Here is a 144179-nt window from a genome sequence, read left to right on the forward strand (position 1 = left end):
CGTGTTGCCACATCTACTGAGCTTGTGCTTTAGAGCCCGGGAGTCGAAACCCCTGAGTGCCATGGGCGGCAACTGAAGCCCACACGCTCTAGAGCCCATGCTCTGCAATAAGAGAAGCCACCACAATGAGAAGCCCACCCATGGCAACTAGAGAGTAGCCCTTGCCCACTGCAACTCGAGAGAAGCCCATGAAGCAACGAAGACCCAGCACAGCCAATAAAAAAATACAAGTATTAAAAAAAAAAAATCTATAGTACCAGACATTCCCATGCATGAAGTGACCAGGCCCAACCCTGCTTAGCTTCTGAGATCAGGTGCATTCAGGGTGGTGTGGCCAAAGACACACCAGTTTAATTTGAATATTAAAAACAGAAACATAGCAAAAGACAAAATGATAATGCAAAACATACAACAAAAGAATGATTTTCTTAATAAACAAAGAATCATTATAAGTCAATAAAGAAAAAGATGAATAAGTCAATAGAAAAATAGCCAAAAGATAAAAATCAGTATCTAACTTAGTTTTAATTTTACTTATTAAACATAAAGACTATAAGCATAATGAATGAATGCTACTTTTCATTTAACAGGTTAATAAATATTTGAAAGTAGGATAAAGCTTAGTGTTAGTGATGGTGTGAAGAAATTCTCATAAACTGTTAGTGGAAATAAACATTAATGTAAAATTTTGGAAGGTAATTTATTAACATACATCCAAATGTAAAAAGCACATACCCTGTAATCTAGTAATTCCATTGTTAAATATTTAGGAATATTTTCCAATTATTTTTGTTTGCACATCATTTTGGATGCATTTCTTTGTAAATAACATGAAATTCAGGTTAAAGAATCCTGGGGGTTTACTAGGCCATGGACCTAGATCTCAAGACACAGAGTGGGCTTATCTCTGGTTTGACTCAGCATTTCAGTGACATCACTGTGGACTCAGTTTCCCTCTGGCTCTCTTTTCTGACCTCTGGCATATCGGTTTCATCTGAAGGTTGATTCTCCATCAAGGCTACAAGACAGTTGCCAACAACTTCCAAGGTATAGTGGACATATGCTTTCTTATTGGCTGCAAGGCACCTTTGAAACCTTTCCTGGGGTTGGGAGGAATCTCTCCATCTCTTGATTCCTGCTTCACCAATGCAGAATTTAGAAATTCTGTTTCCCAGCCTTTCTTGTAGCTCTACCAATATATTCAAATGGTTCTTGGTGACATGAAGATGCAAAACCACACAGAGACTCTTCTGGCAGAGGTGACAGTACTACCTTCAGAGGCAGCACTGGGGGGATGGGGTGGCATTCAGCTGGGGTCCCTAACGGTCCCACATTCTCTACCAGCAGGGTTGCGCACAACGGGGAAGCAGTAGTGTTTTCTCTGGAGCAATACGACATATTCTGCCTTGTGTCCTAGGGTTCTCTGGCTTTTCCAGGATTCCATGAAGGTCTGGACATTAAAAAAAAAATTATGTATATGGCTGCACTGTGTCTTAGTTGTGGCATGTTCAGTCCCGACCAGGGACTGAACCCAGGCGCTCTGCATTGGGAGCTCAGAGTGTTAACGACTGGATATATCCTTCAATATATCCAGTAGAAAGCAATAGAATGGGAAAGACTAGAGATTTCTTCAAGAAAATTAGAGATACCAAGGGAACATTTCATGCAAAGATGGGCACAATAAAGGACAGAAATCATATGGACCTAACAGAAGTAGGAGATATTAAGAAGTGGCAAGAATACACAGAAGAACTGTACAAAAAAGGTCTTCACAACCCAGATAATCATGATGATGTGATCACACACTTAGAGCCAGACATCCTGGAATGTGAAGTCAAGTGGGCCTTAGGAAGCATCACTACAAACAAAGCTAGTGGGGGTGATGGAATTCCAGTTGAGCTATTCCAAATTGTGAAAGATGATGCTGTGAAAGTGCTGCACTCAGTATGTCAGCAAATTTGGAAAACTCAGCAGTGGCCTCAGGACTGGAAAAGGTCAGTTTTCATTCCAATCTCAAAGAAAGGCAATGCCAAAGAATGCTCAAACTACTGCATAATTGCACTCATCTCACACGTTAGTAAACTAATGCTCAAAATTCTCCAAGTCAGGCTTCAGCAATACGTGAACTGTGAACTTCCTGATCAAACTGGTTTTAGAAAGGGCAGAGGAACCAGAGATCAAATTGCTGTATCATCAAAAAAGCAAGAGAGTTCCAGAAAAACATCTATTTCTGCTTTATGGACTATGCCAAAGCCTTTGACTGTGTGGATCACAATAAACTGTGGAAAATTCTGAAAGACATGGGAATACCAGAGCACCTGACCTGCCTCTTGAGAAACATGTATGCAGGTCAGGAAGCAAAAGTTAGAACCGGACATGGAACAACAGACTGGTTCCAAATAGGAAAAGGAGTTCGTTAAGGCTGTATATTGTCACCCTGTTTATTTAACTTATATGAGGATGAGATGGTTGGATGGCATCACCGACTCAATGGACATGAGTTTGGGTAAACTCTGGGAGTTGGTGATGGACAGGGAGGCCTGGTGTGCTGTGGATCATGGGATCGCAGAGTCGGACATGAATGAGCGAGTGAACTGAACTGAAGTGATATCCAATTTAAAAGTAAATATTAAAAAAACTAAGATCATGGCATCCGGCTCCACTACTTCATGGCAAATAGAAGGGGAAAAGGTGGAAGTAGTGATAGATTTCCTCTTCTTGGGCTCTAAAATCACTTTGGATGGTGACTGCAGCCATGAAATCAGAAGACGTTTGCTTCTTGGCAGGAAGGCTATGACAAACCTAGACAGGGTGTTGAGAAGCAGAGATATTACTCTGCTGACAAAGGTCCATATAGTAAAGGTTATGGTCCTCCCAGTGGTCATGTACGGTTGTGAGAGCTGGACCATAAAGAAGATGGAGCGCCAAAGAACTGATGCCTTCAAACTTTAGTGCTGGAGAAGATTCCTGAGAGTCCCTTGGATAGCAAGAAGATCAAACCAGTCAATCTTAAAGGAAATCAACCCTGAATACTCACTGAAAGGACTGATGCTGAAGTTGAAACTCCAGTATTTTGGTCATTTGATGCTAACAGTTGACTCATTGGAAAAGTCTCTGATGCTGGGGAAGACTAAGGGGAGAAGGAGAAGAGGGCGTCAGAAGATGAGATGGCTGGAAGGCATCACCAGTGCAATGGACATGAACTTGGGCACACTTCAGGAGATGAGGAGGGATAGAGAGGCCTGTCGTGCTGCAGTCCATGGGGTCACAAAGAGTTGGACATGACTGGGCAATGGAACAACAACATATCCTTTATTACATTCTTTTCTGCTTAAACTATACACAGTTCATTTCTGTTGCACACAAGAACGAACCCTGACGTACAGAAACATGCTTCCTCATCCACATCTAGGGAAGGAAAGGTCACTTTCAGAAATTCTGTCAAAATAGCAAAGACATTTCCTTTTCTGAGACCTCTGACAAACCTCTTTATATCTCAGCATCCAGAATTGGGTCAAATTTTTTTTTTTTTCTGAATTACTGGGGCTTGAGGATGGGATTGCAGTAATGAGCTAAGGCCTGAGCCACATCCTTATCCGTTAAGGCCTAAGACAAAGGACAAAAGAAAAAAGGCACATAGAGAGAAGTGAGGCTACCCAGGTGAGGACTAGGGTACTTAGCGAAGGGGAATGGGTGAAGATATGTGAGAAGCAGGATAACCTCAAAGTCCACCAGATTACAGTGCTCTTTCAGTATCCATGGAGAATTGGTTCCAGGACCCCCATGTATATCAAAATCCAGAGATGATCAAGTACCTCATCTAAAATGGTGTAGATTTACATATATTCTATGCACATCCTACCATATATTTTTAAAAATATTTATAAATTATTAAAAAAATTTTAAATGTATTTGTTTGGCATCAGGTCTTAGTTGTGGGATGTGGGATCTTCTTTGGGGCACGCAGGATCTTTTCAGTTTTGGCATGCGAACTCTTGGTTAATGGCGTGTGGACTCTAATTCCCTGCCAGGAATCAAACCTGGATGCTCTGCACTGGAGCACAGATCTTAGCCACTGGGCCACTAGGGAAGTCCCCTACTATATACTTTAAATCATCTCTGGATTATTTATAATACCTAATACAACATTAACACTATGTAAACAGTGGCCATTGTGGTAAATTCCAGTTTTGCTTTTTGGAACTTTCTGGAAAATTTTTTCCAAGTATTTTTGATCTACTATTGGTTGAATCCATAGATGAGGAACGCACGGATACAGAGGGTTGACTGCATGACCACATGCTTTTCAAGAGTGACTCTCGCCCTGGGTACAACTGACGTTTTGGGCAGGACGCCTCTTTGTTGCGTGGGGCTGTCTTGGGTGTTGGAGGTAACATCCCTGGCCTCTACCCACTATCCGGCAGTAGCACTCCCCTACCCCCAAAGCTGTGACAACCAAAAATGTGTCCAGACATTGCCAAACGTCTCCTGGGGGCGAAATTACCCGAAGTTGAGAACCACAGGGCTAGAGGAAGACCCTGGGAGGGAGTGTGGTGGGTGAGGGCAGGGTGGGGAACTTGGACTATTCAGATCCTACAAAGTACAAGGTGGGGGAATAAACTCCAGGTTACTCCGAGTTGTAGATGAGATTCTTTTTGTTTCCATGAAAGGTGCTACAGGGGACTGTTGAATCACCATCTCCCAAAGGCAAACATTACTTTTTATAAAGAATACAGCCTAACCACAAAGTGGAAAATATATACTTTTTCATCTGCCCTATAATTTTCAAGGCCACATCTCTTATAATGAGGTTACTTTACATTACATAGTATTACCTATTATTCAGAGTGGATTTAACCCACCGACCATGCTTCCAAATGTGTCTTTTTTGCATCATCCCTGAGTGATATTCCTTTTAATTCTCTTAACTACTCAAGCATTTGACCAAAAGATTGAAATTTATTAGTTTGATACATAGATATTTTGGGCTACCTGATACACAGGTATTAAAAAGCTATATTGTAGTTTTAGGTACATTTTTTTTTCTGGACAATTTTATCCTTTAGCATTATGAAGTGTCCTTAGTCATATTTAAATCTTTTTTTGGCTTCAATTGTCTGATATCAAGATAAGAGCTTCTGCATTCTTATTGTTCTCATGTGGCTGGTGTATCTTTGTCTATTTCTATTTATCCTTTCTGAACCACTTTGTTTTAGGTGTACTGCTTGTATGTGGCATGTTGGTGTATCAGTTAGCTTTTGCTGCACAACAAACTGTAATGAAACGATGGGTTAAAACAAGTCTTTTGTTTAGCTCATGGTTCTGTGGGTTGGGCATTTGCCATCTAGGCTGGCTCAGCAAAACTGATGGGCTTGGTCACCTAACTAACATCAGCTGGGGGTTGGCTGGTAGCCAAATGATCTAAAAATACCCTAATTCACCAGGTGGAGCTAATTGTAAAGAACCCGACTGCCAATGCAGGAGATGTAAGAGACTGGGGTAAGATCCCTGGATCAGGAAGATCCCCTGGAGGAGGAAAGGGCAACCTACTTCAGTACTCTTGCCTGGAGAATCCTATGGTTTGATCTCTGGGTCGGGAAGATGCCCTGGAGGAGAAAATATGGTAACTCACTTCAGTATTCTTGCCTGGAGAATCCCATGGACAGAGGAGTTTGGCAGGTTACAGTCCATGGGGTCACAGAGTCAGGCACAACTGAAGTGACTTAGCACATCACACGTGATGATTAGCACACCATTGGTGAGGGCTGGGGGATGACTGGGCCGGTCTTTCATAATCCAGCAGGTTAGCCTACACACAGGGAGGACACGTTTCTAGTGCAGTCAGAAAGGACAAGCTCCAAGGGCTGAAGTGTCTGTCTGCGTCACGATTACTAATGCTCTATTGGCCGAAGCAATTTACATCAACAACGCAGACTTAAGGATAGAGAAGTGAAGTGAAGTGAAAGTCGCTCAGTCGTGTCTGACTCTTTGCGACCCCATGGACTATACAGTCCATGGAATTCTCCAGGCCAGAATACTGGAGTGGGTAGCCTTTTCCTTCTCCAGAAGGATGGAGAAACAGACTCCAGTTCTTGACGAGATGATCTATAACATCACGTTGCAAAGTCATAGTCGAAGGGAGAAGTTGTAGCCAGTTTTTACAATCTATCACATTTGGGTTGTCCTTTTGACTCAATCTAAATTTTTTTCTTTCAATGTTGGTTTAAACCCAATTACATTTATTACATGACTGTTAGGTTTGATCTCAATTTGCCATATAATTCTGTGCCATATTTATTCTGTTGTTATTTTTATTGTTTCTGCCTGTGCAGTTGATTTGCTCTTTTATTAATTTTTTTGGCTTTAGGAAAAAAATACATATTTTTTGGTCATGCCATGGGGCTTGTGGGATCTTAGTTCCCTGACCAGGGATCGAACTCATGTCCCCTGAAGTGGAAGTGATTAGTCTTTATCTCTGGACTGCCAGGGAAGTTCCCTCCATCCTTAGTGTTATTGATTTCAGCAAGTCTATTTGAACATTTCTACTCCATGCCTCCTTCCCTCTAAGTCACCTCCTGTGACCCCCTGCAACACTTTAAATTTACCCTGCGAGTGTTGAATAAGGAAGTGAGGACACCTCCCTTGCCTTCTGTCCTTTACTTTCTTAGACTCTTCCTCTCAGCAACAAATAGGGCATTCTCTTTCTTGCATTGCATGGACTTTCCTTACATCAAATCCTTGTCCTATTTACTCTCTCATTTACTATAAAAACTCTTTTCTTACAGTCTTCTGGGCTTGGCTTTTATAAGCTTCTTTTCTCCTCCACAAGGCTTCCACTTCTTCCAAAAACCACAAGCACTTACTTTCAGGCTATTGTTTCAACACGGACTTGAAAGACTCTATTTTGAAACTCAAAGCTTTTTTCAGCAGGATTCTGTCTATCCAACGAGGATGATTTCCATTAGTTCAGCAGTGGGAGTAATGATGGGCCAGACGAGAACCAGGGATTATCAGGGAGGAAAAATTTATTGATTTAATATTCCCCAAAATGTTACACTGTGGATACACTGTAAGAAATTGTATGGAGTTTCATTACACAGAGGGCTTCCCAGGTGGCACCAGTGGTAAAGAACCTACTTGCCAATGCAGGAACATTAGAGACAACCGGTTCAATCCCTGGGTCGGGAAGATCCCCAGGAGGAGGGCACAGCCGTGCACTCCAATATTCTTGCCTGGAGAATCCCACGGACAGAGGAGCCCGGTGGGCTACTGCCCACAGGGTTGCCAAGAGTTGGACATGACTGAAGTGACCTAGCATTACACAGATGGAAAATCATTGTTATCATAAGTGAGTTTGGAAGCAGTGAAACATCTTCGGAAAGCATCATTAGGGCTCCCTAACATCCAGTTTTCTGGGCCCTCATGGGCATACAAAAGACCACCGCTCCTGGTGTGATGGAGTCATGTGAGGCGTTCTAGCCAATGAAAGGTAATGGAAGTAAAAGGGCTGAGGCAGTGAACAGCTGCTGATGTGACAAGTCCCTTCTGCCCCTTTGAAACGAGTTTCATGATGAGACGGATGAACCGCAGGATCAAACTAGTCTGAACTAAAGAGACACTGCTTAGAGGACAGCTACCTACCCTGGAGAGTTGCTGGTCCCACAGAAGACTCCAAATGAGCAAGGAACAAATGTTTATTATGTTAAGATGCTGAGATTTTTGAAATTGTTTATTATCATGGCCTATGCTTATATACCCTCCTTCTTTGGCCATTGGTCTAATGCCTAATAAATGAGGGTACAAGCTATTGAGGGGAAAGTGTGTGTGTGTATATGTTTAATATGGGCCATTTTCTAAGTCTTTATTGAATTTGTTAAAATATTGTTTCTGTTTTATGTTCTGGTTCTTTGGCCAAGAGGCATGTGAGATTCTTAGTTTCCAGATCAGGGATCAAACTTGCACCCCCTGCATTGGAAGACGAAGTCCCAACCACTGAACGGAAGTCCATGGAAACTGTGTTATTTTGATAGTTGACTTTTTCTTTCTTTTTTTTGCAAGCAGTGAAACTCGTTCACTCACTCAAAAACATTCAGTGAGTTGCCTGCTGCTGCTGCTGCTAAGTCGCTTCACTCGTGTCCGACTCTGTGCGACCCCATAGACGGCAGCCCACCAGGCTCCTCTATCCCTGGGATTCTCCAGGCAAGAACACTGGAGTGGGTTGCCATTTCCTTCTCCAATGCATGAAAGTGAAAAGTGAAAGTGAAGTTGCTCAGTCGTGTCCGACTCCTAGTGACCCCATGGACTGCAGCCCACCAGGCCCCTCCGGGATTTTCCAGGCAAGAGTACTGGAGTGGGGTGCCACTGCCTTCTCCGCAGTGAGTTGCCTACCAAGTGCTAAGAGCTGGAGATTAATAGTACACAAACAAACACAAAAATTTTTTGCCCTTAAAGAGCTTATACAATAGTCAGAAAAAATTAAATAAAGTAACAAAATACTTGCTACAAGTGTTATGAAGTGAATAAACAATGGCTGGGTTGGACCTTAACAAGGGGTGGGGGTTCTAATTTCGATGGTGAGCTGGAGAGGAGGCATTTCTTCCAGCGTACGAAGAAAAGGGTCAAGTATTCCAGGTCACATGAGGAAAGAAAGATCTTAGAGTTTGAGGAACTAAGACCAATGTGACTAAGCAGGAATAAATGAGGAACAAGCAGCAAACATAAAGTTGGAGAGATACACAGAGATAGATCAGGTTCTATCAGATAAGATCACCTTAATCTTCCTGGGATCAATGCCAGACAACCGCACCAATGTTCATTTCCTTTTTCCCTCCATCTGCCTCAACAAAGGACACATCCCTCATCTTTCTGACAGTTAATCCCTCTTCTTAGACCCTCCCTGCTCTGGTCACAGGGAGACCTTCTTCTCCTCTTTTCATGCACTTGGCTCCTTTGGTCATCCTCTGCTCTTCTGAATCTTCATCCTCTCCCCAGTGTATCAGTCCTGTCAGCCAGTGTACAAAATACTCTTTCTGTCTTAAGAAAGACATAATCTGGTATTATATTTCCTGACAGCTTCTGATCTATTTTAATTTCTTTCATCTTCCTTCCTGGGCTTGCCTGGTGGCTCAAACAGTAAAGAATCCACCTGCAATGCAGGAGACCTGGGTTCAGTCCCTGGGTTGGGGAGATCCCCTGGAGGAGGGCATAGCAACCCACTCCAGTATTCTCAGCTGGAGAATTCCCATGGACAGAGGAGTGTATTGAGCTACAGTCCATGGGGTCTCAAAGAGTCAGACACGACTGAGCGACTAAGTAGAGCCCAGCACAGCTTCCGATCTATTTCAATTTCTTTGTGTTCCTTTCTAGTTCCAGAGGTTTACAATTAATTTGTATGCTCACTGTTGATTCCTAAATAAGATGTCTTCTTGGAGCTTGAATCTCACATACCCAACTGTCAGTTTAGGGACTCCATTTGAAGGCTTGGTATAAACACTTCCCATCTTCTGAGCCCATCAGTGGATTATCCATCAGTTTTTTGTTTTTCTTTTTGGTCACGTCATGGGGCTTCTGGGATCTTCCTTCCCTGACCAGGGAAAGAACCCGGGACCTAGGCAATGAGAGCAGAGTCCTAACCATGGGACTGCCAAGAAATTTCTCATTTATTTTTTGTTTTTTAATATATCAGGAAATGATCCCACTGACAGCTCAGAGGTTCAGGCCCCAAATCTGGGAGCCTGGCTCACTACTGCTGATGCTAGTTTTCATGATCTCATGTCTGAATTTCTGAAATGGTCTTATGATTTGGCTCCTTGCTTCTATCATGCCTTCCTCTAATGCATTCTCTACATGGCTATTTTATTTATTTTAACCTGGAATATTTTAACTGAAATAAATTTTAAAAAATTAAAGAAACTGTGGCCAAACAAACTTCTATAACAAAAGCAGGATATATGCTGTAAAACTTACACAAAAAGGGGACCTCCCTGGTGGTACAGTGATTGGAAGGAAAATTTCCTTGGAAGCAAAGTTATGACCAACCTAGACAGCATATTAAAGAGCAGAGACATTACTTTGTTAACAAAGGTCCATCTAGTCAAGGCTATGGTTTTTCCAGTAGTCATGTATGGATGTGAGAGGTGGACTATAAAGAAAGCTGAGCACAAAAGAATTGATACTTTTGAACTGTGGTGTTGGAGAAGACTCTTTCGAGTCCCTTGGACTGCAAGGAGATCCAACCAGTCCATCCTAAAGGAGATCAGTCCTGGGTGTTTATTGGAAGAACTGATGCTGAAGCTGAAACTTGTTCAATACTTTGGCCACCTGATGCGAAGAGCTGACTCATTTGAAAAGACCCTGATGCTGGGAAAGATTGAGGGAAAGAGGAGAAGGGGACGACAGAGGATGAGATGGTTGGATGGCATCACCGACTCAATGGACCTGAGTTTGGGTAAACTCTGGGAGTTGGTGATGGACACGGATGCCTGGAGTGCTGCGGTTCATGGGGTTGCAAACAGTCGGATACGACTGAGTGACTGAACTGAACTGAACAGTGACTGGAACTCTGAGCTTCCAGTGCAGGACGCCTGGGTTTGATCCCTGGTCAGGGAACTAGATCCCACATGTCACAACTAAAACTATGCATGCCACAACTAAAGATCCCAAAACTAAGACCCAGCACAGTCAGATAAATCAATGAATTTAAAAATATTACACAAAAAGATAGGCAAAAATAAAGAAAATAAAAAATAAACAAAAATATATAAACATTTTCACTTCCAAAGAGCACAGCTGCTAATGAAATTGTGTACAAGCCCGTGCATCGTTTTCTTTTGAAGTAAAAGGCTGACTCAAGAGTTAACGATCAGGAAATGTGATAATGTAGAAACAAAGAATAGCTATTCGGCTGGGGAACTGGTAACAATTTAGACTATAATTCAGCCACATGGCAGAATCACTCAACTTACAGTTTCCTGAAAGATATAGATAAAGGCCTGACACATATTCCTAAAATTTGTAACAGGAAGCATACCCCCTGTAGATGAAAACTGCTGACCAGGAGAACATGGGCTCTAGACTGAACTGATGATGCTTGAAATTTCACCTTGATGTCAACTAGTCCAAGAACTGTCCACGAGCTGATCACACCCTGCTCCCTGGCCACTATCAAACTCCTCACTACCCCCTCCACAGTGGGTCACATGGTCTTGATGACAGAAACCCACTGTGGCTCCCTTTGCCTGGCAAAGCAATAAAAGCTACTCTTTCTGCTTCATCCAAAACTCTGTCTCCCTGTCTCTGTGAAGAGCTGGCCAAGTTTTGGCAACACAAACAACTTATGTAAAATCCTTCTAGATCTTTTTTCATACTACATAAATATACATATGTGCATTTTGTAATCAAAATGAGATATTGTAACATATGTATTGTTTTGTGACTTGCCCTTTTCAGTTAACAAACTCCACCTTTTCATGGTACTGTGTTTCCAGCTCATATTCAGTCCATCTATATTCACATTTCTTCAGTTGTTCTGAAAAGAAATTTCATAGGTAGTCTGTACAAATCAGGATTCAATCCAGACTCTATGTCCCTCATATTTCTTTTAATAGAGGCAGGGGCTTTTTTTCCCTTAACTCTCAATTTTTAAAGAGATGGGACCAGTTTTTCTGCGCAATGTTCCACCTTCTGGATTTGCTTGCTTACTTTGTATGGTATCATTTAGTTTGCTCTTTTATCCCCTGCATTTCTCATAAATTGTGTTAGATGCAAAGAACTGACAGAGTCAAGTTAAACATTTTTGACTGGACTAGATCACAGATGATGATACTGTATACTTCATGACACCCCACAAGGTTGATGCACAGGGTGGTCTTTTAAACACGAATGGTATCATGTCACCATTGCTTAAATGCCATTTATAGCTTCCTACTTATTCTATTAATGGTCTGAAAGATTTGATGCCTTCAGTTCAGTTCAGTTCAGTCACTCAGTCATGTCTGACTCTTTGCGACCCCATGAACTGCAGCACACCAGGGCTCCCTGTCCATCACCAACTCCCAGAGTTCACTCAAACTCATGTCCATTGAGTCGGTGATGCCATCCAGCCATCTCATCTTCTGTCATCCCCTTCTCCTCTTGCCCCCAATCCCTCTCAGCATCAGAGTCTTTTCCAATGAGTCAACTCTTCACATGAGGTGGCCAAAGTACTGGAGTTTTAGCTTTAGCATCATTCCTTCCAAAGAACACCCAGGACTGATCTCCTTTAGAATGGACTGGTTGGATCTCCTTGCAGTCCAAGGGACTCTCAAGAGTCTTTTCCAACACCACAGTTCAAAAGCATCAATTCTTTGGCGCTCAGCTTTCTTCAGAGTCCAACTCTCACATCCATACATGACTACTGGAAAAACCATAGCCTTGACTAGACGGACCTTTGTTGGCAAAGTAATGTCTCTGCTTTTGAATATGCTATCTAGGTTGGTCATAACTTTCCTTCCAAGGAGGAAGCATCTTTTAATTTCATGGCTGTAATCACCATCTGTAGTGATTTTGGAGCCCCCCCAAATAAACTGTGTCCCTGTTTCCACTGTTTCCCCATCTATTTCCCATGAAGTGATGGGACCGAATGCCATGATCTTCGTTTTCTGAATATTGAGCTTTAAGTCAACTTTTTCACTCTCCACTTTCACTTTCATCAAGAGGCTTTTAAGTTCCTCTTCACTTTCTTCCATAAGGGTGGGTCATCTGCATATCTGAGGTTATTGATATTTCTCCCAGCAATCTTGATTCCAGCTTGTGCTTCGTCCAGCCCAGCGTTTCTCATGATGTACTCTTCCAATCTAATTTCATCCAGTCTCCACTTGCTTTTTAAAATTGTTGCCACACTGTTTCCACTCCCTGAACATGGGAAGCTGAAGTGCTTGCCTTCTAGGGCCTTTGTCCCTTGGTCTGGGAGAGCCTCCCTAGCCTCTACTTTCTCCGCTTCTCTTCCTTTCTCCTAAGGTCAAGCATCTTATCAAACTGTAGCCCCCCTCCCCTTGTTAAAAATACACTTCATATAACTATTATTAACTTTTTTGGCCACTTAATTTGGCATCTTCCATCCAACCTGAGCCCCCTGCAGTGGAAGCATGCAGTCTTAACCACTGGACCACCAGGGAAATCCCTCAAACTGCAGATCTTTTAAAGTTCACTTCCTCAGAAAAGCTGTCTCTAATTATTTAATAATTGTAATTATTTAAACTAGCTTCGTTGGAGGGACCCTCATACCCTACATCCCAAGCACCCTGCTTTTTGTACCAAGATACTTTTTCACATTCGCAGGTGATTCTTTACCACTAGCGCCACCTGGGAAGACCCCCAAGATACTTTTTTGGTCCACCTTAGTATCTGTGTCCATACCTGACAGTACGCTGCACAAGAGCAAGGGCCTTGCCTGTTCGACTCACTGTGAACACAGCATCTGTGCACAGCACCCCGCCGAATCAATCACCATAGGTCACAATAGCCCTGAAGCAGCCAGGTCTTGGGCAGGTGGCCGCAAACTCGCGCCAGTGCCAGTAACAGTACTTCCCTGGGAAATTGTTCGAATGCAGGAAGTCATTTTTATGCAAGCGCTCGGCCCAATTGCCGAAACAGTAGAAGAAAAGAGAAAAATTCCACAGGTGGGGCAGGCTGGCACCTCAAGATTCAGCCCAGGACGAGTGGGGCCCAGGTGAGCAGCCGGCTCCCCGACTCCCTCACGTGACCGCGGGCGGCGCGCCGAGTGCGCCTGCGCCGGAGCTCCCGGAAGTGGCCGGACCCGAAGCGCAAGCGGAGCGCACGTCCGTCAGCCCCTCAGTCCGCCCGTCCGCCGGCCCGGTACTCCGCGGCCCTCGGCCCTCGTCGCCGTCCCGTGGTGTCTTTGGCCCTAAGGGCGGCCGAGGCGCTCGCCATGGCGGCGTTCATCTCAGTACAGCTGAAAAAGACCTCGGAGGTGGACCTGGCCAAGCCGCTGGTGAAGTTCATCCAGCAGACGTACCCGAGCGGCGGGGAGGAGCAGGCCCAGTACTGCCGCGCGGCGGAGGAGCTCAGCAAGCTGCGGCGCGCCGCGCTCGGCCGCCCGCTGGACAAGCACGAGGGCGCGCTCGAGACGCTGCTGAGGTGGGCCTGGGGCCGGGTAGGGGGAGGCTGTCGGCGGCCTGCCGCTTGCCCTGCTTCCTCCGCCCTTCCTGACTCCTTCATACCCACGGCCTGGCCGGCCGCCCCACCCCGGCTTGGCCCGGCGCGTAGGTGTGGTCTGCATTTCTTCCTGCTGCAGGCCCGGGTGACCCCACCCGCTTTCCCTGTCTGCCCGCCGCGGTCCGCCGTCCTCGGTCGTCCGAGGCCCGGCCGACCGGCCACCTGGGAGGAACAGTCTACCACGTATTCAGTCTCTCTTGTCACATTTACCCAGAACTAGTTTTCTTCACTTTTTTTTTTTTTTTTTTGCGGGGGGTGGGGGTTGTCTGTGAGACTCCTCCCTTCCTCCATTTTTGCATCACCGCAAAACTTTGTTGGCCAGGTTGGAATTTCATAATAGTAATTTGCTTGAGGGAAGTGGCAGAATTGGGGCTCTGGAACTCATGTTTGTTACTTACTCCATACTGTCCACTTTGAAATGAACCCTCTTCCTAAGTTCATCTCAACCGAACGACCGATGGAGAATTCCATTGGTTGCTAAGTCACTTCAGTCGTGTCCGACTCTGTGCGACCCCATAGACGGCAGCCCACCAGGCTTCCCCGTCCCTGGGATTCTCCAGGCAAGAACACTGGAGGAGGTTGCCATTTCCTTCTCCAATGCATGAAAGTGAAAAGTGAAAGGGAAGTCGCTGAGTCGTGTCCGACTCTGTGTGACCCCATGGACGGCAGCCTACCAGGCTCCTCCGTCCGTGGGATTTTCCAGGCAAGAATACTGGAGTGGGGTGTCATCGCCTTCTCCGTCCATTGGTTAGGAGCTGCCATTATTTAAAATTTAAACTTGAATGACAGAACGTTCCAGATAGGTTCCTTTTAATCAGTTTGTTCACAAACAGGTATGAACATAATGGAGTAAATTTGTTATCTTAGTAAATGTTTAGTGAACTCAGGATGTATTTAATGAGTTTTTTCTGTAGAACTTTCCAGTTAGGATGGCAGGACATTTTTATAGTACTTTATAGTTAAAAAAAAATTCTTTCGCTCACCTTTTTAATGATCACATTTTCTGTGTCTAATGTAGTCTCATTTCACAGGAAAAACACAGCTATATTAAGACGCAAGTAGGAGCCGCTCAGGTTAAACTAACTGAAAAGGCAACGAATATTGCTTCCTTAGGCATTCCTGGAGATGATTCTGCCTCCAGGATGTTTTCCTCTTAGAAGAGCTTTGTTCCTGTAATCCGGAGAGATGGCCACTGGCTCTCCTGTAATTACGGTGGTCTTAACAGTCAGGATCTTACACAAGAGTGCTTTTCTTCTGTGCCCTGGCAAAAGTCCACGGAGGCCTCTGATTGGATTGGCTTGTGCCCATGTGCAGTGGGAAATGGCCTAATCGCCCTCCTCTGAGTCACTCTGCTGGTTTAACTTCTCGGTGCAGCATGGATTAAAGTAGCATTAGTATGGAGTCAGTTTTCCAGGAGGAGGGTACTGAACAGATTACGACCCCTTGGTGGTAAATTTTAAAAGATAAGACTTGGGTTTCAAAGATCATTAGCTTGATACTTAGTATAAGCTTTTTAAAAAGTTAACCTATGAATACTTAGACATTCTTTATATTAACGTGCTCTTACCTAGACCTGAGTCGCGTTCAGTGAGGATTTTTCACTAGCAGTATTTACAAAGCATGGGTCATGGTATGAAATGAAAACAAGAATGCATTGGGTTTGGTCTCAACACTTAAGGAGCAGTGGCGTCTTCAGAGACTTGATAGACAAGAAAGGATAGTGAATATTGGTAATATGAGGTTTAAAACTTTTTTAATTTGTGCATTCTTTTAGTATTTTCCCAGGCGTAAATGTGAGAACTGTTTCTAGGTTTTAGGGCTCTTGCAGACACAGTTTGTTTGAAACTGTTTCTTTAGTCCTCTCTGCATTATCCTCATATTAGCACATTCTTGCTTTTTGGGTGGAGTTAGGGTAAGCTGATAGATATTAGTACAGTGTATTACATTTTGATAATGGAGGTATGTACAAAAGTATCTTTGGTATGCATCCTGTTATGGAGGGGTTCATCCAATTATGCAGAATATTTTACTGTTAATAATTATATTTTGATAATTGTATAAACAGCATTAATTTACATATTTTAACTTAATGAACTTTTTGAAAAAGAAGATTTTTAATTCCTAAAGAATAGAAACTAGCTTCGTAAGTACTGGCACACAGCTCTACACATATAGGTCCAGTGATGGACTTGCCTTTTTGTTTTTAGACGAACTTTTAAAATTTCCTAAAATACACGTTTATGTGTTGTAATATTAAAAGTGAATGTTATCCTTTGTAAAGTGACTTTAAGTACAAATTGGTCAGGAGTGTCTTAGTAAATATTGAATCTGATTACTAGGTGATCAGATGGGATGGTTTTTTGGGCAGGGAAGCTCCAGATAACCAGCTTATACCAGTCTTTTGTGGTGATTAATTTCTTTGTAGAGAAAGCTTAGTCTCCTTCCATGAAAAAGCCTGGTTGTCAGCTTTCTGAAATTTGATCGAAAAAATGGAGGATGAGCAGCATTCATGTATGGACTTTTCTGTGTCAGCCTGTTTTAGTTTTATATCATCTATGTTGCTGTACGAGGGTTGAATTCAGCTGTATGTGGGAGATCTCAGATTATCAGTGAGTTAAATTATGATTTTGGTCTTGTGTAAAAAGTTGGTAGAGGGATAGTTTAGATAGCTTAGGGATGGTATGGGCTTCCCGGGTAGCTCAGCAATGCCGGAGACCCCGGTTTGATTCCTGGGGCAGGAAGATCCCCTGGAGAAAGGATCGGCTACCCACTCCAGTATTCTTGGGCTTCCCTGGTGGCTCAGACTGTACAGAATTGGCCTGCAATGCAGGAGACTTGATTTTGATCCCTGGGTTGGGAAGATCCCGTGGAGGAGGGCATGGCAACCTACTCCAGTATTCTTGCCTGGAGAATCCCCAAGAACAGAAGAGCCTGGCAGGCTACAGTCCATGGGGTCACAAAGAGTTGGACATGACTGAACGACTAAGTACAGCACAGCAAAGGGATGGTGCTGTGAAATTTATCAGGCTCAGGCTCCTTTCAGCTATCCGCTCTGTAAAAGCTAGAGTCCTCGTTCCCAGGGTCCAGATAGCAGTTATACTCAACTTTTAGACAAGAGAATGGAGGGAGGGAGGGGGGAGGCAGAAGGCTCAGCCTTTAGGATGTTACCTGAAAACTGCCCCACAACACCCTGCTCGTATGTTATTGGCCATTATGTATGTCCACATCTTGGAAGGGTAGGAGAGGTAAAGGAATTTTTATTAAGGGCATGCATATACCCAGCTAAAATATGTGATTTTCTTAGGAAGGAAGGAGAGGTAATGATGTAGGCGATTAGCACCATCAGTAGGCTCTCTGGTGGCTTAGCCGGTAAAGAATCTGCCTGCAATATGGGAGACCTGGGTTCAATCTGTGGGTCAGGAAGATCCCCTGGAGAAGGGAATGGCAACCCATTCCAGTATTCTTGCCTGGAGAATCCTATGGCGAGAGAACCTAAGAGAACACATCTGAGAAACTCACACTTTGTCTTCACTTTCAATAGGCTCTCAGTTCCCTTTGTCCCCACTTAGCTGCGCTCAGTGCCCACCTGAGCCGCGCTTGCTGTCCTGAACATTTTCCCGAGAGTGAGCCTGTCCTCAAGATTTCTTGCAAAGATCTTCAAATGACCAGGCATGGAACCCACATCCCCTGCAGTGGAGGCAAAGTCTTAATCACTGGGCCACCAGGGAAGTCCCCTCAAGTTTCCTGTCTGGCTTCTTTGCACAATTTGCCTGCTTTCTGTCTAGGCAGTTAGATTTTTCAGCTGTGTCTGCTTCATTTATTCACTTTTCTTTCACCTTTTAGAAAATTTCATTGGAAATTCTTGTATGCTGTTGTGCCCTTTCCCATTCTTTTTGTCCTAGTGCAGTTACATCTTTTTAATTTTTATTGCCTTTCCAGTGGAAGTTTGAGAGAGGGAGCAGAGAAGGTTGTTTATTCAGATCTCTTTGTTTGGCAAATAGCGTATTTGCATTTTCAGCTTTCTTCTGTGTTTATATCAATTTGCATTCTCCTTGGCAAGTAAATTTTTTTCCCTCCACATCCTCAGGAATACTCACTGATTAATAATTTAAATAAGTTGCTTTTTGCTGAATAGATGGGTGCAAGATCGTACCCAGTTTTAGGTTGCATTGCCTTGATATCTCTGAGAGCCAGCATTTTCTGTTTGCTGGCTGGCCACTTTCTTTTTCTGTAAATTGCATGTCCTTTTTTTGGCCCATTTTCTACATTGTGTTTTCCTTACTGATTTTTAAGAGTTCTGTACATTTTCTGGCAATTTATCCTTTTTCTATTATTTATAGTACAAATATTATCTTTAAATCTGTTTTTTGTCTCTTATGTTTATGGTATCTTTTGTCACACAAAAGTCCTTGCAATTTTTTTTTTTTTTGGTCTTGCCTCCTGTCATGTGGGATCTTAGTTCCCCAAATGGGGATCAACCCTCACCCACTGCAGTGGAAGCTCAGAAGCTCAGAGTTTGAGTAATGAAATCCTGAAAAGTGTTTTATTCTCCTCAAAATCTGTTGTTACAATTTTTTTCTTATTTCTGATGTTGCGTATAATTACCCTCCACCCCCCAATCAGATCTCTTGAAAGTGCAGAGCCATCTTTTTTTTTAAACCAAGTCTGCTTAATCTTTGGATTTATGCTGTCATTCACTTGTTTCTTTTTCCTCTTTTTGTATAGAATGATTAGCTTCTCATCTTTTTTTGTTTTTCGAATACATCTCATTTAGGACTGTATGTTTTTTCTGAATCTGCTTTCAGTTGCATTCAACTGGTTTTGGTATGTAGTATTCTTGTTGACATTTTTAAAATAATTTTTAATTTTAGTTTTCTTTAATGTGAGTCTTTTATATAGCTTTTGTAAAATTTCTAAATTTGTGTGTCACTTTTTTGTGGGTTAATACGTAGTTTGCTGCATTATGGTACTCTTTTTCTTTGTAAAATAAAGTTGATGGAACTAGTTTCATAATTTCTGGAAATTTTCCCAAGCACTAATGTTTTATAAATCAAGAAAGAAATATTGCTGTTCCATTTTACTTCTCAGCTGTTGCTTACATTCTGATTGGTGGTGAAGATATTGAGATAATATTAGCTCTAACGACATTGCTACAGTTTGTTAATCAAATAGAGTATGGTGGATATAAAGATAAATAATACTTGACCTTTGATCTCAAGGAGTACCTGTAGTTGCCAGACCTTAGTTTGGCTGAGTTAATTTTATTTATGCTACATAAATGAGTAAACACAAATTTAACAGGAAAAGTTAAAATCTTTGTTTGATAAATAAAGTGGCTTGTCAGGACTGTCTTCATTATTTGTAATCCTGGAGGGAATTTGCTGCCATACTCTACTGCAGCAGTGCTTCTGTGAGTGATTCTTCATGAGATAGATTGGGCAAAGAAAGAAGTGTGAAGATAAGGTGCAGGAGGCATCCACTGGCTCTAATCGATACCTGGCCCAGCGCTCTGGTCTTCTGTATCTGGTTGGTGGGCTTGGAGTTGCCCAGCCTTCAGTACTGACTGGGACTGGATGGCTTATGTGAGTTGTGTTGCGGTATCACTTTCCATGTGGATTGGTTATTCTTGGTCTCCATACCATCCCCCTAAAAAGTTTTTTTTTAATTAGAATTTTTGGAGAAGACTCTTGAGAATCCCTTGGACTGCAAGGAGATCGAACCAGTCCATCCTAAAGGAGATCAGTCCTGGGTGTTCATTGGAACGACTGATGTTGCAGTTGAAACTCCCAGTACTTTGGCCACCTGATGCGAAGAGCTGACTCATTTGAAAAGACCCTGATGCTGGGAAAGATGGAGAGCAGGAGGAGAAGGGGATAACAGATGAGATGGTTGGATGGCATCTTTGACTCAACAGACATGGGTTTGAGTAAACTCTGGGAGTTGGTGATGGACCGGGAGGCCTGGTGTGCTGCAGCTCATGGGGTCGCAAAGAGTTGGACACGACTGAGGGACTGAACTGAACTGAATGGAAATTTGTTTTATCTTTGGTATATTAAAATAAATATATTCGTTTGCTATTTTTTTTCCCCATGAGATTTAAAAAGTTGAGTTCTTAGTTATTTGCTCTACAGCCATTGAGTTCTTAAAGTACTGCTGCTCCTGCTAAGTTGCTTCAGTCGTGTCCGACTCTGTGCGACCCCATAGACGGCAGCCCACCAGGCTTCCCCGTCCCTGGGATTCTCCAGGCAAGAACACTGGAGTGGGTTGCCATTTCCTTCTCCAATGCATGAAAGTGAAAAGTGAAAGTGAAGTCGCTCAGTCATGTCCAACTTTTCGCAACCCCATGGACTGCAGCCTACCAGGCTCCTCCATCCATGGGTACTAGAGAATATAAAAAACATTTCTGAATATTTGCAAAATAAGAATCTGTAGCTCCTGTTTTTCCAGCATGTGCCGTGTGTCTGAAACTGTTCATCTCAGGTTGGGACTAGAACCCATGTGCTGGGCCTTGAACCCAGCCAAAACCCACACTACCTGGTTTCAGTTTCGAATGAAGTTGAGGTTCTTCATGTCTCATCGCAGAAAGAATAGAGTGAGAGACAAAGTGATAGGTAAGAAATGAATTTACTGGGATTCAGAGAGAAACACACTCCACAGACAGAGTGTGGGCCATTGAAGAGAGCAAATGCTGCAAAATGTGGCATGGTTATTAGTTTTTATCGGCTGGGTAATTTCATATCCTAAAAGATGATGCTGTGAAAGTGCCGCACTCAACATGCCAGCAAATTTGGAAAACTCAGCAGTGGCCACAGGACTGGAAAAGGTCAGTTTTCATTCCAGTCCCAAAGAAAGGCAATGCCAAAGAATGCTCAAACTCACACACATTTGCACTCATCTCACACGCTAGCAAAGTAACACTCAAAATTCTTCAAGCGAGGCTCCCAACAGTATGTGAACTGAGAACTTCCAGATGTTCAAGTTGGATTTAGAAAAGGCAGAGAATCAGAGCTCAAATTGTCAACATTCGTTGGATCATAGAAGAAGCAAAGGAATTCCAAAAAAACACGTACTTCTGCGTTATTGACTACACCAAAACCTTTGACTGTGTGGATCACAACAAACTGGAAAATCCTTCAAGAGATGGGAATACCAGACCACGTTACCTGCCTCCTGAGAAATCTGTACGCAGGTCAAGAAGCAACAGTTAGAACAGGACATGGAACAACAGACTGGTTTCAAATCGGGAAAGGAGTATATCAAGGCTGTATACTTTCACCCTGCTTATATAATTTATATGTAGAGTACATCATGAGAAATGCTGGACTGAATGATGTGCAAGCTGGAATCAAGGTTGCTGGGAGAAATCAGTAACCTCAGATATGCAGGTGACACCACCCTTATGGCAGAAAGTTAAGAAAAATTTAAGAGCCTCTTGATGAAAGTAAAAGGGGAGAGTGAAAAAGTTGGCTTGAAACTCAACATTCAGAAAACTAAGATCATGGCATCTGGTCCCATCACTTCATGGCAAATAGATGGAGAAACAATGGAAACAGAGAGTTTATATTTTTGGGCTCCCAAATCACTGCAGATAGTGACTGCAGCCATGAAATTAAAAGACACTTGCACCTTGGAAGAAAAATTATGACCAACCTAGATAGCATATTAAAAAGCAGAGACATTACTTTGCCAGCAAAGGTCCATCTAGTTAAAGCTATGGTTTTTCCAGTAGTCATGCATGAATGTGAGAGTTGGACTATAAAGAAAGCTGAGCACCAAAGAATTGATGCTTTTGAACTGTGGTATCAGAGAAGACTTGAGAGTCCCTTGGACAGCGAGGAGATCCAACCAGTCCATCCTAAAGGAAATCAGTCCTGAATATTCGTTTGAAGGACTGATGTTGAAGCTGAAACTTCAATAGTTTGGCCACCTGATGCGAAGAACTGACTCGTTTGAATATACCCTGATGTTGGAGAAGATTGAAGGCTGGAGGAGAAGGGGACGACAGAGGATGAGATGGTTGGAATGTATCACCGAGTCAATGGACGTGAGTTTGAGTAAGCTCTGGGCTTTGGTGATGTACAGGGAAGCCTGGCGTGCTGCAGCCCATGAGGTCCCAAAGAGTCAGACACAACTGAGCAACTGAACTGAACCTGTGGTTAGCAATGTCTCCTTTCTTTTGAAAAGAGTTAGTTTCTTCGTGGAGTTTACTCCATACTATGAAATCAGGTATTAATGATTTCCGGTGACTACTGTACTTACGTTTCATTTTTTCATGCTTACATTTCATGGTATATAACCTATCCTAAAATGAAAGTTGCTCAGTCATGTCTGACTCTTTGTGACCCCATGCACTATACAGTCCATGGAATTCTCCACGCCAGAATACTCAAGTGGCTAGATCTCCAGGGGATCTCCCCAACCCAGGATCGAACTCAGGTCTGCTTCATTACAGGCGGATTCTTTATCTGCTGAGCCACCAGGGAAGCCCTTCCTCCCTTACCAGAGAGTCCAGCCATCTCAACCTGGACAGCTGGCAGAAGATAAGGCAACTTTCTGAGTCACTAATTCCTGGTTCATGTCAGAGTCATGTCACTCTTTGCGACACCATGTACTGTATCTTGCCAGGCTCCTCTGTCCATGGAGTTCTCTAAACAAGAAAACTGGAGTGGATTGTTGTTTCCTTCTCCAGAGCATCTTCCCGACCCAAGGATCGAACCTGGGTCTCCTGTATTGTACGCAGATTCTTTACCATCTCAACCACAAAGGAAGCCAACCTATCCTAAGACACTTATTTTACTTTGAGAATTCCATCACGTAGCTTTTAGGCATTTAAATGTAGGATATAAATGTACTGTTACCCCACACAAGTCAAATTTTGAGAGTTAACCCCAAAAGCTTTGGAGTAAATAGATACAAAGAAATTTGGTATGTTCTGTGTAGCCTTTCTTTTTTCCTTGGTCCATTTGCAGAGCGAGTATTTTCATTTCCTCCTACTTCCTTCCGGTTTAGAGCAGAGGGCAGCAAATGAAGGCCTGCCCAGCTGCCTGCTTTTGTGTGGTCTGGGGCACTCTCTACCGGGTTGGCACTGGGAGCCTTGGAGAGCTGGGTAGGGTGCTCCCCTCTGCCCCGTCCTCCCTTTCATTTTCAGTGGCTGCCTCCCTGGCTGGTAGCCAGGCCTCACTGCTGCCCAGGACTTGCTTAGGTGTCACTACACATTGGATGTTCTGCTTGGCAGTGGCTTGGCAGTGAATGATGTAATCTTGAACCAGGAATTGGTGACTCAGCAAGTCACCTTATCTCTTGCCAGCTGTCCAGGTTGAGATGGCTGGACTCTCTGGCAAGGGAGGAAGGCGTGCCGGAATTTGAGTGTCACCGGGGCAGAGATCAAAACTGACTGCGTTGACCACTACCCACGTCTTGTCTCCTGGACTTCTCACTGCCTGACTGAATACTCTTCCTTCAGAGAACTTCAGCTGATGGTAGTTAGATACCTGTCCCTAGCGATCCCATCATCTGAGGTGGCTCAACTAGGTAGAAAGGGTGCAGGGCAGGGCAGATGTTTTCTCTTGTTATGTTGTAACAGGTACCTGCATGTTATCCTTGATTTTTGCCTTTGTTCTGGCAAGGCCTAGGATGTGCTCAGTCATGTCCAACTCTTTGCAACTCCATGGACTGTAGCCCATCACGCTCCTCTGTCTGTGGAATTCTCTAGGCAGGAATACCTGAGAGGGTTGCCATTTCCTCCTCCATGGGGTCTGCCCGACCCAGGGATCGAACCCACGTCTCCTGCACTGGCAGGTAGATTCTTTACCACTGAGCCACCTGGGAAGCCCAAAGACTAAGTGTGGGGATCCCTGCTCTGTAGCCCTGTTGGCCCCTTTGCTATGCTGGCTCGCCCTTAGGGGCTGTGGCCTCAGGGTCTCTGTACTCACTTGTCTCTCTTTATGGACACATTCTTTAGTAGTTCCTATTTGTTCTCAAAACAGAATCTCAGGTTTTACGTTTCAGAGATAAAAAAGTTGCTTTTTGAAAACTTTGCATTTTGCTGATTCTTTTGTTTGGAGCTAGCAATGAAGCTTAGCACATAAGATCCAGTTCCTGCTCTCAGGGAGTTTAGAACCGATTAATACATAACTGACTGTGGTAAGTTGTGAAGGGAAAGTTCCGGGCCCTAAGTGATTGTCAGTGGAGAGGCGTTTAGAAAAGGCATGACATTGACTGCTGCTGTTGCTTCTGCCACCACCATGCCACCTCCTGACTGCTTCAGTGTAGTAGCTTCCTGACTTCTCTGGACTCCTGCCGTTTGCACACCTGTGAGTCAGTTTTCTACAGAGGATCTGGGGTGAATCTGAAAATTGATTAGCTCGTGTTACTCTTGTCCACACCCTTTGGTGCTTCCTCCTCTTAAGCAGTAGTAGAAGCCAAAAGTCTTACAGATTGCACTCGAGGCATCATTACTTCCTTGATTTCATCTGCTGTTTTCTCCTGTGCTTGCTCTCCAGCCATATCCTCCTTATTGTGCAGAGGTATTTTCAGGCATACGTTTTTCTCAGATTCCTGGCACTTGTTCTCCCTTCCACTGGTGATGGTTTTCCCCACATCCCATCACTTCCTTCATGCCCTATTATACATGACATTAAAATTTTTTTTTTGTTTTACTTTTATGTAGTCCAATGACCATGTTATTAAAAAAAAAACTGTAGCCTTCTCACGTCACCCCATACACATGACCTTATCCCTCTCACCTCTTTATTTCTCCCATTGCATTTATTTTTTTTTTTTTTAAATTTTATTTTATTTTTAAACTTTACATAACTGTATTAGATTTGCCAAATATCAAAATGAATCCGCCACAGGTTTACATGTGTTCCCCATCCTGAACCCTCCTCCCTCCTCCCTCCCCATTCCATCCCTCTGGGTCGTCCCAGTGCACCAGCCCCAAGCATCCAGTATCGTGCATCTCCCATTGCATTTAGCGCTATGTGCTATTCTGCATTTTTACTTAATTTTGTTTTGCCTCCAGCTCTAAAAGTAAGCTTTACAAGGGTGCAGATTTTTTAATATTTATGTACTGCTGAATTCCTGTTGTAGAACTGTGTTTGGTGCATGGCAGACTGTTAGCATGGGCTTCCCAAGTAGTGGTAAAGAACCCGCCTGCCAATGCAGGTGTCATAAGAGACTTGGGTTCGATCCCTGGGTTGGGAAGATCCCCTGGAGGAGGGGATGGCAATCCACTCAAGTAATCTTGCCTGGAAAATCCCATGGACAGAGGAGTCTGGCAGGTTAGAGTCCATAGGGTTGCAAAGAGTTGGACATGACTCAAGCGACTTAGCATGCATGCAAACTGTTAGTATGTCTTTGTTGAAAGAGTGAATGAATGAGGACGAGAAAAATGGGAAATTGTGATGGGAAAGTTTCTGGGTGAAGGGAAAGAAAATGGGTGAATGCCCTGAGCCAGGAGAGAGCACAGAATCTTAATGCCTACAGTGTGTAGTGAATGTTCTTAGTTGAGGCTGGAAAATTGGGTAATGAATGATATCACAATTTTTGGATGGAATTATAAGTATAGTGGGAATCCAGGAATACTCTCCTACATAACCACAGTACAGCTTTCAAAGTCAGGAAATTAACATTGATTAAATATTACCATTTAATCTGTTGTACTCATTGAAATTTTGCTGACTTTCCTATTAATGTTTACAGGTCCAGTATCTAATACCAGATCTTGCATTGCAATTAATTGCCTTTTTAGTCTACTTCAATCTGGAACAGTTCATCAGTTTTTCGTTGTTTTTCAAGACTGGCATTTTTGAAAAGTAGGTACAGGCTGCTTACTTTGTAGAATGTCCCTTAGTAAAAGGGCTTGCCTCTTATTTTTTTGGATTTTATGCATGGTGGGGCTGTTGGACAAACCCAAGTGATGCTGTGTTTTTTTTAATGCACATTAAGAAAAGCATGAGGTTGATTTGTCCCATTGCTGGTAACGTTTGATGTTTATCACTTTGTTAAGATGGTGTCCGCCAATTTTTTTGACCTCACAGTTAATGAGTTATATTAAGTAGTAAGTAACAGTTAGAACTGGACATGGAACAACAGACTGGTTCCAAATAGGAAAAGGGAGTTTGTCAAGGCTGTATATTGTCACCCTATTTATTTAACTTATATGCAGAGTACATCATGATAAACGCTGGGCTGGACGAAGCACAAGCTGGAATCAAGATTGCTGGGAGAAATATCAATAACCTCAGATATGCAGATGACACCACCCTTATGGCAGAAAGTGAAGAGGAACTCAAAAGCCTCTTGAGGAAAGTGAAAGTGGAGAGTGAAAAAGTTGGCTTAAAGCTCAACATTCAGAAAATGAAGATCATGGCATCCAATCCCATCACTTCATGGGAAATAGATGGGGAATCAGTGGAAACAGTGTCAGACTTAATTTTTCTGGGCTCCAAAATCACTGCAGATGGTGACTGCAGCCATGAAATTAAAAGACACTTATTCCTTGGAAGGAAAGTTATGTCCAACCTAGATAGCATATTGAAAAGCAGAGACATTCCTTTGCCAACAAAGGTTCGTCTAGTCAAGGCTATGGTTTTTCCAGTGGTCATGTATGGATGTGAGAGTTGGACTGTGAAGAAGGCTGAGCGCCGAAGCATGGATGCTTTTGAACTGTGGTGTTGGAGAAGACTCTTGAGAGTCCCTTGGACTGCAAGGAGATCCAACCAGTCCATTGTGAAGGAGATCAGCCCTGGGATTTCTTTGGAAGGAATGATGCTAAAGCTGAAACTCCAGTACTTTGGCCACCTCATGTGAAGAGTTGACTCATTTGAAGAGACTCTGATGCTGGGAGGGATTGGGGGCAGGAGGAGAAGGGGATGACAGAGGACGAGATGGCTGGATGGCATCACTGACTCAATGGACGTGAGTTTGAGTGAACTCCGGGAGTTGGTGATGGACAGGGAGGCCTGGCGGGCTGTGATTCATGGGTTCACAATGAGTCAGACACGACTGAGCGACTGAACTGATCTGATCTGATCTTGTGGGGAGATACTTTGAGATTCTGTAATACCCCGTTTCCATCAAACTTATGTTTTATTTTCTGTTAATGATTTTACCTGAATCAGATATTATGAAAGGGGCCACGTCGTGACTTTGCTCACCTCGTTGTTTCTTCTAGATTCATTGGTTGGCATTGTATATCAGGGTAGAGTTTTCCCTGTTAAATTGTTCTGTTTACTTTAGAATGATCTTATTTTCCTCAGTGGAGTATGATTTGCTATTTGTTTGAATTATTCTGGACTTGGCTAGTGGGGAGCTGCTTTCAGCTAGTTCCTGTGTACTTTTGACATTTCCTCCTCATGTTTTAAGTACTTCCTTAATTTTCTGGCATAGCTGGATGTTTAGGCTTGACTTGAATTTTCTCATTCTCATCCATGGGGTCCTTCATTTCTCTAAGGAGCTCTGTTTGTTTGTTAATTATTAATTAATTCATTTATTTATTGGCTATACCTCGCAGCTTATGGGATCTTAGTTCCTGGACCAGGGATGGGACCCGTGCCCCCTGCAGTTCAGTGCAGAGTCCTAACCACTGGCCCACCAAGGGAAGTCCCAACGCTGGCTCCATTTAATGCAGAGCATAATTTATCTGGACTCTAGGTGTGCTTTTTGCTACTTAGTATTATTGTTGCTAGAACCTCTCAGCATATAAATTTAGGAAATACACATACCCATTTATATGACTTTTTGTATCTGTATTACACTGTGTTAAAAATGAGTTCACACTGATACCTCCAGTTCCAGTCCAAAGCCAGTTTCTTCTAGCTGTCCACTATCCCGTATTTGTAACTCTTTTTTTCCAAGGCAGTTAGAAACCTGACTCCCATTATCTTCAGTGTACTTATTTAATTGTTCTGTTCTTCCTGTTTGTAACCAAACTTGTAGCCATGGCAGCCATAAACTTGATCTCTGATTTGTCCTATCTGCTCCCACCCCTCCTGAAAACTAAGCTTCAGAAATAACAATTGCAATCAGCCCTGATGACTCGTGGGAGGGGATGGGCAGGGAGGTGATAAGGGGAAGAAGAAAGATTAGAGGCCAGTTAGAAGCTTGGCCTTGGACACCCTCTAACCCCCACCTTGCTAGCTCAAAGGTCACGTTTCATGGTCATTCTGGCTGCTCTATGGAGAACAGATGGAAGAATGAGAAAGAAGAGACAGGGTGACTGGCTGGGGAACTTGTGGATTAGTCTGCTTTCAGGGAAGAGGGGAAATGTTGACAAACTGTGTAGCATTGGTGGAAATGGATGGGGCGGACATACTGAAATATTTGAAAGCTGGTAAACCCGGGCAATGGCACCCCACTCCAGTACTCTTGCCTGGAGAATCCCGTGGACGGAGGAGCCTGGTGCGCTGCAGTCCATGGGGTTGCAAAGAGTCGGACACAACTGAGCGGCTTAACTTTCACTTTTCACTTCCCTGCATTGGAGAAGGAAATGGCAACCCACTCCAGCACTCGTGCCTGGAGAATCCCATGGACAGAGGAGCCTGGTGGGCTGCCGTCTGTGGGGTCGCACAGAGTCGGACACGACTGAAGTGACTTAGCAGCAGCAGCTTGCTGCTGCTGCTAAGTCTCTTGAGTCGTGTCCGACTCTGTGCGACCCCATAGATCAGTAGTTTACCAGAGGTATTAATTTGTCCAGTGGATGTAAACAATAACCTTAATAAAAAATAGTATTTTAAGAAATGCATTGGTTACCTAGGCAGAGGTTAGTTTGCTTTTAGCCAATAATAGTAGACAAATATTTTTCTTTGGTGCTCAGAGTTTTTTGTTAACAGTTTTTTCATTGCATGCATTTTAGCTATAGGTTTACACATTTTAAAAGACTATGTTAATTAATTTTAAAATGGCTGATTGAAATCTAATTTGTGGGCCACTGAAAGTAAGCATGCGTAATTTTAAGTATACTCTTAAACCAGTTGTATTTATATAAATGTGTGTAATATTTAGCTTTGGTAATTTTAGGCTTTGACTGGTTTTTATATTGATCAATTATTTTTTATCGTTCTTTTTTCTTCCTGATTTATGGAAATGTAATTGACACTTAGCTCTGTGTAAGTTTAAGGTATAGTACAGCGTAAGGATTTGACGTTAAGTCATGAATTGGTGAGTACTGTAAGTTTAGTGAATATCCATCATCTTATATAGATACAAAATTAAAGAAATAGAAATCTTTTTCCTTGTGGTGAGAACACTTAGGATTTACTCTCTTAACAACTTTCATATATAATATAAAGCAATGTTAATTACATGTATCATATTGTGTTTGACAGCCCTGGTATCAGTACTTAGTTACCTTATGATTAGAAGTTTGTACCTTTGACTGCCTTCATCCAGTTCTTCTCCCCTCAAGTCCCCACCTCTGGTAACTGAAAATTGGATCTCTTTTTCTGTGTTTGTTTGGTTTTGAAGTAGAATTGACCCACAACACTGTGTTAGTTTCTGTCACACAGCATAGTGATTTAGTATTTCTCTACATTTCAAAGTAATCCCAATATGTTCAGATGCCATTCGTCACCATACAAAGATATTACATAACTATTGACCACATTCCCCACACTGTACGTTCCATATCTGTGGCTCATTTATTTTCTATTAGATATTTGTATGCCTAATCTCCTATACAATAGGGAAAAGACAGCTTCTAAAGTAAATGGTGTTGGGAAAACTGGACTACTTCTCACACCATGAACAAAAATAAATTAAAAATGGATTAAAGACTTTTAGATGTAAGACCTGAAGCCATAAAACTTCTAGAAGAAAACAAAATACACTGTTTGATATGAGTCATATCTTTTTATGTCTCCTCAGTCAAGGGAAACAAAAGCAAAAATAAACAAATTTGCTCTCTTTTTCAGATACTATGATCAGATCTGTTCCATTGAACCCAAATTTCCATTTTCTGAAAACCAGGTAAGTCATTAATTTTAATTTGTTTTAAAGTTACATGTGATAATGGTAAATCACCCATTTCCTCTTACCCATGGTATTTTATTAAAATAAATGGTGCCTCTTCACTCTCTAGGTTTTTATAACACTTTTAAAATGAAAAACTTTTAAGCCCATCTGTTATGAATCTGTGCTGCTTTGAAGTGTCTCTTGAAATTCTGTTCATGCCGTTCCTCAGTCACTTCTGTGATCAGGTAGTGCATTGGATTGCATTTTTCTTCCTGCATTTTTTATCTGTAGGAAGTATGGACCAAGATAATCTGTGATGTCCTTTCCTTTGGTTTTTACAGAATAAAGTAGGAAACTATATGATTCAGGACGTATTTAGTTTCAGTTTATGTGCTTTAAAAATTATTTGCCCAAGTTGCGTTTGCATATAAACTTGCAAATACTGTTATGATTAGGTGTTACACTGTAGGCATGTCAGTCTTTCTCTTAAAAGATAGATATTGAAAGTGCTGATGATTTTGTGCAGTTATATTTGGGAGACTTGTTAAAAGTTTTTAATTTTTGTGACATTTCTAAATGTTAAAATAGTTTGTACAAAATACTTTAAGCATAAAGTTTTTACAAGTCAAGTGATGTGGTGAGACTTGTTTTAAAATACCCCAGGAGAAAAAGTATGTGTGTGTTGGTGTTTGGATTGGAAAGTGTGGGTAGATGAGTGGAGAAGGGTAGAAGACTGATGTGTGTATGTGAGTTCCTTGTGTTACTGTCTCTACTTTCAGGTGTATTGAAAATTTCTCTCAGCCATAGTTGAAAAATTTTGTATTGGATTGCAATACATAATTTAAAAGAGGCTAAATTCTTTTAACCTTCACATTGTGGAATAGTTTAGAGTGAGATGCATTTTTTAATTAAGTAAACTTTTTATTCGTGTATAAAACACACAACAGTTAACAAACAGTGTATAGCCTGAGTCATCACGAAGTGAATATACACGTCTGCTGCTGCTGCTAAGTCACTTCAGTCATGTCCACTAGCCATCACCCAAATCAAGAAATAAAAGTTTATCTCATCCTGGAAATTCTCCTACTTAAGTACCTGTTCTGTTCAGGTCACTGTGGATTTGTAAAGATGCGCAAGACCATGTTTTCTGGAGAAGATAGTGTGTGTATGTGTGATTACTGCGGGAGAGCGACCTTGCAGATATCCTACTGCCTGGATTTTACTTTCAGAAAAGAACATTTCATGGTTCACAAAAAGGAAAAGGAGTAGCTTGGTTAGAGAAGATAGTGTTTTAGACAGATTGAAACTTTTGTCCTTTTCTTCACTGTGGATTTTTTTTTGAAAGAGACTTAATGAGATTCAGGAAGGTAATATAATTTTCTTTTTCCCTCCCTCTTTCTATCAAGATCTGCTTGACATTTACCTGGAAGGATGCTTTTGATAAAGGTTCACTTTTTGGAGGATCGGTAAAATTGGGTATGTAATTTTAAAATAAAAACGACAGGAAATTTGTTCTATTTTGGATTGTTTTAGTCTCCAAAATTGCTCTCCTAATGACTCTTTGTAAATAATGAAAATTTTTATGTTTCATTTTCTTTTTAACTTCAATTTCAAATGAAATTTCCAAATACTTGTAGAGAGCCTATGTCTTGCCAGGCACTGTCCTAGTTTTAAAACTGAACAAGATAGTTGTATTCAGTCTGGTTGGAAGATAGCTGATCATTTTAAAGTATAGTGGGAAGTATATTAACCTCTGAAGAAACTTATGGGCACGTAGACAAGGAAGTAGTTAATTCTGCTCTTGAATGCACGTGATGTTTGAATGAATCCTTGAAGGATGAATTTGTTTTTTTCCAGGTAGAAAATAATGTTACAGGTAAAATAACCAAAAGTCAGAAGAGTGAAGGCTTTTTTTTATCTACCAGCTCATCATGTTAACCTTTCTGTGTGTTAATTTTCTCATCTCTGAAGTGGGATTATTAAATGAGTGGAATACATGTAAAGTCCTTAAAACAAGACTCAATAAATATTAGCTACAATGAATAATATTAATATTACATATAACTATAATATATATAATGTGTATGCATTATAGGAGATATACTATATAACGTTATATAACACTATCATATAGTATAAGTTACCATATTAACACACATTAATATAATTATTGGTAAGAGTTGAAACTCTGGGTGATGTGGGAATTTTGGAAGGTGAAGCCATTGGAGAGTAGATTGTGAAGAGTTGCAAGTGTGCTATCAATTTGTGTTCTTCCCTCATAGCTTATTCCGCCTGGGCACTGTGAAAGGTCTTTATACATGTTATCTAACTAAACTCCCTCTCAGCACAGTGAGAAAAGGCACTATTCTTACTAAAACTGGTTTAGAAAGATGAGTGACTTTCTAAGATTTAATGAAACTGAATATGACTCAAAAAGCCTAAATCCAGAGACTAGAGAGAAACAGACCCATTAAACTGGTGAGAGATGAAGAGATTAGACCAAGTATCGTGTCTGTGGGTTGGGGAAAGGATGGTTTTGAAAGAGGGTTCAGAGGTGAAAACCAATGGATCTGCTGGCTCTCTGTCAGAAGGAGTTGATGATTGACTTTAAGATTTGTTACTTGGTTTGACCTGTGGATAATTATTCTTTTCAATAGACAGGTCAAGTTTGACTTTTCTGTGTTATATCTGGGTAGAAATTTCTCTTTGGCATTTAGATGTAATGTATTTAAAACTCAAAAGAGGTGGAGACGTAGATTTAGAACAGTTTCCTTAAAAGATAATAAATTTATCTTCTCTGGTAGACTGTAGGTTGGGAAAAGTATGAAAGCCAAACTAGGGAGTATAACTTTCAGGGGAAATAAGAGGAAGAGTTTCCTGGGAATGAGGTTGAGAAAAGGCTTTCAGATCTCGGAAGAACCAGGGGAAAATAGAGATGGGATTGAATTCCAGAAGAGTTTCAGAGGTCGTGCAGAAGAGTTTCAGAGTTGTGCAGAAGAGTTTCAGAGGTCGTGCAGAAGAGTTTCAGAGGTTGTGCAGAAGAGTTTCAGAGGTCGTGCAGAAGAGTTTCAGAGGTTGTGCAGTCCAGTGGTTCCCAAACCTGGCTGCATGTTGCAGTTACCTGGGGAAAATGTTAGAAATACTGATTGTATTTACAGACAAAGATACAGTATGCCAGATGTGAAAGGAGGACATTGCAGGGTGGGCCACTGGATTTCATCTCTTTGAAAATGCCTGCATGTGACTTTGATGTTGAAACATCGTTGACAGAGTCCAGGTGGAGGTCAAAGAAGGTTGTAAAATTCTCTAGCTCAGTCGATAAAGAATCCACCTGCAATGCTGGAGACCTGGGTTCAATCCCTGGGTTGGGAAGATCCCCTGGAGGAGGGCATGGCAACCCACTCCAGTATTCTTGCGTGGAGAATCCCCGTGGACAGAGGAGCCTGGCGGGCTACAGTCCATGGGGTCACAAAGAGTCGGACACGACTGAGCAACTAAGCACAGCACAACACAGGAGGAGAAAGAAGTTTCCCTAGGGCAGGCTGAAGTCAGGTTGTGTTGGGTTGAGAGTGGACCGGAAGTTAGGAAATGCGAACAACACATGTGGGTGCTGAACAGCTCAGTTCAGAAAACATGCAGTGACGATTTGGGGACAAAGGGGTCATTATGCTGAGAGAGAGGCAAGATCAAGAAAAGGACTTCCAGTGCTGCTGTGACAAACAGATTCTTTGGCTGGGAGTAAGGAGCAGGTATCCATAGAACTAGGAGGCACTAAAGTGAGATAGTAAAGTTGATGAACTGAGACCCTAGAGGAATTGGGATGGAAAAGAATTGAGCGCACATATAAAACAGGAGGTAGAGATCATCAAGGCATTTCTAGTATCAGTTATGGGGGATTAAATGTCCATCAGTAATGTTTAGGGTAAATGAAGCATGGGCTGCCCATTCCTTAGAATATTGTGTAATTTAAAGTATTAAGAATGATATATATTTGTTGACATGTAGACCTGTGTCCACTGAATCTGAATATCCAATAAAAGACATGTTACAGGTAAGAGCTGCTATATAACTCGGGGCCCCAGAGTTGGTCTCCTTGGGACACCTTTTGTATAAAACCCAAGGTGATTGCTACTTCCTGGATGAGAAATTGTCAAAATAAAATGGCAGACTACGACCTGGGATGATAATGTTTATGGGAAATATAATAGGCTGGGATATATATTTGGTAAAAAAAAGTTTACTTTTATCTGTTGCTTGGAGTATATTTCATTGTTCTTCAAGTCTGCTGATTCATATATTGGATGAGCTGTTGTCATATTTACACTGTCACTTTCTTGTACGGCTCTGTGTGTACATTTACAAGTTTTAATTGCTCTACCAACACATACATTCTGTGCTTTTATCATAGTCTCAAGATTTCCCAAACTCTCAGTCTCATTATTTGTCTCTCTCAACTCCCCTCTTCCAGAGTGGCTCTTCTGTTCCCTTGCGTCTTCTCTTTCTTGAGTGTGAGCCGTTTGCTGTCTAAAGCTTCTCTATGATGCACGATACTGGATGCTTGGGGCTAGTGCACTGGGACGACCCAGAGGGATGGTATGGGGAGGGAGGAGGGAGGAGGGTTCAGGATGGGGAACACATGTATACCTGTGGCGGATTCATTTTGATATTTGGCAAAACTAATATAATTATGTAAATTTTAAAAATAAAATAATAATAATAATAAAAAATATCCTTTAGTTTAGAATCATTGTTTTCTGAATATTGTGTGTTCCTCCTTCACTGGAATATATTCTTTTGTTTTTGTTTTATTTTTAGTTTTGACTGTGCTGGGTCCTGCTGTGTGTGGGCTTTTTGTAGCTTGGTGGGCGGGGGCTACTCTCGGGTTGCGTGCACGGGCTTCTCCTTGCCTTGGCTTCTCTCACTGTGGAGCACCAGCTCTAAGGTGTGCAGGCTGTAGCAGCTGTGGCCCCGGGCTTAGTTGCCCTGTGGCATGTGGGATCATCCCTTCTGATCACTAAAAACTTTTAGTGATCAAATTTTCATTTCCAGGGGCTTTTTCTTACTCGAGGAGTATTCTTTTTTAATAACATCCTGTACTTGTTTTATGGATGTACTGTCTTTGAATCTCTTTTAAGGATGCTCATGAGGATCTTGGAAATGTTGCTTTCTATTACTGAGATTGTTTTTGTTTATTCTGGGTTCAAATTTTCAGTTCACCTTGATCTTAATTTTTTTGTGTGTTCTGCTCCTGGTTATTGTAGATTGTTAATACATTTATTTAAGAAAGTAGGTTAGAGTATTCTTGAGTATTCTTGCCTTGAGAACCCCATGAACAGTATGAGAAGGCAAAAAAATATGACACTGAAAGATGAACTCCTCAGGTCGGCAGGTGCCCAGTATGCTACTGGAGAGGAGTGGAGAAGTAACTCCAGAAAGAATGAAGAGACAGAGCCAAAGCGAAAACAATGCCCATTTGTGGCTGTGACTGGTGATGGAAGTAAAGTCCAATGCTGTAAAGAACAATATTGCATAGGAACCTGGAATGTTAGGTCCATGAATGAAGGCAAATTGGCAGTGGTCAAGTAGGAAATGGCAAGAGTTGATATTTTAGGAATCAGTGAACTAAAATGGACTGGAATGGGTGAATTTAATTCAAATGGCCATTATATCTACTACTGTGGGCAAGAATCCCTTAGAAGAAATAAAGTACCCCTCATAGTCAACAAGAGTCCAAAATGCAGTACTTGGGTGCAATCTCAAAAATGACAGAATGATCTCTGTTCGTTTCCAAGACAAGCCATTCAGTATCACAGTAATCCAAGTCTATGCCCCAACTGCTAATGCCGAAGAAACTGAAGTTGAGTGTTTCTGTGAAGACCTACAAGACCTTCTAGTATTAACACCCCCAAAAGATGTCCTTTTCATCATAGGGGACTGGAATGCAAAAATAGGAAGTCAAGAGATACCTGGAATAACAGGCAGGTTTGACCTGGGAGTGCAAAATGCAGCAGGGAAAGGCTAACAGTTTTGCCAAGAGAATGCCATTGGTCATACCAAACACCCTCTTCCAGCAATGCAAGAGACCACTCTACACGTGGACATCACCAGATGGTCAATACTGAAATCAGATTGATTATATTCTTTGCAGCCAAAGATGAAGAAGTTCTATATGGTCAACAAAAACAAGACTGGGAGCTGACTGTGGCTCAGATCATGAACTCCTTATTGCCAAATTCAGACTTAAATTGAAGAAAGTAGGGAAAACCACTAGACCATTCAGATATGACCTAAATCAAATCCCTTATGACTATACAGTGGAAGTGAGAAATAGATTCAAGGGATTAGATCTGATAGAGTGCCTGAAGAACTATGGTTGGAGGTTCATAACACTGTATAAGAGGCGGTGATCAAGACCATCCCCATGAAAAAGAAATGCAAAAAGACAAAATGGTAGTCTGAGGAGGCCTTACAAATAGCTGAGAAAAGAGATGCAAAAGGCAAAGGAGAAAAGGAAAGGTATACTTAATCTGAATGCAGAGTTCCAGAGAACAGCAAGGAGAGATAAGAAAGCCATCTTAAGTGAACAGTGCAGAGAAATAGAGGAAAGCAATAGAATGGGAAAGACTAGAGATCTCTTCAAGAAAATTAGAGATACCAAGGGAACATTTTATGCAAAGATGGGTATAATAAGGACAGAAGTGGTATGGACCTAAGAGAAGCAGAAGACATTAAGAAGAGGTGGCAAGAATACACAGAAGAACTATATAAAAAGATCTTCATGACCCAGATAATCACGATGGTGTGATCACTCACCTAGAGCCAGACATCCTGGAACACGAAGTCAAGTGGGCCTTAGGAAGCATCACTACGAACAAAGCTAGTGGAGGTGATGGAATTCCAATTGAGCTATTTCGAATCCTAAAAGTTGATGCTGTGAAAGTGCTGCACTCAATGTGCCAGCAAATTTGGAAAGCTCAGCAGTGACCACAGGACTGGAAAAGGTCAGTTTTCATTCCAATCCCAAAGAAAGGCAATGCCAAAGAATGCTCAAACTACCACACAATTGCACTCATCTCACACACTTAGTAGAGTAATTCTCAGAATTCTCCAAGCCAGAATTCAACAGAATGTTGAACCGTGAACTTGCAGATGTTCAAGCTGGATTTAGAAAAGGCAGAGGAACTAGAGATCAAATTGCCAACTTCTGCTAAATCATCAAAAAAGAGAGAGTTCCAGAAAAACATCTACTTCTGCTTTATTGACTATGCCAAAGCCTTTGAATGTGTGAATCACAACAAACTGTGGAATATTCTTAAAGAGATGGGAATACCAGACCACCTTACCTGCCTCCTGAGAAATCTGTATGCAGGTCAAGACGCTTGCTCCTTGGAAGAAAAACTATGACCAACCTAGACAGCATATTAGAAAGCAGAGACATTACCTTGCTGACAAAGGTCTGTCTATTCAAAGCTATGGTTTTTCCAGTAGTCATGTATGGATGTGAAATTTGAACCATGAAGAAAGCTGAGCGCCGAAGAATTGATGCTTTTGAACTGTGGTGTTGGAGAAGACTCTTGAGAGTCCCTTGGACTGCAAGGTGATCCAACCAGCCCATCCTAAAGGAAATCAGTCCTGAATATTCATTGGAAGGACTGATGCTGAAGCTGAAACTCCAATGCTTTGGCCACCTGATGCAAAGAACTGACTCATTGGAAAAGACCCTGATGCTGGGAAAGATTGAAGGCTGGAGGAGAAGGATGAGATGGTTGGATGGCATCACTGACTCAATGGACATGACTTTGAGCAAGCTCTGGGAGTTGGTGATGGACAGGAAAGTCTGGTGTGCTGCAGTCCATGGGGTCCTAAAGAGTCGGCCATGACTGAATGACCCAACTGGAATGAGGCTAGAGTAGCTGGTGTATATGTCTGCTTTATGCTGCAGAGGCTAGAATTAGGTTGGGGACAAGCTAAAAGCTGGCTGTAATTACAGGGGAGACTACTAAAGTGCTCATAACAACAAGTGTTTTACTTTATGACACTTCTGTATGGCACAAACACACAGCTATAATGTTATTCTGGTTTTCCTGGGTGGTTTTTTCAGTGGTTTTGTCAGAAGCCTTATGATTATTTTGCTTGGTTTTCAATATCTGGCACATTATGTGAGATCTTGAATGTGACTATGATTGAATTTGTTCTTCTGTGTGTGTATGTGTGTGTGTATGTGTTTAAAAAAACCCATAACATAAAATATACTATCTTAACCAATTAAAAAAAATTTTTTTCCCGCCTCATTGCGTGGCTTGTGGGCTCTTAGTTCCCTAGCTGAGGGCTGAACCTGGGTTCCAGCAGTGAAAGCACCGAGTGCTAAACACTGGACTGCCAGGGAAGTCCCCGTCTTAACCAATGTTAAGTGTATAGTTCCGAGGCGTTAGGTGTATTCACATTGTGAAACATCTCTGAAATGCTCTGATCTTGCCAGTCTGAAACTCGGTGCTCTTTAAATAACAGCTTCCCTTTTCACCCTTTCCCCAGTACTTGGTGACCACCATTCTACCTTCTGTTTCTAGAAGTTTGACTGCTTTAGACACCTTACGTGGGTGGGATCATAGAGCGTTTGTCTTTTTGTGACTAGCATGTTCTGCTTAGTGTAATGTCGTCAAGGTTCGTCCATCTTATGGTATGTGATCGGATTTCCTTCCTTTTTAAGCCGAATGATACTCCGTTGTAGGTTTATACCATGTTTTGCTTCTGTTCATGAACCAGTGAATTGCTTCCTCCTTTTGGCTACTATGAATGATTCTGATATGAACATGGATGTTCAGATATCCTAGAGACTAAACCCTGCTTTCATTTCTTCTGGTTTTATACTCAGAAGTGGAATTGTTGGATTATGCAGTAATTTTATTTCTAACTTTTCGAGGGATCTTCATATTGGTTTCCACATGGCTGCAACATTTTACATCTCCACCACCAGTACACAACGGTTCTAGTCTATCCACATGCCTGCCGACAACTGTCCCATTCAGTTTGTTTCTCTTTACTCAGTTTTGGTTGTGCTGGGTCTTTGTTGCTGCGAGGGGGCTTTCAGTAGTTGGGGCACGCGGGGGCTACCCTCCCCTAGGTGAGTGGGCTTCTCATCGCGGGGGCCTCTCTTGGGGAGCACAGGCTCCAGGGGTGTGGGCTTCAGGAGCTGCAGCCCGCAGGCTCAGTGGTTGTGACTCATGGGCTTAGTTGCTCCGGGCATGGCATGTGGAATCTTCGCGGACCACGGATTGAACCTGTGTGTTCTCTGCATTGGCAGGCGGATTCTTCCACTGTACCGCTAGGGAAGTCCTCTATTTGGTTTGATAGTAGCTATCCCAATTGATGTGAGATGTGTAGATTCTTAGTCAGAATTGTATTTTAACCAGATAGTCTTCTAGTCCTCTGAGAGATACGTTATTAACATAAGGAAGTGAGACACAGAAGGCCAGGTGGGAGGTACTTCAAATTGGCATAGGTTTGTAGCAAGTGAGAAGCTGGTTTGAATGTCATGGGAAGGTGTCATTTTGAGAGAGCTGATGGGAGAATGGGAAGAATTTATTTGAATTGAATTTGAAATGATGTGAGAATGACTTTTCATTTTGAATCTAATAGTGTGGATGTAAAGGGAAGGAAAGATGAATTTATTGATCCTTGAGTTTTAGGTGATGAGAATATTGTTGTGGAAATAGATGCCTGCTAGGGCAGCTAGAAATATGGGAGCAGATTATGGGTGAGAAATCAGGTCTGGAAACTTGTTTTTGTGAGAGCCAGTGGGATAGAGGTCATAGTATTTCTCTTTGAAACATTCATTTTCTTTAGAAAAAAATATAATCTGATGAATTTTTCCTTCTCAATCTTTTACAGCTCTTGCAAGCTTAGGATATGAAAAGAGCTGTGTGTTGTTCAATTGTGCAGCCTTAGCTAGCCAGATTGCAGCAGAACAGAACCTGGATAATGATGAAGGATTGAAAATCGCTGCTAAACATTATCAGGTACGCAGAACAGTAGTTACTACCTAACTGTCAACACTGAGTTGGATTGAATTGAAAATCATTTGCGTTTAGGGTTTGTAAATGTTTCATTACATACAGATGCTTCTTTGAAAAATAATATACTTTTTAATGAATTGATACATTTTTTTGAAGTCCTTAGATAAAAGAACGGACTTGTAAACCCAGCTCTGTTTTCCTCACCATTGTACACCTGGCACCTAGCACAGTGCCTGGCACATAATAAAGGCTCAGTAAATGTTGGGAGAAAAAATGATTAATTGTTTGAGATAAAATCTTTGGCGAGTCCCTTTTAAATGCATGACCTCATTTAAAATATTTGTACATTATTTTTGCATAATTTTTCTTAGCGAGATATAGTTAAAATTTCACCAGTGTCACAAAAATTAAGACCTCTTGGCAAGAAAATTTTACCTCTAAGACTTGTGAAGAGGTCATAGTTAAATGTGGTCAGATACGTAATGTTATTAACTAAATGTAGGTTTTACATACAGTCAGTTACTAATATGGCATCTTATTTGGTGACAGTGTATTGTTGACTCAGCTTTTTTTTGCTTCAATTTAAGGGAAAATAAGTGATTATTGTGAAATGGTAATCTATAATTATGTTTTCATGTTTTCTGTTGCTTTATCATTTACAGAGTACGTTCATGTTCTCTTGCACACTTGGTGATGCACGCTGCATGTCATTCTTGTTTTCCAGATGAGGGGACTAGAGGGCAGAAGTGTTAATGCAGTGGTCCCCTGGGGTTTCAGGGGTTCTAAATTTTAGGGAATCCCAAATGGTCCTTGTACTGTCTCTCATGGTTCTGAAGTTTGCTTGTTTCAGAGGTGGAGTTCGGTCTTTTCCATTGTTCAAGTTTAGGGGAGTTGAAGAATGCTGTTCTAAGAAAGTGAGAGGAAAATGTACTTTAACCACACAACATGCTCCCAGTTTTGGATGGGCACAGGTGACAATCCTGATCCAAATACCTTTGCTTTGTGAGGCTATAAGTGGCAAGTTTTTTAAAATAAGAAAATGAATTAAAATTTTATTTAGTTGTCTATGCATTGTAAACTCCACTTGTTGGCATGTGAGATCTTAGAGGGCATCCTGAATTACTGAGGATACATTCCACTCTTAGACACAGCAAGGTCCCTAGTGTGAGGGAAAGAGATTCTAAGTCTCTTTCCAAGCCATTTGCTGCCAGGACACTCTGCCCTTGGGTAAGTGCTTTAATCTCTGTAGCTCTCCAGTCCTTATTTGTTGAATGGGAGACCAGATCCCGTGCGTTTGTAGTGTGTGATTCTGTTAGTGTACTCAGCGTGTCAGCTGATCGCTCCTTGCAGACATTGATCTAGTTTTATGGTGCTTTCTGACTGCAGCAAATGTGATGTTCACTTCGGTACAGCTTAACCTTGAGTTGGCTCTGTGTAGCTTAACTACATAACCCACAGCTCCTTTTAATCCCAGATTGATGTCTTTCTTTCTCCCAGGGTCAGTTGTTTCATAAACGCAGTTATTTTAGTGTTAACCTCAGTGCAGTGCTTAGTTACGTCTGACTCTTTTGTGACCTCATGGCCTGCAACCCACCAGGCTCCTCTCTCTGTGGGATCCCCAGGCAAGATATACTGGAGTGTAGCCATTTCCTTCTCCAGGGGATCTTCTGACCCAGGGATGGAACCCATGTCTCTTGTGCCTCCTGCATTGGCAGGTGGATTCTTTACCACTGTGCCACCTGGGAAGCTAAGCAAAATATAATTGAGAAGAAAAATCTGATGGGAAGCGTTTTACCAGGGAGCTCTGAAAGCCAAATGAAAGATCCTTAGCCAGGGATCATCCTGCTGTTCCCCAGAGGACTAGGTATCAGTGCTCTTTAATTATCTGAGAGATGAATTTGGAACCAAAGCAAGAACATTTTAGGGCTAAAAACATTTTAATAATATCCCTGCCTCTGTTCACATGTTGGATTTTGAGGAAGTATTTGCAAAAGTTGAATCAGTTTGTCACATCAGTTTACTTTGTTGCTGTTGAATGTCTAATGCATGTTAAGTCTTATTCTGTAGTGTTTTTAGAAAAACATTCTTATTGTTGGTAGGTGAGATGTCTTAGGTCTGTTTTTCATAATATAAGAATTTAAGTACAGTAACTGTTGAACTGAGTTAACATTTGAAGTGGTTTTGTGTGTAACAGTAGAAAATTGTCTTGCTGAGTTCTTACAGATTTTAATGAAATTTTCCTTTTCCTTCCTCTAGTTTGCTAGTGGTGCCTTTTTACACATTAAAGAGACCGTTTTATCTGCCTTGAATAGAGAGCCCACTGTGGACATATCTCCAGACACTGTTGGGACCCTCAGCCTTATCATGCTGGCCCAGGCCCAAGAAGTGTTTTTTTTAAAAGCTAAAAGAGGTAATTCCACTTTGTTCTCCATTTTGTTGCATGGGAAAGAAGTGACAGGCTTTTAAAATAAGGTGATTATAATATGTTCAATGTAGAACTTTCATCTTTGCATCTTTGACCTGTGGTTCATTGAAAACTTTCAACTTTCCTTTTCTGACCTGAAGGTGGTACAAACACACAATTCAGAATGTAGGCTGTTTTTGAAGTCTTTTATGAAATGTGTAGTTACTATCTTAAAACACTGAACCCTGGAGGAGTAGTTATGTAGGTTTGTAACATCTAAAATTCACTCATTCATCAGATATTGTAATTACTGGGTACAGCTGTATGCCGGTCCCTGTGATAGGCTCTAGATGGAATCAGCAGACAGAGAAGATTTCTCTTTTTAGGAAGCTTGCAGTTTATCATGGGGGAGATGATAAACAAGAAAGTAAGTAGCCAAGGTCATTTTAGAGAGAGATAATTGCTATAAACAAAATAAGATGTGATGATGACTGGTGGTCTGGCTGTGGGATAAGGATGTAGGGCGAGTCATGCTGTTTTTAGATTTTTCAGTCAAGAAGAATTTCCTTGAGGAGGTCTTGTTTAAACTAGACTTCAACTAACAAGGAGGAGCCATCCCAGCAGAGTCCCTGGCCCTGTGAATGAGGGGATAGGGACACTTGTTCTAAGGCATGTACGTTAGTGTGGGAGATCAGAACAAGGACTGAACGTACAAGTATAGAGGAACGGAACATGAGAGCAGTCCAGCAAGTGGAAGCTAAACAAACTGGAAAAGGTTTTCTTTTAAAATAACAGCTTATACTGAGATAGAATTCATATACAATAGCATTTACCCTTTTAACATATACAGTTCATTGGTTTTTAGTGTATTCAGAGTTTTGCAGCCATCCCTAACTGTCTTACTTTAGAACATCCCACCCCCAAAAGAAATGAAAGAAATGCCACAGGTACTGTCGGTCACTCTCCACTCCTCGTGTACCTTGGCTTCTGACAGCTGCTCATTTATTCCAGCTCTCTGGATCTGCCTATGGAATAATTAACTTGTACACAGGAGAATTAGTTTCATCAACAAGGATTTTGTAAGACAAATGTATAAACTTGTGATCTCAATGTCTTCACTGAGTTACCATGACATATCAGATTATTTTATATTTATTTTCATTGAAATGATCAGTTTAATATTTTATTCCAGATAAAATGAAAGATGCCATCATAGCTAAATTGGCTAATCAGGCTGCAGATTATTTTGGTGATGCTTTTAAACAATGTCAATACAAAGATACTCTCCCCAAGGTAAGTTATTGTTTTTTGTAAATACTTGGTTGTTTTGCATGTGGAACTATTCGGACATTTTTGTGTCTTAAGCAAGTTGAAAATTACAATTTCTAAAGAAATTTGAAATTTAAGGGGAGGCATTTGAAGAATATGTTTGTAGAAATAGTTTTTAATTTAAGATGCATGACACTTTCTCTTTCATATTTAGCGAATGCCTTTGCTTCTGTTCTTTACTAAATTTATTTTTCGAAGCTAAAACTCTTTCTGGAAAATTGTGAATACCTGTCTCCAGTAATTTTATCAGATCAGGGCATTGTTTTGAATCATTGGTCCTTTGGTACAGCATGATACTTGAGCATGTTGATTATTCACGCTTTTAATTATTGTCCTGTTTTCTTAAAGATGAATCTTAAAGCACACAAACAGACATAAAGACAAAAGGAAAAGGAAACTTAACAAATTCACCCCGTACTTTGATTAGAATTGAGTTTTGCCAACAGGGACAGAGAATTGGCCTGCTGTTGTACAGCTCAGGAAAACCGTCGTCTAAAACCTCGTGTCACAGGAAGTATTAATTGTTTTGATGTTAACCCTTCTGAAGCAGCATTTGAAGAGACTAGTCAGTGACGAGCATTTGTAAATGATAAAGCAGACAATTAGACTGAGAAGTAAATTCAGTATGCTTAAAAACAGAAGTTTAAGATTGAAATGTCGTAAGAGTCAACTGCTTTCTTTCAGAAATGTTCAAGGAGTTCATTTTGTCTGTATGCTAGCAAATGGTATTTGTTACGTGCTTTTTTTAGGGAGAATGATTTATAAGTCATTCAGGAATCTTTATAAATTATGAAATTGCAGACAATTTTGTGGCAAAATAAAAAAGCATGAAAGTACATCAACACATGAGTGTTGAGAATGAGCAGAATATGAGCATCAAGGAATTTGAAGTGTGCTGGAGATTTAAAATTCACCAAGAGATCAGTAGAAGAATTTGCCTAGGACTCTTGAGTAGTAATAGTGTTGCTGTTAAGAGACTTGGGATCTCCTCTCACCTTTTCTTCATCTGAAAGACCTCGTGATCAGCTGCACAGTGTACTGTTAAATCCTGTGAGGCCGTTAGTTCAGTCCTGTTCTGGCGAGAAGACAGTGTCACCTACAAAGACTTGGAAACTACCTTTGCACCACTCCTGGTATTCCTTGAAAAATCTGTTTAAGTACCCAGTTGCTCCAGACTTAACCTTGAGAACTGGCATGAGTGCAGTTTGAGATTTTAGATGTCTTTTATTTTTGCCTTTTGACTAATAAAGCTCATCAGGTATTTTCATATTCTAGTTATAAAACTGGAATATCTGCAAGTAGTGACCCAGGAAGCTAGGAAATTATTCACTGGGAGACAGGAAAGCAAACAAGGTAGTAATTCAGTTTTCATTTCTCTTATTATTTTTTTTGTCTAGACAGTGATTGTCTAGTATATTTCTTGGATATTAAATGGCATGTACTTCCTAAAAACATTGAGCTTATAGGGTAGGATTTGATATTTTGGAAGACCCTCTACTGCTTTTTTGGTTCATGTTTTTGGATCTTCTAAAATCAGTTTTGGTTGGAACTTCTTTCAAAGCAAATTAGGGCAAAGTAACACTTTATCATTTTAGTTATTAGCTCAGTGCGTTTGTCTGCTATGTGTTTTTGAGTGTATGGTATTGAAATGTTAGTCTTTATGTGATGCTGAGTAATTTTTATATGGCTAAAAATCATTGTTAATAAAAGTCGCTTAGATTGTGAATTTAAGTGGGAACTTACTTCACTGTCTTTTGTCTTTTAAACATGATGAAACAGTCAGCTATAGAGCAGTTTCATTAGTATATGTGAGTAATGGTGTCTTAGTTAACTGAGAGCTGGGTAAGGGCTCACAAGAAAGCTGCTAAAGCCCTGTGCTTGATGTTCCTCTGTGAATGTCCATTCTACTTCTCTTTCTAATGCATGCTTTCCTTTTTTCTTTGTAAACAAAATGTTGACTTCATGGCTTAAAGAGAATTGTAAAAACCTAAATTGGCTACATTTAACAGTTAAAAAACCCAGTTGTTAATTGTAATTGGAAGAAAAAAACCCTGAATTCATTGAATCCAGTCCACGCAAAATCATGTGGTCTTCTCTGTTTACACCTAATGACTAACCTATCTCTAAACTATTAATGGGGTGATTCTAATTTCTGTCTCCTTTTCCTTTTTCTTCCTGCATCCCATGTTGTCTGTGGTGGTTTGTGTGGTTGGACTCTCCCTGGTCAGTATTTTTATTTCCAGGAGGTGTTCCCTGTCCTGGCTGCAAAGCCCTGTATCATGCAGGCCTATGCTGAGTACCACCAGTCTATCCTGGCAAAACAGCAGAAGAAATTTGGAGAAGAGATTGCACGGCTACAGGTGAGTTTCTTAGAAATAAATATTTAAGTCATTTGAATACTTGGATTTCCTTTTTCTTCTTTTTTTCAGTGAGATTCCAACGTTTGCTCATAAAAAGCTTTCCCACTGACTTCACCTGTCCATGAAGATGGGTGATTGTTTTTATTTTTCAGGCTATGAAGGAAGTAGCAACCCACTCCAGTGTTGTTGCCTGGGAAATCCCATGGACAGAGGAGCCTGGTGGGCTGCAGTACATTGCGTCACAAAGAGTTCTGTGTGACAGAGCAGCTGAGCACAGCACAGCGTACCTACTGTGTGCTTTTTGAAGCTTCCTATTTTATCTAAAAATTTCATGTTAACTTTGCATTCAGTTCTCTCTTATTTACTCATGTTTATTTTAGTATAAAATACTCTAAATTAATTGTCATGCTCCAGAAAGGATGTGGAGTGTTTAACTTGTTGCATAGCCTTGGTCTATAATTGGGTCATACAATTCCATAGTTTGAGAAGGACAGTGGTAATCTATATAAACAGATTGTGTAATCTGCAGACTACCTTCTATGCTGCTGTATCTGCCCTAGGTATGTGAGTAACTTGCTATGATATCTGGGTCAACTTTGCAGCAGGGGCGAGCGCTGTTATACAGATTGTATTTTGAGAGTTGGTCAGCAGATGGTAGGAAGAGGACTGTTAAGGAAATTTAAGTATGAACTAGTATTAGAAGATACAATGCAAATCTTACTTAGGAAGTTCAGTGTAATTAGTCTTTTCATGAGAAGAGAAACCCAAGTTCTATAAAAAAAAAATAAAATATATGCTTGTATTATACTCCACACTGACAAAATCAGAGAAAGGCACACTCAGATTATCAAACATTTATTTGTCCAGGGATTCACTTTGATTGTAGTAACTTAGCATCATATGAAAGCAGATGAAAACATATGCTTCTGAGAAAGGGATTTCTAGGGGAAAGTTTTTTTCAGGGTAGTGTATATAAAGTATCAGGAGTACCGACTGAAAGAAAAGCACACAGCATACGAGTTGGAGTGTAAGTTTTATTCAGGGACTTTACTGAGGACTGTGGCCTGGGAGCTCCAGTACTCTTGCCTGGAAAATCCCTTGGGTTGAGGAGCCTGGTAGGCTGCAGTCCATGGGGTCGCTAAGAGTCGGACACGACTGAGCGACTTCACTTTCACTTTTCACTTTCATGCATTGGAGAAGGAAATGGCAAGCCACTCCAGTGTTCTTGCCTGGAGAATCCCAGGGACGGGGGAGCCTGGTGGGCTGCTGTCTATGGGGTCGCACAGAGTTGGACACGACTGAAGCAACTTAGCAGCAGCAGCAGTGGCCTGGGAGATGGCCTCTCAGTAGCTCCGAGGAACCTTTCTGAAGAGGTAGGGGAGAAACCCGCTCATATTTGATTTTGATGAGAGAATACCTCCAGTCAAGCATACCTTTCAGTAAAAGATTACTGCTAGTCACAAAGAACAGATATCTCAGGTTAATGATTTTAGTGCTTTTCTGTGTATGGGAAGATACAGGAATCTGGATTCATTAAAATTCTTCCTGAGATATACATCTGTCTAAGGGGCCTGTTTTTCCAGAGTGTGAGGAGTGCGTCATCTTGTATTTTATCCTGAATTCCTCTCTCAGGGTCCACTGTTGGTAAACTGGTCTTTGTTTTACAGGAGTGTAGCTTCTTTATTTTGGGGGAATTCTGGAACTTTTATATTCAAATGACTATTCTCTATAAACCAGTTATATAAGATCTCCTTTTGAAATTTTAATCTAATTCTTAAAACCTCTTTGGAAAAAGGAAGCTATTTCAAATTCACACAGGAGATAAGGACTTCTTTCACTTTTAGACACTTTTTTTAGCTTTAGTCATAGGTCAGAAGTTAACAACATAAATACTTTGATTCATGTCTCCTGGGGCTGTTCCTCTTTCCATTAGGCATGAAATACATTTTTTTTTACTTGATTTGAGCTGAGACATAGGCAAAGAGAACAAAACAGACAAAAACGATGAACAGTAAGTCATAGTCTCTGCAGTCTTTTGCTCAGAATGCCCCATGCATCTGATGGTTGCACCGTTCAGTCAGTATTGCAGTCATTGTTAACAGTAATGGGGGAAAGCTTATTAGTCATGAGCAAGCCAGAGATAAAAAACAAATCACAGGACTCAGGAATATCACAGCAATACGTAAGATAGCAAAGGGAAAATTGCTGTGGGTAATTCACTTCTGGGGCTGAGAAAAATTGTACCTGGGCTTACACAGCTCAGGAAGTGCGCTTCTTGGACAATATAGTTCATTAGGCTCCAGGAGGTGGGTCTACTTGATCGTCCTGGTGAGTCTCTAAAGCTACCAAGGCTCAATTTTAAAAAAGACATAAACATACAGTTTACCCTTGAACAACACAGATTTGAACTGTCCAAGTCAACTTACATGCAGGTGTATTTCAATGAATAAATACTCGGCTCTCCATACTGGCAGCTTCTGAATTTGTGGAGTCAACCAACTGCTGGTCGTGTACTATGTTTAATCTGCAGACACAGAATCTGTAGGTCCAGAGGGCCAGCGTTCAGATTTTAGTGCCTGTGAAGAGTTCTGGAGCCAACCCCGACAGATACTGAGGGATGCCTCTGTATAGATGTAAAATTGTGACTCAGATAAAATGGATACATATCAGATATTTATTTAATTCATTAATGAGGAGTCTAATATGATAAGACTGACTTTATGAAAGTATTGCTTTTTCTTTGTTAGATACTAGTTTGTAGGTATTAAGGAGAGTGTCCTCATTAGATACTTGCTGAGATATTTAGGGATAAAGGGTTGTGATGTCTGGACTTCAGTTTCAAACAGTTATGTAAAAAGAAAAGGTCTGTGTATATGTGGGAAAGAGCAAATATGACAAAAATAACAGTTGTTAAACTTGCCAGAGGAGGCGTTTTTTCTCAATTGTTTTGTTCTTTTAATTTTTCTGTGAACTTGAACATTTTCAATATAACAATTGGGGAAGACAGGCATACACTTAGCCGATCTCTACCTTTTCCCTTCTGTTTTATTCCCTACAGCTTCTTCCCCCACTGCCTCATAGGTAATTTTCATTTATTTCTTATTTAATCCTTTCAGTGTTTTTTTTTTTTATTCTCTTTGAAAATATAAGCAGATATGTACACATGTGCATGCACACTTAATGCATATTCTTAACTCTCCTGTTCTTTATATAAGAGATCATATGCCATGGGTGGCACATTGGTAAAGAATCCACCTGCCAGTGCAGGAGACACAGGAATTGCGGGTTTGATCCCTGGGTTGGGAAGATCCCTTGGAGTAGGAAATGCCAACCCATTCCAGTATTCTTGCCTGGGAAATCCCAGGGACCGAGGAGCCTGGCAGGCTGCAGTCCTTGGGGTTGTGAAGAGTCAGACGTGACTGGGCATCTGAGCACATACATGCTCTGTGTAGTGTGCATCTTATTTTTCTCACATTGCATATTGAACGGAGAAGGCAATGGCACCCCACTCCAGTACTCTTGCCTGGAAAATCCCACGGACGGAGGAGCCTGGTAGGCTGCAGTCCATGGGGTGGCACAGAGACAGAGTCGGACACGACTGAGCGACTTCACTTTCACTTTTCACTTTCATGCATTGGAGAAGGAAATGGCAACTCACTCCAGTGTTCTTGCCTGGAGAATCCCAGGGACGGGGAAGCCTGGTGGGCTACTGTCTATGGGGTCTCACAGAGTTGGACACGACTGAAGTGACTTAGCAGCAGCAGCAGCATATTGAAGCCCTCTCCATTTCATACAGCAGCAAAGAGACTTTTCTCATTTGTCTTCAGAGCTGCATTGTACTTCATTATATAAACCACACGTTATTCCTGGATACTTGCGTGTTTACAAGATTTGTTATTACAAACCACACTGCAGTGATTAATTATGTGAATGTGGCATTTTGTAATTCAGTAGTTGTCTTGGCTCAGGTTTCCATAACAAAATACCATAGACTGGGTGGTTTAAACAACAGAAATTTATTTTCTTATAGTTCAGGGGGCTAGAATTCTGAGGGTGTCAGGATGGTGAGCTTACATACTGCTAGCCTGACTTCTTGCTGTGTACTTTTATGGTAGGGAGAGACAGCATGCTTTCTGGTGTCTCTTTTTACAAGGGCACTAATCCTTTCACCAGGGCCTCACCCTCGTGACTTCTCCATGATCTCCCGAAGGCCCCATGTCCAAGTACCATCTCTTGGGAAGTTAGAGCATCAACATACACATTCTGAGGGGGTGGGGGTGGAGACACAGTTCAGTCCACATTAACAGGTATATTTTAAATTCCTGGAAATGGGATTGCTGATATCAGAGTATAAGTACATCTGTAATTCATTGTATATTATATTCAATTCTTGGATCTTTGATTCACTTGGAGTTTATCCTGATAGGTGATGTGAAGGATGGATGCAATTTTTATTTTTTCAAATGGCTACCCAGTTGTCTTCAGATTGGTTACTGCAATGACTTTCTTTACCCCATTGCATTGAGATTTTGACTTTATCACTTACTAAATCCTTCATATGTATTTGGGTCTGTTTTTATTCTGCTACATTGGCCTATTTTATTTGTTCATGTTCCAGCTATACCATTTGAATCATTGACACTTTAGAATGTTTTAATACCTAATTGGTAGTGATCATCTCTCATTCCCTGAATTTTCTTGATTGTTCCTGCTTATGCATCTGTATGAATTTTATTTAAGTATTTATTATGGAAAGCTTCAAACATATATATAAAAATAAGAACCATCAAATATCTATTACCCAGTTTCAGTGAGTATCAATATTTTCTCTGTGTCTCATCTGTTCCCCCTTCCTCTTTTTTTTTTTTTGATGTATTTACAGCTATCTCACGTATCATTTCATCCTTAAGTTACTTAAGTATATGCCTCTAATAGATAAGACTTTAAAAAATTAAAACCGCAATGTCATCTTACCTAGTACAGTTAGTACTAGTTTGTAAGCTAGTAACCTAATATTACCCAAACCTGGTTTAGTTTTCTTTGATTTTTTTTCTAAAATGTGCTTTTATAGTTTGTTCAAATAAGGATTCATGTACAGTCCTCACATTGCATTTGGTTGATTGGTCTCATGAATTTTCAGTTTGTAATGGCCTCTGCTCCCCAACTGCCATGTAGAATTGTCTTTACTTTTTCTTGTGTTATATGTTTCTTACAGTGGTTTCTGTGATACCTATTATCCCTTTCATGTTCTTTGCATAAATATTTCAGTCTTTCTTTTCTTAAATGATTTCATATTTTTCTTCACTGAGTTCTTTGGGTCTCATTTCACATTCTGTTGCTATCAGAGTATCACCCACTGTTACCTGAGTGTTACCCGCTGTTATCTTGCTATCTGAATAGCATCTCTGTTCATATTTTGTGTTCTTTTGGTACTGTGATTGCATCCTTATGTCTTTTAGCTTATTTTACCTTTTTTAGTAGGCTGTGTTCTTTGGTTTGTGGCACCATTTCTTTTTCTTTTTTCTTTTGGCTGTGCCGCACGCCTTGCGTGATCTTAGTTCCCTGACCAGGGATTGAACCTGGGGCCACAGCAGTGAAAGTGCAGAGTCCTAACCACTGGATCACCAGTATTCCCTGTGGCAACATTCTCTTTGGTGAATTTTCGTTATCTGTTGAAAAGTTACACTGCTCATTTTCACCCTTTTCCTTGTGGTTTCTTTGTGTTGAGACAGATGGAATGCCTTTTTGGTTACTTGTGTTTGAATGAGCTTGATTTTAGTCAAAGAGGTTCCTGGGTAGGGGAACACCAGGTATCTTTCCAAGCCTTCTTGTGTAGGGCCCTTCCCCTCTGGTTCTCAAAGCCTGGTGTAGGAAGGATTCCACTTTTGTGCCTTTGCTTTTCCAGGTGGTTTATCTGCTGTAACAGTTTGTATTCTGTGGATGTTTTCTGAGTGCTCATCCCTTTTCCTCCTCCCCACTTTTCTGCCCTCTTTTCTGCTTACCCAGTAACCCTGTTCTTGTCGTTTTCTGCCTTGTTGGGTCGAGGCCCCTCAGTATTCTGTTTTTCCATCAACCCTTGTGTGGTTCCAGGAGGCCATTTGGCTTTTCCTTTATCATCAGCTGGCAGCTGTCACCTCATTGCAGTTCATTGTTTTCAGATTTGCTTAACTAAGCACTTTCCCCTCAGGGTGGGCCCTTAGCCTTCCCTTGTTTGTCCTGCTCTGTTGCTTCTAATACCAATTTTGCTATTTAGGAGAATGTTTGATCACATTTACAAGTCAAATTTGATGTACAGATTTAAAAAGTGGTTTAAATTTGTGTGTTTTCCCATCTCCTAGTTTACACTAAAGATGTAGCTTTTGTTTGTTTTGGTTATCCTTATTTCTATTTCATATTAATCTTGCACAAATATTTTAAGATTTCTTTCCATTGCTAGTAACTGGATTATTAGTTTTTGGTTATCTTTTCAGATTGGTGGTGGTTCATCTGTATTTTCTATGTTGATTTTGTATCTAAACTACCTCTTACTTAGAATAGTTGGTTCTTTTAGATTTTTCTGGCATGCAAATAAATATATCACCTGTAAATAATAAATTGTTCCTTTTCTTTTCTAAATTTTACACCTCTAATTTCATTTTTTTGTCTGGTTATTTTTACATGGTCAATGTTCATGATGATACTGGTGATCTTTGTTTTATTCCAACTCTAGGAATATTTTATTTTTCTGCTAAGCATGATAGCAGCATTGAGGGTTAAAATTTTAATGTATTAAGGAACTGGATATTTATTTTTATTTTACTAAGATTTAAGAAAAGTCAAGAGTGAATATTTTATTAAATGATTTTCAACATCTATGAGATAATTTGATTTTTTAAAACTTAAATTTATTATTTGGAGAATTATATAAATAGATTTTCTAACATTAAACCATTCTTATAATCTTGTAATTTTGATGTTTTTACTTTATCTTTTGGTGTTTTTGCTTTTATGTCTTCATGTGGTCACTACAGATGTTCTTTATAAGCCTGAGACTATTATGTATTCTCTAATTGTGGAGTCCAGGATTCTCCATGTCTGATAAATCAAACTCATTAATTGTGTTGTTCAGAACTTCTGTAATCTTAAACATTTTTGGTTTACTTGGTCCATTTATTGCTGAAACAAAGAGTGTTAAAATCATCCACTCTAATGATAATAAAATGGTTAGATTTATCAGTTTTTTATTATAATTGTTTATATAGATGTCAAGCAGTGTATGCTTCTCCGTTCTGTCTCGTCACAACAAAGATTTGGAGTGACAGACATTAAAGCCCTCGGCGTTGCACAGCTCTTGGGTGTTGGACAGACTGTGTTATAGCTCTCAGGTCTCAAACAGACCGTGTTGTAGCTCTTAGACAAATCAGTGTTACAGCTCTGTGTTACAGCTCTATTTTATTTAGATAATAGGAAAATCCATCCTTGAGGCATGAGGTCATGTCGAGACCTCATGAGAAGAGAGGGAGAGAGCCCTTTGGCTCCTTTTTTTATATGTTTTTTCCTCCCCCTGGGCCTGCCCTATGCAATTTGGGCTAGCCAGAGGTTTATTCTACCTGAGGTCCTCACTCTGAACCTCAGACCTTCCTTTGTTCTATTTTTGCGGGCTTTTCCCTTCCTTGTCTTTTAGCCACCGCCATTCTGGACTCCTGTTTCCTATTCTAACTGCCTAACATAAAGGCTTTCAAATACAACATTTGTGAAGTTTATATCTTTCTGGCAAATTGTCAGATGTTAAACATTATATTACTGCATTTATCCTCAATAGCTTTTGACTTGATTATCAATTTTATTTGGTGTTACTGTACCCAATATCACCTAAGTAATTTGAGCCCTAAATTTATATAAGGCTATGTTCATCTTTTGCATCACAAGGGCAACTTTTAAAGAAAAAATTCTGGTTTTTGCTGACATGACATGCTTCTTTGTTGTTTTCCTGTGTTGCAGAGTTTTTTTCTGACCCACCATTTTCATCCCACATGTAGCCCTTTGAGGTTTCTGCCTTCATATAGGGGTGGGGCGGTGAAGGGGATGTTTCTTCTTTCTAATTTGCTCTCTTAGGTAGTTTCAAGAACCCTGTCTTAAGTCTCCCTGAAGGCTTTTAATGCATTTTAATTGCTAGTCCTTTGGATACAGAAATACCCAACAGCCAGAGACAGCTTTCCTCGATGTCAGTTTATAATTTTGATTTCTTTTATTCTCTTGGTAATTCATTCATGTCTTAGAGGGGTGTCTGCTATGTAGTCTTCATTTTTGATATTTTGGTATTTTTTTGATAAGAGAATTGCTAGGTTGAATTGCTAGGTTGTTCTGTTGATCACAGTGCTAGTAATGCTAGTCTTTAAAGATTTTTTTAAAAAACCAAAGCTTGGATATTTGTTGGAAAAAAAGAAAACTTTTTTTTTCTTTTTTAACATTTTCTTGCTAGCATGCAGCAGAATTGATAAAAACAGTGGCATCTCGCTATGATGAATACGTCAACGTGAAGGAATTCTCTGACAAAATCAACCGTGCCCTTACTGCAGCAAAGAAGGATAATGACTTCATCTATCATGATCGAGTTCCAGACCTTAAAGATCTGGACCCTATTGGCAAAGCCACACTTGTAAAATCTACTCCAGTCAATGTACCCATCAGCCAGAAATTCACTGGTATGTCAGCTATTCAGAGGCACTTTAGTGTTATGTATTTTTTCTCCAGTTTAATCTATTTTTTGTAGCTAAAATCACATAGTTGCAATTGTATGCTTTGAATATAATTTTATTCATGTTAACAGTGAAATTTTAAGATGGACAGTAAATGGTAGTAAAGCATAAAGTATTCAACAGAGTCAGAAAACTTGAAACTGAGTATAAAGACTTAAATGAGCGCTTGTCTTTTGTGCTGCGATTCATGGGGTTGCAAAGAGTCGGACACGACTGAGTGACTGATCTGATCTGATCTGTCTTTTTGTTAACATTTGTTATTTAAGATTCTGGTATTAAGAATAAATGTATATAAGTATGACTTTAAGCATATAAGCTTCTGGAGTCATGGTTGTATCAGATAAGTAAATGTCATAATATCCTTGACTATTGTAGGTCTATGCAGTCAATATATGGTAGCCTCTAGCTGAGACCCCAGGGATCTAATATTTCTAAGTTATTGGATGGTTGTTTTAGAGTTGGCCATCTGTATCTGTGGTTCCACAGCCATGAATTCAAAGCAACTGCTGACTGAAAATATTCACAGAAAAAATTTCCAGAAAGTTCCCCAAAGAGCAAAACTTGAATTTGCAATACTCTACAACTGTTCACATAGCGTTTACATTGTATTAAGTATTATAAATAAGCTAGAAATGATTTAAAGTGTATGAGAGAATATGTGTAAGCTATATGCAAACATTGTGCCATTTCATGTAGGAGACTTGAGCATCCTCAGAGTCTGGTCCCCACTGAGGGTCCTGGAACCAGTCCCCTGAGGACACCATGGGACTACTGTACTTACTTCTGTTTAACAAGCTCAAAGTGTTTACCGTGTGCCAAAAGCTCTTTTAAGCACTTTAAAATATTAGTTCATTTACTTCTCATAGCAGCTACATGAGGCAGGTGTGGTTATTGTCCCCATTTGACTGCTGAGTATACTGATGGAGAGTGGTGAAGTCATTTGCTCAAGGTTGCAGAGCCAGGAAGTGGTAGAGCTGGAAACCATGGTACTATGGTCAGTTTTATCAGTGAGTGAGTATTGTTTTCTCTTGTGTAGATCTTCTTCACCAAAGATCCCTTAAACTTAATGATAAACACATCTTTAAGAAAATTAAGTTTGAGGAAAAGCCTTCATTATCATTGCCTGTGAATACAGTGATCTAAAAATTCTCTTTATCATTGTCCTTTCAATAGATTTAGTTTTATTCTTTAAATGTTTGAAGACTTTTAATGTGAATATTGGAAAGGATATATGAATAGTCACTTTATAGTTTGAGTTTTTGTCTTAAAACTTTATTGAAATTGATTCCTCTTTTTAGATCTGTTCGAGAAGATGGTTCCTGTGTCAGTCCAGCAGTCTTTGGCTGCCTATAATCAGAGGAAAGCTGATTTAGTTAACAGATCAATTGCTCAGATGAGAGAAGCCACCACTTTGGCAAATGGGTAAGTAGGGCTTAACTTTCATAAATTTATCTAAATTTCTGATGCTTCCTGATGGATTATTTATGAACATTGTACTTTTCTGAGCTTAGAACTGAATGTTAAGGATATTTGAAATAGCGAATATAGACACACACACATTTCTTGGGGACACTATATTTACTGAGCCCCAACAACAAAGCAGATATAACTGGAAGAAATTTAACTACTGAAACAAAGTGAAAATATGTGGCCACTGATTTGTATTTTGGGGGTATTTATTTGAGGGAAATGAGAAGTAGAAATGAACTTTTGAAGTTCAGATACATGTACATTCAATATTCTGAACAAGTTCTTGTTTTTGGTGGATTGAAGACAAAATAATTTATCATTTAAAAAAATATATTGAGTATAATTTTACACAACAAAATAAATCCATTTTAAGTGTATAGTTGTTTTTGATAAATGTGTGTGGCCATGTAAGTACCCACCATGATCAAGTAGAGAACATTTCTATCACCTGAGAAAAATTCCCTCACGCCTTTCCATTCAATGTCTTCTCCTCCACCCTCTAGCCACTTCTGATCTGCTCCCTGTCACCATAGGTTAGTTTTACCTCTTATATAATTTTAATATAAATGTAATCATTATAGTGTGTGCAATATGTAGATTTTATAGTGTATTATATACAGTAAATAGTACATTGCATATATAGTATGATATATACAGTGTATAGTATTGTTATAGTAATGTATAATATATAATATAGCATGTACAGCATGTAACAGTATGTATTAAAAATATCTTAGGCTTCTTTCACTTGGCATAATCATGGTATATGTATCAGTTTGATCCTTTTTATTACTTAGTAGTATTCCTTTTGATGGTCAAATAGTTTGTTACTTTTACCTATTGATGGACATTTTGGTTGTTACGAATATGGGTGTACATATCTTTCTGTGGACATGTTTTATTTCTCATGAGCAAATAACCTAGGATTACAGAATTGTTGAGTTGTATGGTTAGCGTATGTTTACTTCACAGGAAATGGCCAGATGGTTTTCCAGAGTCACTGTTCCTGCGCCGTTTGAGAAGTGCACTTTCTTGGCACCTCGTCAGAACTTAGCATTGTCAGTCTCTCTGATTTTAGCTATTGTAGTGTGTGTGTAGCAGTGTCTCATTGTGGTTCAGTTTGCATTCCCCCTGATGACCAATGATATTGAGCAACTCTTCATGTGCTTATTAGCCCTTCATGTCTTTTGTCAAGTGTTGAAATCTGTTGCTCATTTTTCTTCTTAATATCTTTAAAGAGTTCTGTAGATATTCTAGAGGTAAGTCTTCTGTCAGATATGTTACTGAGTTTTTTTTTTCCCTAGTCTTGTTTGCTTTTTCATGTTCTTAATTTTGATGAATGAATATGTTTTGACCTCATTTTTCTTTTTCTAGCAGGAAGGCAGCATAAGTTTACCCTAATATTCCTCCCATTATGTAAATGAAATAATAAAATAATAGTTACTGTGCCACAAAACAAAACAAATGGAAATTCTGTATTAATATGTATATCAACTATGTCCTCTTGACATTATGCCTAGATGATGTGAAATTGGGTGTTAGTTCTAGAAGGTCTTGTAGGTCTTCAATGAACCATTCAACTTCAGCTTCTTCAGCATTAGTTATTGAGGCATAGACTTGGATTACTATGATATTGAATGGTTGCCTTGGAAATGAACAGAGATCATTCTCTCATTTTTGCACTTGCATCCAAGTACTGCATTTCAGACTCTTTTGTTTACTATGAGGGCTACTCCATTTTTTCTAAAGGATTCCTGCCCGTAGTAGTAGGTATAATGGTCATCTGAGTTAAATTCACCCATTCCAGTCCATTTTAGTTCACTGATTCCTAGAGTGTTGACGTTCACTTGTGTCATCTCCTGTTTGACCACTTTCAATTTGCCTTGGTTCATGGACCTGACATTCCAGGTTCCTATGCAATATTGCTCTTTATAGCATTGGACTTTACTTCCATCACCAGTCACATCCACAACTGGGTGGTGTTTTTGCTTTGGCACCCTCTCTTCATTGTTTCTGGAGTTATTTCTCCACTGATCTCCAGTTGCATGTTGGGCACCTACCGACCTGGGGAGTTCATCTTTCAGTGTCCTGTCTTTTTGCATTTTTATACTGTTCATGGGGTTCTCAAGGCAAGACTACTGAAGTAGTTTGCCATTCCCTTCTCCAGTGACCACATTTTGTCAGAACTCTCCACCATGACCCGTCCATCTTGGGTGGCCCTACAGTGGCATGGCTCATAATTTCATTGAGTTAGACAACGATGTGGTCCATGTGATCAGTTTTGTTAGTTTTCTGTGATTGTGGTTTCCACGCTGTCTGCCCTCTGATGGAGAAGGATAAGAGGCTTATGAAAGCTTCCTGATGGGACAGACTGACTGAGGGGGAAACTGGGTCTTATTCTGATGGGCAGGGCCATGCTCAGTAAATCTTTAATCCAATTTTCTGTTGATGGGTGGGGCTGTGTTTCCTCCCTGTTGTTTGACCTGAGGCCAAACTATGGTGTAGGTAATGAAGATAATGGCCACTTCCTTCAAAAGGTGCCTCTGACCCTGAAGCAGGCCACCGCTGACCCATGCCTCCGGTGGAGACTCCTGGACACTCACGGGCAAGTCTGGGTCAGTCTCCTACGGGGTCACTGGTCCTTTCTCCTGGGTCCTGGTGTGTAAAAGGTTTTGTTTGTACCCTCCAAGAGTCTGTTTCCCCAGTTCTGTTTAAGTTCTGGTGTAAGTCTCTGGGTCCTGGTGTGCACAAGGTTTGTTTGAGCCCTCTGAGTGTGTCTGGTGGGTATGGGGTTTGATTCTGAACTCGATTTTGCCCCTCCTACCGTCTTGCTGGGGCTTCTCCTTTGCCCTTGAACGTGGGGTATCTTTTTTTGGTGGGATCCAACATTCTCCTGTCGATGGTTGTTCAGCAGCGAGCTGTAATTGTGGAGTTCTTGGGGGACTGGAATATAAAAGTAGGAAGTCAAGAGATACCAGGAGTAACAGGAAAATTTGGCTTTGGAGTACAAAACAAAGCAGGTCAAAGGCTAACAGAGTTTTACCAAGAGAACGCACTGGTCATAGCAAACACCCTCTTCCAACAACATAAGAGAAGACTCTACACATGGATATCACCAGATGTTCAATACCAAAATCAAATTGATTATGTTCTTTGTAGTCAAAGATGGAGAACCTCTATACAGTCAGTAAAAACAAGACTGGGAGCTGACTGTGGCTCAGATCATGAACTCCTTATTGCCAAATTCAGACTTAAATTGAAGAAAGTAGGAAAACCCACCAGACCATTCAGATATGACCTAAATCAAATCCTTTATGACTTTACAGTGGAAATGAGAAATAGATTCAAGGGATTAGATCTGATAGAGTGCCTGAAGAACTATGGATAGAGGTTTGTGACACTGTACAGGAAGCAATGATCAAGACCATCCCCATGAAAAAGAAATGCAAAAAGACAAAATGGTAGTCTGAGGAGGCCTTACAAATAGCTGAGAAAAGGAGAGAGGTGAAAAGCAAAGGAGAAAAGGAAACATATACCCATTTGAATGCAGAATTCCAGAGAATAGCCAGGAAAGATAAGAAAGCCTTCCTCAGTGATCAGTGCAAAGAAATAGAGGAAAACAATAGAATGGGAAAGATTAGAGAGCTCTTCAAGAAAATTAGAGATACCAAGGGGGAACACTTCATGCAAAGATGGGCACAATAAGGACAGAAGTGGTATGGACCTAACAGAAGCAGAAGATATTAAGAAGAGGTGGCAAGAATACACAGAAGAACTATACAAAAAAGATCTTCATGACCCAGATAACCCTAGTGGTGTGATCACTCACCTAGAACCAGACATCCTGGAATGCGAAGTCAAGTGGGCCTTAGGAAGCATCACTATGAACAAAGCTAGTGGAGGTGATGGAATTCCAGTTGAGCTATTTCAAATCCTAAAAGATGATGCTGTGAAAGTTCTGCACTCAATATGCCAGCAAATTTGAAAAGCTCAGCAGTGGCCACAGAACTGGAAAAGGTCAGTTTCCATTCCAGTCTCAAAGAAAGGCAATGCCAAAGAATGTTCAAACTACCACACAATTGCACTTATCTCACATACTAGCAAAGTAATGCTCAGAATTCTCCAAGCCAGACTTCGACAGTACGTTAACTGTGAACTTGAAACTGTTCAAGCTGGTTTTAGAAAAGGCAGAGGAACCAGAGATCAAATTGCCAACATCCGCTGGATCATGGAAAAAGCAAGAGAGTTCCAGAAAAACATCTATTTCTGCTTTATTACTATGCCAAAGCCTTTGACTGTGTGGATCACAACAAACTGTGGAAAATTCTGAAAAAGATGGGAATACCAGACCACCTGACCTGCCTCTTGAGAAACCTGTATGCAGGTCAGGAAGCAACAGTTAGAACTGGACATGGAACAACAGGCTGATTCCAAATCGGGAAAGGAGTATGTCAAGGCTGTATAGTGTCACCTTGCTTATTTAGCTTCTATGCAGAGTACATCATGAGAAACGCTGGGCTTCATGAAGCACGAGCTGGAATCGAGATTGCTTGGAGAAATATCAATAACCTCAGATATGCAGATGACACCACCCTTATGGAAGAAAGTGAAGAGGATCTAAAGATCCTCTGGATGCATGTGAAAGACGAGTGAAAAAACTAGCTTAAAGCTCAGCATTCAGAAAACTAAGATCATGGCATCCAGTCCCATCACTTCATTGCAAATAGGTGGGTAAACAGTGGAAACAGTGGCTGACTTTATTTTTTTGGGCTCCAAAATCATTGCAGATGGTGACTGCAGCCATGATATTAAAAGATATTGTTCCTTGGAAGGAAAGCTGTGACCAACCTAGACAGCTTATTAAAAAGCAGAGACATTACTTTGCCAAAAAGATCTGTCTAGTCAAATGTATAGTTTTTCCAGTAGTCATGTATGGATGTGAGAGTTGGACTGTTAAGAAAGCTGAGCGCCGAAGAATTGATGCTTTTGAACTGTGGTGTTGGAGAAGACTTTTAAGAGAATCCCTTGGACTGCTAGGAGATCCAGCCAGTCCATCCTAAAGGAAATTAGTCCTGAATATTCATTGGAAGGACTGATGTTGAAGCTGAAACTCCAAAACTTTGGCCACCTGATGTGAAGAACTGACTCAATGGAAAAGACCCTGATGCTGGCAAAGATTGAAGGCAGGAGGAGGAGACAACAGAGGATGAGATGGCTGGATGGCATCACCGACTTGATGTACCTGAGTTTGAGTAAGCTATGCAAGTTGGTGATGGACAGGGAGGCCTGACGTGCTGCAATCCATGGTGTCACAAAGAGTCGGACACAACTGAGCGACTGAACTGATGTGAAATTATAACTATTTAGTGTATTATTTCTTTTATCACTGACAGTATAAGAATCAAGAGTGTGATAAAAGATCGCATTTTTAAAATAGAATTTTTGACTTTTAATTACTTAGAGTAAAAGAAGTAAAGTTTAACCAGTGAGCCAAAGGTATCTAGTATATTTTAATGTAACTTTTAAACATTTTGGCTCTCAGTTCTGAACTGTGAATCTAACTTAATTCTCTAATGTTTTATTTAATTTTCTCAATTCCTGATTTTCTGTTTTTCCTTTGTCTTTGCTTTATGTTTCCATTTACAGGGCTTATCCACATTTTTGGAGTGAGAACTCCGCTGCTAGTGTTTGAAAGAAGGATTAGACCTTTAGATGACATAGTATCTCATTTTTTCAGGGTGTTAGCTTCCCTTAATCTACCAGCAGCAATTGAAGATATATCTGGAGATACCGTACCTCAGTCTATATTGACCAAGTCCACATCTGTGATTGAACAGGGAGGCATCCAGACCGTTGATCAGTTGTTCAAAGAGCTACCCGAACTTCTTCAAAGAAATAGAGAAATCCTCGATGAGGTATGTTTTAAGAGGTTTGCTTTTCAGGTAAATAAAATACTCTTTGGCCCCTTGGTGTCCAGCAGGGATTGGGACAGGAGGCTTCTTCCTGCTGCTTCCTGTGGTTTCACAGCGTAGCACTCATCATTCAGGTTAATTTATTGTGGCCCATAGTCTGCCCTTCAGTTTAAGAGGAATTCTGAGTGAGAATGGGTTCATATGTCTTAAGGGTATATAAGTGTGCATTATGACCATTGTGTGAAACTAGTATACTGTGGGAAATCACCATCACACACACTGTTCAGACTTTTTCATTATTAAGGACTTTTTTTTCCTGTGAAACATTCAGTCTGTGGCGAACAAGGAATCAGACTAAGGAAGTTAGGCCATCATATGTTTTCCAAGCCCACCATGCTCATCTTCAAATGGCAAGGGCATTTTATCATGAGGAATGTAGCACTAACGTTTGTTGGCTAAAGTCAACTATTTGCCAGTGTTATTCTGCTTTTAAGGTGCTTTCGCCTCTTTCTACTAACTGATACATTTGTTTCTTTAGCTATAAATGTGTTCATACTGGTTATTTTGGTTTTTGACAGTTTAGGAGTCATGTCTCTCTTAGGTGACTTCTGTTATCAATGCTTTAATCCATGATGTTTCAATCACTGTTTCCAAATATTTTGGGGCAAAGACAGAGTACTTATATACTATGACAGTGTGAACCTTGGGAAGGAGAATATATACCTTTCAGGGTTACTTACTGCTGCTGCTGCTAAGTCACTTCAGTCGTGTCCGACTCTGTGCGACCCCACAGATGGCAGCCCACCAGGCTCCCCCATCTCTGGGATTCTCCAGGCAAGAACACTGGAGTGGGTTGCCATTTCCTTCTCCAATGCATGAAAGTGAAAAGTGAAAGTGAAGTTGCTCAGTCATGTCTGACTCTTTGGGACCCCAGGGACTGTCGCCCACCAGGCTCCTCCGTCCATGGGATTTTCCAGGCAAGAGTACTGGAGCGGGGTGCCATTGCCTTCTCCGCAGGGTTACTTAAGGGCTTAACTAAAATAAAACAAATATTAATGTGGAAAAATCTCATCTCATAATTAAGGAATAACTGGCTTTATTAGTGTGTATGGTATGTCTGTTGTCTGCCTCTCTTATGAGGTGTTTTTATTTTATCTTCCTAACAGCCTGATGAGTTAGACTCATTCTCTTGGTTGTACTTGTAGTTTCATTTTAAGTAAGTTATTAAGTTGTGAAGCTGATACTGTTTTTGAGTGTTTATGTCTCTGGTAGCAAATTTAATTCGAGTCTTGGTTTTCAGATAATTTGAAGTGTCCACTAATTTATTTTTTAAATGATAAATTTATCTTGCTTGGAATCTGTTGGATCCTTTCCATCTTAGATTCATGGGTTCTATTTCTTCAGTTATTCTTTTTTCTCCATTCTCTCCTAATGAATTCCTGTTAGATTGATGGCAGTGCTTCTGAGTCAGTTCTTCACATCTCTTAACATTTCTATTACTTTTTCTCTATGTGGGCAACGGTCTGAGACTGGCCTCCCAGCTCATTGATTGCCTGTTTAGCTCTGCCTTTTGTGTTCTTCAGCCGCTCTATGCATTTTCCCCCCATGTTTTTCATTTCCAGAATAAGGATATTTAATTGGTTCTTTTCATAAATCACCTACATTTATCTTACATGTGTCTTTTTTTCTTTTTGAGGTAAAATTCACATAACATAAAATTTCACCATTTTGATCTCTTTTATGATCTAGTTGTTTTTAGTACATTCACAATATTGTATGAGCACCAACACAGTCTAATTCTGGAACATTTTCATCACCTCCAAAAGAAAGCCTGTACTAGTTAACAGTCAGTCCTCTTTCTCCCATTCCCCTTGCTCTTGGCAACTACAAATCTGATTTCTGTTTGTATAGATTTATTCATTCTGGACATTGCAGATAAATGGAATCATGCCTTTGAAGTTTGCCTTTTTCACTTAGCATCTTTTCAAGGTTCATTCATGTCACAGCATGTGTCAGTACTTCATTTCTTTTTGTGGTTAAATATTCCATTGTGTGGTGTATCATTAAGTATTTTATTTATCCATTCATCAGGAATAGATACTTGGGATGTTCCCACTTTTTGGTTATTCAGAATAATGTTGTTATTTGTGAACAGGTTATGTTTGAACAACTGTTTTCAGTTCTCTTGGGTTATATACATAGGAGTGGAATTACTGGGTTGTACAGTAATATTGTGTTTAATTTTTTGAGGAACTGTGAAACTGGTTTGCAAAAGTAGCTGTGCCCTTTTACATTTTACCAACAGTGTATGAAGGTTCCAAATTTCTCCACATCCTTGCTAACCCTTATAATTGTCTTAAAAAATAAAAAAGCCATCCTTGTGGCTATGAAATGGTATCTTACTATGATTTGATTTGACCTTATATGTAGAAAATCCTAAAATTAGTAGGAGTTTAATGAGAATTGTATTGAATGTTTAGATCAATTTGAGGAATATTACTGATCTTTAACAGTATTACGGCTTCCAGTCCATGGATGGAGGCTGTCTTTCCATTTAATTTATTTCATCAGTGTTTTATATTTTTCACTGTACAAGTATTTTACTTCCTTGATTAAACTGATGCTTAGTTATTTTATTCTTTTTGATGCTGTTATAATGGAATTATCTTAATTTCCTATTTGGATTCTTCATTGCTAGAGTATAGAAATACAGCTGATTTTGTGTGTTGATTTTGTTTTCTGAAACTCTACTAAATTTGTTTATTCTCTCTAATAGTTATTTTATGGATTGCTTAGGATTTTTCATATAAAAAGTCATACCATTTGCAACTATAGGTAGTTTTTCCTTTCCACTTTTGGATGCCCTTTATTTCTTACTCTAATTGTGCCAGCCAGTTCAATCCTGGTTTAAGCAGTGAGAGTCCACAGACTTGTCTTGATCATCAGCTTAGGGGAAAACCTTCCAGTTTTTCACTATTAAGCTATTAAGTTTTTCATAGATGGCTGTTCTCAGATTGAGGAAGTTCCTTTCTGTTCTTAATTTGTTGAGTGCTTTTATCATAAAAGGGTGTTGGATTTAGTCAAATATTTTTTCTGTATCTCAAGATAATCACATGGATTTTCTCCCTTCATTCTGCTAATACAGAGTATTACATTAACTGATTCTTCACTGTGAACCACCCTTGCATGCCTAGGGTATCCCACTTTGTCATGGTGTGCTGCTGCTGCTGCTAAGTCGCTTCAGTCGTGTCCGACTCTGTGCGACCCCATAGATGGCAGCCCACCAGGCTCCGCCGTCCCTGGGATTCTCCAACCCACTGGAGTGGGTTGCCATTTCCTTTTCCAACGCATGAAAGGGAAAAGTGAAACTGAAGTCGCTCAGTCGTGTCCGACTCTTAGTGACCCCATGGACTTCAGCCCACCAGGCTCCTCCGTCCATGGGATTTTCTAGGAGTACTGGAGTGGACTGTCATTGCCTTCTCCTGTCATGGTGTAGAGTCCTTTTAATGAGCTGCTAGGTTTGGTTTGGTAGTACTTTGTTGCTCATTTTGCAGTTATATTCGTAAGGGATACTGGTCTGTAATTTTCTTGTTGTGTGTGTGACTTTCAACTTGTGTGTTTTTGTGATTGTGTCTTTTGTAAATAGCATATGGTAATAAGATTTTTCCTTTACTTTTAGCTTGACAATCTTCATCTCTTCCTGGAGGGTTAAGTTATTCATATATTTGGAACCATATTTTTGTACAACAGTTGTCTTACTCTTTTGATTTCTCTGTTTTCTTTCTTTGGTTCCTCCTCACCCTCACTTTTTATGGTTTTATTGAGTTCCCTCCATTTTTTCTCTCCCCCCCCCCTTTTAACAGCATGAAAGTTGTATACTTACTTTTCTTGTTTATAGTTTATTATAATGTGTCTGGGTATGGGTTTTCTTTTATTTAAGTTGCTTGATATTCCATTGGATTCAGTGAATTTAAGAACTTGTGTCTTTCATCCATCCTGGAAAGTTCTTAGTTTTCACTTCTTTGAATATTGTTTTTCCCCAATTCTCATTATTATGTCTTGCTCCATCTCTGATGTTGAATCTTATCAGTATTTTTCTGGGTCTTCCAACACTTGTGTTTTCTGTTGCTCTGTGCTTCCTTCTGCCTGATTTCTTCTGGTTGGTCTTTCAGTTCACTAGTTCTCTTCAGTTATATCCCAGCAGTTTTTTAACTATCCATTAGCTTCCTAATTTTATAATTTCTTTAATTTCCAGAAATTTTATTTGGCTCTTTTTCAGTTCTTCTCATTTTCTTTCTCCTGTCATATTTTTACTCTAAAACATATTAAATATGTTTAGTTTATATTCTTTATCTTATCTCAGGGTCAGTAGTCTTTGTGGTTTGGTTCTGTGATTTGTTGTTTTTTCCTGATTTTTTTCTCATACCGGTTTGTTTCCTCTTATTTCAGTGTTTTTGTTTGTGTGTTTCCTGTATTTTAAAACTTTTTTGGAGGGTTTTGTTTGTGTGTGTGTGTGTGTGTGTGTGTGTGTGTGTGTGTGGTTAATCTTTTATTATGAAATTCATTTTAGGAGTTTGTGTCATACAGGTAAGTCATTTCCAGTCCTAAATTCAGGCTTTTGGTTAGGAATCTTAAGGTGATATTTTTCTTTTCTTTTCTGTATAGAGCCATGGTTCAGATGGTCAAATTCCCTTCAGTTGGTCAATTTTCCTTTAAATACTCATCCACTGAGTGTCATCTATTTGGAAGTCCCCATTTGAGGGAAGATAGTGCCTTTGATCTGATCTCCTACTCATATCGGCCCCACCTGTGTTTCTTGTCTCCTGTTAAATACACATTCTGAGCCACTAGAGAATGTGTAGTTGGTGCACTATGGATGGTAGGCCAGCTCCACCTTGTGGCCTGTTTTATATGGTTCACTAGTGAAGGATGATTTTTACCACTTGTAGGAAATGGGTTTTTTTTTTTTTTAAAAGAATATGTGAGACTGTAGTCCCCAATCCTAAAGCATTTACTCTAACATTGGACACCAAGTTCGCCAATCTCCGCTCTACACTGTCAGGTGTTCACAAGTGCCATTGGCTCTAGCACTTGAGTCCAATGGTGGATTAGCACTTTCTGCCTCTGCTGCCTTGTTTTCTCAGCTCTGCGTTCGAAAGGCTTTTTTTTTAATGTTAATTTTCAGTTTGTTGTATTGGGTTGACATCTAAATCTTCTATTTGTATGAATTAATCAGTTTTCTCTTTGTTTTGTTTATGGCTTCAAAGTTCTAAAGGCTTTCTGTTTATTTAATCTTAAAAAAAAAACCTTGTTTAAAAGTAGTTTTGGTATATGGATGTACATAATTTCTTCAGTTCAGTTGCTCAGTCGCTCAGACTCTTTGTGACCCCATGAATCACAGCACGCCAGGCCTCCCTGTCTATCACCAACTGCATAATCTCTTAGTCATCTTAATTTTACTGAGTACGGTAATGGCTAACTTAGCCTTAAATTTTGCAAGATGTTTTGTTAAGTATATTATGACTTGGATTTCTGCAATGGAAATTATTGTACTAATTTATATTCTAATCAGTACAGTAGGAATAGTCCTAGCTCACTAATTCTCACCTATATTGAGTATGATCATTTTAAAAACGTTTTAAAGTTTTTTACACCAGAAATGATAGTTCACTGTTGCTTTGCCTCCTTTTTAAAAGTCATTAAGGTTGTTGGATGAAGAAGAAGCGACTGACAATGATTTAAGGGCAAAATTCAAGGAACGTTGGCAAAGGACGCCATCCAATGAACTTTATAAGCCTTTAAGAACAGGTAAAAATGTCCCTAAATGACTTTCGCTTGAGTAAGTTCTCATTTTGCTTGATTGAATTAGGCTCCATATGAAAATCCAGGTGTTTTTCTTCAGTTCCATGTAAAATAAAAAATAACAAGGATGTTCATCATGATAAGTTCAGATTCTTAAGAAAGTGAAAATTAAAATGATCCTGTGACTCTGACTTCCTGTTCCAAGCTTTCTGCATGTTGTAAAAAAAGATAAATGAGATATATATAAATATATGCTGTTGTGATTTCATTTCATTTAGTAGTAATACTACCAGGTAGTAAAGGATGAGTTTTAAAATTAACCTGAAGCCAATTATTTTTAAGACTTTGATTATAAAGATTTTGTGCTTGTTCAGATAAACAATATCTGCTGCTGCTGCTGCTAAGTCGCTTCAGTCGTGTCCGACTCTGTGCGACCCCATAGACGGCAGCCCACTAGGCTCCCCCGTCCCTGGGATTCTCCAGGCAAGAACACTGGAGTGGGTTGCCATTTCCTTCTTCAGTACATGAAAGTGAAAAGTGAAGTGAAGTCGCTCAGTCGCATCTGACTCACAGCGACCCCATGGACTGCAGCCCACCAGGCTCCTTGGTCCGTGGGATTCTCCAGGCAAGAGTACTGCAGTGGGGTGCCATCGCCTTCTCTGAAACAATATCTAGACTTGCTTTATTTCTCTGTAAAAAGTATTTAATACTATTGTGATTTTTCTAAAAATGTATCTGCTTTTCTTATAAGTCAGATTTAAAGAGTGATCCTTTGAGACAGGAACTTTTTTGAAATAAGTTGTAACAGTTTTTGGAGTGAATGTTATCTTTCTATATTCATGAGTTGTAGAAAAAGATTAATGTCAATTGGCTTTTATTTAGTGGACTGTAACCACAAGGGTGTTTTAAGGTTATAAAACACTAAAGATGCAAAGACTGACTGACAGGAGCTCAGTTTCTGTCATCTAGTGCTTTGGGGCTGACAGGGAGACAAGTAAAATTGGAGAACAAAATTGAAAGTACAACCAGCTTATGTACTTCACTGTTAAAATCGTTACTGTGCTCAGGTAACATTTTTTTCTTCTTCCACAGAGGGAAACAACTTCAGAATCACTTTGGATAAAGCCGTGCACGCAGATGGACAGGTGAAGGAGCGTTACCAGGCTCACCGAGACACCATTGTGCTTCTGTGCAAACCGGAGCCAGAGCTGAATGCTGCCATCCCTTCTGCTAACCCGGCGAAGACAATGCAGGGCAGTGAGGTGAGGACGTGTGCTTTGGTGTGGGTGGCCAGCCGCTCTGACAACTATGTTCAAACCATTACATACAGTGAATTGCCCAGTTTTTTCTTACTTTTTTTTTTTAAATGATGATGTACATTGAGGTGCTTGTGTTTAGAGCAACATGATATATATACACTGTGAACGTTATATTACTGTCCATTTATTGAATGCTTACTCTGTGAACTCGGTACTGTATATATTCACAGTGTTTAATTCACATTTGGTAAAAGGGAGCAACTTGGAAGTAAAGGCGCTTCCTTGAGGTGGAAGGACTGGATTGGCCAGATACTCCTCTGACCACAGATTCTTTGTTTCTTGCATCTTTCTATACGCCACCTTCTACCATATTCCTCTGGGACTACCTCTGAAGGGAGGGTTGTCAAGGTGTGCATATTAATAAGTGGATCACATTGGCATGGTATTTCTCCTGGCTACAGGCTCATGGGAGCGTGATTGGCTGAGACCCTAAGGGGATGGGTGTGACTGATCACTGTGAGGTGAGATAGGGGCCCTGAAGCACACAGGAAAGTAAGCCAAAGGGCAAGAGATACTGCCAAAAGCTTCTTGAAAAAGGTGAATTTCCTGTGACAGTAGTTCTCAGAGGTTATCATTGTCATTTCTTATCTGTCTTTGCTCAGAAGCATTTCATGTATCCATTCAGCCAAGGCTTAATGGGCAGCATCCACTGTGTAAGGCACTACGCTCGGCACACACGATGGCCAGCCCGCACTCCCATTCACAAGCAGGCGTAGACCAGGAGACATACACAGAGATAACTGGGGCACGTGGTAGGAACTGAGAGGTGTGAGGGCTTTAGGTGACGGAATTCTGAACGTTCCAGCATTTGGAGCCCCTTGCCTAGGAGGCTTCTTAGGACACTGGCACATTATGAGAACAGTGGACAGGCAGAAAGGTGAACAGGAGTAGGATCCGAGAATATTGAATGAGTGTGTGCAGAGCAGCTACCAGAGGTTGAGTGGAAACCAGCCCCTGAAGTGAAGGGAAAACGGCGTCAGGGATATGCACAGAACCTGCATCTCTGGTTGGGGGCCAGAGAGAATGACCACTGTGAAGTCAGATGCTTTGAGGACGTCGAGGAGAAAAGGAAGGTGGTTGAAAGATTAAATTTGTAAAGAAGAGACTGCACACCCATAGAACAGCAGCATGTTCTGGCTTTTGATTTTAGGAGAACTCTCTTTAATGTCCCCCCTTTTTTCTTTTTAGTGTCACATACATGACTCGGAACTTACATGGTTTTCGTTCTTTGATTCTGCTTTCTATAGAAAAGCAAAAAATTTTTTTTTTTTTTTTTAAATTTGTAATAGCTGCTCTGTTAATCCAGAACGGTATTACATAGGGGAAGAAAAGTTTGACAATCAATATGAAGTTATTTTATTGAAACTAGATTTTCTGCATGGAGGTAACCAACAATTTCCAGTGCTCTCTATATTCATTCAATATGTGTCTTTATCAGAAAAGGCAAGCATCATGTATTAAAGCTCCTTCAGATAGTTGTCACCATAGTTGATGACACTTGAGCCAGAGTTTTTATGAGAAACAGCCATTTAAATTGCTGATTATTAACGTGATACAAAGTACATGTTTTATTAAGAGGTCCAAGCATAATGGGTAGGGCTGTTTTTTTCTTTAATTCTGAAGAGGCTAACTATCTAGTTATTTATCTTTGTTCTGTTTGGGCAGCTGTTTTTAGGTACTGAGAGGATGTTAGTTTCTATACTATATAAGACAGTCTGTTTCAAGATAGTCCTGACTTTCAGCTTTGTTTACTAGACTATTTTTTTTTTAATTAATTCTGCATATTCCTATTTCTCCCCTAGCTTTATTTCGTTTCTATAAAATTTTCGAACTTCTGTTAGGCATAATATACATATAGAAGAAAATGACATTTCTTACTTTCCTAATGGCCAAGCAACCTTCACATAGGGTTAAAGTCAAGGTTGAGATTCCATTATCAATTTACCAACAGGTAAAGCTATCAAAACTTTTTAAAATTTATATGCTACTGTATCCCCCAACACAAACTGTGTTACATGATTATAGAAATTCAGCAGAATAAAGGATACTTTAATTCTTGGTCTGTTCCTCATTTTTCCTCTGTTCTTGTCTGAGTGCTTATATGCTTAAGACTCTTTAGTCCACAGTGCATGCAAAGTAGAGAGTTAAACCATGAGACATAACCAACAGTTAATAATAATGGCTCTTACTTACGGAGCACTAGTCATTAGCTCCCTGACAAGAGGGTTAGAAATTGTTAGAAATTACATTAAGCATTTATATGGACTTACTTCAGTCTTTACAACTGTCCTGACATATAGGTACTATTATTATTCTTGTTTTGCAGATGAATTTTCCAGGTAAACTGCCCTTGGTTATATAGTAACTAAGCCCATGATACTCACTAAGGGAGTATAATCAGAGTTGAAGTATTTTTTTCTATGTCGTCATGTTTCACTGTGCTGGACAGCTAGATTCCTTCGTTTCTGTATTGAAGTTTTGATTTAATTTTGTGTTTTGGATGGGTAGAAGAATGTTCATGGTTCAGAAGATTCCTGCAGAGAACTCTCATCCCTGTTCTTCCACCTTATTCCCATCTGCTCTGTGTACGTAACAGTATTCATTGTGTCTGGTCTGTGTTTAGTGCTTTTCTTTTTGTGAAAAATACATATGCACACAGATGTACATAATACGTTATGTGTGTGTATAGCTTTATATTCTGATTTCCCTTCTCATTGAAAATGCGACATACAATGTATATGCTTTTGTACCTTTTTTCATTTAACAATATGTCCTGGAAGTCATTTGCAAGCAAGACTTTGACCTGCTTGTCTAACGTCAGATTCTACTAGGCCCCTTTAATAGACTTTGCTGTGCCCATCCAGCCGTGATTCTTTGTCCTCTTCTTCCTTTTAGAGTGTCTGTGGTTTGATGCTTCTTGGACATCTGTGAGTCACGTTAGAACATGTTAAGAGACTCTGCATTTAAGATAGGATGCCTAGGAGATGTGGTTACCAGAGGCTGAAATGTGGAAGAAACTTGAAGCTTTTCCTCAGGTTTTGGTTTTCACATGGGAAGGTTGCTCTGGACCCTCTTGTCATGGAGCTAATGACTAAGGCCAGGGACTGCAGAGCAGGGCAGAGCTTCTTAGGCACGGGCAGTAGGTGAGGAGATCTCTGGAGCTGAAATTGCTGCTGGTAAGAAGCGAGTCAGGGGTGGAGATGGGGTTCCCTTCTTTGCCCACTTTCTTGCTCTGAGCATTCTTGGTCAAGCAGAATGGGGGCTTGGGGTCGCCCAGGTGAAGTGTGAAGAGCTGTGAGTGAAAGGGAGCAGCTCACAAGGGTCTTAAAGGACACTTGAACCCTGAAACACTGTTACTACATAGGGGTGTTAGGCATTTATGAATCATGGGGCTGTTAGGCAGAGACTGCCTGGACTGAATGAGAGGCAGAACTCATGATGTGAAGAGAGATAGGACCTACCCCTTCTTTCTCTCCCAGGATTTAAAATCAGCATATGACTTAGAGCTTTCTCTCTCTCTCTCTTGAGTGCTGTCTCCATGTATCATTATCTCTACTTTTATCTCCATGTCTCCCTCTCTCAGTCTATGTTGGCAAAATAGGGTATCTCTTGACAAAACACACCTTCCTCTACATCATGGTGAGGACGCAGTAAAGTATAAACGTGGTTAGAGAGTGGTTTGGAGTCAGGCAGATGTAGGTCTCAGGTTTCACCTCTGCTCCTTTAGTAGCTGTGTAACCTCAGGCAGGTGACTTAATTTTTCTGAGACTCAGTTTCTCCATCTGTGGAGTAGAGGTAATAAATACATACTCTGGGATATTGTAAGGAGTACATTAAGTTTAATCCGTGAAATGTTTAGGACAGTGCCTGGCGCATGATAAATGTTCAGTAAATCTGTTTTCATTATTGCTGCTGCCATTGCAGGCTGAATCCACTGAAGGTACAGCAGTGTCTCTATGTAAGTAAACCTGCTGTCTGAATTACACTTGGCTCTCTGAGCAATCATCTCTCCCTGACCCTGGTGAACCTTTGTATCATTCCCTTCTGGTAATTGGCTTCTGGTTTTTTGGGCAATTCAGCTAAAAGTTTTTTAAAATTGTATAGGTGGTGAATGTCTTAAAATCCTTATTGACAAATCTTGATGAAGTAAAGAAGGAAAGAGAGAGGCTGGAGAACGACCTGAAATCAGTGAATTTTGACATGACGAGCAAGTTTCTGACTGCTCTGGCTCAAGATGGTGTGATAAACGAAGAAGCTATTTCTGTTACCGAACTGGATCGAATCTATGGGGGTCTCACAACTAAAGTCCAGGAATCTCTAAAGAAACAGGAAGAACTTCTTAAAAATATTCAGGTAAAGTTTATATACTTCAGTAAGATTTTTATTTAAAAAATTACAGAAGGGATAATCGGTATACAGGAGGGATAGTCTGGACTAAATCTATCCATTTAGGATTGTGTTTTTGGCAAGTATTCCATATTAATAGAAACCTGTAAACTGTTGGTTATATTTTCATGCCCACTGAATTTGGGGTAATTTTACTAATGGAAAGCTATAAAGTACTGTGCTTTATAAAGGGAATATATCAGATAAATATCTAATAATAACTCAATATAATCATAGGTGATTTTCATAGTTGGAAAAGTATCAATAAAAATGTCACGAGCTATATTAATTTCATAAATATATATATAACTGCATAAATCTTCCTTTTCACAAGGTCTCACACCAGGAATTTTCGAAAATGAAACAATCTAACAATGAAGCCAATTTAAGAGAAGAGGTCTTGAAGAATTTAGCTGCTGCATATGACAACTTTGTTGAACTTGTGGCTAATTTGAAGGAGGGCACAAAGGTATGAAGCACAAAAAAAATAAGAGCTAACTGACCAGTGTGGACATGAGGATATAGTTTGAGAAGTTAATTGGTATTTCCAGTTGGACCAAATCATTCTTCATCTTGAATGCCTTAGCTTTCATGACTTTGGCCCCCGAGAGCTTTGTTATAAGTGGGAGAAAGCTTAAGAAGGTGGTGGATTTCATGGGAACTTTGCAGAATGAGTATGCGTAGACATTCATTTCAGGTAGCAGGAATTAGCAAGAATCAGCAATACTTTGTTACATGATAGAAAGTCAGCCAGTCTGAGTGAATTATGACGGAATAGGAGTAGTAGTCAGAGCTGATACGTGATGGGGAAGGGGGCTGGTATGACCTTCATAGCCTCTGCTGATGGTTTAGATGATGATAAATTTGTGATATGCTTGTGTCTTAGAGTGCTTACTGAATATGTTTCAGTATTTTCTAGCCTTTCCTTTAAATATTTTTGGGGAAATGCTTATATTTGGTTTGACCAATTTTGGGGAGCAAGTGATTTTTTAAGTTTTTCAAATACGTAATTCCTTTTGGTACTTTAACTCCACAATGATGACTGAATAAAGTTATCTTGATTTTAATACAGTAGGTATGATGTAAAACCATCTAAAGAGAGCACAGAAATACTGCCGAAACCTTCCAAAGAGAGAGGATAGTAAAATGCCATTTAAATTTGATTTAAAATGCTTTGTTGAAATAGGTAAGCTGAGAAAACTCTCCAGAGTGCTTTTGGGAATTCTTCAAAAAGTTTCTGAAATGATGCCTGCGTTTCTGAAGTGAATGTGCAAATCTAATGTTTCCACTTAAATAGGTTGTTTTTATTAAGTAGTTGATTTTTCTCTAGGAATTGGGAACTTGTTCACGATCATGAAACTTAACTTGTCACTGAATTTTTGGTGACAGCACTTTCTAACAATTATTTATTTTTTTCAAAATATTTTAGGTCATATTTAACAATAAGTTACTGGACTTAAGTGGTATGACTGTCTCTCATGCAGAGGGTTTTAGTTCTTTAACTGTTATTGACAAATGAGCTTTACATTGTATTCCTCTTAGATTAAAAATTGTTCTGGTTTATCACTTATGTTTGTTCTTTGCTTGTAGTTTTACAATGAGCTGACTGAAATACTTGTCAGGTTCCAGAACAAATGCAGTGATATAGTGTTTGCACGGAAGACAGAAAGGGATGAACTCTTAAAGTAAGTTTATTTTCTGTATCAAATTATACTCTTGAAGTATTTTTCTTAGGAAAAAAAATCATATTCTTGCTACCTCTTTTAGAAAAATCACATGTGGATACTCTTGTGGTGGGTTGGCAGTGTGAGTTAATTTCCTTCATTTCCTCTGCGGTGGTTTACAAAGCAACAAGCAACCAGCTGCATGCTTCAAGAACAACAGGATGTAAAGGAGCACAGACTCGATGAAGGGAAAATAGTGATGTCACAGAAGGGATGGCAGCGCAGCTCCTGGTGGCAGCGCTCAGGGAGCGCCAGTAAACATGGCAGTGTACCTTCAAGGGGCAGATGGCTTCCTTAAGTGAAACTGCAGGCACAGCGCGAGGGAGAGAGGATTTATAGCTCAGAAAATGTCAGCAAAATCACTTTCTATAGGGGCCTTACTGGGCAAGCAACATAGGACTCACTCTGTGTGGAGTAATGGAGCGCTGACTCAGCATTGATACCTATTAAGATGAGAAAGAGAGCAAAATTTAACAAAACTGATAGATGAACATTCACCAGAATAACATTGTCATAGAACAGGTGAAAATGTTACTGTGAATTTAAAACAAAGGTTAGGAAAGACTCACTAAGGATTACCACAAACAAAGCCAGTACTCAAGGAAGATGGTAGGAAAACAAGAGGTCATAAAATATGAAGTGTCAGACACAATTGGAAGAGAACAAAACCATCACGAATGTGAGATGAAATGAGAAGGAGCCAAAGCAAGAAAAGACAGTGAAGAAAACACAGGAACAAAGAGTAGCAAAGAAGAAATCAAAGAAAATGAAACCAAAGCAAGGAACAGGATTAAAAGTAGAGAAGGTGGGCAAAGAAGATCTAACATATGTAAAACTGAATTCCCTTCAAAGAAGAAAATCCCAAACAGTGAACAGAACAAATACTTAATGATATTACTCAAGAATATTCTTAGAATAAGTCCTGTTGAAAGGGTATGCATCATTTGGTCAGGAAAAACGAGTAAGAACTGTTAACACTTATTTGTATTAAGGCATATACATTATTAGCCTTCAAAGATAATGACAAAACTTCCCTGATGGCCCAGTGGTCAAGACTGTGCTCCCAACACAGGGGGAATGGGTTTGATCCCTGGTTGGGGATCTAAGATCTCACATGCACATGGTCTGGCCAAATAAATATTCTTTAAAAAAGAAAATGAAAAAAAAAAAAAAAAAAATAAAAAAGAAAATGGCAGAATCCCATTAAGGCAGTCTGGCAGACAGATCAGCTCCGTTTATAAAAAGGTGAAAAAAACTTATGCTGGCAGCACCGCATGCTGGAAGAGAATGGAATGATTGCTGTTGAAACTCAAGGAAAGCAAATATAAGACAAAGATTTTATATCCGGCCAGCCTGTCCTTCAGCTATATTCAAAGTCAGGTGGTCATTAGTGATGAACATGAAGAACCCAGAGACTATTATACTCAGGAGCCTTTCTTGAGCCCCTCAGATGAGCTGACCATTATTCTCTTCTGTCCATGCTTAAACAGTTTCCTGTAGAAGAATGGGGAGAACTTAAGAGCTACTTCCTTCCAGCCCCAAGATAGAAGGGCCATTTGTTACCAGTTTTTCTACTAAACCTTTAAAAAGCAAATAATTAAAATCTTTAAAAAACGGTTTTAGAGGCTAAAAACAAACCCAAATTAGTTTTACTAGTAGGTAAATCTGAAAAGAGTAAAACAGAGCAGTCTTCGGACCAGTTTTATTTATCAATATGGATGTGAAAGTTCTAAATAAAATGCTTGCTGTTCATATTCTCCATATTCTCCAGTATCTTAATTAATGAAGGAACATGACTATGACCAAGGAGGAATGGCTGGTTATTCCATGAATACAATGATTGGTTTAGTATTTTTACATCTAAGGAGAAAAAGATGATCTTCATAGATGACGAAAAAGTGTGAGAAAGTTAATGGAGAAACTATAAACATTCCCCCTAAAGATAAGTGCCAGCTATCAGTGCTGTTTATTCAGTATTATATTGGCAGTACCAGCCAGCACCATTAGACAAAGGCAATTAGAGATACAAAAATTGTAAACTGTCACTACTTAACAGACTTTATGATCGTACATCTTGGAAACCTAAAAGAATCAGCAGCCAAACTCTGCAAATAATAAGAGAATTGGTGATTATAAAAATAATTTGTAGCAATCAGTAGCTTTCATACAAGTAAAGACATAGAAGATACAATGGATGGAAAGACCTCAGTTAAATAGTCACGAGAAAGCAAAATACATAAGAATAGATTTGTCATATATGAGACCTGTATGAAGAAAGCTTTGAAACACTATTCAAGGACACAGGAGAGGATTTGAGCAAGTTATAAGACATATCATGTCCTTAGATAGGATGAGACAGCTTTATGGAGATGTCAGTTCTAAATAAATTTATCCATTCAACATAATTTTGATTTAAAAAAACCACATTTTCGTTTAAAAGTAGACAAGTTGTTCTAAAGCTCAAGGTGAAAAAAGTCAAGCAAGAATAGCCAGGAAAAACTGCATAAAAATAACAGTAATGGAAACTAATTTACCAGATTTTAATATATGTAATAATTGTCTCTAATTAAAACACAGTGGTACTGGCACATGATTAGGCTAAAGACAGAAGATAGGAATAGATTTAAATCCTTATGTGAATTTGGTGTTTTAAGAAAAAAAAATCCTAAATCATAGAAGTTAAGAGACAAGTGCCTAGTCATTTAGGAAACAAAAGTTATTTTTACAACAGAGTAAGTTCCAAACAGATCATACTTGAAATGTATAAAATGAAATGAAAAGAAAATGAGAGAAATTTTTAGTAAAGCTGAAATAGGAAAGGTCTTTGTAATTCTGACGTAAAATCCAGAAGCCATTAAAGAAAAAAGAGTAAGTTCATCATAACATGATCAGCAGAGTCAAAATGTAATAAGCTGGTGGAAACTGTTTGAAACCTGCCCGGGACAAAAGGCAAATTTACCAAATTTATAAAGAACTCTGAGATACTAATGAAGAGGAAAAAAAACCCAATAGAAAAATTGGCAAAGGATATGAACAGAAATTCTGCAGATGAAATAAAAGTGACTGTTAAGCATATGAAAAAATACCTCCCCTCATTCAATATAAATATGAGTTAAAATTACTCTGAAATGGCATTTTTCAGACTGTCAAAAATTTGGAAGTTTGATAGCATGCTTTATTGGCACACTTTGGGGAGCAAGTCTCATTCTACTGCGGGAGTGCACAGTGGGGCAGCCCTTTTGTGAGACCCAGTAAGGTCCGAATTGCAGACCCATACATTATTTAATCCAGCTTTTTTTTTTAAAGGATGTTTTCTATTTACCAATATACAAAAATCTCTAAGATGAATAATTTATGTTAAAAAAATAAGATTACAGACTAGTGTAAAGTATGCTTTTTGTGTAAAAAGGGAGAAAATAAAAATGAATATTTGGATTGGGTTATTTCTGATCAGGAAGCTCTGGACAGGTTCATAGGAAAGAACAGTATAGTGTCTGTGTGTTTGTGGGCGTGATGGTGGAGTGAGAATTTGTAGATAGTGGTCTGTCAGTTTTGTGTGTCTAGTTTATCTTTCACCTGGGATTGTTTTTGAGAGTGAAAGTGTGGTCTGGGGACACTTGCTGGAGTTGTTCCATCAGGACAGCAGGGCCTGCCACAGACACTTGAGGGCATGTCGTGTGTGTTGTTCCGTGCTTGTGAATCAGCACAATAACAAATGTTTCATAAGAGTGTATTTTACTTTAGGGTTTTGTTTATCGGGATTTGGGGATAGATTCCAATTTACTGTCAGAGGAGTCTTTAAATTTTTTTAAAAATTTTGATACTGTATTTTAATGGTGCTTTCAACATCTGTCTTTAATGAGATTACCTTATGTGAGGTATCTTTTAACATAAAATATCTCAGTGCTATGTTTTGGATATCTTCAGAAAATTTTCATCAAGAAATATCCATTGTTTTCTGTAAACACTGATATACGGTGATTAAAATATTAGGTAGGTGACTGAACAGTTGTAGTTTTCTGATCATTTTTAGATTTTTATTAGGAGTTTCTCATCTAGGGGCTGACCTCTTACTAGAGGGAGGGCAGTTTCTCAGGGCCACTTGCTAGGTTTAACGTGTCCCTTACTCTGGCTATAATTATGGGCTCTGGAAAAGTTTACCTTTTCCCCTTGTCTTCAGAAATAGAACAAAAACTAACTATTTTACTCAGTAGTAGGAAGAAAGATGATTTCAATTAGTTCTTGCCGAGAGCAGAAATATATAGTATATTTTAAAATACTATCATTGTTTTGATTCTATTTTCTGTGTTTCATGCATGAAGAAAAGAAAGAAAAATATCTGGTATTTTGCAGGTGTTGGTTTTCAAAATTGTGTTAATTTCTAATGCTTCTGTCTTTAATAAGGGACTTGCAACAAAGCATTGCCAGAGAACCTAGTGCTCCTTCAATCCCAACACCCACATATCAGTCCTCTCCAGCTGGGGGGCACGCACCAACGCCACCAACTCCAGCACCAAGAACCATGCCGGTCAGTAAGCAACCCTACCTTTTAAGATTGAAGTTTTACGTGTTTGTGACATTTGCTAGCTGTAAAGGGTAACACAGACTTTACATTGTAGAGGTCTGGTGGTCACCACTTTGATCAGGTGACCAGCCTTCTGATGTTTTGCAGTATAAAGAATATGCATTCTTTATTCATGGACACTTCTGAATTTTTGCTAAAAAATGTTTACCTTGAGTCTAATGAAGTCTTTGGAACCAACTTCCAGTTTATAGCAAAGACAGTGATAAAACCATAAATTAAATCGTGCTGTTAGGAAACACTTGGACAACCTAGAACAGGAACATTCTTTGAGACACTTGGCTTGGTTTTCTAAAGGCGAATGTTATAGAAAGAGAAAAGATAGATGGAGAGGGCTTCTAGATTAAAAGAGAGGAAAGACTCATAGTAATCAAATGCAGTACATGAACCTTGATTGGATCTTGGTTAAAACTCTTATAGGTGTTTTTATGAAAAATAAGGACACTTGAATGTAGGGTGGATATTCAGTAATACTACTACTACTGAGTCGCTTCAGCCGTGTCCGACTCTGTGCGACCCCATAGACAGCAGCCCACCAGGCTCCCCTGGCCCTGGGATTCTCCAGGCAAGAACACTGGAGTGGGTTGCCATTTCCTTCTCCGATGCATGAAAGTGAAAAGTGAAGTCGCTCAGTTGTGTCTGACTCTTTGTGACCCCATGGACTGCAGCCCACCAGGCTCCTCCGTCCATGGGATTTGCCAGGCAAGAGTACTGGAGTGGGGTAATACTAGGGAATAATTATTAATTTTGGAGTAACTGTTAATTTTCTCAGGGTGAATTGGTAGCTTGATTATGTAGGAGAATATTAGGACTTGTATACTGAAATCTGTAAGGCCAGTGTCCTTAAGTTTGCAGCTTAATTTTCAAATAGTTCTGTAAATATGTAGAGATAAATATAAGAATATAATTATAGGTAAAGCAAAAGTGGCCAAATGTTGATAATTAATTAATTTAATTGGTAATTATATGATTATTTATGATAGTACTCTTTTAGGTTTTCTGGTGTTTGAAATTTTAATATGAAAAATCATGGGGCCAGGAGGAGAGAAGAGAGAAAAACACTATCTGACCCATTCCTTCCTCCTCCCTCAAATGTGTGACCACGGATGGGAGCAGTAAATGATTAAACATTGGGCATCAGGAAAAGAGCAGTGCTAGTGTGGATATTTGTGGAATATCCACAAATTGGGGAATTATTTTTCAACTACGGTACATTCCTGGAATGGTGAGCCCACATTTAAGAATGGGAATTAGAAATACATTCAGTTGGATTCTGGAGTTTCTTGTACGCTCTCATTCATTTTAATTGATAGCAGTTTGACAGAAAGCTGACATGTGTTGTAGTCAGTGCCGACTTTTTCTTACAGCCTACTAAGCCCCAGCCCCCAGCGCGGCCTCCACCTCCTGTGCTGCCAGCAAATCGAACTCCTGCTTCAGCTCCGGCTGCAGCTCTAGCTCCAGCCCCGGCTCCGGCAGGCTCTGGGACCACTGTTCCAGCTCCATCACAGACTCCTGGTTCAGCTCCCCTGCCTCAGGCCCAGGGACCCCCGTACCCCACCTATCCAGGGTATCCCGGGTAAGACTGAAACTCTGTATGTCCCAGTGAACTGGCTAATGTTTCTAACTCTAGTTAGTCTTTTAAAAAAAAGGTCACCCATTCTCTGAATGGAGGTGTCATATAGGCTACATTGTCAGCTCACATAGAAATATAGTAAGTTATAGTCACTTTGAGCAGTTAAATAGCCATTTCCCTGGTTTATTTAATTTGTTTTTAGTTTTTACATGTTGGGTTTATAGTAAACCTACCTTCTGTATGGAATTCAGAATGTGCTTCCTTGGTCATCTTTATTTAGGTGATAAACAGATAGGTGCCTTTTCTGGACTTAGCAAGACTGGTAAAGCCTTCTTCACATACCTGTACTCTGACATCTTGACATTCCGATCAGCTCTTGAACCAGGAATCTATCTAATTAGGGCATATACTTAAAGATCAGCTGTCTTTGTTATTTTTGTAATCTTAAAAATCCAGACTTTAACTTCTTTTAAGATGTCTTCCAGACTTAGTAAGTAAATTGTATCTTCCAAATGTTAAAACTGTGAAAACAGTATAAATCTATGAGCATTACAGTTAACATTGAATCTTGTAAAACAGAAATGTACGTAGATTGCCACAGTAAAATGAAGAGTCTCTGTTTTTATTCTTGGTAATGGTTGATTATTTAATCTTATTTCCTTCAAGAATCTTTACTTGGATAGTATTACATACTTTTTTCTTTCATTTCAATTAATAACAGGATAGAACTCTATTTTCTAGGAAGTACCTTGGAACAGCTGTTTTTTTCTCTCTCCACTGTTCTGTAATAGAGTGAGAAATAGAGGAAAACGTGATTTTCTTGAAAAAAACTTCATTTTAGAATAATTACTGAATGGTTCATTTTCTAGTATTTGATTTACCAATCTAGCTTTTTTTTTGTTCTTCTTCCCATCAGGTATTGCCAAATGCCCATGCCCATGGGCTACAATCCTTATGCGTATGGCCAGTATAATATGCCGTATCCACCAGTGTATCACCAGAGCCCTGGGCAGGCTCCATACCCGGGACCCCAGCAGCCTTCATACCCCTTCCCTCAGCCCCCACAGCAGTCTTACTATCCACAGCAGTAATATGTCAGCTCAGAAGCTCAGCTGGTTCAGTTCAAAGGGAAAGAAATACCAACCCTGCAATAAGTGTACTAAACTCTACGCTCTGGTCACTGTAACGTCCTCTACTGCGCTGAATGCAGTGTGTGAGTTCTGTCTGCGGCTAGAAGCCGTGCCCAGCTCCACACTTGATTGTACTTGGGCGATTTGCTGCTGTTGCAGTGTAAACACTAAGTATAATAGAATTTGAAGTAAATTACATTACCGTTCATAAAAGTTGAAAATGAGAAATTAAACCCACCGGTGAAACGTTTGAAATTATTACACTTAAGTATGTGATTGGAACATCAGATGCTTACAACGATGGTTTAAGTACGGATATACAAGAAAACTCAGTTATCTTTCTCTTTTGGTTTATTGATTTGGTTTGATTTTCCTTACACTATTTTGCATAATCAAAACACTGTAAATCTTTTAATTTAAAAATAAATTCCTTAAGAACAGTTGTCATTGTTATGCTTTGTCATTGATTCTCATTGCTGTCTAATTTCTTCCTGGTACTAGTCTCTCATTTTATGTGTACATAAGTTAAACAGGTCCTGTGTTAAGTGCATGATTAATGCAAGTTAATAGTCAGGTTCAATATATCTTACAGGAAAACCAAAAGAATAATAACCATAATTTATCTTTCATATGCTGATTAGTAAATTAATTTTGACACTTATTTTGAAAAATCTTATAATGTGGAAGAAACACAATTGCTACCAAAGATTCTTCAAATATTCAAGTGAATATGTATAATGTTTTATTACTAACTTCTCCAAGAAATCAATACAAATTCGGGTAAAAAGTTTTTTCTTTTTTTCATAATCTGGTTAAAATAAATACATGTCATTAACAGTACTGTCTAATGTAATAGAATTGTTTAAAGAAAATTTACTGTACCCTTCTGTCCTTTTTTTTACCTTACTGTCTTAACTTAGTAACATTTAATGCACAATGTGTATGAATAGATATGATAAGCCCTTTCATTTTTATGCTCCTAAAAGATTGGACTATTTTATAATTCAGGGAGTACACAAAACAATTGTTGGGAGCATATGCCAATTCTGGAATAGGCTGTGTATTTAATACTAGTCTGTGCTGTTCGGATGACTAAGTGCTGTATAAACCTCAGTGAGACTTGCCTGGTGGAATGCACAGACGTGCATTGTGGAATAAGAAAGTGAGAAAGGAATGAGTTGTCTGACATCCCAATGGGGTCTGTTCTATGTGAGGCTCATATCTGAACATACCAGACATCCGAGCAGAGTTCCAATGAATCTGTTTATGCTTATTTTCACAGTTTTAATGCTAACCTTTTCTTGAATTGTTGTTTCATTTAAATGATGCTGTCAGTTGGTCCATTGTTGTTTTCATTTGACAGTTTGGGTTTATATTTTTAAATGTGGGGCTGAAGGTGTGATTGTAAAGGGAGCTAATTGGTTTAAAATATATGTATATTTAAAAAAAATCTTACTTTGTTGTTGTATGTAGAAAACATGAAGGCATGTTACTTCAGTATAAATGACTTTTACATGCAATACTGAAATTGCTTTAAAGTTCAGTAGTTGAAACCTTGGCAAAATAGTTTTTTACATATCACAGCTGACTTCTATTAATATGGAATCATCAGAATATGACATGGACTTGTTTGACTCTTGTGTAAATGGCACTTAAGTTCCTCCTCCTCATCATTCAAGGTACCATCACCAACAGAAGATACTCAGTGAGATTAGGGGAATCCCAAATTGCTAGTTTATAATTCTCACTAATACAGAAAAAAACAAAAAACAAAATTGGCCTGAATATTCTCTTGGGGAAAGAAGGCACTATTAGAAAAGAGTTAAGTGTGTCAGAGGGCCAAAAGAGAAGTTACAAGGCTGTTTAGCTCATTTCCTGTGCTAGGCTGGGCTTGTTCTCAGAGCCACAGGAAGATAGTTCAGAAACTTTAGGAAAGGAGCCTCCCTATACCCTCGTGGCAGCCTCCCCAGCCTACCCAACTCCCTCAGCTCTGTTAGCAAACCCAAGGCTCTTCCCTCTTGTCTGTCCCCTCATCCTTTACAGGATGCAGATGCTTTGTTTAGGTCACTTGTGTCCACAGATGACCAAGTTTTCACAGTCCTTCATTGCTCGATGTGTCTTCATGGAGCTGTCTAGTCCACTAAGGTGACACATGGAAAGTTTTTCTTTCGTCTATTTTGTAACCTAACCTAAGAAGGAAGCCCTCACTGGAATTATTTTTGTTGCCAAACTTTTTTATCCTTTGCTTTCTATGTTCCAGAAAATACCCTACAAAGTTATGGGTAATGCTTTTTATTTAAAGGAAGGAGAGTGTCACTCTGGTTCAGGTATGTTGTACCTATGTTTATAGTTAGGCTGTTTGATTTCCTAAAGCACACTATTCCTGTTTAATTTATTTATATTGGGCTTTGGAATGCTATTTTAAAATGGACTGTAATGATCTGAAAAGCTGATCTGAAGTGGGGAAAAAAAACTAACTTATTTCATACTCTTAGTTTGAGACAGATGGCTTGATTTCTGAGTCTGGTGTCAAATAATGGTGTACTCCTGTGCCCCTCCATCTTTATTCTCATTTAAGAATAATAGTCATATGCCATTGCAAGCCACTCAATCTTTGTGGGATCTGTGTACCCAACTTCTTTGCAATTTCTAGTCTCCCTCTCCCCAAATATAAGTAGAGAAAAAGAGTCACTGATTTTCTATGCCAGTCAGCAACCTTTCTAGTCAGATTTAAGAAATGTTTTCCATTAGAGCTTTACAGTTTGGAAAAGTGCATTGTACACAATTTCTAGTTTCATAAACATGGCAAAATGCACGTCGTTAAGTAGGTTTCAGTTCGTTAATGGGGAGCTTTTTTTTTTTTTTTTTAATGATCAGTATGTCTTAGAAGAATCTGGCTACAACCTAGTACCATCTCTCTTTTTGTGTGTGACACTTCTGCAGTTAGTAGTTGCTTCACAGTACAGAACAGGATACAAAGTAGGAGAAAAACTGCATTTTAGTTACAAGTTTAAAAATAGAATTTAGAACTAAATGGTTGGTTATAAGATTTACATGGAAAGGCAAAGAAGGAAAAATTATATTTTTAAAGAAAAAGAGAATATTCAGGCTTTATTTCTGGTATGAAGATTATATTTTTAAAAAAAAAATCCTATATTATCACGCCAGAGATTTTAGATTCTTTTCTGGTTACAAACATTGCTGGTAGTTGGATTATATTTTTTATTGTATTCATTTCTCTTAGGGGGAAAATTGTAAAGAAAAGGGTCCAGATGAAATGTATCTTAGAAATAAAAGTTGAAAGATTTTTACTTCCTTGTAGTATGAATTCTTATTTAAAATATTTATCCTTCAGCTTTTATATTTCTCTTAATTTCTTCATTGAACAGTGGGTTGGGAAATTAAAAAATAACCCACTTGAACTAACCACATGAGACTTACAAAAAAGACGACAGTGTTTAAGTGTTTTCTTACAGCTGTCAACCTTGTAGATGATCATGGTTTTCAAATGTCCCTTAGGATTGAACCCAGATCTTTCAGATGAGTAATCTCTTCTTCAGGCTTCCCTGGTAGCTCAGCTGATAAAGAATCCTCCTGCAATGTGGGAGACCTGGGTTTGATCCCGGGATTGGGAAGATCCCCTGGAGGAGGGCATGGCAGCCCACTCCAGTATTCTTGCCTGGAGAATCCCCATGGACAGGAACCTGGCGTGCTGCAGTCCATGGGATCGCAAAGAGTCAGACACTACTGAGCGACTAAGCACAGCATAGCACAGTCTCTTCCTCAGGTGTCATTTTGGGGGTTACTTTTTGGAATTGTTTGGCAAGATGACCACGGTCAATTGGTCAGGGAAAAGGGGATGGTGAATGTGTTCATCTTTGAAAACATTTCTGTTTTCTTACTTTCTTCCCGCTTCTTCCCTGTTTCGAGATCAGATGTAGCTGTTTTACTGTGAAGCTCGGAATACGCAGTTTATCAGAGGATGTGTTGATTTTGTATGTCTCTCAACTATGTTGGAGTTGAACAAACTAGCTCCAGGAATGAGTCGAGAATCTGAATCCCTAATACGTTTAAAATCTTTGTTGGTTGGTTTTCACTTACCTGGCTTCTAGGTTGGAGACCACCAAGTTCTCACTGAGGGGCTTGGGAACCTAGATGCATGGGGTGGGAGGACAAATGGGGATCTAACGGACCCTCCCTGGAACTGGGGTTCACCTGCAGCTGAACGACAAGCAGCTCTGCGCTGCGGCTCTTACGACTGCAGGGCGGGTGGGCTTGGCCTGAGCACTGCCTGTGAGCAGGCGTGAACTTGGCTGGAGCCAGTGCCCCAGAGCGCTCCTGGCCCCTGCTAATGAGGGTCCGCATCCACTGACTGATCTTGCCTTTGTAGTTAATCATCCATCTGGGTCACATCCAAGTCGTCTGCCTCAGCACTCTGCCCACAAGGGACCCTGGCTTGTGTCAGCTCTGTGGCTCCTGAAAGCCTTCCTTTTTGCTTAAAAGTTGCTTATGTCCTTTTTAATCAATGACACCAAGTGAAGCAGGGAAATAGGTCAAGTCTATTACCTTTGTGTTTCTTTTTAAGTTTTCCTGTATTTATAACTGTTTTAGTTTCTACACATTTTTAAGCCATGTGATTCATATGTAATGACCATCTTCCATCTTCACTTTTTAATATATTTTACTATTAATACCACTGTTTTTTTCTTTCTGGATGTATTAGTTATGGTGTTTTTTTTTTTTTTGGTAATCCAAGAGGAAAGTTTACTTTATAATTTGGTTAAAGTTATTAATATAGTTATGTGATCTTCTGACATTTTGTGTGTTTGGAGTAAGTATTTTTTTCTGTTTCCTTTTCCAATCTTTGATTGCTTGGATTATGTTCTCTTTTTTCTAGTAATTTGGAACACTCCTACTATTTTCTTCCCTCCCATCCCCAGCCATATTTTTTTTTTTTAATATATGTTTGTAAGTAGTGTTTGGACTTAGTGTTAAGGTAGTAGTATTCTTACATTATGACCTTTGGATTGTTAGCTTGGTTGCTTCTGGTTTTTGATGATGATGAATACAGCTGTTTCGTGCTCAAGTTTGTTTTCCTCCTGGATTTTGGCTCCAGTGGCTTCTGCTCCTAGTAACCTGTGATGCTGTGTCTTCACCTGTGTCTCCAGTTTGGAGAACTTTGTCCCATGATTTCAAATCTCATCTTTTCTTTCTGATGCACTCTTTAGTAACTCACCTTTCTGTCTCTAATCCACTGCTGCTGTGTTCCATCGATGTCACGGTTGCCTCCTCTTATTTCATGTATCAACTTGCTCAGCATCAAGCTATGTGCTTATTGGTTCTAAGGACTGTACTGAGTCTTTAAGAATTCGTTTGTTGCAGAAGAACCCCATGAAATTAGTATTTTTATTCACACTCACTCTACACAGAGAAGTCACCTTGGAGAAGTTGGGCAGCGTGCCTGTGGCGACACGGCTGCCGAGTGTCTGAGCTGGGGCTCTTCCAGCAGCCGCCTGTGACCTGAGCGACTAATGATGGCCTCTTCCTGTGCTGTCAGTGCTGCTAAAAAGAGCTCACGTCTGCTGAGTGCTCGCCACGATCCAGGCCCTCTTCTCAGCAGTTCAGATCCACCAACTTACTCTAGCTGAGCAGTCAATATTGAGGTGGCCACTAATTTCATTACATTTTGCAGGGCAGGAGGAAACGGCACAGAAGGATTGAATTCCTGGGGCTGGCTGGTGATGGAGCCGGGATCTCACTGAGATGAAATGTTAAAGGCAAAAACAAAAAACAAAAACCCAAAAAACCCACCAAAACAATCCACAAAAACGGAAAGGGTCATATAACATTGTATATATGTGCCACATCTTTACCCATTCCTCTGTTGATGGATGTTTAGATTGCTGCCATGTCCTGGTTATTGTAAATAGTGTTGCTATGAACACTGGGGTGCATACATCTTTTTGAATTGTGGTTTTCTCTAAGTACATGCCCGGGACTGGGTTTACTGGGTCATACAGTAGAAACCAGCACAACATTGTAAAGCAACTATATACTTCAATAAGAATTAATTTAAAAAACCCCAAAAAGTTAAAGGCTTTCTAGAGTTTCTCCTGTCCCTTGGAGTCTTTTTATTTTTAAATTTCTTTATTTGACTGCACTGGGTCTTGGTTGCGGCACTCAGGGTCTTCAGTCTTTGTTGCGGGATCTAGTTCCTTGATCAGAGATGGAACCCGGGTCCCCTGCATTGGAGGGGCTCAGAGTCTCAGCCACAGGACCATCAGGGAAGTCTGGCATCTTTGTTTTATAGGGCATTTGCTCTCATTTCTTACATCCATCTATCCATTGACCTATTCATTTTTTTCTCCCCAATAATTAAAAATTAAATATCAAAAGGCTATTGACTATGTGCTGGGAATACAGCTGTGCCCTCAAGGAATTTATATTCCAGGAAAGAGTGAAATTGAACTGGGAACAACTATAGGTTTAAGTGTGAATTTGTGGGAATTTTCCCATTTCCTTCTTCCTCCTCTCAGTGCCACAAGGTAGCTTAAATGCTTTGCATGTTTCTGAGCCAGGGGTTGTTTGCTGGGTGGGGAGCAGAAGCTGGAGTCTCTGGGGCCAGGAGTTAAAGGAAGCAGCAACATCCCCAAGGGGTTAGGTTTTAGGACAGCATTTTTAGAAGGGTCACAGAGGGCCCAGAGGGTATCATGCTGTAGATGAGGCGAAGCTTCCGTATTTGAAGGGACCATGAGGCTGGACAGCATGGAATGGTAACCCAGGACCTGCCACTGCCTTGGGTGTTAGTGTGGGAAGTCAGTAGTGACTGAGACTGAATTTCTCATCACCCTGTGGGATGGGCCTTAGAGTCAGAAATGACTGACTTCAAACAATAGGCATTTCTTCTGTACCTGTCCTGCTCAGCCTCAGTTCATAGCTGCCTACTGCATTTGGGCCATCTCTGGGAAAGCAAAGGATGTTGATGCCACTCATACTTGCAGCCATGGTCTGAGTGTCCAGGTTTGTGAAGTCTAGAACTCTAGGAAAGGCCCTTCTGATAACACTGCATTCATTTGGTTGGATTGGCCAAGGCCCCACTGGAGAACTGGTGAGCAGAAATATCAGGGCTCCTGGAAGCTTCTTGTTCAATCGTGTCTGACTCTTTGAGACCTGCTGGACTGTAGCCCACCAGGTTCTTCTGTCCATGGGGTTCTCCAGGCAAGAATACTGGAGTGGGTTTGCCATTTCCTCCTCCAGGGGATCTTCCCGACCCAGGGATCGAAGCTGCATCTCCTGCTTTGGCAGGCAGATTCTTTACCTCTGAGTCACTGGGTTCGAAGCCTCTATTGGTGTTCAAAAGAGGGACCTATCTGAATGCTTTCACCTGCTGGTCAGATACGGTTGGCAGGATGGAGAGAAGGTAAAGCACCCATGAGACAGTGCTGAGGATGGATTCATGTTTCTCTGCTTGAATCCTAAAGTGGCCTCAGCCCAGTCATGCCATGTAAGGCCCAGGCCAGGGGGTTGCCTCAGCTGTGGGGAAGCCTGTCATGCTATGGTAGAAATGAGCCCACTGGAAGCTGTGTATGTTGAAGGATGAAGCTCCAACTTGGTCCCAGGAGAAGAGTCTGCATCTCCTTGTGGCTCATTCCTGTGAGGCAGCAGGTTGGTGGCTGAGAAACCATAGGCTTGAATGCAATCCAGGGCCCCCAGGGCCATGCTCTCAGAACAAAGGAGACTCAGTGGGTGAGGCAGACTCCCCATTAGCTTCCAGGGGCTGTACCCTTGCAAACACACAGCGGGCTGCTGGAAAGTGCCCACACCCACCGGTCAGGAGAGGTCAGAAGGGCCTCCGCAGAGCGTTCTGGACTTCACAGACAAACCTGGACACTCAGGACAGGTGCTGACAGATGTGAGTCTGTGTGACCCACGCTCGCCCTCACCCCTTCTCCAAGCACTGATGCTGTAAAAGCTGGTACTAGTGAGTGCGGGGAACCGGGCTCTGCCAGAGGCCAACACACGGGGATGTGTTCAGAACCTCGGGAAATGGGATGGAGCCTGCATCCCAAGTGTAAGAGTGACCCTCGGTCCATCCTCATGGGGTGGCCTGGGCACCCTGGGGAGAGACCTGCTTAGGAAGGACAGCGAGGTGAGGCAGGTAAGGGACACCCTGCTTCAGAAAGAGTGTCCTGACCAGTCCACTGCATGCTGTGGGGGAGACCTGGGACATTAAACAGGTTTTCAGCCATAGACAGAGCTTGCAGTTGGTGAGATGGCCGAGGAGGGCTTGGAATGGTCAGGAATCCAGGAGGAGCCGGCAGAGCGGAGGCAATGGGACAACACTGCTGGTTCTTCCCACTGTGTTCATCCGAGATTTCGGCTCAGATCTTTACGATCATTGCTCTTAACTCTTTGTCAGGTAGATTGCCTGTCTCCATCTCACTTAGTTCTTCTGGGGTTTTATCCCGTGCCTTTGTCAGGAACATACTTCTCTGTGGTGTCTTGCTTCACGTCTTGTGTTTGTGGTCTCTGTTCTGCAGGACGCAGGACTGGAGCTCCTCTGGCTCTGGTGACTACCCCGGAGTGGATGGGCGTGGTCTGGGGCTCCTGCAGACTTCCCGGTGGGCGGGGCTGGTTTCATCCCTCTGGTGGGCTGGGCCAGGACGTCAGATATGTTTGTTTAGAGAGAGCTGCGGGGTCAGGACGACTTTAGGCAGCCTGTCTGCTGATGGATGGAGCTGCGTTCCCGTCCTGTTGGTTGTTGGGCCTGAAGGGTCCCGCACCGGGGCCTAAGTAAGGGCTGTGGGTGCCCGCCAGGTCTCAGCGCCCAAACGGCGGTCTGTGGAGAGCTCACGCTGAGGAGCCTTCCCCGTGGCTCGACCACCAGTGTCTGCTTGTGCCTTCTCAGGACACCCTCAAAGACCCGAGGTAGGTGCGGCGCAGGCTCCTGTGGAGTCACTGCTTTGGCCCTGAGTCCCAGCTCCCAAGACGCCCCGTATGCCCTCCAAGTGTGGAGTCTCTGGCGACTTCCCTGGCCGTCCAGTGATCAGGGCTTCTTGCTCCCACCGTAGGGGTTGTGGGTTCAATCCCTTGGTTGCCCTGGTCGTCGGGGAACTAAAATCTCACAAGCCAGGCAGTGTGGCAACAAACAAACAAAAAACCTCCATAAAAGCAAAACCAAGAAAACCCCACAAAAACCAATGAAGTCTTTCAACCTGCTTCCCCTAGCCCTGTGTGGCACTCAAGCCGCACTGGCCTTCAAAGTCAGGTGCTCTCGGGGTTCCTCCTCCCAATGCCAGACCCCCGGGTCCCTGGAGCGTGACACGGGGCCCAGAACTCTCACTCCTGTGGGAGAACCTCAGCGACAGAATTCTGTTCCAGTTTGCAGGTCACACATCCCGTGGGTGTGGGATTTGATTGTATTGTGGAAGCACCCTTTCTACTGTCTCATTGTGGTTTTGCCTTTGGAGTTAGGGAACTTTTTTGGTAGGTTCCAGTCTTTTTTTGTCTGTGGTTGTTCAGCAGTTAGTTGTCACTTGGGGGTTGGGGGTTTTCCTGACAGGAGATGAGCTCAAGTCTTGCCATCAGCCATTTTATCTCCTCCACCCCTTTCCCGCTGTGTCTAGATGGCCAAGGAAGACCCCTCTTCACCTGTGTGTGTCTGTGTGTGTGTGTGTAGCAGGGAGGCAGTGGTGGGGCCGGTTGGGCAGTGAAGTGTTTATTTATTCATTTTTTGGTGGCATGCAGGATCTTAGTTCTCCCACCGGGGATCGAACCCATGACCTCTGCAATGAAAGCCCGGATTCTTTTTTTTCAGATGTTCTTTATTTCCTTCTGAATTATATTATTCCTCACTATTCTTTTCTTTTCTTTTTGATTTGGGCTGCGCTGAGTCTTCATTGCTGCACTCAGGCTTTCTCTAGTTGCAGCGAGAGGGGACAACTGTTGTGCAGACTTCTCACGGTGGTGGCTTCTCTTATTGCAGAGCACTGGCTCTAGGCACTCTGGATCACTCGGTGCGGCTTGCAGGCTCTAGAGCAGGGGCTCAGCAGTTGTGGCTCATGGAAAGCCCAGATTCTTAACCGCTAGACCACCAGAGAAGTCCCAGCAGTCAAGTGTTTAGACAAAGGTCATGTGTGGGGAGTCCAGGGGTGTGAAAGGGTGGCAGCGAGAGAGCCCCGCTGGCAACAGAGGTCCCAAGAGGGTTTGGGTAAGAGAGGTGCAGCCATGTGAGGTTTGGGGAGCCCAGCAGGGAGAAGGGATGCATCTGGACGTGCTGTGGAACTGCTTGGTAGATGAGAGGCTTGTGGAAAGTGGGTTGGACACTCTGGACTAGGGGTCCTTTGTTGTCATGCTCTTGGGTCGTTCTCCACGATTGGTTGGGGGAGTCCTTGGCTAACCCATGGGTCCTGCTCACAGCTGCCCTTCCCAGAGGACAGGCTTCCCCTTCAACTTTTCATTCCAAGTTGGGGTGCTTGACTAACCCCTGGGTTCATTCACTGGGGTCTCCTGGGGTCAGGGGCCTTCTCACAGTGGCTGTTGATTTCACCCCGAAAGTCCCCAATTTACAAACCACCGGCAGCACTGAGCGGAGGTTGAAGGCTGGTTGGTAGAAGCAGCCTGACCTGGGCTGGGTCCTGTGTGATTCTGGGCGGGACCCTGGGCTGTAAGCCTCTGCTTCCCTGATGGCAGGAAAGGAGCAGCGTCCCCAGCACCTGCTCGGGTAGGTGCTGCTGGCTGTTGTGATGGTTTCGAGCACAAACTCTCCATCACTTCGGGAGAATTTGGTGAAAGTGTTGGCACTTCTATGGCTTCAGGCTTATTTCTAGTTGGCTGTAATTCACTTCCATTTCTGGCATGTTTAGCCAGGATGCAACAGGAAGCTGGTGTCTTGCTTTTCAGAGTAGTGTTGTTTCACTGGCCATTTTGTCCAGATTCCTCAGTTCTCACACCCTGGAGCTAACACTAGCATTTCCCCCTGAAATACTACAAAACTGGTAAACTCCATGCCTCCTGAGGGTAAACTACTCCATGAATACATTAAGGTAGATAAACTAGTTGGGCCCCATAACCCCAAAGGGTCCTCAAGGGGATGGAATTCAGGAAATCGAATCTACTAGAATGAGAAAAATTTGGAGCTTTGTATTTACTAAGCTGTCACTGAAATATGGCTTCCCAGGTGGCTCTATAGTAAAGAACCCACCTGCCCATGCAGGAGATGCAAGAGATGGGGTTCGATCCCAGGGTCGGCAAGATCCCCTGGAGAAGGGAATGGCAACCCACTCCAGTATTCTTGCTTGGAGAACCCTGTGGACAGCGGAGCCTGGCGGCTACAGTCCATAAGATAGCAAAGAGTTGGACACGCCTGAGTGACTGAGCATGCACACAACTGAAATACAGAATTTCCTTCAATTATAAATGACAAAAAAAGGTCAAATCCTGACCAGTGTGGTGTTACTGGTACCTGTGATATATCTCTTCTCGAAATCCTAGGTATTTGTATATCATATTACAGTTGCCACTGATTTTTCAAAATGTCATTTATACTCATCACTACTTTGCCCTTATAATAAATAGACCTGCCATGAGGTCTTGTTATTTACTGTCAAAAAAGCACATATAATATTAGTATAGACCCCACTTGTTTATAATAATTGGAAAATAAATCTAAATATAATTGGTTCCCTTTGTAATTCTATACATTTTGCTTTATGAATTTAGGAAGAGGTCCATAGGCTTTACCTGACTGCCCATTTGGTTCACAGCAGCACAAGAAAATGTATTAACCTCTAGAGACTGGAAAGCTTTCTGGGTAAGAGCGGCAATTTCCACTTAGACCACAGGAGGGAACTATTTCCCAACAAATGCTTTAAAAGATCACAGCAGGGATTTTTCTCATTCCTCTTTTAACTCTTGTTCTAAAATTGGTTCCAGTTTTTTTCGTAACTGTTAACAATGTAATTGAGGCCCCGTGATGAGGCTCTGAAGCTGATATCCGGCCATGAGCTGAGGCATCTAGGCGTTGTGAGTCTAGGAAGATGTGATAAGAAAAACCGAGTCTCCTACAGATGAGAACTTGTTTAGTGCCCACAGCTTGTTTGCTGTCTCTCCCTATTCCCAACCCTGAAAACAAAACAAAACAAAACACACAACCAAATTTATGAAGCAGAGAGTATACTTGTCTTGTTGTTCTGGTAGGAACAGACCCTCCGTTAGGACAGAAGCAAAGCTGAAGGGTTTTCATTAAGTCAGCGGCTGTCGGAAGTGGCTGCACTTGTGTGTGTCGGGGGAGGGCAGAGGCGGGAGATGGAGTAGGAGGGAGGGACTTTATTATTTATTTCTTTTAAACTTTTTTATTTTATACTGGAGTAGAGCTGATTAACAATGGTGTGATAGCTTCAGGTGCACAGCAGAGCAACTCAGCCACACATAAACGTATATCCATTTTCCCCCAGACCCTGGGAGGGTCTTTATACAACCAGAACTTTATAGGCACAGAGAGACTGTGATTCTATAACAAATCCCAGGACCCAGCCAGGCCTACAACTTGGTGACACGGTGGTTGCCCCAGGGCTGATTTTAATGGGAACAATCTTACACTACGTCCTTTGACCACACACATCAGCACATAGGTCACTGGATGTATTTAAGGGCTCAGAATGGAGGTCTGAGAGTGTCTCATTGCAAAGCGCAGCAGCCACTTTTACAAATGAGCCTGGGTCAGAGGAACAGCTATGCGAACCCTCACTTGCCCCCACACAGAAGTAGGGTGGGACCGGAGGAAAATGATGTGGTGGGCGGGGTCCCTACCACAGAGGCTGGTTCTGGGCTCCAGCCACCTGCCACAGTGACTCTAAAATTAACGTGTTTGCTCTCTCTCCCTGCTCTTCTGACCTTTAAGGATTGTTGGCTGTTATTACATTTTTAAATTATGAAATATTGCTGTTCTGTGCAAAGTCGCTTCAGTCGTGTCCGACTCCTTGGAACCCCGCATGGACTGTAGCCCACCAGGCTGCTCTGTCCATGGACTTCTCCGGGCGAGAATACTGGAGTGGGTGGCCTTTCCCTTCTGCAGGGGATCTTCCCAACCCAAGGATCGAACCCAGGTCTCCCACATTGCAGGCGGATTCTTTACTGTCTGAGCCACCAGGGAAGCCCTATAAAATATTAGCTTTATTTAATATCACAATATTGAGTAATCTCTAGGAATATGGGTACTCCGTCCCTTTTGGTTCAGTATCAGCACGATTGAAAAAAGTTTTTTTGGAGTATAGTTGATTTACAATGCTGTTAGTTTCAGGTGTACAGCAAAGTGAATTAGTTATACATATACACATAACCACTCTTAAGAGTCTTTTTCCATAAATGTAATTACAGAGTATTAAGTGGAATGCTATACAGTAGGTCCTTATTAGTTACCTGTTTTATTTATAGCAGTGTGTATATGTCAATCCCAATCTCTCAATTTATCCCTCACCCTCCTTTCCTCCCTGGTAACCATAAGACTGTTTTCTGTAACTGTTTCTGTTTCATAAATGAGCTCATTTGTACCATTTATGAGGTTCTGCATATGTGATACCATATGCTATTTGGCTTTCTCTGACTTCACTCAGTGTGACAATCTCTAGATTCATCCATGTCATTGCAAATGGCATCATTATTATTTTTTTGTAGCTGAGAAATATTCTATTGTCTGTACATACCACACCTTCTTTATCCTTTCCTCTGTCTGTGGACATTTAGGTTGCTTCCATGTCCTGGTTCTTGTAAATAACGCTGCAGTGAACACTGGGGTGCATGTGTCTTTTTGAATTATGGTTTTCTCTGGGTATCAGTTCAGTTCAGTCGCTCAGTTGTGTCCGACTCTTTGCAACCCCATGAACCACAGCACGCCAGGCCTCCCTGTCCATCACCAACTCCCGGAGTCTACCCAAACCCGTGTCCATTGAGTCGGTGAAGCCATCCAACCATCTCATCCTCTGTCACCCCCTTCTCCTCCTGCCCTCAATTTTTCCCAGCATCAGAGTCTTTTCCAATGAGTCAACTCTTCACATGAGGTGGCCAAAGTGTTGGAGTTTCAGCTTTAGCATCAGTCCTTCCAAAGAACACCCAGGACTGATCTCCTTCAGAATGGACTGGTTGGATCTCCTGGCAGTCCAAGGAACTCTCAAGAGTCTTCTCCAACACCACAGTTCAAAAGCATCAATTCTTTGGCACTCAGCTTTCTTTATAGTCCAACTCTCACATACATACATGACTAATGGAAAAACCATAGCCTTAACTAGATGGACCTTTGTTGACAAAGTAATGTCTCTGCTTTTCAATATGCTATGTAGGTTGGTCATAACTTTCCTTCCAAGGAGTAAGCATCTTTTAATTTCATGGCTGCAATCACCATCTGCAGTGATTTTGGGGCCCAGAAAAATAAAGTCAACCACTGTTTCCCCATCTATTTGCCGTGAAGAGATGGGACTGGATTCCATGATCTTAGTTTTCTGAACGCTGAGCTTTAAGCCAACTTTTTCACTCTCCTCTTTCACTTTCATCAAGAGGCTCTTTAGTTCTTCTTCACTTTCTTCCATAAGGGTGGTGTCATCTGCATATCTGAGGTTATTGATATTTTTCCTGGCAATCTTGATTCCAGCTTGTGCTTCTTCCAGCCCAGCGTTTCTCATGATGTACTCTGCATATAAGTTAAATAAGCAGGGTGACAATATACAGCCTTGACATACTCCTTTTCCTATTTGGAACCAGTCTGTTGTTCCATGTCCTGGATCCATTTGGCTGTTACTTTGATTACGAGCACCGCTGTTTCTTTCAGTCATTCCTTCCTTCAGGCGTGCATGGGGTGTCTTCATCTACTGTAGCTGGCCTTTCAGGCTCCAGCCTGGATGCTGAAGCCACAGCAGAGACCCAAGGGCTGTGGCTTCTAGTTTCTTACAGAACTCTGCACACTGGGTCCAGGTGACCACTCTGGACATGGTTCTTTCAGATGTATTGCCGCATGCCAGTCAGACAGGTTGTAGATTTGCTCCGAGACTCAGTTTCCTCTTGTATAAAATGAGAAAGGTATTATACCTACCTCAGGAGATTCTTGTGAGAATGAAGAAAACCAAGGGTGTACATGGCTAGCATCATGCCTGGCTATTATCACTAAGGACCATAGCTTTGTCCTCGAGTGTGTGGTGTACTTGGGGTGAGCAAATGGCCCAGAGTATGAACGGCTGCAGCTTCAGCTGGGCTTTCTGGCCCAGGTACTCCAGTAACCCAGGGAACTTAACCAGTGCCCTTCACTAACGTGCCCTGTATTTATTTTGTGGGATAACAGTGTGACACGGTGGTCATGGGCCCTGGGTGGGTATGACACTTACTAGCGGTAGGACTTGAGGCAAATCACTTGGCCTCTGTGATTCAGCTCCCCCAGATGAAAAATAGGTCCAGTAACACTTCCTGCATGAAGTGATTATGAGCTGACATGTGAAAAACTCTTAGAATGGTCTCTGGTATGCAGTGAGTACTCAGAATTATGAGCTATTATGATTATTACTGTTATTGTCCTAGGCGATTTGCTAAATATTCTCTGATGACAAATATAAAGGTTTGCGTGGATCCATTGGGTGGTCTTGACCAGTAGTCAGCTCTGTGGACTCTGTCTCCTTGCAGGTTGACCTGAGAGCTGCCACCCTCTCCCAACTTCCCCTGTCCTTGGGATGTACCTTCCGCCCATGGCCCCACAGGGGAGCCAGTTTCAAGGACACAGCCTTGAGAGAGAGTAAGGTATGAGGATCATCTGGACGGTATATGTGACCGAAGCCAGTTAAGGCCTCTGTTTAAACTTGGAAGATTCTGGCAGGTGGGTGGGGAGATGCCCTCGACTGTGGTGCCCCAGACCAGCCTCATGTGTAAGTTCCCTGGCTTGTCACACCTGCCTCCTCCCCACCTGGAGTGGCTGCCTCTTTCCTTGGTCTTTGTCTGCCCTCTGTGTATAGGGTTAGTTTTTGAAGCAGGGAGACAGGCCTGGGACCCTTTGCTGCAGTGTTTGCACCTGGTCGGGCTTCCCAGGTGGCGCCAGTGGTAACGAATCTGCCTACAAATGCAGGAGACGTGGGTTTGGTCCCTGGGTCAGGAAGATCACCTCGAGGAGGAAATGGCAGCCCACTGCAGTATTCTTGCCTGAGATAGCCCATGGACAGAGCGCCTGGAGGGCTACAGCGCACGGGGTTGGAAAGAGTCGACACGACTGAGCGCACTTGCACATTTGTACCTGGCCACACCTGTCCTCCAGCATCAAAATACAAAGAAACTATATGGGGCTAAAAATAACTGTGTTGCACATGCAGTTAGGGCAAATTCTGGATGAAAGATACAAAGAGACTGAAAAACCCAACCGCCTCTTTGGAAGAGCCTGGAGCAAAAGCAGGTACTGTGCATGCCCCCTGCACACACCACCTAAAGGGTAAGCAAACCATCTAAGCACCCCTCTTTTCTGACCCCTACCCTCACGCCATGTAAGGAATGAGCTCGCCTCCCCCCGCCACCCCGCCGCCCCACCAAGGGAGTGAGAGAGCAAGGGACTGCTGTTTGTTCTTGCCCCACCTCTTCTGCAGCAGGAGCCCCAGTAGAAGAACCTCGTCTGAACTTCTTATCTGGCCTCCGATCAATTTCTATTGATTGAGGAAGGCCAGGAACCCTGGCTGGTAACACTAGCACATGCTCATGGGGATGGGAGGGTGATGCTGGTCCGGTGGGTGGTGATGGGTGTGAGTTGAGTGATGGAGGTCTAGGCAGGGAATGGTGATGAGTGGCTGGTGATGATGGTGGGGCGACGGGTTGGCAGTGATGGTGCCTAGGCTCCAGGAGGGCTGCGTGGCGGGGTAGGAGGGCTGACCCTTCCCTCTGACTCCCTGGAGGCCCTCCACGCTGTGCGATAAAACAGGACCAAGTTCAGGAACCAGGTGTGTCCCCGATTCCAGTGCAGATCAGGTGCAGGGAAACCACATGACACCGGGCAGTTCCCGCTCAGGAGCCCGGGTGCTCCCCCCGCCACCATCAGCCCTGGCCGGGCTGGCATTCTGAGCAGCAAGGCGAGTGTGGTTTGAGGGCTAAGACTTGTTTCACTCACTTTTGGACATGCCTACATTGACAGTCTCACCTCATATTCAGTTTTTTTTTCCTCTGAGAAATCACAGGGACTTTAAAGATATTGTATGAATGTTTCTTATAACATCCCTTTGATGTTAAGGTCAGGTAAGAGAACCCTACTTTCCAGGTGACAAAATTGAGGTGATTCTGCAGGTCACATGTTTCTTAAACTATTGAGAGGCGGCATCTGGTTTACAACCCTTTCCTGTGGCTGCAGAATTAATTTTCGTTGGAAAAAAAAGAGAAAGGGGCCATTTTGTTCTATTTCAACCTCCCCTCAACTATGGCAAAAGAGACGACAAGAAAAAGTCTCTTCTCTTCCAGCGAGTCCTGCTGGGCCCCTTCTCTCCTGTGTGTGTCTGTGACCCTGTTTCTTTTCTGATGAGAGCGAGGTGCTGGGCTGTGGGGTCTGATATTGTATGAGGGAGTGGGGAAATGGGAGCAGAGAAGACATTTTCTTTTTTTAAAAAAATTTTATTGAGGTGTAGTCAATTTATAAGGTTGTGTTAATTTCAGGCATACAGCAAGATGATTCAGTTATACGTATATAGTCATATCCTTTTTCATACCCGTTTCCATTGTAGGTTATTATGAGATCTTGAGTAGAGTTCTCTGTGTTATACAGTAGGTCTTTGTTGATTATCTATTTTATATATATTAGTGTGTATCTGTTAATCCTAACCTCCTTATTTATCTCTCTTTCACCCTTGGTAACCAGAGTCCATTCTCTATGTCTGTGAGTCTCTATTTTGTATATAAGCTCATTTGTATCACCCTTTTAAGATCCCACATATATGCGATGTCATATGATATTTGTCTTTCTGTCTGACTTAAGAAGTTTTCATTTTTAAATTTTGGTGAGTGAGTGGTGTTTGTACTACCCTTGTCATCTAGGGAACCATTTCAGAGAGGGGAAAAAACCCCCACCTAAGCTGTCTTTGAAAAAAATATTTGCTCCACATTCCATAAGGCTGAGCAAAATCGCATTTTCCTTGTGAAAGCAGTTTCAGTTTCGTGCAGAGAACCTTGGAAGATGGACTGTGGCCGCCTTTCCTGGCAGTGTCCTGTCGAGCCAGGGCCAGGAGAAGTGAAGCTGGCCTGCACGTCCATGTGTTTAAACTGGAAAAGAAATAGAAAGGGGCACTTCAGCAAATGCTGCTCTCCACAAGCCTGCTTCGTGGCACTGCTACTGTGCGTGTTAAACCTCAGCCCTAGGCTGCCAGCAGCCCCTCTGACGCCTCTTTGCAGACACTTTATGGATGTGATTTAATCCTCAGGACTCTTCCTTTCTTTCCTCTGCTGAAGGAGCTTGGTGCTCTCAACTCATTAACTTGTGCTCCTGTTATTTGCCTGCCGTTGCAGTCCTCTTCTTGCAATAACGTGGCATCTTGTTGTCAGGGGAGGTTCCAGCCACAGAGGCGGCCTCGACGGGCCATCAGCAGTGATGGCAACGTTGCAAATTTAAGAAAAGCGCACATGGCAAAAATGAAAAGCAGCAGGGCAAGTGCTGATGAAGAAAGACTTTCTAATATTCCCGTCCTGTGGTTCCATGTGATGTGTGCACCGGGAAGGGGGAAGAGTTAGGAACATTTTGGTGCTTAGGGTTGAGATTCTTAGAGGCCTAGCCATGCTGCTTTGTGATGTGGGGTCTTTTAAAAGAATATTTATTAAAAAAAATTTTTGGCCATGTGTGGCACTTGGTGTGGGGTGTTACTTCCCCCACCAGGGATTGAACCTGGGTCACTGCATTGAAAGTGCCAAGTGCTAACCTCTGGGCTGCCAGGGAACTCCCAGTGGTGGTTGGTCTTGGGGCATTTGTTTCAAAGACACCCAAGGGACCTGTTCAGTGCAGAGGAAGACATGGACCTCATCACGAGGGAATGAGCAGGCCTTTTAGGAGAGAGGTAGCAAGACGGCGGAACCAAGGAGAAATGTTACAGCAGAATGTTCCAGATAGTAGGTGTCCATGGGAGGGGAGATTAGCTCTGCTGGATTGGAGCAGATCAAAGAGGAAGAGATTGTCACCAACCACTTGGCAAGGGCCCAAGGAATGCACATGGAGTTGGACTTGGGTTCGTAAGCTGCTACGTGAAGAGAAAACACGTGCCCCAGGGAACCGTGCAGTGCTGGGTAAGAATGGCTCGGAGAGGCATCACAGTGGCTTTGGGCTTGTGTTTGGCAATTTGAGTACGAGGAATTGGGGTCTATTCTGGGATAGTGTTGTTAGAAGGAGGAGCAGTTTGATGACTGGGCGTCTTAATACCTTTCGTCTAGGAGATGGGAGGAATGGAGTAGGGAATAGAGACGTTCTTGAAAAAGAAGCCATGGCAGCTCTCTTCAACCCCAAGAGGGGAGATGTGGTCCTTTTCCTGGTTGCACAGTCTCTGTTTCTCTCTCTATTCAGGTATGATATCCATGTGGTATCATTGTCAGGCTTCTCAGCTGGTGTTGATATTCTATGAAATTGTTTATCAAGGGGACGTCACAACCTAGCTGGAAGCAGCTGGGCCAGTGACTAGCTGAAAGTTCCCAGGGCTGCTTTTATTTTTCTCAAAATACTGGCTCTGGGCCCTGAAGTTTTCCAGGTCAAAAAGGGAAGCCATCTCCTACAGGGAGAGGGTGGGACTGGATGAGAGGGCAGTGGGGAGTATCACAAGAGGCTGAGGACTCTGTGGATGGCCTGGGAACCACACAGGAGATGTGTGTGGGAAACAGGGGGAGAAAGGCCCCAAGTCTAAGCCGGCCAGGTGGGAAGGGCTTTGGGCAAGCTATGGAGCTATAGCTACACCTACAGAGCTCAGCTGTAGCCCAGCTACAGAGCTTCGACTTCTCTTTTGGCCATCTTCATCAGAGTGGTCAAGTCAGAGTGGCTGGTGGACAGGTGTTCATGGCTTAGGACGACCTTCATTCTTTCTGCATGTGGTTCTTTCCTTCACACCCTGTACAGCCATCAAAGCCCAGAAGGAACACTACCCAAAGCAGGGATATCCTTCGAGGAGTCCAGGCATGCTCTCTTGCAGTAACTCTTGGGCTACTATAGGCACTGAGCCAAAAGGCTTCTCCCTGCACATTTGGTCTCCTCCCCTGCTTCCCCAAGGGGAGCCTGAGCCCACACATGGCAGCATACTGGCTTGAGATTCCACAGCGAATCCTGAAAGGGTGATTGACCTCACATCTCCTGCTGCCTTGTCTCTGCTCTTTCAGAGTGTGCCTGAGTTGATGCTTATTCACCAGAGTAAATATTGGGGCTCCACCTGGCTGGGTCACTGCAGAGACACTCTTCCCCCCACTATACACAAAGATAAAATGCAGCAGCCAGAGGTAATTGAGAAGGAATTCCATTGTGACAGGACCCTGCTGGCGACCTTTCAGGGGCTGTGATTCCTAAGCTCTAACAACACTTCCAAAGGCCTTTTCTTCTCACATGATCTCTGTGCCAACATCTACCTGGCTCCCTTATCGCAGTCCGGGGCTGGGTCTTCTCCTGCTCCTTCCTTCTTCCCATCTACTTCTTTCTGAAATGGACTGGCCTAGCCTTTCTGTCCAAAGCCCCCATCCCATCCTCCTTTTTCTCAACACTCGTCCCACCTTTATATCAACCAGATTGTGTCTGGTTACATGTTGCAGAACCTCACTACAGTGGCTAAAACAAGTACCAGGTTTCTTCTTCTCCCTCCAGAAAAGTCCATTGCAAGGTGTTCTGCAGCTGGAGCAGCAGCTCCTTCTGCTTTTCTGCTCTGCCATTGAGGCCGTGTAGCTTTCTTCATTCTCACAGATGGATGTTGCACCTTCGGGCATCGTATTTCTATTCCAGGCCAGAAGAGGGAAATGGCCGAAGGTAGAAGACATATGCCTGATGAATGATTTCTTTATTAATTTTTTTTTTATTGAAGTATAGTTGCTTACAGTGTTGCATTAGTTTCTGTGATTCAGATACACACACACACACACATAGAGAGAGAGCTTCCCAGGTGGCTCAGTAAAGAATATGCCTGCCAACATAGGATATGTAGGAGACCTGGGTTCAAGCCCTGGGTTGGGAAGATGTCTTGGAGGAGGAAATGGCAACCCACTCCAATATTCTTGCCTGGAGAATCACATGGATGGAGGAGCCTGGGGGGGGTTACAGTCCATAGGGTTGCAGAGTTGGATATGACTGAGCAACTAAACATGCTTATATATAAATATAAATACATAAACATATAAGTATAAGTATATATACATGTAAAAATAAGTATATATATATATACACATACTCTTCCACTATGGTTTATTACAGGCTATTGAATAAAGTTCCCTGTGCTATACAATAGAACTTTGTTGTCTATGTATTTTATATATAGTAGTTTGTGGGAAAAGGCAATGGCACCCCACGCCAGTACTCTTGCCTGGAAAATCCCATGGACAGAGGAGCCTGGTGGGCTGCAGTCCATGGGGTCGTGAACAGTTGGACACGACTGAGCGACTTCACTTTTACTTTTCACTTTCATGCGTTGGAGAAGGAAATGGCAAGCCACTCCAGTGTTCTTGCCTGGAGAATCCCAGGGATGGGGGAGCCTGGTGGGCTGCCGTCTATGGGGTCGTGCAGATTTGAACACAACTGAAGCAACTTAGCAGCAGCAGTAGCAGCAGCAACTTCCTTCCTTCTTTGGTAACCATAAGTTTTTTTTCTACCTCAGTGAATCTGTTTCTGCTTTGTTCTCAGGTGGCGCTAGTGGTAAAGAACCCACTGCCAGAGCAGGAGACATAAGAGATGTGGGTTCGATCCCTGGGTTCGATCCCTGGGTTGGAAAGATCCCCCTGGAGGAGGACACAGCAACCCACTCCAGTATTCTTACCTGGAGAATCCCATGGACAGAGGAGCCTGGTGGGCTACATAGTGTTGCAAAAAGTTAGACTCAACCTTTGCAAAGAGTCCATAGTGTTGCAAAGAGTCTATAGTGTTGCAAAGAGTCAGACTCAACTGAATTGACTTAGCTCCTGGCATTGTATTTTAGATTCCACCTGCTGCTGCTGCTGCTGCTGCTAAGTCACTTCAGTCGTGTCCGACTCTGTGCGACCCCATAGACGGCAGCCCACCAGGCTCTCCCGTCCCTGGGATTCTCCAGGCAAGAATACTAGAGTGGGTACCTGGAAGTATTATTATATGAAATTTGTCTTTCTCTGACTTCTGCACTTAGTATGATCACCTCTAGGTCCATCCATGTCGATGCAGATGGCATTATTTTGTTCTTTTTGATGGCTGAGTAATATTCCATTGTATATATGTACTACATCTTCTTTATTTCTTAAAATAAAGCATATAGGAACTCAAAGAATCATTGATCCACATTTTAAAATTCAGACTTTGCGTCTGCAAAATTATTTGATGTCCTTTTAATTCTTGTTTGTTCAATCAAGCTCCTGTGCACTCAGCTAAAACGATGTAGAGGAGGACTTTAAAATAGTGATGAAGCCCTTATCCTCAAAAAGCTCACTACAGTTACAAAGGTATGACACAAAACTTCACACAGAACTTCTGTATTTCTTTATATCAGGAAAACAATTACTTTCCCAGAAGCCCCTCGCATTAGATTGCCACTTGCCTCTCATTAGCCAGAAATGGTTACATGGCCATCACTATAGTAGCAAGGGATCCTGGGGAGGTAAGTTGTCACCTTCCAACCCTGAGAAGAAAAATCAGGGTCATGTTAATAAAGACAGAAAGAATAGATATTGTATACGAATTTGGCAATGTCTGGTATACACATCCTCTAGAGTTTGTATCACAAGAATTTGGGCATCTAGTTTGGCAGAAACAGGGCTCTTGTCCATGTTGGGTTGGGGGAGGGAAGCTGATGGAGCAAAGTTAACCCACATGTGAATTAGTATTTACTTAAACAAGCATGATTCATTCTAGAACACATTGATTTGTTCTTATTTTGTAACATCTTAATCTTTTAAAAAATCACTTAATTTTTTTATTTTTTAAAGACAGCTTGGGAATAGGCTATTTAATTAATTATTTGATTATAGCCATGCCCTGTGGCATGTGGGATCTTATGTCCCCACCAAGGACTGAACCTGCACCCCCTGCTTTGGAAGCAGGAAGTCTTAACCACTGGACTGCTAGGGAAGTCCCTTTAAAAATAACTTAGAAATCTAAATAGACATTTAGGATATGTTACCTATAAGAAATGAAATATTTCTTCTTAATGCATTCTACTCAACATCAGGGCTTTGCTCTGAGATAATTCAATTCCAAGAAGACAAGTTGCCAAATGTATTCTACTTAGAGTTGCTTTTCTCTTATTATGCACTAAAATAAAATAGTTACAGAGAACAAAAACACCAAGCTCTTGGTACTATAATATCAATTCTCTTTTTTGTCATTGTGCACATAGGCATTTGATGTTACTACAGTGGGTGCATACCAGTCAGTAGCGATCTGTTCTTTTCCACTTAACATTATCTTATTAACATGGCTTTATGGAGTGACAGTTCATATGATTATTTTTAGTGACAATGTAATATTCTGATATGCTAGAGCTCCTTTAGCTATTCCCCTTTAATCAGATGTTAATATTTAACAACTGATACCTCATTAATATCATTTAGTCAGGAGAGACCAGGCTATAGAAACAGCCTATGTACTTAAGACCCCTGCTGGGCCTGGCATTCGCCCTTGGTTGCTGGTTTGTAGAGTAGCCAGGGGTCTCTTTGCTGCTGGTGGGGGATTTGGTATGAATATTTAGTAACTGATATAGAAGGATGGCAGCAATTCAATGCTGTGCTTGGTCGCTCAGTCATGTCCGACTCTTTGCGATCGCATGGACTGTAGCCTGCCAGGTTCCACTGTTTATGGGGATTCTCCAGGCAAGAATGCTGGAGTAGGTTACCATGCTGCCATTCCCTCCTCTGGAGGGATCCCCCAACCCAGGGATCGAACCCAGGTCTCCTGCATTGCAGGAGGATTCTTTACCATCTGAGCCACCAGGGAAGCCCAACAATTCAATAACCAGTTGTAAATAGGCTTTTTTTTTGGCTATACTAGGTCTTCGTTGCAGTCTACTTCTCTTGTTGTGGGGAGAGGGCTTCTCTTGTTGCCGTGCTTGGGCCCTAGAGTGCACAGGCTCAGACTGTGGCTCTCAGTCTCTCTAGTTGCGGTGCATGAGATTAGCTGCCCCATGGCAGGTGGGATCTTAGTTCCCTGACCAGGGATAGTGGTAAAGAATCTGCCTTGCAATGCAGGGGACCAGAGAAGTCCCCTGTAAATTAGCTTTAAGTGCATAGTAAGCCATTCCAAAGCATAGTGACTTAAAAAAATACATCCCAACACATTAAGCTCATGATTCTGTGGTTCTGCAATTTGCACTGGGCTTTGAGCGGTTCTGCTGGTCCTGACTAGGGTCAGTCATGTGCCTGTGGTTTGCTGCTGCTCAGTTAGACTGTCTGCCTCTGGGTGTTGCAGGTCCCCTTGGGTGATAGAGGTGACCTGACCGTATGTATTTCATCTTCCAGAAGGCTAGATGGAACTTTGCACATGGCTGGGTGAGCATTCCATAAAAAAGGAGCAAAAAAACACCCAAGGACTCCTGAGGCCCAGGCTTGGAATGGGAACAATGTCAATTCTACCACACTTAATTGGCCAAAGCAATTCCCAAGGTCAGCCTCAAGGACAAAGAAATACTCTCCACCTCTGGAAGGAAGATGCTGCACAATCATCACACTGAAAAGAGGTATGGATACAGGGAGGAGCATACTTGGGCCATTTTTGCAAAAACCAACAGGCTGTTGTGTAGCAGAATGGCAGACTAAGTGTCACTCTGTTAGAAATGAAGCATTTATAGTATGTATTATTCTGGACATTACATATATTACTGCTGTGAATATATTATATTCTTCCTGATGATTTTGGCATTCTTGACATTAGAAGAATGCTTATAAAGGGGATCAGGGTTGGAAGACCTTCACTCATTCTGAATCATTCATTCGGCATCTCTGTGCACAAGGTCGGTGGGGGGGCGGAAGCATTGGGCATATTTGTCTGGAGTCCAGCAGGGAAGATACACGGCGGAGGACAACCCAGCATGGACTGTGGTTTCTGCTCTGGCAGTGATATGTGTGGAGGGGTCTTGGCCCTGGGGGAGGGATGTGGGTGGAGCATGTCTGTGTGTGTGTCTGTGTAAGGCAAGGCATCCCAGGGGTAGGTAATGACTGACTTTATTTTATTTCTTTTTATTTGTGACTGATTGACTGATTAATTGGCCGAGTCGTGAGCCTTGCGGGATCTCAGTTCCCTGACCAGGGATTGAACCTGTGCCCCCTGTAGTGACGGCGTGGAGTCCTCACTGCAGAACCACCAAGGAGTTCCCCGTAATGACTGGCTTTAAATTTGAAAAATGAGTCAGCCAGACGAGGAACGTGGTGAAGAGTGAATTCCAGTACGCACAAGGCGTTTCTTTCACCCAGATAATCAGTGAGGGCCCTCTGGGGCAGGGAGTGAGCCAGAGGGGGGTTGCACTGAAAAGCCGGGCCAGGTCCCAAGTGCCTTCAGCCTGCCTTTGACCTTTGTCTTGGAGGCAGTGCAGGGCCGCTGGTGACTGCACGTTTTATTGTGAGCGTTCTCAGGACTGGAGCTGAAGAAGTGACTGACCAGCGCAAGCTATTTGATTCCCTGCGGTTGGGAGCTAGCTCTTGTTCTAGAAGCAAAGGAAGAATCACTTTTTTTTTCTTTTGCTTTTTTTTTGTGGCCACGCCTTGAGGCATGAAGGATCTTAGTTACCCCACCAGGGAGTGAACCCATGTCTGCTGCAGTTCTGCAGTGGAAACATGGAGTTCTAACCACTAGACCACCAGGGAATTCCCTAGATTCAACTTTTCTTCTCTGAACACACCTTGGTTCTCTGAGAAATCACACCAGGAGAAATAAACATGGCCTCATTCTCACATCTTCCATCAAGATAAGATAGATGAAACAGCAATTTAAGTATTAAAAAAATAAGGTCATAAAGCATTAGTAGAAAATATGAAAATGGTTTTAATCTCAAAGTGGCCAAGACTTGCCCAGAAGTCATAAGAAAAGAGATGGATGTATTTAACTACATAAAGCAAAAATAGAAATAAAAAACACCTGCATTGCAAAAAAACACCATATGCAAAGTAAAAAAAAAAAAATACCAGCAGATTAGGAAAAAATATTTGCAATGTGGCAGCCCTGCTATCTGGTAATTTAGTTTTTCCTCCCTGGGTCACGAAGATCCCTGGAGTAGGAAATGGCAACCCACTCCAGTATTCTTGCCTGGAGAATCTCATGGACAGAGGAGCCTGGTGTGCTACATGGGGTCGGACACGACTGAGCGACTAACATGTAACATTATTTTGTTGCAATAATTTTTTTCTTACTGTTTCAAAATATCATCTTTATCATATGTTAAATGTTTATTTATTTGTAAATCTTTTGGGGAGGGGGCTTTAAATTCTGTTCCTTTAATCTGTCTGTCTATCCTTTCATGTGCCAGTACCATATTAACTTAGTCACTGTAGTATTGTGTGTGTGTGTGTGTGTGTGTGTGCATGTGCTCACTCATGTCCAGCTCTTTGTGGCTCCATGGACTATATAGCCCACCATGCTCCTTTGTCCATTTGGAATTTTCCAGGTTAGAATATTGGAATGGATTGCTATTTCCTACTCCAGGGGATCTTTCTGACCCAGGGATCGAACCCAGGTTTCTTACAGCTCCTGCATTGGCGGGCAGATTCCTTACCACTAGCACCACCTGGGAAGCCCCATAGTATTATAGTGTATCTTAATATCTGGCAGTCTCTCACATTACTTTTATTTTTTATTGAAGTAGAGTTGATTTACAGTGTTGTGTTAATTTTAGGTGTACAGTGCAGTGATTCAGTTAAACATATATACATATAAGTGTATGTGTGTGTATGTGTGTTTCTTATAGGTTACTACAAAATATTGAATATGGTTCCCTGTGCTATACAGTAAGTCCTTGTTGGTTATTTATTTTATATATAGCAGTGAGTATTTCAGTTCACTTCAGTTCAGTTGCTCAGTCGTGTCTGACTCTTTGTGATCCCATGAATCGCAGCACGCCAGGCCTGGTGGTTGTCCATCACCAACTCCCGGAGTTCGCTCAAACTCACATCCATCGAGTCGGTGATGCCATCCAGCCATCTCATCCTCTGTCGTCCCCTTCTCTCCTGCCTCCAATCCCTCCCAGCATCAGGGTCTTTCCCAATGAGTCAACTCTTTGCATGAGGTGTCCAAAGTACTGGAGTTTCAGCTTTAGCATCATTCCTTCCAAAGAACACCCAGGACTCATCTCCTTTAGAATGGACTGGTTGGATCTCCTTGCAGTCCAAGGGACTCTCAAGAGTCTTCTCCAACACCACAGTTCAAAAGCATAAATTCTTCGGCGCTCAGCTTTCTTCACAATCCAACTCTCACATCCATACCTGACCACTGGAAAAACCACAGCCTTGACTAGATGGACCTTTGTTGGCAAAGTAATATCTCTGCTTTTCAATATGCTGTCTAGGTTGGTCATAACTTTTCTTCCAAGGAATAAGCGTCTTTTAATTTCATGGCTGCAGTCACCATCTGCAGTGATTTTGGAGCCCAAAAGATAAAGTCTGACACTGTTTCCACTGTTTCCCCATCTACTTCTCATGAAGTGATGGGACCAGATGCCATGATCTTCGTTTTCTGAATGTTGAGCTTTAAGCCAACTTTTTCACTCTCCACTTTCACTTTCATCAAGAGGCTTTTGAGTTCCTCCTCACTTTCTGCGATAAGGGTGGTGTCCTCTGCATATCTGAGGTTATTGATATTTTTCCTGGCAATCTTGATTCCAGCTTGTGCTTCTTCCAGCCCAGCGTTTCTCTTGATGTACTCTGCATAGAAGTTAAATAAGCAGGGTGACAATATACCACCTTGACGCACTCCTTTTCCTATTTGGAACCAGTCTGTTGTTCCATGTCCAGTTCTAACTGTTGCTTCCTGACCTGCATATAGGTTTCTCAAGAGGCAGGTCAGGTGGTCTGGTATATCAATCCCCAAATCCTAATTTATCCCTCCCCCCTCTTTCCCCTTTGGTGACTGTAAGTTCATTTTCTGTGTCTGTGCATCTATTTCTCTTTTCACATGCTTTAAAATTTTTTTTAGATTATTTTTGGCTGCCCTGGGTCTTCGTTGCTGCACATGTGCTTTCTCTGGTTGTGGCGAGCAAGGGCTACACTTTGTTGGGGTGCGTGGGCTTCTCACTGCAGTGGCTTCTCTTGTTGCAGAGCATGGGCCCTAGCATGTGGGCTCAGTAGTCATGGCACACCAGCTTATTTACCCCGAGGCATGGGGGATCCTCCTGAACCAGGGATCGAACCCATGGCCCCTGCATCGCAAGGCAGACTCTTAACCACTGGACCACCAGGGAAGTCTTTTCAAATGTCTACTTTTCAAAAGTCTGCTTTTTAAAGGGATTTCCTGTTTGAGAATATGGTACATTTTCTCATTTGTGCAATTCCTTTTTTGGTGTGCATCCCTCAGGGGCAATTTAAATTTTGTTCACATCAACTTTGCACATTTAGGTTATTTCTGTATATTTTATCCTTTTTGGTTATTACAAATGAGATTTTCTTCCTTAATAATCTAACTGGCTATTAAATTCTTTGTATTAATTTTGTAGTCATCCAACCTACAAAAAATTTGTATTGTTTTGGGCTTTTATTAGTTAGTAATCATACCAACTACAAAGACAAATAACTTTGCTTCCACTTTTAAATTCTTTGTACTTTATATTTCTGTTTATTATTGATTGCATTGGTTAGTATTTTCAGAACCATTGTAAATAATGGGCTTCCCAGGTAGTGTTAGTAGTAAAGAACCTGCCTGCCAATGCAGGAGATGTAAGAGTCCCATTTGGTTCTGCTTCTCTGTGAAAGGCCAGGATCTCTGGGTGAGGCATGGTCCTGCCCATCAGATCAACAGAGTCTTCCCTTGGGACTTCCCTTGTGGTCCAATGGCTAAGACTCTGCATCCCGATGCCGGGTCCCAGGTTCAACCCCTGGTCAGGGAACTAGATCCTGCATGCTGCAGCTAAAGACCCTGTGTGCCACAACTAAGCCCCGGAGCAACCAAATAAAGAAATATTAAAAAAGAGAAGATAGTCTTCTCCTGATTTGTTTTTCAGAAATTGTCAGATGGTCTGATCTTCATTTTATAAGAGATTGTTTTTTCAACCCACAATATAAGATCAAGTTTAGAATCATAATCTATTTTGTCAAATTTCTGTTTTTTTTTTAATAAAGTTATTATTGAGGTTGTGTCTGAGAGGTAACAATATATACTAGAAGTGAAAATAATGAAGAACTTTAAACTTTTTACAGATAAAATATTCAGCTGTTTATTGAAGAGCTTTGGCTCTGAATGTCACAGCACGAATCATACAGACTCACTTGGTGGAGATATATAAGGACCAACAGAAAGCAGGATGTTTCTTCAGAGCATTTCCCCCCACACCAGCGAAAAAAGATAGTCTTCCTTGATTTGGTGGTCTTTGAACTAAAAAGGAAGTGATCTAATCACAGCATGGACAATATGTAGTAACTCAGTGGACACAAGTTAATACAACATGAACCCCATGTTGGAAAGGGAAAATGGGGAATATGGTAGACACTGGTCCATGGCAGAGATTACACTGGACTTCAGGCTTCCCAGGTGGCTCCGTGGTAAAGAACCTGTTTGCCAGTGCAGGTGATGTAGGAGACTTGAGTTTCATCTCTGTGTCGGGAAGATCCCCTGGAGAAGGAAATGGCTACGCACCTGAGTATTCTTGCCTGGAGAATCCCCATGGACAGAGGAGCCTGGTGGGGCTACAGTCCATAGGGTCACAGAGAGTTGGACATGACTGAGCGACTTAGCATGGCAAATGTTCTCTTTTCTGCCTGTAGAATGCATTTCGTTGGTGAGTCCATTTGGACCACCTTTTTCTGCTGTCTGAAAAAATTCATTGTCCTCTGAAATTCCCACTTCTGCCTAGGGAAACTTTCTTATCTTTTATTCTTCAAGGCCATAAAAGTACTGACTTCCAGTCGGCTTAGATTGCTGGCCACAGACAAAAAGTCCTTCTCCTAGCAGAATTATATCCCCTTCCATCTATGTTTGTGACTGGCTGGCTCTCTACTGAGTTCGTCACTCTTGTAACGTTGGGTGGAAGGAGAGAAAAAGACAGCATGTTCTTTTCCCATAGTTTGTATATTAACACATATATATGGAATCTGCAAAGAGTTCTGATGATTCTATGTGCAGGGCAGCAAAGGAAACACAGATGTAAAGAACAGACTTTGGACACAATGAAGGAAGGAGAGGGTGGGATTATTTGAGAGAATAGCATTGAAATGTACACATTGCCATCTGTAAAATAGATGGCCAGTGGGAGTTTGCAGTGTGACGCAAGGAGCCCAAAACCATCGCTCTGTGACAACCTGGAGGGGTGGAGGGTGAGGGAGGTGGGAAGGGGTACAAGAGGGAGGGGACATATGTATACCTATGGCGGATTCATGTTGTTACATGGCAAAAACCATCACAATATTATAAAGTATTACAAATTAAAGATAAAATATAAATTTTATACAAAGGTAATAAATACTCAAAATGCAAAAAAAAAAAAAAAATTGGAATTTTCCCCAGTGCTTTACCTTCACTGGCAGGTTGTCTGTCTTCCAAGAAACCACCAGTGATGGTTTAATGAAGAGCTTTGCATGGAATAGCAAGGGATTGGATGACCAGCTTGTGAGGCCATATTTTATGCGAGATATTCATCATTGCTCTGTACCTCTTTTTACTCAACAGTGTTAAAAATGTAAAATATGACACATGGCGATTGTAGTGCACCCTTGTTGTAAGATGAAAATCAATTTCAGAGATGTTAAAATGGGCAAAAAATGTGCACCTTAGAGTGTATCTACCACGTCTGTACCTTTTAAAAAAATTCTTTATTAAAAAAATCCATTTATTTATTTGGCTGCGTCAGGCATTAGCTGTAGCACATGGACCTTCGTTGCATCACGCGGACCTTGCTGGTTCACGCCCTCTCTAGTTGTGGTGCGCAGGCTCAGTAGTTGTGACGTGAGGGCTTAGTTACCCTGTGGCACATGGAATCTTCCCAGACCGGGAATCGAACCCGTGTCCCCTGCACTGCAAGGCAGATTCTTAACTACTCGCCCACCAGGGAAGTCCCTCAGGTCTGCACCTTTGCCCTGGGCTGTCCCACCAGCTCTGCCTGGACAACATCTCGTGTATGCTCTGCTACCTGCCGCTCCCCACCTGCGGGAAACAAGTTTTGTTTCAGTTAGGGTGAATTGTTGTTCTGTCATCTTCTAAGCTCCTTCTGCACTTGTGTCCCAGGTGGCTGCTCCAGCACCGGGAGCCGTAACCACTGCTCTGGTAGCAGAAAGGAGGGAAGGGAATATACACGGACATTCTCCTTCCCTGTAAGTGTATGTCCAGGAAGTTTCTCAGACCATTTCTGCTTTATATCCCACTGTGTGCAGCTTAGTTACACACTCACCTGGGAGAATGTAATTTTGTTCTAAATTGCCAAGTCCCCTGCTAATATTCAGGCATTTGATTACTGTAGAAGGAAAGGATGAAACTTGGGGACAACTATTTCTTATGGAGTATTTTATCACTGACCTTGTTTATTTTTTTATTTTTTGACTGTGAAGCACAACGTGTGTGTTCTTAGTTCCCTGACCAGGGATCGAACTTGGGAGTCCTGCAGTGAGAGCACCAAATTCCAACCAGTGGATGGCCATGGAAGTCTCTCAACTAACTGTTTCTAAAGGTTTATAAGATAGTCTGTGAAAAAGTTCTTCTCTTTATTACGAATGAAATCATCCTAAGAATGTATGCGTGTATTTGTGTTTAGTCGCTCAGGCGTGTCCTGCTCTTTGTGATCCTTTGGACTCCAGCCTTCGGTGTTCCTCTAGTCATGGAATTTTTCAGGCAAGGATACTGGAGTGGGTTGCCGTTTCCTCCTCCAGGGCATCTTCCCAACCTTGGGATCGAACCTGTGCCTCCCATGCCTCCTGCATTGCAGGCAGATTCTTTACCTGCTGAGTCATCATTAAATGCCTTTTAAGCATCTCTGGAGATGATTAACTCCCAGCCCCCAACTCAGTCTGAGCCCCTTCTCCATAGGACATGGGCTGTCACCCTGAAGTCTGTAGCAGCTTTGCACAGCAGAATCAAGCATTCGTTTCTGTGATTCCTTAGTTCAAATCTGGCCCCAGTAGCGGCGGATCCCACCAGGGTGACCACCGGGAGTCTAGCACCTAACTCGGAACCTGATACCTAGTGGGCACTCAGTAAATTTCCAAAGAATACCTGAGTGAACGAGCAGTTTGTGTTTTGTGTGAGGTTTTTCAAGAAAATAGCTAATCTTTCTCTGCCCTCTTCCACCCAGCCCCTGGTTCCCTCCCATACACAGCAGCTTGGATGAGATAGTTAACAGGATGGGTGGGCAGCTTCTGGTGTGGAGCCTGCAACATCTCGGCCCACCTCCTGGAGTCTGTGTGGACGCGAGGAGCTTTGCATTAACGGTGGGCTTTGCAGACAGCTCTGGGTGGGGGAGCCCACAGAGCTGCCGGCAGGCTAGGCTGGGGGCTGTTAGCACTGGGGATGGGGCCAGCTCGAGAACTCTCGCCAGTTAATGGCCAGCGCAGGCGGTGGGAGGGTGCACCCTGGTTCACACGAGTCCCAGGTGGCTGGCATGTTATCTCACATGGCAGGCCCAGCATGACCCTCCTGCCTGGTGGGGCAGAGAGAGGCTGGTTAGCATTTTTTGATGCTGGCCGGAGTAGCAACCCGAGCTGAGACATCTTTTCTTGCCAAGTCATTAAGGATCGGGCTGGAGCCGCAGGAAACCTGCAAACTCAGGCCACTTATCAGGAGAGAGGCCCTGAGGCATGTCTTCACCTGCTGGTATTCTCACTTCTCCATGTCTTCCTTCTTGTTCTCTGGGGATTGGGGTGGTGATGCCAGGGCTTACTGGAGGAAAGAGGGTGGGTGGCAGGGAGAAGGTGGCACCCAGGCTGCCTGCCTCCTTGAAGCCTCAGTGACTCCCTACCTTTCTCAGAGACCCTCAGGTGCGAGGGGCTGCAGATCTGCAGCTGTAGACCTCCTGTCAATCCAGAATGTTCTCTGGCCAAGTTGGTTCAGTGTCACCAGCATTTTTTTTTTTAGCTCTTGTAAAAACATTTAGAATTTTCTGTATGGCTGCACGGGATCTTTGTTGCTGCACGCGGGCTTTCTATAGTTGTGGCGAGCAGGAGCTACGCTTCACTGTGGTGTGTGGGCTTCTCACTGCAGTGGCCTCTCTTGTTGTGAAGCACGGGCTCTAGAGCATGGAGTCAGTCGTTGTGAGGCACAGGCTTAGCTGCCCTGCAGCACGTGGGATCTTTCCGGACTGAGGATGGAACCCATGTCCCCTGTATTGGCAGGCAGATTCTTAACCTCTGGACCACCCGGGAAATTCACCAGCAGTTATGGAACTTCTGCTCCATTCTAGGACCTGAGTGTGGAGATCAGAGATGTAAGCAGATGCTCTGGATGTGAAGAGACCCAGGCCGTGATAGAAGCATATCCTTCACAGCAGGTGTGCCCGGCAGAGGGTGCTTGGGCCAAGACAAGTATCTGGGAAACTTCTAGGGGGGACAGAGGCTAGCGCAGGCTTCACAGATGAGTGATGCATGACAAATGGACAAGGGTTTCTGCACAGAAAAGTCACAGAGGAGCCAAGTAGCACGGCACAGTTTGAGAGCTTCCATCCCTCACGCTGCTGCTGGTTAAAGCATGCTGCTCACTTATCAAACTCCGGGGAAGCTTCTCGGTGTTTTCAATGGTCCATCTTAGTCCTCAGAGAATCTCTGACAATGAAGAACCAGTGTCCCATCTCACTGTTCAGGGCCTGGGGCACTGGGAGGTCAAATGACATATCCAGGATTCACCTCAGTAGGTGAATGTGTAATTAAGGGACTTAACTATCTAAGTAGTTAGTAAGTAGTTTAGAGACTTCCCCAGCAGTCCAGTGGTTAAAGCTCTGTGCTTCCAGTGCAGAGTGCAGATTTGGTCCCTGGTCAGCAAACTAAGATCCCACATGTCACACAGTGCGGCCAAAAAAAAAAAAAAAAATTGCAAAAATATTAAATAAATAAAATAGCTTGAAATGGATATGAATATTCTAGAAAAGTAGTTAATAAGCAGTGGACCAGGCTTGTAGAATCTAAAGCCCACAGTGATGATAATGATGATAGCAAGAATTAATCATCCCACTCACTGCATCCTCACTAAATGCCAAATACTGTGCTAAGTGTTATTTCAGTTAGTTTTCAACAGAGGCAAGTCTGCCCTGTTTTATCCCCACCTCATGGGTGAGGAACCAGAGATCAAATTGCCAACATCTGCTGGATCATGGAAAAAGCAAGAGAGTTCCAGAAAAACATCTATTTTTGCTTTATTGACTATGCCAAAGCCTTTGACTGTGTGGATCACAATAAACTGTGGAAAATTCTAAAGGAGATGGGAATACCAGACCACCTGACCTGCCTTTTGAGAAACCTGTATGCAAGTCAGGAAGCAACAGTTAGAACTGGACATGGAACAACAGACTGGTTCCAAATAGGAAAAGGAGTACATCAAGGCTGTATATTGTCACCCTGCTTATTTAACTTCTATGCAGAGCACATCATGAGAAACGCTGGGCTGGAGGAAGCACAAGCTGGAATCAAGATTGCCAGGAGAAATATTAATAACCTCAGATATGCAGATGACACCACCCTTATGGCAGAAAGTGAAGAAGAACTAAAGAGCCTCTTGATGAAAGTGAAAGAAGAGAGTGAAAAAGTTGGCGTAAAGCTCAACATTCAGAAAATGAAGATCATGGCATCTGGTCCCATCACTTCATGGGAAATAGATGGGGAAACAGTGGAAACAGTGTCAGACTTTATTTTTTCGGCTCCAAAATCACTGCAGATGGTGATTGCAGCCATGAAATTAAAAGACACTTACTCCTTGGAAGGAAAGTTATGACCAACCTAGACAGCATATTCAAAAGCAGAAACATTACTTCAGAAACATTACTTTGCCAACAAAGGTCCGTCTAGTCAAGGCTATGGTTTTTCCAGTGGTCATGTATGGATGTGAGAGTTGGACTGTGAAGAAAGCTGAGCGCCGAAGAATTGATGCTTTTGAACTGTGGTGTTGGAGAAGACTCTTGAGAGTCCCTTGGACTGCAAGGAGATCCAACCAGTCCATTCTAAAGGCAATCAGTCTTGGGTATTCTTTGGAAGGACTGATACTAAAGCTGAAACTCCAGTACTTTGGACACCTCATGTGAATAATTGACTCATTGGAAGAGACTCTAATGCTGGGAGGGATTAGGGGAAGGAGGAGAAGGAGACAACAGAGGATGAGATGGCTGGATGGCATCACCGACTCGATGGATGTGAGTTTGAGTGAACTCCAGGAGTTGGTGATGGACAGGGAGGCCTGGCGTGCTGCGATTCATGGGGTTGCAAAGAGTTGGACACGACTGAGTGACTGAACTGAACTGAATGAACACGGATGAGGACACTGGGAAATGGTTAAGTGACTTGTCCTGGAAGAGATGCCCTTGACCAGTGGGTGAAGGTTAGCTCCCAGGCAGCCTTAAGGCAAAGCCCATGCTCCTAATCATTGTGCTTTTCTGATTTCTTTTCCTGGAAGGGTGGAGTGAGGGAAGGCGAGTGGAGCAGCAGGCAGAGAGGCCCCAGACCGTGGAGCACCCAGGCCCACAGCCACGAGGTGGGGCAGTAACAAAGCTGGGCTGTCCACTGCAAGAGCTGCAGTGGAGCCTGCTTTGGAAGGGTGGCCCCAGGGTCTCCTCCACAAGTCCAGCTGGAATCCATTCTCCTTGAGTTCCACTTTCCTCCTCTAACTGGACGGTCCAAATCTCTAGATAGGTGCTGTGCCATCCACCTCTCCATGGTCTCTTCAGGGTCACATCACGATCCAATGGTAGAATGATGGTAGGAGTGGGAGGAACCAGTCTCACTGCTCAGGCGTCCCTGGGTGGCCTTGGTCCCATCCAGAGCAGCCTCTGTCCAATGAATCTCATCCTTCCTGAGTTCAGCACCTTAGCTCACAAGCCTGCCCCTCTCAGCCTCCCTGTCTCAGTAACTGGCAGTACCAGTGCTATGGTTAATTTTAAGTACCAGCTTGACCTGACCACAGGGTACCCAGATATTTGGCCAGTCATATTTCTGGATGTTTCTGCAAGAGTGTTTTTGGATGAGATGAACATTTTCATTGGTAAAGCTGATTGCCCTCTGTAATGTGGGTGGGCCCCATCCAACTGGTTGAAGGTCCAGGGAATAAAAAGGATGGGTGTGTCCCTGAGTAAAAAACTTCTCCAGCAGTTGGCTTTGGACTTCATTGCATTGTCAGCTCTCCTGGGTCTCAGGGCTGCCCGACCACACTGCAGATCTGTACTGGAGTCCTCATAATTTCATGCTCTATTTCCTTATAGTAAATTTCTTTCTCTCTATATATGTATTCACAGTCTATTAATTCTGTTTCTCCGGATAAGCCTGACTAATACAGTTGCCTTCCTAGCAGCTTAAGTAGAGATGGAGGCATCATCCCCTCTCATTACCCCCGTTACTGAATCAGCCACCAAATCCTCGGATATCACTTCCTGAAGCACTCTTGTGCCCGTCTTCTCACCACATCACCACCACCTCCTAGGTCAGGTCATCCCCACCCCCCGGTGGCAGCAGCACCCACTAACTGGTTTCTGAGATGGTCCTGCCCCTTCTCCACCCATTGTTCACACAACAGCCAGAGGAGTTCTTACAAAGGCACATCTCACCCTGGCACTCAGCTGTTAAGTCTCTTCAGAGGTGTCGCTTGGTTCTCAGGAGAAAGCCGTGATATCACTTAGATTTTGCTGCCTAACAAATGATGCCAAACGTAGTGGCTGTAACTAACAGGCATTTATGGCTTATGATTGGTAACTTGGTTTGGACTCACTTGAGTGGTTCTTCTGGACCTGTCTGGGCTCACTCATAATTCTGGGGTCAGCTGGTGGGTCAGCTGGGAAGGGGCCGGTCTAGGAGGGAGTCAGCTTGGATGGCTGGACTTTGCTGTACATAAGATCTCATGCTGCAGGAGCTGGGAAGGGTTCCAAGAGAGAAAGAAAGGGTGGGGGCGGAGAGGAGGAGAGAGACAGAGAGAGAGAGAAAGAAAGAGAGAGAGAGAGAAAAGAGGCTCAAGGTACCCAGAAGCCTGGGCTCAGATCTGGCATATGGCTTCCTCTGCATTCTTTAGACTCAAGCAAGAGAAAAGTCCAGGTCAGAGTCAAGGGGTGGGGGAGTGGATTCTATTTCTTGATGGGAGGAACCACAGAACCACGTTGTGGAGGGGCTAGATCCATGTAGGGGAATAACTGAGACCACTTAAATTTTTTTTTTGTTTGTTTGGTTGGTCATGCCAGGTCTTAGTTACAGCATGAGGGATCTTTAGTTTAGCATGTGAACTCTTTAGTTTTGGCATGTGGGATCTATTAATAGTTCTCCCACCAGGGATCGAACCTGAGCCTCCTGTAGTGGGAGCACGGAGTCTTAGCTACTGGACCACCATGGAAGTTCTGTAGCCACTTTTGCAACCGATCACAGCCCCAAACCCTCACCCTGGTGTGTGCAGCTCTTTGTAATTTGGTCCTGTCCTCTCCTTCTCGGCATTCCAGCCCCAAAGGCCTCCTTGCCATCCCTGAATCTGCCCAGCTCTTCCTGTTCCAGAGACTACCCACATGCCGATCCTTTTGCCTAAAATGCTGTTCCTTCATTCAGCTGAACAGTTGGTTCTCATCTTTCAAGTCTCAGCTCAAATGTTGCTTTTTGGGGAAAATCTTCACTGACTAGTCTGGACTGACTAGATGAGACCTTTCAGTTATATGTTCACAATGCACATCATTCTTTACTCAGTACCACTTACAACAGCTGGAATTAAATAATTATTATTTTGAATGTTTGTGTCATATCTGTTTTCTCGAAGCCTGTAGACTCCATGGACTTTAGTTAACTCATCTACTTACCAAATGTTTATTGAATGCCAGTTCTCTGCTAGGCGTTGTGCTGGGGATGTGGGCAGTGATAAACACAGACCCAGTTCCTTTCTCAGGGAGCTTATGATCCGTTGGGGGCACCAACAGTGAGAAGTAACTACTGGTTTTTCCCTGGCAGTCCAGGGGCTAGGACTTTATGCTTGCACTGCAAGGGGTGCCGGTTCGGTCCCTGGATGGGGAACTAAGAGCCAACATCCTGCATGGTACAGCACACACACGCACACAATAAGTAATTACAAAGCAAAAGTAAAATTGCTGTAGAGGTAGTTCTGAAAGGAGGGTTATATGATGCCATGGGGGATTTGATAGGTAGGGAGGGCAAGGAAGGCTTTGCTGAGGGCTGAGATGTGAAAACTCAGTGTCAACTAGGCAGAGGCTGAGGGTGCAGGGTAGACCCTCTGTGACCAGACGTCTGGTGGCAGGGAGAAGGTGGGGTACAAATGACTGACAAGGAAGGCCGGAGGGCAGGGAGAGAGCGGCTGGACTCTGTTACAGTGCAAGCTTGGGGAGTTAACACTGGGGGTTCTCTGCTGAGTGGGGGGCTGCCTTGAAAGAAGTCACTTGATTTAGTTCTGGCTTTTCTGGGTCTTCGTTGTGGTTTGAGGGCTTCACATTTTGGTGACGTCTCTTGTTGAGGAGCACAGTCTCTAGAGAACTTGTTCAGTGGTAGTTGCGGCTCCTGAGCTCTAGAGCACAGTGGCACACGGGCCTAGTTGCTCTGCAGCATGGGGAACCTTCCTGGATCGGGGATCAAACCCGTGTCCCCTGCATTGGCAGGCCGATTCTTATCCACTGTGTCACCAGGGAAGTCCTGGGGGCCACTGGAACTTGGCATTGAGCATGATGAGTTTAGGGTAACTTGGAGATATTCAAAGTTTCTCTTGAGCAAGTATTTTTTCAAGTTTGGCATTCAGAGGAAGGGTCTGAGCTAAAGACCTGTATGAGGTGGTGGTAACTAAAGCCAAGGTCATATGTTATTCCCCCAAGGGTGGCAGCGCTTCATTTTCTGTGTCCTTTGGATTCCTTTTAAGGGCTTCCCTGGTGGCTCAGATGGTAAAGCATCTGCCTGCAATGTGGGAGACCTGGGTTCAGTTCCTGGGATGGGAAGATCCCCTGGAGAAGGAAATGGGAATCCACTCCAGCACTCTTGCCTGGAAAATCCCATGGACGGAGGAGCCTGATAGGCTACAGTCCACGGGGTCACAAAGAGTCGGACACGACTGAGCAACTTCCCTTTTTTTTTTCACTTTGGATTCCTTTGGCAGTCTGGGTATGCCTGTGATTTTAAATGTGTGACATAACATGTAGAAGGTAACAATGGAAACCAATTATGTTGAAACGCGGCTATCAAAATAACTAAAAATAAGTTTGTGCTATAGAAGTATAGATGCTTCTTTATTAACTCATTAAATAATGATACCCAGTGGCAGTTCTAATAATTGCTCTAGTTGCAGAGTAGTGATGGATACAGATTTTGAGACAACCGCAACAACTGTTGTGTGGGATGAAGATCCCTGGGATTTTTCTCGGGGATGAGGTGACAGGTCCTGCTAATTTGCATTCATAATTGAAAGAATTGCTAACTTTCAGTAAGAGGAGAGTGAAAAGGAAGATGCAGTTTTTTTCACATTCAGGTTCACTGACCCCCCTGCAAGGGGCTCGGGGACCCCAGGGTAAGACCGTTGGTCTAGAGCTAGAGGAAGAGAGTACATAGGATGTTAGCATAGTGTCTTGGGCTAATAAGCAAAGGAGGAAAAGGCTGAAAAGGCCAAGAAGGGAGTCCTGGGAGGTAGGGAAAATGAGTTTTGTCTGTAAAAATCTATGGAAAACCAGTGATTCATGAAAGGGCTGGTCAATTGCATCAAATGCTGAGAAGCTCCGTGACATGAGGACTGATAAATGGCTATTGGACTTGGTGGCTTTGCAAAGAATATTTGTCTTGTTCGTGGCTTAATTCCTGGCACATGTCAGGTCACGTGGTGGGCATTCGGCCTCTATTGAAGGAGGGGAGGAGTCTCTCCTCGACATATCCCGTGGAAACTTGTCTGCCTGGTGGAACAGTAGTGGAGCCTGCAGACACTTGCTGCAATTGGTTTCCTGACAAAGGGCTCCCTACTTTTCAGAGAATCTGTAGGGATCATTGGACCCCCAGAGTTTTGGAGGCTCTCACTGGTGCACCGTGCCCTTGGGATGGAAGGTACAGTGGCTCCGCCCCCTTCAGGAGAGTTGGCTTTGAGGCTCTGGACCTCAGGATGGTATTCACCCTGCTCACCCCCAGTCACTGGGTCCTCCCATCAGTACCTGATACTCAGAGCTGAATGTGTCCCACTGGAGGTGACTTCCTCTGGGAACTCACCTTAGTCTCTGTGTTCTCTGCTAGTGCCTGGTGGCAGTGGGGTGAACCCCTGTATTTGAGAGGTGCTCTGTGTTTGTGGGGAGGTCTGGATTATCACTGTGGATCTAAAGTCACTTGCCCAAGTCTTCCCGCTCGACAGCAGCTTCCTGTGAAGTGGGTCACTTCTGCTCCAGTGTCGTGGGCTGACGGACCCTCACTGAGTCGTGTGGGGTCATCTAAAGTGAAGTGATCATTATGAATTTTTGTCAGGAAGGTCTCACTGTTGTATGTCTGACCTGTTTACAACAGTGAAGCAGCCTGTGATGGTGGCTGAGCTGATGGAAGCAAGAACTTGGCAATGACAATAACATAGCTTGGGATTCAGTGAGGATTTAATACTCTCAGTTCAAGGGGTTTCAGCCTGTGTTCCAGCAATCCCAAAGGGCTCCAGAATGGAGAAAAGAGAGGCCCACCAGGTGGGACTCAGGACCTGCACAACCCGCTGGAGCATCTCCCTTATATATTGGAGCATCTCTTCTGTGCCCTGAGCCCCTCTCCGATATCATTGGTCTGAAGAAGGAATTCTGCTGCTTGAAATTTTGAAAGTCACTGATTCAGCCCAACTCTGTTATTTGATACAAAGAAACTCAAAGAAATAGAAAGCTGAGCCCAAGGGAGTGCAGATAGTTGGTAGCATAACTAACATTGGAACTCAGATCACACAGATAGTCTTTTTTTGTGATTTGATTACAGAAATACTTATGAAGTCATGCATATTACTGTTTATCTGAGTATGTAGTCACCATTCTTATACTTGACGCGTGCACTGTTTCTCCTAATTGCACATCCCCATGGTGAGTTTGTTTGCTCTGAAAGGTGTTCAGGGAAGGGTGTGCTTAGGATTCTTAAAATCCGGTAGGTGTTTTTTTTTTTTAAATTATTTTCTTTGGCTGCACCGAGTCTTAGTTGCAGCATGTGAACTCTTAATTGTGGCACGTGGGGTCTAGTTCCCCAAACCCAGGCCCCCTGCATTGAGAGCTCTGAGTCTTAGCCACTGGATCACCAGGTAGGTAGGTCCCTGGAAGCTCTTTTTGACCCTTCTGGCTGAAGAAGCGCAGGTAAATTGAGCAGATCTTTGAATATGTCAAGTGTTTTCCACATACGGAGAAAAGAACCCTCAAAGAAAACAGTCTAACTGGGTTGATAAAGGTCCAGCATTCCTTGGGGACCTTGGAAATTAATCTGACAGCTAAAATCTCAGAGAAATGAATGAAAATTGGGGAGCAACAGCTCTGAATATTGAAAAGTCTATAAACAACTCCTGAGCCACCTCCTGAAGCTGTGACAGTCTGCATGCTAACTTCAGCTGCTTTGTGCCAGGCTGGCCCAACCTGGATTTCTTCCAGTTTACATCCAGGAAAGCCCTGCAGTGCCTTCAGCCATGACTAAGAGTTGGAGGGTGGGGGCAGGCACTAAATGGAAGGTGCCTGGTTGTGAATTATGCACCAAATCCCCTCCCACAGCGAGGGGTGTGTGCCTGTGCGTGTGAGAGAGAGAGAGAGAATGTTTCAATGTGTGTGGTGTCTCAGTTGGACTGGAGCATACAGGCATCCTGAGTCTTACAATATTTTTCTTTTGTAATGGGATTTGGAGTAATAGAACATAGTAGGCTCATTTATCAGAGAAGGCAATGGCACCCCACTCCAGTACTCTTGCCTGGAAAATCCCATGGTCGGAGGAGCCTGGAAGGCTGCAGTCCATGGGGTCGCGGACTGAGCGACTTCACTTTCACTTTTCACTTTCATGCATTGGAGAAGGAAATGGCAACCCACTCCAGTGTTCTTGCCTGGAGAATCCCAGGGATGGGGGAGCCTGGTGGGCTGCCGTCTATGGGGTCGCACAGAGTTGGACACGACTGAAGTGACTTAGCAGCAGCAGGCTCATTTATAAGCCTGGGGTTTGTCTTCAAGTCCCTCACTTTTCATACCAGGCCCTCTGTGGACCAGAGAGAGCTTACAGAGTTGGCCCCTTCCTGTTCTGCTCCAACAAAGCCCCATCTTAGCTGGTACTTGTCTATTTTCCTACTATCTTGAGAGCAGGGACTCCTCTCATTCAACATTTTTTTTTAAGTAATTTTTTATTGGAGTATAGTTGATTTGGAAAAAGTGGAAAGTGTTATTCTTTCAGTCATGTCCAACTCTTTGAGACCCCATGGACTGTAGCCCACCAGCCTCCTCTGTCCATGGAATTCTCCAGTCAAGAATACTGGAGTGGGTAGCCATTCCCATCTCCAGGGAGTCTTCCAGACTCAGGGATTGAACCTGTGTCTCCTGCATCACAGGCAGATTCTTTACTGTCTGAACCACAAGGGCAGCCCAATGGGTTAATTTCTGCTGTACAGCAAAGTGATTCAGTTATATATATCTATATATTTAGTTTTATATGTCTATATATATGTATCTTCATTCTTTTTTAGATTCTGTTCCCATATAGGTCATTACAGAATATTGAGTAGAGTTCTCATACTGTAGGTTCTTATTAGTTATCTATTTTATATATAGTAATGTGTATATGTCAATCCCAGTCTCCCAATTTATCCTCTCCTCCCTTCCCCCTTGGTAATCATAAATTTATTTTCTACATCTGACTCTATTTCTGTTTTGTAAATAGGTTCATTTGTACCAATTTTTAGATTCCACATGTAAGTGATACCATATGATATTTGTTTTTTCTTTTACTTCACTCAGTGTGAAAATCTCTAGATCCATCCATGCTACTGCAAATGGCATTATTTTGTTCTTTTTTATAGCTCAGTAATATTCCATTGTCTATATATCTTCATCCATTCATCTGTTGATGGACGTTTAGGTTGCTCCCATGTCCTGGCTATTGTATATAGTGTTGTGATGAACATTGAGGTACATGCATGTTTGTGAATCATGGTTTTCTCTGGGTATATGCCCAGGAGTGGGATTGCTAAGTCATATGGCACTTCTACTTTTACTCTCTTTTTTTTTTTAGGAATCTTCATACTCTTCTCCATAGTGATTGTTACCAATTTGCATTTCCACCAACAGGATAGGAGGGTTCCCTTTTCTCCATACCCTCTCCAGCATTTATTGTTTGTAGATTTTTTTGGTGATGGCCATTCTTCTTGGTGTGAGATGGCGCCTCATTGTAGTTTTGATTTGTATTTCTCTAATAATTAGTGATATGGAACATTTTTTCATTGCTTATTGGTCATCTGTATGTCTTCCTTGGAGATAAGTCTATTAAGATCTTCTGCCCACTTTTTGATTGGATTGTGTCTCATTCAGCTTTGATGCCCAGTGCCTGGCAGAGGGTCTTGGCACACTGAAGGTGTTCAGGAAATTTTTGTTGATGGATTGATTGAATGAGTGAATGAATGAATGAGATTTCTTAGGAGAAATCTTCTGAGTCAGATTTTCCATAAGGAGAGGCAAGAGGTCATGGGAAAAAATTCTGAGCAGAAGTCGAGCACTGTTTCCCCTTTCCAAGTTAAGAAATAATAAAGCTTTTCATTTAATGATTTCAGAAAATGTTCATTTCATCCTCATGATAACTTGCGAGAAATACTGGGAGGTATTTGTTATTCATACTTTCCGATGAGGAAACTGAGGTCCTGGGAGGCTCAAAGCTTGCTCAAGGCCACACAGCTGTTGAGAGGCTGGGTCAAGTCCTCCAGGCATCAGCTGGAGCCGTCTTCCTTATTCCAGAAGCAGGTGTCCTGTCGGACTGTCTTAGGAAAACCTTGCAGGAAACCTCTGAGTGAGAGAAATGATGGCAAGGCGTTTGGTAAAAGAAGACCAGGGTCAGCATCTGTTTAGTGCTTTCCGGACCCTTTGATGAGCTTTGCTCACAAGTCATGTCACTTGTCCCCACTGCACCCCTCAGATGTGTCACTCACTTTGCATAGATAGCTGACAGGCTCAAAGCCATTGATTTGCTTCTATCCTCTTATGGATAAATGATGTGGTTGGAGCTGTGCCCAGGTCCCGTCACCTGAGTCCTAGCTCCAATGACTGTAGGCCAGGCATCAGTCCAGAGGTTGACAGGGGAGGTCTGAGAGCAAGAAGACCTCCTATCTAAGGAGCCTGGAGCCCATTTACAAGGTGGTGGACACTCCTGGACTAACAGCTTGATGCTGGGAAACTGAGGGGCAGGTTTAGAAGCTGAAGATAGAAGTTGAGAGAAGACAAATCCTGCAGATGATGGGAAAGCAAGCAAAACTGGAGGAACAGGGAAGAAATCAGTGATTTTTTTCAGCAGGGCATGGGTGGGAAAAGATGATGTAAGCTAAACATATGTAGAGAAACAGAACATATAGTTCTCCCTGTGAAATGCCTTTAAGTGGCAGAATGTAAAGAGATGTTATTTTTGTATTTGTGACATTTTAGGCTTCAGCTACTTGCAGTTGAAAATGAAAAGAGAAAATCTTGAAGCAGCCTAACTTATTTGTTATCAAGTTAAGGAAAATGACAGAGGAAGGACACAATACTTAGCTGCTAATTACCATTCTTTGACAACCCATGGAGACCATCCTTAGCTTATTTCAAATCAGTATTCTCAGCTAGTCATTTATATCACTGACATCACTGCTGAGGGAAAGGTGGTGAGAAAAGACCATGAAAACACATCAGGAACCGTGAATCACAGCAAGTTGAAGAAAATTGGCAGTATCTCAGAGTGCCAGCCCTGGACCTAACGTACAGCTCAGAGCATCGATTCAGGGCCAGGGCTGGGGCCTCGGTGGGGCTTCCTGGCCGTTGAGTCCCCTCCATCCCCAGATGGGAAGCAGGGCTCCCTCTAGGCCTCAACCGTGCAATCTAGTTCTTCTCTTTGTTTGAGTTTCTGACTGATCTCAGGTTTAATTTTGTCTTCTAGAACTTCTGATAAATCTCTGAGTAGGAAATAATACCTTTCCCCCCCTTTTTCCTCTGTGAGAAGAGAGCAGGACCTTACAATAAATATTTTTGTGAAAGAGGATAAAACCAGATGTTTGGAGGGTAGGAAGGAATTCAAAAGTCATGTCACTCGGTTGTGTCCAACTCTTTGCAACCCCATGCACTGTAGCCCACCAGGCTCCTCCACCCACAGGATTTTCCAGGCAAGAGTACTGGAATGGGTTGTCATTTCCTTCTGCAGGGGATCTTCCTGACCCAGGGATCGAACCCAGGTCTCCAGCATTGTAGGTAGATGCTTTACTGTCTGAGCCACCAGGGAAGGAATTAAAGGATGATGGTAAATAAAATGAGCTTGGTAGCACCTAATGAGTGAATCTCAAACTATCATGAATGGCTGCTATGGTTAATTACTGTCCCCCCCAACCCCCCAGTCATGCATTTTGGGTGCATCCCCACCAACTCCTCCTCCACCAAAAAATATTCCTGAATCCTTGGACTTCCCTGGTGGGCCAGTGGTTAAGATTCCACACTTCAAATGCAGGTTTGATCCACAGTCGGGGAACTAAGACTCCAAATGCCATATGGTGCGGCCAAAATAAGAAAAAAAACAAAAGCAATATTCTCAAACCTTCATGTGAATGGGTTCAAATGCAGACTGAAAAGTAAATACTGTCTAATACTATTGAATTTGTCAAATATATAATCTTCAAAATGCTAAAAATGCCAGTCATACCAATATAGAAGGAATATGTGTCCGATTGATTGAAGTCATTAATTAATAAGGGAATCAAAGGTTGTTAAGGGTGTTCCCAAGAGAGGCTGATGATCTCAAGGTCTACAACTTCCCTAGGAAGGACCCTCCTTGGTAACAAGGCTCTGCAGTGTGGTCACAGCTTCTGTCTTTTGCTGTCTTGACCCCTGAGGAGGGGGCAGCTGGGTGGAAGCGGTATCCCCCCACCCCCTGCCCCAGGGTTCAGAGAGCTGCGGGCACCCAGCTTTATCATCCTTAGATTTGAAAGGAGCCCTGGCTTACCCTTACAGCTCTGTGCAGTTGTTATATACCAGATGTAACAGATTCTTCTGAGAGGCAGATGAGGCTGTTCTCTTGGGAAACCTGAGTTGAATGGGATTGATTTTTAGGTGGCAGCTCTTTCTCAGGTGGGTTGCAGATGAAAACAGTCAAGAGATGAGATTGTGAGTAAGCATTTTGAAGTCAGACTTGAGTGCCTTGCAAAGACTTTTAGACACTCACTTGATTCATCTGCACACATAGTAGGCGTTCAGAATGTGCTGAATGAATCATTTCAAGACTGTCCCTCAGGGCAGCAAAGATCCCTTTGCTGGGAGGGGGTGCAGAAGGGCAGGGAGGAAATGAAGGAAGTGTCATGCTCATTGTTTGAGCAATTTCTTGTCCTCTCACCCCCATTTCATATTCCACCTCTTTTAAGAAGATAGATTCGGGAGTATTTCCTCCTATTTTCCTCTCTTTATGATGACATCACTGTCATGATCCCCATGGCTGGCAGTTCTCGGTGACTCACCACTTTGCTATTTTGGTAGCTGTGCATTTCAGGGGATAATTGCCTCCCCCTCCTCTTGAGCACCACACCTGCGCACATTTGGAGGCTTCCAGAATGGCAGTGCCGTGCCAGGCAGCAGCTCCTGGAGCCTGGTGATGAAGGTGAGAGTAATTATGAATGAAGGAGGGAAATGACACAGTGGGTGACAAGACAGGCCTGCTCCCCCAGCCAGGATGGGTCAGTCAGTCCTGACATCACCTGAGGCTCAGCTCTTCTTAGATACGAAGACAAGAGGGAATCTGCCTGGGAATGAAGGCTGCTCCCCTGAAACCAAGCTTGGCGTGAGTGCTCCAAGTGTTGAAATTCTCACGGTTCTCCTGCGAGAGAGAGGGGACCTCTGAGGGAAACTTCCAGAGCATGGTGTTCTGGAGTGTGGTGATGTCCTTAGTGGGAGAGAGGGTTCCTTCCCTTTCTGAAAAATCCCTCCATTTTCAAGGGAGCCCAGGTCTCTTGGTAGGCTGTGTTCAAGTTGGCTCGGTGACCTGAGACTCTGGCTCAAATGTATTTCCTTTCTGACCTGTCCTGCTTGAAGTGACACCAAGTGACCCCTGCTGCCTCCAACTCTCTTGTAATAACCTTCTCTAGAGGCCACAGACGGAGAAGGCAATGGCGCTGCACTCCAATACTCTTGCCTGGAAAATCCCATGGATGGAGGAGCCTGGTAGGCTGCCGTCCATGGTGTCGCTAAGAGTCAGACACGACTGAGCTACTTCACTTTCACTTTTCATTTTCACGCATTGGAGAAGGAAATGGCAACCCACTCCAGTGTTCTTGCTTGGAGAATCCCAGGGACGGGGGAGCCTGGTGGGCCGCTGTCTATGGGGTCGCACAGAGTCGGACACGACTGAAGCGACTTAGCAGCAGCAGCAGCAGAGGCCACAGAAGTAGATGTTTTTCTGGAATTCCCTTGCTTTTTCTATGATCCGACTAAAGAACAACAAAGTGGCCACAGGGTAACTTTAAACATACCTGCTCATGGTATATCTTTTGCTGTTGCTGTTGTTCAGTTGCCCAGTCGTGTCCGACTCTTTGCAATCTCATGGACTGAAGCACACCAGGCTTCATTGTCTTTTATTATCTCCCAGACTTTCTTAAAACTCATGTCCATTGAGTCAGTGAGGCCATCTAACCATCCCATCCTCTGTCGTCCCCCTCACCTTCTGCCCTCAATCTTTCCTAGCATCAGGGTCTTTTCCAATGAGTCAGTTCTTTGCATCAGGTGGCTAAAGTATTGGAGCTTCAATTTCAGCATCAGTCCTTCTAATGTATATACAGGGTTGATTTCGTTTAGGATTGACTGGTTTGATGTCTTTTCTGTCCAAGGGACTCTCAAGAGTCTTCTCCAGCACCACAGTTCAAAAGCATCAATTCTTTGGTGCTAAGCCTTCTTTATGGTCCAACTCTCACATCCATGTATCTTTTATAATAATTTAAAATTCCCGTTTATTTTCTTTTACTGATTTAGAATATTGTGTTAGTTTCACATGTACAGCAAAGTGATTCAGTTACATCTATGTATCTATTCTTTCTCAGACTCTTTTCCATTATAGGTTACTACAAGATATTGGATACAGTTCCCTGCGCTGTACAGTAGTCATTTAACTCAATTCACTGAACTTCTATGTATCTTCCTGGTGCTGTTTCGGCAGCTGGACTGATGCACCAGTCCTGTCATATCTGTAAGCTGGCCCCAGTCACATATTAAGAGGATTGTGTCATTTGGTGAGGTTGGAGAACTTTTCAGTGAGTAGGGATAGCTAATTCCATAACACAGCGATTTTGTCTTAGAGACTGAAAAATCTCCCTAGGTCACAAAGGGTGAAATCCTCTGTTATTAACTTTCCTGACATCTGTGACTTGTCTTCCAGGGAAAGCTGTGTGAGTTTTGAAGCAGGGACAGTGCATTCTTGCTCACTGACTTCCTCGTGGTGTGAGGTACCAGACTTTGCCCACAGGGAGCACTCTGTGATTCCTCAATGGGAGTTGAGGGTTTAGGCTTGATCCTGAATCAACCTCACTAATTCATTCATTCATTCATTCCACACAAATTAATTTAGCATCTACTAAGTACTTCATGGCAAATAGATGGGGAAACAGTGGAAACAGTGGCTGACTCCATTTTGGGGGGCTCCAAAATCACTGCAGATGGTGATTGCAGCCATGAAATTAAAAGATGCTTACTCCTTGGAAGGAAAGTTATTTCCAACCTAGACAGCATATTAAAAAGCAGAGACATTACTTTGTCAACAAAGGTCCATCTAGTCAAGGCTATGGTTTTTCCAGTGGTCATGTATGGATGTGAGAGTTGGACTATAAAGAAAGCTGAGCGCCAAAGAATTGATGCTGCTGAACTGTGGTGTTAGAGAAGACTCTTGAGAGTCCCTTGGACTGCAAGGAGATCTAAACAGTCCATCCTAAAGGAGATCAGTCCTGGGTGTTTGTTGGAAGGACTGATGTTGAAGCTGAAACTCCAATACTTCGGCCACCTGATGTGAAGAGCTGACTCATTGGAAAAGACCCCAATGGTGGGAAAGGTTTAGGGCAGAAGGAGAAAGGGATGACAGAGGATGAGATGGTTGAATGGCATCACCGACTTGATGGACATGAGTTTGGGTGGACTCCGGGAGTTGGTGATGGACAGGGAGACCTGGCGTGCTGCGGTTCATGAGGTTGCAGAGTTGGACATGCCTGAGTGACTGAACTGAACTGAACTAAGTACTGAGCATTGTTTTATTTTTGGTGTTTTTTTTTTTTTTTGTATGGGCATCAGCTTTAATATGGTGCTGGCCTGTCTGAGGGCTAAGAGAGTCCACTTTGTTTTCTTATTGGGAGCGGAATCTCAGGGAGATTGTCTTAATTCCAAAATGAATTGTGAACTAGGGAGTCATTTCCATTCTTCCCAGTCTCTGCTTGGCTGCTGACAGCTTGGGGAGCTCTTGCTGAACCTGCTGGCCATCCTGGAAGGTCCATTCTAGCAGGATTGGGCCTCGGTGTATGGCCCTAGAGAGAGGCGGCGGGCAAAGCTCTGAGAGTCATCAACCCAGCAGGCACGTGCCCTTCCTGATCCACCACCCCTAAACGCTGACACAGAAGCAGAGAGGTCTTCACCCCCATATCTACATGGAAAGTGGGCATGTCAGGGAAACAGACCAAGGCAAGAACCCCTTAAGCAAAGCCCCCGTGAGCTAATGAGAACAGCAGGAAGAAGGGAAAGGGCAGGGTGGGGAGGTGAGAGGTGCCTTCCACAGAAGATAGCGCTGTGGAGACACTGGCCTGCGGAGCCTCATGACCCGGGTCGGGCGGTGTGACCAGCACCAGGAGTGTCGGGCCTGGCCATGGCCTATGGGAAGCACAGCTTCAGAAGCTGCGTTTGGCTGGAGGATTTGAATGTTGCCATTTAATTCAGAAATGAGAGCAGGACAGCCACTCTATTAGCACCCGGCCCGCCTGGCCTGGTGCCCGCCTCTTGGGAGCCTGGTCAGGGCTGGCCACGCACCCAAACTCTGTGAGCTCCAGTCCTCCGAAGTCCCTGAGAGTCCCATGCAAGAGGGCCGCGTTATGAGGTTGCCATCAGTAATATTCCTTTTTGTATATTTACCACGACTTTCTTATCCATTCGTCTGCTGATGGACATCTAGGTTGCTTCTATGTCCTAGCTATTGTAAACAGCGTGTCAGCCTTTTTAAAAAAAATTATTTTATCTGGAATTGCCATTCAAATATAAAAAAATAGAATGGAAAAGTCCTTGGGAAGAATCAAAGCAATGCAAATGTGTTACCTCTCTGCTTCTAATGCTTTGACTTGTGGCTCTTTTTCGTGCTGATTATGGCTTCCAATAACAAAGGGATGTACTAGGCAGAAAACACTTTCAAGCCTCCAAATGAGGAAGCTGGAATTAGGAATACTCTTGGTTTAACAAAGGTTGTGGTTTATATTCCTTTCTGTGGGAATTCTGATCAGGTTAGTCTGGTCAAAAACAACCATCATTTTTTTAAAAGCTTTTTTTGATGTGAACCATTTTTATCTTTTTTTTTTTTTTTTTTCTTTTTGGTCACTTGGCATTGAGGATCTTCCCTGAACAAGAATTGAACCCATGCCTCCTGCACTGGGAGCACGAAGTGTTAACCACTGGACCGTCAGGGACGTCCCTGATTTGGACCATTTTTAAAGTCTTTATTGAATTTGTTACAGTATTGCTTCTGTCCTACGTTTTTTATTTGGGTTACCAGGCATGTTATATCTTAGCTCCCTGACCAAGGATTAAACCTGCACCCCTGGCACAGGAAGGAGAAGTCTCAACCACTGGACCCTACCAGGGAAGTCTCTAAACGACCATCTTGAATAAGTGCAGTCCCTGACTCTTCACACTCTCAGTCCCTTGGGGCCTCAGCCTGGGGACTGAGCAGGATTGTCTGCCACCCACCTTTGTCCTGGCACACCCACTCCCCACTTGCTGCTGTCCCCCCTCCAGCCCGTGGCACGAAGCCCCCAGGGCCAGGGGCTGGGTGCCTGCTTTTCTGTGCCATGCATGCCTGCAGGGTGGGAACAAGGCCGGCTGTGCAGAAATAAAAGCCACCAGCACCAAGTAGCAAGGTGGGGAGGGGGTGCACGTGCGTGGCCCGCTGACAGCCCCTGAGCTGGGCCATCAGTTGTCACCTTCCCTGGAGGGCCATTCACAGCTGACAGAGCAGCTTCCAGAGGCTTTAGCAGAAATCAAAAGGTGGCAGCGGTTATTACCTCGCCTGCCTCTCACACCCCTTCTCCCACCTCCCAGCTTTTTTTAATATTAGGGTCTGCTTGTTTGGTCTCTGGAAGCCCGCACCTATTTGAATACTTATCATCTCTTAGAGCACAAATAACAGTCCAGGGACAGCCAGAGAGGGAACTTGAGCCTTCCTGACAATGAACTTGCATAATATGGAGCCACTCATCACCCGCCCTGGGGCGAGTGATTGGTTTCTGCGCGTTCTCTCTGAGAAACAGCACTGACTTCATTTGGCAGAGGAGAAAACTGAGGATGAGACAGGGTCAGCGTCTTTCCCCAAGGCCACACTGTAGTGGTAAAGTCAGGTTTAAACTTCAAGGTCAAGTATAGGACCACCCCCCATATGGCCCTGGAGCAGGGGTTTCCATGGACTGTGGCAAGGGTGGGGGTGTTTGTGCAGCAGGCCTGGGCAATTCAGAAACAGAGCTGAGGACCAACTTAGCTGCTAATGATTAATATCGATGAGTCCCTCTGGCCCCTCTAGCTGCTTGATATTCAGCCTGGTCTCTGGACCAACCACGTCTGCATCACCTAGAAGCTTGTTAGCAGTGCAGAGTCTCAGGCCCCATTCCAGACCTGCTATGTCAGAATCTGCATTTTCCCCAGACCCTCCTGTGTGATTGGAATGCATTTGAAAATCTGAGAAGTCCTGCTCCAGAGATGTCCAGGGGCTTCTTCCAGAACGAAGCCTCAGACAGCGGTGACACCAACAAGCCCCATGCTGTGCGTCCCCACTGACAGAAATTCCCCTGCGAGTGGTGGACGAAGCCAAACCCACTCCTAATATTCTTATCAAAGGAATGAGCAAAATTGCTCAAGGAAATGCACTCAACGACTGCCAGAGTCGGGCGGATCTGACGGCCTGCGGACGCTAGGTGGCAGTGGATGGACAGATTTTGGCTGTACACGGGCGCCGTGCTGTCAACGCCAAGGGTCAAGACGAAATGATAGAGGCGTGGGTGGGGGTGGCTGAGCACAGTTGGGTCGTGAAAGGAGATTGTTGGGATGATATTAAAGAAACTGAAACTTCACCAGCCAGTCTGGGAAAGGCTATTTTGTGGAATGAGAGATTTGGGCAAGAGTAATTGCTTCTTTTTTTGCCTCGAGCTATGTTAAACACACAATCTTCCCACAGGGGAGGGATGTCAGCAGCTGGGTACCGTGAAGCCGAAGGGAATTAAGAGTGGAAAAAAGTTCCCAATCCGCTTCGTTCTGCTCGCTGAGGTCAGGGAGGCAGTGGTAGCCAGGCTGCAGCACGGGTTAGTCAGAGTCCGCCGGTGGGGATTGAGAGCATCCTTTCCCATCATGCACTGGGCTCGCAGGACAGGCCCGCCCGCTGCCCAGATGTTCTAACACCCTCTGAAGGCAGCAGAGATCTGCTTCTTTCCTGTGTCTAGCTATATGGCTGAATCCAGACTGGAGAAAAGAATATGCAGAGTTATTTTGGCTTCTAAGGTTCTTCATCCTCCACATATCCTCTGGAACTAAAGTCTAGGGTGGAGATCTGTGACGCTCGTGTTCAAGGAACTGGAGTCCATCTTTGGTTTCTAAGAAAACAAGGGCAAAAGAAAGTTTTCTGAAATTCCCCAGATTGTGAGAATACTGTATAGACCCTACCTTTTTTTTTTTTTTAAATCCTGTAGTGATTGGTTCCAGAAGAACTCTCATTTATTTGGTCTGTAGATCCCAAAGGTTGGAACACTTTGTTGGGAATCCATTCAAGAGAGTCATGTTTTCCTGACTGTTTGGTGGGAGTGCCATCTGAAAATATCTTGAAGTTCTATCAGGTGGGTGGAAACACGTTATTCTAAGAGATTTCAGGGTTTAAGTTCAGGGTCTGGGGGCTTTTTCTAATTATCCTCTATCTCTAACCAAGATGTAGGCTTAGCTGGAAGACTGACCCCTGCAGAAGTCTGCAAGCCTACTGGTAATAGGATTGTAGAATTACAGAACGGATGTTAGAGATCATCCTATCCCTGTCCTGTCATGTTCAGATGGGAAAACTGAGACCCAGAGAGTTCCATTTGGTTTCTTTTGGCAAACTTTAAATGAGGGCCCACTCTGTGCTGGAGACTGAGGCCAAACAAAGAGCCTGACTCACAGTCTCTACCAGTTAATGGATCAACTTATGGCCCAGGTGCCGTGATGGTGAGCGGTGGATACAGGTAGGGAAGAATGGCTTCCTGTCTCCCTCCTCCTCTTCTTTTTTCCCCCTTTATTATATTAGTTTCCCTTTCTCTTTCTCTCTTCCTCTTTTTTTTTGAATTGTGATGATTTTTTCAGCCCTCAGGGGCTTTGTATTTACCAGGCAGAAGTGTGCAGGCAGCAGTATTAGCAATTCCAAGGACATGTTTGATCATTTCTGTCCTTTCCAAAGGCCTGGATATAAGACGTAGTGCTTTCAGAGCCGAGGAAGAAAATTTTATTTTATTTTTTTATTTGTAGGAACTCATCTTGAATTCTGAGGGGAGTGTGTGGAAATAAACCAAGCTAGTTAACTTAAAGACTTTTTTTTTTTTTGGCCTGAGGAAATGCATCTTCTGTAATAGATAAACTCAAAAATATCGTCCAAGTGATACTGTCCCAACTATAATCCAATTGCAGTTTATGGTAGGCTTCTCGAATTCTAAAAAAGGTGAGAACCTCTCCTTTTTTAGGGTTTATTTCTTGAATAGGTTTTGTGGATAGAAAGAAGTGGTGAATTAAAAAATAAAGATGTTACCAACCATAGCTGGAAAAACGGCTAGGGAAAGTCTGTTCTATTACACAGTGATATTCAGTGACATGAAAATTGCATGCAAATGGGCCCCTAGGCTTCCTCACTGTGGCCAAATCTGGTAAAGGCCACTGTCTGAACATCTTGTGTCCTGCTGACCAAGAGGAAGATTTCGAGTCTTAAACATCAGGCTCCTGAAGTTTGCATATGATTGAGCTTCCAGGTCCTTCAAAATCTTACATTTGATTCACAAACTTAGGCATCTGCTACTAATTAAAGTATCAGGGTATAATTATACCCTTTCTTATTAGTAGATATGGAATCTGACAGTTGCTTAGATACAAAATAAGCAAGTGCAGATTGTGTTTCTGTGCCCCTCACGGGCTGGGGAGACAGAACAACAGAATTCTCAAAAGCTTGGCATGAAAGGGTTTCATTGCCCAGAAAATGTAAAGTTCTGAATTATCGTTGGTAGATTTGCCTGGGAACAGATGTTAATCCCATTGCAGGTCTGTGGTTGGAGTTGTAATATCACTTAGTGATTTCCCTGGCTTGGTCCCCTCACCTCTGTCCTGCGCTCCAACTCCCCAACAAAAAGCATCCAACTCTCCCAGGGACAAAGCAGTTGCAGCTTCCTCAGGGAGTTCTAGGGCCAGAAGATCTAACTGGAATGGCAGGGCTGTGTGTCCTGGTCAATTTTGACTCCATGTTGGAAGCTGTTTCTTTGACTTGTTTTTCTTTTTTCTTTAGTTCTACCAGTTTATTGCTACCAACCAGTCTCCTTCCACCCTCCTCATGTATGCGTGCTCAGTCACGTAACCCTTTGGACTATAGCCCGCCAGGCTCCTCTGTCCATAGACTTTTCCAGGCAAGAATACTGGAATGGGCTGCCATTTCCTTCTCCCTTTGACTTGCTTCTCTTTGCTTTTTTTATTGTGACAGTTGACAGTTCAGTCGCTCAGTCGTGTCCAACTCCTTGCGACCCCATGAATCGCAGCACGCCAGGCCTCCCTGTCCATCACCAACTCCCAAAGTCCACCCAGACTCACGTCCATCGAGTCAGTGATGCCATCCAGCCATCTCATCCTCTGTCGTCCCCTTCTCCTCTTGCCCCTAATCCCTCCCAGCATCAGAGTCTTTGTCAATGAGTCAACTCTTTGCATGAGGTGGCCAAAGTACTGGAGTTTCAGCTTTAGCATCATTCCTTCCAGAGAAATCCCAGGGCTGATCTCCTTCAGAATGGACTGGTTGGATCTCCTTGCAGTCCAAGGGACTCTCAGGAGTCTTCTCCAACACCACAGTTCAAAAGCATCAATTAATCATACATAATAGCCTGCCTCAGAGGACCCTGCCCCTCAGCCTGACTGTAAGCTGAAGTGCCTTTGTTCAGCTTGTAGAGAGAGAATCTGACCCTGTCTACCTGTAAATAGAGATTAAAACACCACTTCTAAAGACTGACTCTTCCTGGAGATGTTTTGCAAGACTGAAAACATCCTTTTCTATTTACTTCTTCACCGCCTCTCCTTCTCTATTCTGCCTTTTGAGTTCAGTTTTTCATTGCCTCTCTCTCTCCGACTCTATAAAAGAAACTGGCATCCAGACCCCGACAAGATGGTTACTTTGAGACATGAGTCTGCCATCTTCTCCATCAGCCAGCTTTCCGCAGAAGGTCATATTCCTTGCTTCAACATCTTGTCTCTCAGATTCACTGGCCTGTCGTGTGGCGAGCAGAGTGAGCTGTGACACGGTAACAAGTTGACTTTGGCTTCAAGGATTTGGCATCTGGGGGAGCCTTCTAGTCATTTTAAGATATCCTCTCATCCTGCTCAGTTATGTCTTCACAAAATACAGTTAGAGAAATTCCCTGCTGACCTGTCAGCTGTAGGAATTCAGGGATCAGGACTTGTTTGGAACACCCTCTATCTCCAGGGTCCAGCATGGCTCTAGGCACTTAGAAGACGTTCGATACCTAGTTATTGGAAGGATAGATTCTGTTGATTCTTTTATATGCAAGTCCCCATTGGGGAGGTGTTACTTTCAACTCGTGCAGTCACTTACTTCCCAGTGTGTATGACGCCATTGGTTCAGGACTACTACCGCCCCAGAGCTAAATGCTGCCTGCCAACCTGTTTCTGTGTGGCAAGTGAATTGAGAATGGTTTTGACATTTTTAAATGGTTGGTGAAAAATTAAAATAAGAATATTTCATGACACATGAAAATGATATGAAATGCAAATTTCGGGCCCATAAATAAAAGTGTTGCTGGAACACAATTATGCCGTATTGTCCTCGGCTACTTTTGATGTAGTGCAGTGGCAGAGCTGGGTTGTTGCAACAGAGACTCATGGTCTGGAAGGTCTAAAATATTCTGGAAAAAGTGAGTTGGTCCCTGGCTTTGATCATTCTGGGAGTTAGCCTTTGATGTTGGGGGGAGTGGGATGCAGGAAAGAGGGTCTGTAGGGACGAGTCAGGGAGGCAGGTTAACTGGGAGGAGAGAACAGCCTGGAAGTCTGGAATAGTACTTCTCCAGCTCCGGCCTTTCCACAGTGGAAGTTTCCAGTTCCTCATTGTAATTCTGATGAATTCCCTCAAGGAACACAGTGATAATCATTTCTCAGACTGCTGCACTGTTCAGATGGATGCAAAGGACTGTATCTTTCTGCTGTTTCTTGGTCGTTGTAAATCCCTAGTTCAGAAATGCTCCTCCTTTGTCAAAGACATTAAATTTTGCCTCTCAGACAGGTGTTTGGGTCATAAATCTGTATGTGTGAGCAAGTGTGAGCTGGAACTTGCCTTTCAAGGCAATTGTCTTCAGTTTTCAGCCACCCAGCAGGCACTCCATGCAACTGCACCACATTTTAGCTTCCCAGAAGCCTTGAGCCCACCACGTCTGTTTCTAAACTCCTAGCAAGGGTGGAGCCCTTCCCTTCCAGAGAAGTGCCTTTGTGATTAAGCTGGCAAGGATGCAATCAGCCTAGTTAAAGCCTTGATAATCCACTTGATCCGTCTCAGTTATCCTTCCAAATCCCAGAAGGCATCTTGTGGAACTGAGCCACGTTTCTCTGGGGTTTACAAGAGCATCTCCTGGAGCAGATGGCATCAGACCATTCTCTTATTAGCCATCTAAATTCTAAATTAGAGTCTAATTTTTCCAAACCCTATGCTTTATTCGAAAAGAGGTTTCTTTTCTCTGGGCTAGTTCCAACCTCTGGCTTCCTGGAGGCCTGACTCATCTAGCTCTGGGTTTAATGCCCCATGTCTTCTGATGGTGTGTTTATGGATTGGAGGATAGATTTGCTTTCTGAGTGACAGTGATTAACACTGGCATTGTTTACCATAAGTAAACCTGGGTTTTGAAAATCATAGCCAATAAGAGGATTGCCATGTCTTTTTAAAGGGTTGACTACCAGGGCTTCCTGTAGGAAGCCTTATCTGATCTAAAAGTGCTTATTTATTAAATTAACTTAAATATAGTTGATTTATAATGTTGTGTCAATTTCTGCTATACAGCAAAGTGATTCAATCATGTATTTATATAACCTTCCCAGGTGGCACTAGTGGTAAAGAACCTGCCTGCCGATGCAGGTTAGACGAAGATACATGGGTTTGATCCATGGATTGGGAAGATCCCCTGGAAGAGGAAATGGCACCCACTCCAGTTTTCTTGCCTGGAGAATCCCATGGACAGAGGAGCCTGGCGGGCTGCAGTCCATAGGGTTGCACAGAGTTAGACACAACTGAAGCAACTTAGCACACAGCATATATATCTTTATATATATTCTTTTTAAAAATATTTTTTTCCATTATGGTTTACTACAGGATATTGAATATAGTTCTCTGTGCTATATAGTAAGAATTTGTTGTTTATTCATTGTATCGAAAAGGTTTATTTATTTATTTTTTAACCTTTCTTTTGGCTGAGCTGTGTGGCTTGTGAGATCTCTCAGTTCAGTTCAGTTCAGTCTCTCAGTCGTGTCCGACTCTTTGCGACCCCATGAACCGCAGCCCACAGGCCTCCCTGTCCATCACCAACTCCTGGAGTTCACCCAGACCCATGTCCATCAGTCAATGATGCCATCCAGCCATCTCATCCTCTGTCGTCCTTTTCTCCTCCTGCCCTCAATCCTTCCCAGCATCAGGGTCTTTTCCAGTGAGTCAACTCTTCCCATTAAGTGGCCAAAGTATTGGAGTTTCAGCTTTAGCATCAGTCCTTCCAATGAATATTCAGGACTGATCTCCTTTAGGATGGACTGGTTGGATCTCCTGGCAGTCCAAGGGACTCTCAAGAGTCTTCTCCAACACCAGGTTCAAAAGCATCAATTCTTTGGCGCTCAGCTTTCTTTATAGTCCAACTTTCACATCCATACATGACCACAGGAAAAACCATAGCCTTGACTAATGGACCTTTGTTGACAAAGTAATGTCTCTGCTTTTCAATATGCTATCTAGGTTGGTCATAACTTTCCTTCCAAGGAGCAAGCGTCTACTAATTTCATGGCTGCAATGACCATCTGCAGTGATTTTGGAGGCCAGAAAAATAAAGTCAGCCACTATTTCCACTGTTTCCCCATCTATTTGCCATGAGGTGATGGGACTGGATGCCATGATCTTAGTTTTCTGAATGTTGAGCTTTAAGCGAACTTTTTCACTCTCCTCTTTCAATTTCATCAAGAGGCTTTTTAATTCCTCTTCACTTTCTGCCGTGCGGTGGTTTCATCTGCATATCTGAGGTTATTGATATTTCTCCTGGCAATCTTGATTCCAGCTTGTGTTTCTTCCAGCCCAGAGTTTCTCATGATGTACTACTCTGCATATAAGTTAAATAAGCAAGGGACAATATACAGCCTTGACAGACTTCTTTTCCGATTTGGAACCATTCTGTTGTTCCATGTCCAGTTCTAACTGTTGCTTCTTGACCTGCATGTAGGTTTCTCAAGAGGCAAGTCAGGTGGTCTGGTATTCCCATCTCTTTCAGAATTTTCCACAATTTATTGTGATCCACACAGTCAAAGGCTTTGGCATAGTCAATAAGCAGAAATAGATGTTTTTATGGAACTCTCTTGCTTTTTCCATGATCCAGCGGATGTTGGCAATTTGATCTCTGGTTCCTCTGCCTTTTCTAAAACCAGCTTGAACATCAGGAAGTTCACGGTTCACATATTGCTGAAGCCTGGCTTGGAGAATTTTAAGCATTACTTTACTAGCGTGTGAGATGAGTGCAATTGTGCGGTAGTTTGAGCATTCTTTGGCATTGCCTTTCTTTGGGATTAGAATGAAAACTGACCTTTTCCAGTCCTGTGGCCACTGCTGAGTTTTCCAAATTTGCTGGCATATTGAGTGCAGCACTTTCACAGCATCATCTTTCAGGATTTGAAAGAGCTCAACTGGAATTCCATCACCTGCACTAGCTTTGTTCGTAGTGATGCTTTCTAAGGCCCACTTGACTTCACATTCCAGAATGTCTGGCTCCAGGTGAGTGATCACACCATCGTGATTATCTGGGTCATGAAGATTTTTTTGTACAGTTCTTCTGTGTATTCTTGCCACCTGTTCTTAAGATCTTTTGCTTCTGTTAGGTCCATACCATTTCTGTCCTTTACTGAGCCCATCTTTGCATGAAATGTTCCCTTGGTATCTCTAATTTTCTTGAAGAGATCTCTGGTCTTTCCCATTCTATTGTTTTCCTCTATTTCTTTGCATTGATCACTGAGGAAGGCTTTCTTATCTCTCCTTGCTATTCTTTGGAACTCTGCATTCAAATGGGTGTATCTTTCCTTTTCTCCTTTGCTTTTTGCTTCTCTTCTTTTCACAGCTATTTGTAAGGCCTCCTCAGACAGCCATTTTGCTTTTTTGCATTTCTTTTTCTTGGCAGTGGTCTTGATTCCTGTCTCCTATACTATGTCATGAACCTCCATCCATAGTTCATCAGGGACTCTATCAGATCTAGTCCCTTAAATCTATTTCTCACTTCCACTGTATAGTCATAAGGGATTTGATTTAGGTCATACCTGAATGGTCTAGTGGTTTTCTCTACTTTCTTCAATTTCAGTCTGAATTTTGCCATAAGGAGTTCATGATCTGAGCCACAGTCAGCTCCCGGTCTTGTTTTTGCTGACTCTATAGAGCTTCTCCATCTTTGGCTGCAAAGAATATAATTAATCTGATTTCAGTGTCGACCATCTGGTGATGTCCGTGTGTAGAGTCTTCTCTTGTGTTGCTGGAAGAGGGTGTTTGCTATGACCAGTGCGTTCTCTTGGCAGAACTCTATTAGCCTTTGCCCTGGTTCATTCTGTACTCCAAGGCCAAATTTGCCTGTTACTCCAGGTGTTTCTTGACTTCCTACTTTTGCATTCCAGTCCCCTATAATGAAAAGGACATCTTTTTTGGTGTTAGTTATAGAAGGTCTTGTAGGTCTTCATAGAACTGTTCAACTTCAGCTTCTTCAGCATTACTGGTTGGGGCATAGACTTGGATTACTGTGATATTGAATGGTTTGCCTTGGAAACGAACAGAGATCATTCTGTCATTTTTGAGATTGCATCCAAGTACTGCATTTCAGACTCTTTTTGTTGACTGTGATGGCTACTCCCTTTCTTCTAAGGGATTCCTGCCCGCAGTAGTAGATATAATGGTCATCTGTGTTAAATTCAC

General features: G+C 42.3%; 1 protein-coding gene and 1 long non-coding RNA gene across 3 annotated transcripts; both read left to right on the forward strand.

The window, feature by feature from the left end:
* Positions 1–13784: 13784 nt before the first annotated feature.
* LOC102409816 (programmed cell death 6 interacting protein) lies at positions 13785–83350 on the forward strand. Of its 2 annotated transcripts, none has more exons than XM_006076064.4 (18): positions 13785–14136; positions 30129–30183; positions 31575–31644; positions 40057–40184; positions 42438–42591; positions 43778–43878; positions 46143–46274; positions 54736–54958; positions 56311–56434; positions 62220–62397; positions 68091–68202; positions 69289–69458; positions 73620–73868; positions 74236–74370; positions 75492–75586; positions 80030–80153; positions 81575–81783; positions 82697–83350. In XM_006076064.4, the coding sequence occupies exons 1-18, from the start codon at positions 13928–13930 to the stop codon at positions 82869–82871; spliced, it is 2643 nt and encodes an 880-aa protein (XP_006076126.1). In that variant the 5' UTR covers positions 13785–13927; the 3' UTR covers positions 82872–83350. The 2 variants fall into 2 exon arrangements, with proteins under 2 accessions (XP_006076126.1, XP_006076125.1); XM_006076063.4 differs by having other exon boundaries at positions 46158–46274.
* Positions 83351–97702: 14352 nt separating this feature from the next.
* On the forward strand, positions 97703–114860 carry LOC123330982. Its single transcript, XR_006547353.2, has 3 exons — positions 97703–99330; positions 107553–107770; positions 114771–114860. It is a non-coding gene; the product is annotated as an uncharacterized LOC123330982 (long non-coding RNA).
* The last annotated feature ends 29319 nt before the right edge of the window (positions 114861–144179 follow it).

Source organism: Bubalus bubalis, chromosome 21, assembly GCF_019923935.1.
Source record: "Bubalus bubalis isolate 160015118507 breed Murrah chromosome 21, NDDB_SH_1, whole genome shotgun sequence".
Taxonomy (NCBI): Eukaryota; Metazoa; Chordata; class Mammalia; order Artiodactyla; family Bovidae; genus Bubalus; species Bubalus bubalis.

Bases quoted from the DNA above. Each gene is read 5' to 3' on its own strand.
- LOC102409816 (XM_006076064.4), top strand. From the start codon at position 13,928: ATGGCGGCGTTCATCTCAGTACAGCTGAAAAAGACCTCGGAGGTGGAC. The intron at 30,184-31,574 runs GTAAGTCATTAA...CTTTCTATCAAG, and splicing joins TTCCATTTTCTGAAAACCAG to ATCTGCTTGACATTTACCTG. The intron at 75,587-80,029 runs GTAAGTTTATTT...GTCTTTAATAAG, and splicing joins GAAAGGGATGAACTCTTAAA to GGACTTGCAACAAAGCATTG.